We start from the raw sequence: 144,179 nt of genomic DNA on the forward strand, positions 1-144,179 counted from the left end.
AGTAATAATTATTTCTTCCAGTGAAAAGCGCCAGCTTTTCCACATATGGGATTTAAGTAGGGAAGCTAAGGTTTGTTGAATAGTTACTCCTAATCAGGGGCAGGAACCGTACTTTCTCTTTTCGCCCTCACTGGGTTCCCCACTTTACAGACATAAAATAGCTTGTTTACGAACACCAATCTTATAAGTACAAAAGCAAAATTTCATTTCAGGCCAGTGTGACACCAAAACCTTGGTTCTTATTCTCATTTATTCTCCTTGTCCTCCTCTCCATAAGAGCGTTCCCAGATGGGCTCGAGAGTCGGCTGTTTTGTTCTCTGAGTCGTCACCCTCACAGGCCCTCAAGCGTAGCCTTTTATTTGTCTAAGATGGGGGTCAGCAAACTTTTTTTCTGTAAAGAGAGAAAGATTATTTTCTGTTTTCTAGGCCACATAGTTTCTGTTTTGATTTACTCAACTCTACAGTCAACCAATACCATAATACACTTTGCAATACAATTTTATTTACAAAAACAGATTCAGCTCATAGGTCAGGCCCCTAGATGCTAAGACAACCATCCCTGAGGTCCTTGCCTCCACTGTGCCTCTGCTTGAAGACTAGACAGAAACTTCTGTGCTGTTTCATTGTTTTTTTCTCTCTCTCCCTATCCCCCTCACTCACAATTTCATTCTTTTTGAAAAATCTAATTGTTTTCTCTCTTAAAAATGTGTTTTGAATTAAATGCACAATTACACAACAGCTGTTACATAACTCACAGAGTGGTGCTCTGGCCAGGCCCAGACAGCTGTGTTTTGCTACTTTCTTCTGCTCTCAGCTTTGCAGTTGTTTGTGGAGTCAAACACTTGTCCAGGCAGTCAAAGCTCAGTGCTTCACAGCACACTTGCTGTGTCATCTCACTGTTTATATGCTCATTCTTAATCATATTTTATTGAATAATTACATAAGAATAGGTCCCTTTATGCCAGATATTACAGAATGTAGGTAAAAGGAACAGCTATGAAACAGGTTACCACACCTGCCCATTAAATTTTTACAAATATTTACCGAGTATCTTCTATGAGAAAAGAATTGTGATTAGAGGATCAGGAACTCTCCCACCTTAATCTTTCTTGAAGGGCAGATCTTTCTTATCCAGAAACCACAGAGCCTGAGATCTCTGCTTCTGAAATAAGTATTTATATCACCCATCTCCTAGAATTTGTCTTGTAGAATAGTATGTTCTTAGGAGTGTTTGCATGGGTGAAAGGCTGAGGAGATCATTTCCCTCCTTTATAAAGGGAAAATGGCTTTGGTGAAAACTCAGGGACAAGGAAGCCCCACTTCAAGACTGGGTCAAAGCTCGTATATTTTTATGTACAATATATATTGTATATTTTAGCAGGCTTATGCAGCAGAGGATGGGCTGGAAATTAAACTTGGGAGTCATAGATGAAGTATGTTTAATCATCCTTTCCTTCTTAGGGGCAAGTTAAATTACACACACACACCTGTGAAGGGGTGGGAAGAGGAGCATAATTTAATTTTCTTTTAAATCTGACTTCTTTTAGTCCTTGGTGAAAACTGTCATTATCCCAAGAACCATACAGACTAGGTCTCCAACCATGGCTGAAACTGCTATCTCATAGTATAAGGAATCTCTCTAAAACTCCTCTAAAACTCAAGCCTTAGTCACTGAAAAGCTATTGGGGCCTAAGCTTCTCGCAGTCACATGAGTAACTGAAATAAAAAACATGCACATTTAACACACATAATGGTTATATGTGGTGAAATAACCACACATTGGTTATAAATGGTGAAATAAAAAATTGCTGATCTTCACATTTTCTGATTTCAAAACCCAGAATCGATCTGTTGGAGCTGAACTTGCTTTGCTTAGTGACATCTGCTGTCCCTGACTCTTCAGTGTCGCCTTCAGCATCACAGGGTGAGTCTGCTGGGTGGTTAACCCAGCGATGGATATGACCCTTTGCTTTTGATCACTGCAGTTTCAACAGACACCACATGGGTTCACATGCCTGTTTGGCTTTTAATAATTTGGAAAAAAAGTGGCTCTTGTTATGTGATGAGAGAATCTGTGCTTGACTGGCAAGTTGGTATTATAAAGGGAGGTGGAAGAAGCATTAGAGTGTGTGAACATATCTTTTTGTGGGCTAATTTCTGTTCATCTGACATCCTTTGCCCATTAGCAATGTTTTATTTTTTAACCTTTGATTTCTCCTGCTCCTCATATATCCTATCAACTGTTTTCTCTTTGTCTTGTGTTACTAAAATGGCAGATGCCCCTCTTACCTGATACAACCAGGATACTAACTAATTAGAAGGGTAACTAAAAGAAACATTAGATTAAAGCCTCTATAAGACTGTTTTAGTTTAAGTAGATTTTTGCTGAACTTCACAGGCCAAATCCATTTCTTAGAGCTGGGTCTGCTGCTCGAGCTTGAAATAACCTTGCACGAATAGTGTTCACATTGTTTTTGTTTCCTCAAAATGCAGAAAGAAGTTTAAAGCCATTAAAGACATCTTTGAGGCAATCTGCATGCAGACTACTTTGAGAGTTTTATACATTTTCTCGTTTTTTTTTACAATTTTCTTATGTATAGATTGTTAGTATGCCAGCGTGTTTCATAATTTGACAAGATTGAGTGTTTACATAACACTCAGTTTTGTTTTCATAGAAATCAATTGCCCTTTCCTCCTAATAAATCAGCAACTTAAATAACATTTAATTCAACCATGCTGTTGAAATACTAGGTTCACATGAATGATAAGAATTTGGAGCAAAGAGATTTGACTACTGGTAAGCAGAGAAGATTGTTTCCAAAACTGAGTGTATGTAGACATGAGTCTACATATTTTTTTCTCTTTTAATTTATTTGTATTAAATTTTTTTTAGAGTCAAATATGCCATATATGTGTACATGCATGCTAAGTCACTTCTGTCGTGTCTGACTCTTTGAGACCCTATGGACCATAGCCCACCAGGCTCCTCTGTCCAGGAGATTCTCCAGGCAAGAATACTGGAGTGGGTTGCCATGCCCTCCTCCAAGGGATCTTCCTGATCCAGGGATCAAACTCATGTCGTTTATATCTCCAGCATTGGCAGGTCGGTTCTTTACCACTAGTGCCACCTGGGAAGCCCATAACATGTATAGAAAGCTGCAAAAATCATAACATTTTCGTAGTAACATCTCAACAAAAATCATGAAAGAAACAAAACAAAATAATCACCACTGGGGTCAAATAAAGAACAATATTAGAACCTCAGAGTCTACTTTGTATATCCTTTCTGTCACTATGTCCTTCTTCCTCACCCCAGATGACCAGTAACTTAACTTCTAATGCCACACGTTCTTTTCTCCCTGGTTTTGAATTTGTAAACAAATTATACAGTCAAAATATTCTTACAAAGGAAATTCAGAGGTGCAAGTTAATCTGGGAAGTGAGTTAAATCATGGTTGTAGGTAAAGAAAGTTTCTCAGGGAGTACTCTCCACTCAAATGTCGTCCAATAAATATAAATTATAAGTGCAAAATGCACAGCAACAAGTTAGCATTTTTAAGTCAAGGGTATTTTTTTTTTTACTCCCAATCCTGGCACATGGAAGGGTGCAGAGAAATGACCCTTTTCCTATAGAGTTTCTCAGAGCTTAATAATGCTTGGCAAACTGCACTAAATTATAAAAATACTCAACCCTTATTCTATGTCTAGAAATTTATTTTAAGGAAACAATCAAATATGTCTAAATTATGAATCAGTATCTTTAGAATAATATAAAATTTAAAATACTAAATGGTTTAGATAAATCCTGGGTTAGTGAAAAAAGTAAACAAATACTTGGGGAATTTTTGTGTTATGCTATAAATTATTTTTTAAAAAAACAGGTTAACAGGTTATAATCCTGTGTACTATCTGTAGGTATGCTGAGAAATTGTGCTTTACTTTTAGTATTTGGCTGAAATCTGCAATTTGCCTTTGACTTTTGCCTCAGTGTTTGGAAAGCTAAATAGCTGAATTTTGACTTTACTGTCATTTCTGCCATTCTCAATTTATGCATGATAAAAAGAAACATGTGATTTCTTTTTGTTATATTTTATATAATTTCCCAGACAGAATAATGACTTCTAAAGATATCTCTGGAAGCTGTGAAAGTCACTTTATACGGTAAGAGAAATGTAACAGTTGTAATTTAATTAAGGATCTTGAGCAATTATTTATTTTGGATTGTCAGGGTGAGTCTTAGATGCAATCCCAAGTATCCTTAGAAGAAAGAGGCAACGGCGATTTGACCACAGAAACAGGAGGTGGCTTGGTCACTGAAGCTGCTAGCTTTGACAAGTAAGGGGCCAGGAGCCAGGGAATGCAAGGAATGCAGTTCTAGAAACTGGAAAATACAGGGAAGTGGATTTTTCTCCAGAATCTCTGGAGGGTGCTGGCTCAACCCATCCCTCTGACCTTGACCAGTGAAACTGATTTCAGTACTCTGACCTCTAGAGTTTTAAGAGAATAAAGTGTGCTGTGTTAAACCACAAAGTTTATGGTAATTTGTTACATCAGTCATGGGAACCCAATATATAATCAATGTAAGCACGAGTTCAGGGTTGCTAAATAGTGCAAGCTGTTACTGATCACATGTTCTGCATGTTGTTCTGGTTTATTGTTAAAATCTAAATATTCCTATTCAAATAAAGGAAAGCCTCCCCTCCCATCTGACCTTGGCGTAGAAACTTCTCAGGTGCTTGATATCTTGAAAACTTTTCAGTTTCAGTTTCAGTATAAATGTATATTCATTCAATTGCAAAAGTAAAATGCGATAGATAATGCTGTTTATGAAAGCCATTAATTTTTTAAATGATTATTTTAGCTGGACAACATCAAACCTGGTTTGAATTTGCTTCCTTTAATTCATTCCCACATTTTAAAGTTATATGTACCCAGATCTATAACCAAAATCCCAACTTAAATTTCAGGCTATACATTCCAGCTGCTTGTTGGTTACCTGAGCTACATGTCACATCTAGTCAAATAGCTGGGTTTGAAAATGGAGAGCCTGCATATTTGTTTTATGTGGACCATGCAGTATGATTGAAAAAAAAGAAAAGAAACATTTACGTAAAAAAACAAATTTTAACTTGAACATCGGAAGACTCAAAGAGTATTTTAGCCTGCCTACCCGTTGGAATCAACTAGGGAGTTCAAAACAAAACAAAAGAGATTCTGATTCAATAACAGGAGTTTGAGCCCAGCTGTTAAGTCGCTTCAGTCATGCAACCCCATAGATGGCAGCCCACCAGGCTCCCCCATCCCTGGGATTCTCCAGGCAAGAACACTGGAGTGGGTTGCCATTTCCTTCTCCAGTGCATGAAAGTGAACAGTGAAAGTGAAGTCGCCCAGTCATGTCCGACTCTTAGCGACCCCATGGACTGCAGCCAACCAGGCTCCTCTGCCCATGGGATTTTCCCGGCAAGAGTACTGGAGTGGGGTGCCATGGCCTTCTCCATGAGCCCAGCTATTGGTATGCATTTAAAGTTTCTCAGGTAATTGTAATGTGTGGTCAGCTGTCTGAACCACTGAAGCATCTCTAACTCTATTTCCTCATGTTGTTCAGAGTTGGAGAGACATGCACATCACCTGGAAAACTTTTAGAAATGCAAATTCTCAGGTTCCATCTCAGACCAACTGAATCAGAATCTTTGGAGATAGGGCCCAATAATCTGTGCTTTAAGGAACCCATCAGGTGATTCAGAGTTAAAGTCAAGTTTGAGCACCACAGCACTAAACATAGACCCAACCTATCTCTAATATTTAGTTCAGCCTATTTTCACTCAATTAAGTTAACTACCTAGTCTCTTAGTTCATATTTTAAGACCCCCTGATTGAACTCACTGGCTCAGTGGATAAAGAATCTGCTTACCAGTGCAGGAGATACAGGACACTCAGTTCAATCCCTGGGTTAGGCAGAGGAGGAGATGACAACCCACTCCAGTATTCTTGCCTGGATCTGGATAATCCCATGGGCAGAGGAACTGGCAGAATACAGTCCAGAGGGTCGGAAAGAGGTGGACCCGACTAAGTGACAGAGCACGCACACACACACAATTGAACTCACTATCCTTTCTCAAAATCAAACTTTTTTCTTGAATTTCCCCCTTCTGATTATGACAAAACAACATTGGCCAAATTTCAGGCATCTGTGACTCCTTGCCTTTTCCCTGTAAAACTATTAATTTTATTTATTGAAGTAATTATTACCTTCAACTGTCTAGTGTCCTGACATTGTAGGTCTGGATTTTAAAGAGCAAATCACTCTCATACTTTTAATCCAATCTAAGAGTTTCTGATTACAAGAGTCTTTGTTAAACACATATATTTAGTACATTTCTACTTCTATTGTGATGACTCATGTACTTTATGCTTTCTGTTTGTCCTTATATCAGTTAGGATTAGGTTTGGTGCCCATCATGAAAAATCCAGAATAAATACTCAAAATGGAAATGGATTTCTCTTTCACATAAACAGATATTATAAACTGCTCATCCAGGGTAGGCGTGGTAGCAGAGTTGAGAGATACAGAGGCTCCTTTCAGCTCACTGCCCCAGCATCCCTGAACTATGACTCTTGGCCTCCTGATAAGAGAAGGCTGCCAGAATTCCAACCATTACATTCATATTCCAGGATTCAAATGGAGAAAGGGGAGGAAAAATGACAAAAGACTAGAGGACCCTCAGTGATCAGAGTTTAGTCACATAAACACACTTAACTATAAGGAAAAATAAAGACTGTACACTTTTTTCTGGGCAGCCAGGCTCATGGGTCAAAATCAGTAATTGTAATATTAAGAAGGGAGGACTATTGCAGAGGTAACTGCATACTCTTTTTCTTCTTATCTCTCTTCTCTGGTGTGGAGTACAATTTCTTTATTCCTCCATTTTCACTTCTTTTCTTGTTTAGAAGAAATATATATTTTTATTTGTCAAACTATAAATTTTAATGCACTTCATTTAAGGATATAAATTTCCTTCTAAGCATGTCTTTAGCAACATCTACAAGTTTGGATAGGGCTTCCCTGGGTGCTCAGCAATAAAGAATCCACCTGCCAATGCAGGAGATGCAAGAGATGCCATTTCAATCTCTGGGTCAGGAAGATCCCCTAGAGAAGGAAATGGTAACTCCATTTTTGCCTGGGAAATCCCATGGATAGAGAAGCCTGACAGGCTTCTGTCCATTGGGTTGCAAAGAGTTGGACATGAATTTAGCGACTAAACAACAAGTTTGAATACAGTAGTTTTATTTTTTCAGTCAATTAAAAAGAGTTTCTAATTTTCATTGTGATACCTTCTTTGACTTATAGTTTATTTTGGTGTGCATTTCTTAATTTTTCTATTGGTTGGTTATCTTACATTACTAAGGCTATCATGTACTTGCCAATTTAACATTGCTTTATCTTACTTGTGAATTGAACTTGTTATCACTATTCAGTTCAGTTCAGTCGCTCAGTTGTGTCCAACTTTTTGCGACCCCATGAATCACAGCATGCCAGGCCTCCCTGTCTATCACCAACTCCCAGAGTTCACTCAGACTCACGTCTATTGAGTCAGCAATGCCATCCAGCCATCTCATCCTCTGTCGTCCCCTTCTCCTCCTGCCCCCAATCCCTCCCAGCATCAGAGTCTTTTCCAATGAGTCAACTCTTGGCATGAGGTGGCCAAAGTACTGGAGTTTCAGCTTTAGCATCAGTCCTTCCAAAGAAATCCCAGGGCTGATCTCCTTCAGAATGGACTGGTTGGATCTCCTTGCAGTCCAAGGGACTCTCAAGAGCCTTCTCCAACACCACAGTTCAAAAGCATCAATTCTTCAGCGCTCAGCTTTGTTCACAGTCCAACTCTCACATCCATTCAGGACCACTGGAAAAACCATAGCCTTGACTAGATGAACCTTTGTTGGCAAAGTAATGTCTCTGCTTTTGAATATGCTATCTAGGTTGGTCATAACTTTCCTTCCAAGGAATAAGCATCTTTTAATTTCATGGCTGCAGTTACCATCTGCAGTGATTTTGGAGCTTAAAAAAATAAAGTCTGATACTGTTTCCACTGTTTCCCCATCTATTTCCTATGAAGTGATGGGACCAGAAGCCATGATCTTCATTTTCTGAATGTTGAGTTTTAAGCCAACTTTTTCATTCTTCTCTTTTTTACCTTCATCAAGAGGATTTTTAGTTCCTCTTCACTTCTGCCGTAAGAGTGGTGTCATCTGCATATCTGAGGTTATTGATATTTCTCCCGGCAATCTTGATTCCAGCTTGTGCTTCTTCCAGCCCAGCATTTCTCATGATGTACTCTGCATATAAGTTAAATAAGCAGTGTGACAATATACAGCCTTGATGTACTCCTTTTCCTATTTGGAACCAGTCTACTGCTCCATGTCCATTTCTAACTGTTGCTTCCTGACCTGCATACAAATTTCTCAAGAGGCAGGTCAGGTGGTCTGGTATTCCCATCTCTTTCAGAATTGTCCACAGTTTATTGTGATCCACAGTTAAAGGCTTTGGCATAGTCAATAAAGCAGAAATAGATGTTTTTCTGGAACTCTCTTGCTTTTTCCATGATCCAGCGGATGTTGGCAATTTGGTCTCTGGTTCCTCTGCCTTTCCTAAAACTAGCTTGAACATCTGGAAGTTCACGGTTCATGTACTGCTGAAGCCTGGCTTGGAGAATTTTGAGCATTACTTTACTAGCATGTGAGATGAGTGCAATTGTGCGGTAGTTTGAGCATTCTTTGGCATTGCCTTTCTTTGGGATTGGAATGAAAACTGACCTTTTCCAGTCCTGTGGCCACTGCTGAGTTTTCCAAATGTGCTGACATATTGAGTGCAGCACTTTCTCAGCATCATCTTTCAGGATTTGAAAGAGCTCCACTGGAATTCCATCACCTCCACTAGCTTTGTTTGTAGTGATACTTTCTAAGGCCCACTTGACTTCACATATAAGACGTCCCTATTCATGTCTATGCTTTTTGCCTTCATCTGATAAATTATAGCCACAGTAGCTTTTCTTTGGGTTGGAATTTTTATAATATATATTCTTCCGTCTTCTTACTTAGAATCTCTGTGTCTGTATGTATTACATGTCTGTTTGGGCTTCCCTGGTGGCTCAGATGGTAAAGAATCCACCTACAATGCAGGAGACCTGAGTTTGATCCCTGGGTTGGGAAGATCCCTTGGGTCTGGCAACCCACTCCAGTATTCTTGCTTGGAGAATCCTCATGGACAGAGGAGCCTGGAAGACCACAGTCCATGGGGTTGCAAAGAGTTGGACATGACTGAGCAACTAAGCACATTAAATGGTCCACTATTGGGTTTTATTTACTTATACAGCTTAACAGATTTTCTCTAATTAGATCACTTATTTTATTGACATATAATATAATGTATTTATAAATTTATGTTTAAAATCTATTGTCTTACTAAATACTTTTATGTTACTTGCTTTATTTTTCTTTTCTCTTTTAAAAATTGATTTAAAATTTTTAGTTTTAAAATTAAACTAAATGTTAATTTTACATTTAATGTACATTCATGTAAATTAATTTAAAAATTAATTATTTATTCTCTATGTAATTTGGGGAATTTTATACTATTTTTATTATTTTAATAGTTTTTCAAATATTATGTATATTTTTTCACTTATTACAGTCTAAAATTAATTTGTACCTTTACTCTTTTCCTTGGCTAATCTTACTTAGAACATTTTAAACTCCTTTACATCTCTTCCCATAACATGTTATTGTTGGTGGATGTTTCTTTGAATATTTGTGTGGGAACCTCCCTGGTGGTCCAATAGTTAACAATCTGCCTTGTAATGCAGGGGACGTGGGTTCGATCCCTGGTCAAAAAACTAAGATTCCCACATGTTGCAGAACAGCCAAGCCCTCTCACGGCGGCATAGGAACCACTGAGCCCACATGCTCCAGAGCCTGTGTGCCACAACTAGAGAGCCTGAGTGTCACGTGTAAGATCCAATACAGCCAAATAAATTAAAAATATATGTATATTTGTATGCATGTTAATGTTATTAGATAATCTATTTTCCACTCCAGGTTCATTTAATCTCTTTCTCATGGCACAGCTCTTTTTGCCCTCTGGCTTCTGGTTTGGCTCAACCAGCAAGAAAGGGAGGGAGATGCTGACAGGAAAATGGAGTGCAGCAAGAGGGAAAGGCCAGGCCACTTACTCCCTTGCTTCTCTCCTGACTGAGTGGCATTCTGGCAGTGTTCTCAGAGGGCTGAGTCCTTCTGTATAACTGCCGGCCTTATTGAGTGTTCCTCACTGTAAAGTACTGGCTTTATTCACTGGGCTCTGAAAACACCATTTACTTTTCCCGTCTCCTCAATCTTTCAGCAGTGGTCACTGCTTTTCACCTGGGTAAGCTCTGGGTTATCCAGTACCTTTGTGGATTGTCCACCTTTCTGTAAGGAATTCCTTCATTACATCATTTTCAAAACTCCAGCCAGGTGTACCTTCTGTTTTTCCTGTGACCCTGGTATTATCCCTTTAGAATTTTAGATACATCTTTTTGTTTTGTTTAATTGTATAGTTTGTTTGTATAATTGGTTATGTATAATAACACAATAAGCACTACCAAACCTCTACACAAAACAAAGTACTTTGAAGATAACCTACATGTACACTTGTAGGTCCTACAGTCCATTGCTCTGTCCCTTCTCTCCTCCTTGGACGAGAAAATTAGGAAACCTGTGTTCATTATTCTCTTGATTGACTTCCATTGTATCTCTATATATTCCAGAAAATGGTATGTATATGCTTGTGTGTATGTGTAAGTGTATACATGTTAATTATTTCTAACTTTATAAAAATTGACTCTTTTTCTTTTTCTTACTTGGATGTTATAGTGATATGATTCATCCATAGTAATGTACATGACTATAGTTTTTTATTTTGACTGCTGGGTAATAAACTTTTCTGATAATAGAATTGATCATGGGTTTTGGGGGACTTGTATGAACATATTCAAGTATATTTCTACTGGCTATATATCTAGAATCAAATCTGATATTTCTTAAGGAAAAGGAATGTTAAGCTTTGGTAAATAATGCCACAGTGATTATATCAATTTGTACTTCTGTCTTCAATGGAAAAATGACCCTATGGATCCATATTCTTTAGCATTTGAGTCTCAGGCTTTTTAATTTTTAATAAAGTGATACAAGATGGTATCACATTGGGATCTTTATTTGTTCTTCCTTGGTTACTAAATATCTTGAGTACTTCATCATATGTTATTGGTCAGTTTTGTTTTTGTAAAAGTGTGTTTACATGATTTGCGCTGTTTTATTAGAATGCATATTTTAAGTACTTTTGTAATATTTAAAAATATACACAATTCTGATCATTAATCACATTATTAATGTCAGTTATAAATCTCTAAATTTATAAATCTCTCAATTTTACTTTATACACAGTATATTTTTAATGATCAAAGTGTTCTTAATTTTAATACATTTAAATTTATCAATCTTTTATTTTTACAATCAATATTTGTTGTGCTTTTTAAAAGAAAACTATCCAAATATCATAGACTAAAGATATGCTGATATCTTTTCCTACTAAGAACATTAAAATTCTATTTTTCCCTTTGAAGCTTATATGGAAATGATTCTTGTGAATAGTGTGAAGTGGGCTTCCCTGGTGGCTCAAACGGTAAAAAATCTGCCTGTAATGTAGGAGAGGAAGATCCACGGGAGAAGGGAATGGCAACCAACTCCAGTATTCTTTCCTGGACAAGTCCATGGACAGAGGATCCTGGTGAGCTACAGTCCATAGGGTCAAAAAAATTTGGACACAACTGACTAACTAGCATTGTCATTTTTCAGGGTATGAAGGAAAGTCAGTGGTGCGCTACAGCACTCATCCTAGCTCAGGAAACGTGATTGTTAACCTTTCAGGAATTTGAGTCAGATGACTTTACGTTGGTTGTTGTTGTTCAGTCACTCAGTCATGTCCAGCTCTTTGCAACACAATGGACTGCAGCACGCCAGGCTTCCCTGTCCTTCACTATCTCCCAGAGCCTACTCAAACTCATGTCCATTGAGCTGGTGATGCCATCCAGCCATCTCATCCTCTGTCTTCCTCTCCTCCTCCCACCTTCAATCTCTCCCAGCACCAGGGTCTTTTCAAATGAGTCAGTTCTTTGCATCAGGTGGCCAAAGTATTGGAGTTTCAGCATAAACAACAGTCCTTCCGATGAACACTCAGGACTGATCTCCATTAGGATGTAGTGGTTTGATCTCCTTGCCGTCCAAAGGACTCTCAAGAGTCTTCTCCAACACCACAGTTCAAAAGCATCAATTCTTTAGCACTCAACTTTCTTTATAGTCCAACTCTCACATCCATACATGACTACTGGAAAAACCATTAAACTCAATCATGGGTGGAGTATTTGTATTATGGGAATTGTCAAATGCTACAGACCAGTGCAAATCGGGGCTTTTTTGTTTTATTTTGTTTTTAGACAGTTGGTTTCCCAGCATAGCTTTGATAATCTTCTTTATGTGGATAAGCGCTTTTTCAAGTACCTTTCATTGAACATCTTGCTTTTCTTCAATAACTTAATGTGCTACCTTGTCATAGAATAAAATTTCATATAAATATGTGTGTTGGGGCAGGGTGTCTTTATTTTATATCTCTGGTCATTTTGTCCATCCAACTACCAACATCATATTGTCTCAAATAGCATATATTAGTATATATAATATAGTAATATTAAAATACTAAAGGTATTAAATTTAGAATACTAAAATTAGTATATATTAGTATGTATAGCTTTATAATGGAGGAGGCAATGGCACCCCACTCCAGTACTCTTGCCTGGAATATCCCATGGATGGAAGAGCCTGGTAGGCTGCAGTCCATGGGGTCGCTAGGAGTCGGACATGACTGAGTGACTTCACTTTCACTTTTCACTTTTATGCATTGGAGAAGGAAATGGCAACCCACTCCAGCGTTCTTGCCTGGAGAATCCCAGGGACAGGGGACCTGGTGGGCTGCCGTCTATGGGGTCGCATAGAGTCGGACACGACTGAAGCGACTTAGCAGCAGTAGCAGCAGCAGCTTTATAATAAGCTATTTCCAACTCTCACATCCATACATGACTACTGGAAAAACCATAGCTTTGACTAGATGGACCTCTGTTGGCAAAGTAATGTCTCTGCTTTTTAATATGCTGTCTAGGTTGGTCATAGCTTTTCTTCCAAGGAGCAAGTATCTTTTAATTTCATGGCTTCAGAAACCTGTATGCAGGTCAGGAAGCAACAGTTCGAACTGGACATGGAGCAGTAGACTGGTTCCAAATAGGAAAAGGAGTACGTCAGGGCTGTATATTGTCACCCGGCTTATTTAACTTATATGCAGAGTACATCATGAGAAATGCTGGGCTGGAAGAAGCACAAGCTGGAATCAAGATTGCCGGGAGAAATATCAATAACCTCAGATATGCAGATGACACCACCCTTATGCCAGAAAGTGAAGAGGAACCAAAAAGCCTCTTGATGAAAGTGAAAGAGGAGAATGAAAAAGTTGGCTTAAAGCTCAACGTTCAGAAAACTAAGATTATGGCATCTGGTCCCATCACTTCATGGCAAATAGATGGGGAAACAATGGAAATAGTGTGAGACTTTATTTTTCTGGGCTCCAAAATCACTGCAGATGGTGATGCAGCCATGAAATTAAAAGACGCTTACTCCTTGGAAGGAAAGTTATGACCAAATGAGACAGCATATTCAAAAGCAGAGACATTACTTTGTTAACAAAGTTCTGGCTAGTCAAGGCTATGGTTTTTCCAGTAGTCATGTATGGATGTGAGAGTTGGACTATAAAGAAAGCTGAGTGCTGAAGATTTGATGCTTTTGAACTGTGGTGTTGGAGAAGACTCTTGAGAGTCCCTTGGACTGCAAGGAGATCCAACTAGTCCATCCTAAAGGAGATCAGTCCTGGGTGTTCATTGGAAGGACTGATGTTGAAGTTGAAACTCCAATACTTTGGCCAACTGAGGCGAAGAGCTGCCTCATTTGAAAAGACCCTGATGCTAGGAAAGATTGAGGGCAGGAGGAAAAGGGGGCAACAGAGGATGAGATGGTTGGATGGCATCACTGACTCAATGGACATGAGTTTGGGTAAACTCCAGAAGTTGATGATGGACAGGGAGGCCTGGCGTACTGGGGTTCATGGGGTCACAAAGAGTCAGGCACGACTGAGCGACTGAACTGAACTAAGTTGATCATAGCTTTTCTTCCAAGGAGCAATTGTCTTTTAATTTCATGGCTGCAGTCACCATCTGCAGTGATTTTGGAGCCCCAAAAAGTAAAGTCTCTCACTGTATCCATTGTTTCCTCATCTATCTGCCATGAAGTGATGGGACCGAATGCCATGATTAGTTTTCTGAATGTTGAGTTTTCAGGGAACTTTTTCACTGATTAGTTTCATCTTTTAAATATAGATCTTTTAAAGTCTGTGTCTGATCATTCAAATATCCTAAGTCTCTGCCTTGAGAAAATGCAGTTCCTTTTGGCTTTTGTTCATGCTGTCTTTTCTTCTTCTGACTATCCTAGATATGTATTAGGCATTGAATTTAAAAATTTTGAAGGCTTATGATGATCTTATCTTCTTCTAAAGAGCATGTGTATTTGCTATAGCATTTATTTTTATTAGACGCATATTGGACCTTCTCTTCTCTCTGTGTCTTGGACACTCCGTTTCATAATCCCCATACCTTGTCCCTGTGATACATCATAACATAATCTCCTCAAATCCATAATCTGTTTTACTTATTCTCTATTCAATTATTTCTAACCTGTTGTTAGAGCGTTAATTGAGCTTTTAATTTCAATGACACTGTTTTTCCTTTCTAGAGTTTTATTTGATTCTTTTAAAAATTATAAATTTTTTTGTACTATGTTGTGTTGATTTAAATAAGATGAATAATCTCAAATCTTTATTTAACCAAAGAATTCAACAGAATCACAGATATATTTTGTCTTTACAAATAAATGGTAAAAAGTGGTTTAAAGTTCTTCTGAACTAACAACAAAACCTCAAATAATTTGTCAATTCAAATAATATTACTTGAGAAAATACATAGTTCATTGATGTTGCATTTCACAAACCCAGCAGAGCAACCTCCAGAATCTGAATGTCTTAAAAGGCTCAGTTGTATAAATAACACTTCCAAGAATGTGTTATGAAATAGAGCACGATTATTCATTTTTATTCAAATCTCCATCCTGGGAAAGAGAATTATTCGAGATGTTTTCATAAATCTTCTCAATTTACCACTTTATCAGAACTAAATTTAAGACAAGAAATTGTATCTGTTCCTCTGTATTATACAGAAAGAAGAAACATTTTATTATTATCTTTCTGATATTCCTTTCATTAGCATTTGGGAGGGACTACAGTTTCAAGTCTAAGTGTTGTAACACAGAGGAGGAGTAAACGCCATTGTTGATGAAATTTCAAGGAAGGAAGATTAATTTTATACCCACAGCCTAGACTAAGGAGCTGCTGGTAATGCTGTTGCCTCCCCATCCAGTGATTCAAAGGGCATATTTTTCTATTATTCTTTAGTGAATGTCAGCCATTCAATGATGTGAGGTCTTAGTCCTATCTCCTTTTCATGCAACCTTGACTGCTCTCCTTACTGTGTTATTAAGCCCTTTGGCTATCAGTGCAGCACATTATCAAGGGCAGGAACTGTTTACTTCTCAGTTATAAGTTTGCTCTTTGTTCTTTTGGCTCCTGGATTTTCTTTTTTTTCCTTGTTGAGCCAAGTGTGCATTTAACTCTTACTTATTATATTTTTATCTCACATTTTTGTTGTATTTTAGGAGAATTTCCACATGATCTGGCCTGCTATAATGAGTGAAATGGAAATTATTTTTCTAAAAAGAACACAACCATTTAAAAAAAAAAACTAGTTTCATAAGACTACCACATTTTTATGCTTGTTCACTTTTTGTTTGCACATATTTTTGAGACTTTTTAAATAAATGGTGATCAATATCAAAATATTCATACTCTCTTATAATATATGTTATATATCATTTATTATTACTCACATGCATAAAGGTGTATGTGTATAGAAACCTAGAAAACTCCTGATCTGGAGTACTATTATTTTTTTTTTGGAGGCCCCCCTTTTTTTTTCATTTTTCCCTTTTATAGAAATTTATTGTCAATTCCTATTAAAGTTATAAAATCATGCAAGTTTGTTATTGCTCCAATACTAAGTTTAATACTTGTACTTAGAGTTCCAGGTTGAACCTAAACTCAAGGTTTAAAATTTACCAGTGTTCAGATTTCTAAATGTGTCCAGAGTACTGATCATGTTGATCCATTGGGAGCACTTTTTAACTGAAGGGCTAAGATCTTCCTGGGAATAACTCTAAGTGAAGATAGCACTGGAGAGGCTTCCCTGATGGCTCAGACGGTAAAGAATCCGCCTGCAATGCGGGAGACCTGGGTTCAGTCCCTGGGTTGGGAAGATCGCCTGGTGAAGGGCATGGCAACCCACTCCAGTATTCTTGTCTGGAGAATCCCCATGGACAGAGGAACCTGGTGGGCTACAGTCCATGGGGTCACAAAGAGTCAGACATGACTGAGCAACTAAGCATACACACACAAACAACTGAGGTCCATAGTAATGCTTCGACTGTCAGAGATGGTTGAATCTAATCACAGTTTGCCATTTGCTACTGAGATTTGCTAGGTCAGCACACCTTTTCCCAAATGTGGGTTTTCATCATAATGTAAGGTGAGAGTAGGCTGAAAATAATTAATAAAAAACTCTTAATTGATGAAAAGTCATTCTCCCCCTGACACAAAGAAACTCCAGTAGTATTTGGTTTATATCCATTACTCACATGATATGAAATACAAGAGTGAAGAGTGAAAGATTCTCCCCACAGTGGCTTTGGTACATTAAGGAACCCAGAAGATAAATTATCACTGGTATTTTTGAAGACTCCATTGGGTCAGTCATGGCAGCAGAGATGTAGCACTCATGCAATGCCCAGGAGGTAGGGTAACCAAGGAGAAAGGAGAGCATTCAGGCAGCAGTAGGTTGTTAGTGGGAGCTTAGAGACCAAGAGTGATTGTGTCCCTGGCTCTAGGATTAGCTTTCTTTAGCTATAAATGGCTACAGCCAGGTGCTCTCAGATGACTTTATGGACAGCAAAAGCCTGGTAAGAACCTTCACTAAAAGGAATGGATCACAAAAGGGGAAACAGATGAGACAGAATGTGAACTGGTGTTTCCAGGGCCTGGAGAGAAATTGATTAATGGGGAAGGAGTTTTACTTTGACGTGATGGAAATGTTTGGGAACTAGAAAAGGGTGGTGGTGGCTACACCATATGTGAATGGACTAAATTTCACTGAATTTTTCCCTTTAAAATGGTTAATTTCATGTTGCAAAAATTTCACCTCAGTAAATTATTTTAAAAATATAAAAAGGAAGCCGATAGAAGATTACTGACCACATATGACAACAAAAGGACTACATCAAATAATGGATGATTCCTTGATGAGGCTGTAGACCTTGCAATATGATAAATATTAAAAGCCTGAGAAACTGTTTTTATTACTTTCAAACTGACCCAGAAATGGCTGCCCTCGGGAAATATGAGGTTCATGCCATTTAAAATATTTTGCTCCCGTGGCCTATTGTTTTAGTCTCAATTCTTACGTATTGTGACAACATAAATAATGATTAGCATGTATTGGATAACACTTCAAGAATATGCTAAAAGGATAAATTTGTGTATCTTTTCTGTGTTTTCTGATGGATAAAGAATGATTTGTCCAAGTTTCCCCTCCTTCAAAGAACAAAACAAAAGTAGGTATTAATCCAAGATCTTTTCGAAGTTGCTGTGGTTAGTTTTGAAAAGGGTTGTATAGCAACCTGAGAGTCCAGAGTTCTTTTCTCTCTGAAGTCAGACTACTATGACTTTAAAGCACTGAATAACAATTTAGAACATGGAATTTAAACATTTAGAAACAAGCGGTTTGTGAACATAGGAAATGGTTTCCCTCAGGCAATAGTATCATTTGTCCTGAGCCCAGATTTCAAAGCCTCCCTCTAAATCATTGGGGAGTGTTTCTCCCAGGATACAACTTTCCTAAACAAAAAAAAAGCAATGGCACTTTTCTCTTCCTCATGTTCCTATATGAAGACTAGTTTTTTAAATGAGGGTCATGAACTCTATAAACACTTATAATCTCCCAACATTATCTGTGGGTGATCCAAACTGTTTTTCAAAAAAAAAAAAAAAGAACTTCAAAAGTCCAAAGGCCTAGAAGAACACTGGAAAGTTTATTGTGCTTTAACTAGTTGATTTTCTAAGAGATTTTGCCTCCCAAATATGAAATTAGGTTTCCAATGCAGTTTGCAAACTGCAAAATTTCTAGAAGCACACAGCTAATGCCAAAAGTTATTTCTTGGATTTTTCAGTTCAGTTCAGTCACTCAGTTGTGTCTGACTCTTTGCGACCCCATTTACTGTAGCACACCAGGCCTCCCTGTCCATCACCAACTCCCAGAGTTCACCCAAACCCATGTTCATTGAGTCGGTGATGCCATCCAGCCATCTCATCCTCTGTCTTCCTCTCCTCCTCCCACCTTCAATCTCTCCCAGCACCAGGGTCTTTTCAAATGAATCAGTTCTTCGCATTAGGTGGCCAAAGTATTGGAGTTTCAGCGTAAACAACAGTCCTTCCAATGAACACTCAGGACTGGTCTCCATTAGGATGGAGTGGTTGGATCTCCTTGCAGTCCAAGGGACTCTCAAGAGTCTTTTCCAACACCACAGTTCAAAAGCATCAATTCTTCAGCACTCAGCTTTCTTTATAGTCTGACTCTCACATCCATACATGACTACTGGAAAAATCATAGCCTTGACTAGATGAACCTTTGTTGACAAGGTAATGTCTCTGGTTTTTCAATATGCTGTCTAGGTTGGTCATAACTTTCCTTCCAAGGAGTAAGTGTCTTTTAATTTCATGGCTGCAGTCACCATCTGCAGTGACTTTGGAGCCCCCAAAATAAAGTCAGCCCCTGTTTCCGTTGTTTCCCTGTCTGTTTGCCATAAAGTGATGGGACCGGATGCCATGATCTTAATTTTCTGAATGTTGAGCTTTAAGCCAACTCTTTCACTCTCCTCTTTCACTTTCATCAAGAGGCTCTTTAGTTCTTTGGATTTTTAGAAATACCTATATACACATATTCCACACTGCTCCGTAGAATTGCAAGTTATTCATTCCTTACCAGTTGACCCCACAACAACATTACAGGGTATCAGAATTAACATTATGTCACGCTTTTAATTTCAACCACCATTTGAGTGTGGACTGACGTTAGAGATACTTTTTATGTGCATCCAAATCTGGGCTATCACCGATATGTGCATGGATAAGTTCTTTTACCCCAGTCAACATACAGAAAACGACTAGTGGCAACTAGTGGCATTCTCCTTCAATAGTGTAAAATAGGAAATTCATAAAACTGAGTAAATATAGACTCAAGGACTCCAAAACCTTGGTGCTTCAAAGACTGTTTTAGGCATCTGGCTTAAAAAGGCATTTTCCCCAGTAAATCCTGTTACATTCTGAATTCATACCAATGAAGTATCCAGTAGTTGATTCCATTGCATCTGCCTGGGATTCTACACACAACCATTTTGAACTATTGGAGTTCTGTTCATGATTCAAAATCAAACTTTCAAAAAACTACATTAGCCAAAAATAAAGAGTAACAATGACAGCTGAAGTTATTATGAATCTAATTCTATTCTAAGTGCTTTATAAATCTAGATTGAAAATACAACTATTTTCCCCATTGTACAGATGGAAAAACCAAGGTTTGGTGAGGTCAGAAGTATCCTCAGAATCCTGTTGTCTTCCCAATCCTTCCCAACCTACTATCCAAATCAATTTAGTCCCAACCTCCTATGACTTGCCACCTCCTATAGAAATGTGTTAACACCTTGATCTTGCTCCCATATATACCTTTGCTCATTTTCCAGCAGCTTATACATTGAGAAAATGGCCTATTTCACTCAGCTTCATACCAAATTGGACTCAGAGGGGAGTGTCTTGCACATGTGTGCTGTGCTAAGTTGCTTCAGTTGTGTCTGACTCTTTGTAACCCTACGGACTGTAGCCTGCCAGGCTCCCTTGTCCATGGGATTATCCAGGCAAGAATACTGGAGTGCATTGCCATGCCCTCCTCCAGGGGATCTTCCCGACCCAGGGGTTGAACCCTCGTCTACTATGTCTCCTGCATTGTCAGGCAGATTCTTTACCACTAGGACCACCTAGGAAGCTTGCCTTGCACATAAAATATTTCATAATCATTGTAAAGTTTTGTAAATTGTTGATATTGATGTTAGAGAAGTACTTAGATTTTTGTATCCATCTTCTGAACAGTTAACGATTTTTGCTTCCAGGTTACCCAAGCAATGTTTCAACTCGAGTTGCCACAGGTAAAATATTCATATTATAGTTAAAAACCAGAGTCCCCAACCAGCACACTTGGACATCAAGACAGCTTTTAATCTTGATTTTTGGAAATAATTTATGATTGTTTAGTCTTACCTTGACAAATACATCTGTGAGTGGATACCCCCATTGTAAGCTATTGTTGTAACTGCAGGAGTCATAAAAACCAATTGAATACACAGGCAATCTAGAAGCAAAACTCAATCTCTCACTATTTATTTTTTGATTATTTTAATTGGGTCAGTTATACCTACAGCTGTATTTGGCCTTCTATTCCAGATTTTCCACTATGCTTGCATGCTCAGTTATGTCTGACTCTTTGCAACCCCATGGATTGTAGCCCTCCAGCCTCCTCTGTCCATGGGATTTTCCAGGAAATAATATTGGAGTGGGTTGCCATTTCCTTCTCCAGGGGAACTTCTCAACCCAGGGGTCAAACCCACATCTCTTGCAATGGCAGGCAGGTTCTTTACCACCGTACCATGTGGGATTCCCTCCACTATGCTTACTAGAGATCAAAAAGTCTGCTAGATTTAGTTTCAACTGGATATCAGATTGGCAATCACTGGCATGAACACACTTTGGACCTTGTTATCTTTCAGTTTAGCTTTGACTTTATATATATGAATATTGTAATTCTCGTCCATGATAGAAATAAAAAATATTTTCATTGTTTCACTAAAATATATTTTAAAAATTTTACCAAGCATTCTAATTCTTTTTTTTTTTTTAACTTTCCTTAATATTTTGGTCCAGGGTCAGCAAAATGTTTCTGTAAGGATGAGATAGTAAATATTTTAGGCTTAAGAGGACATAGGTTTCTGCACAGCTATTCATCTTCACTGTTGTAGAGCAAAGCAGCTTATAGAGTATACAGAAATGGAAGGATATGACTGTGTTTTAACTTCTATGCAAAGTACATCATGAGAAACGCTGGGCTGGAAGGAGCACAAGCTGGTATCAAGATTGCCGGGAGAAATATCAATAAGCTCAGATATGCAGATGACACCACCCTTATGGCAGAAAGTGAAGAGGAACTAAAAAGCCTCTTGATGAAAGTGAAAGAGGAGAGTGAAAAAGTTGGCTTAAAGCCAAGATCATGGCATCTGGTCCCATCACTTCATGGGAAATAGATGGGGAAACAGTGTCAGATTTTATTTTGGGGGGCTCCAAAATCACTGCAGATGGTGACTGCAGCCATGAAATTAAAAAACGCTTACCCCTTGGAAGGAAAGTTATGACCAACCTAGACAGCATATTCAAAAGCAGAGGCATTACTTTGCCAGCAAAGGTCCGTCTAGTCAAGGCTATGGTTTTTCCAGTGGTCCCGTATGGATGTGAGAGTTGGACTGTGAAGAAAGCTGAGTGCTGAAGAATTGATGCTTTTGAACTGTGGTGTTGGAGAAGACTCCTGAGCGTCCCTTGGACTGCAAGGAGATCCAACCAGTCCATTCTGAAAGAGATCAGCTCTGGGATTTCTTTGGAAGGAATGATGCTAAAGCTGAAACTCCAGTACTTTGGCCACCTCATGCCAAGAGTTGACTCATTGGAAAAGACTCTGATGCTGGGAGGGATTGGGGGCAGGAGGAGAAGGGGATGACAGAGGATGAGATGGCTGGATGGCATCACTGACTCGATGGACGTGAGTTTGAGTGAACTCCGGGAGTTGGTGATGGACAGGGAGGCCTGGCGTGCTGCAATTCATGGGGTCGCAAAGAGTTGGACACGACTGAGCGACTGAACTGACTGACTGACTGACTGTGTTTTAATACAATTTTATTTACAAAATAGGTCGTTGGGCTGGATTTGGTCCACAGGTCATAGTGCACGGGTGTATACTTAGTCGGTATACTAACACTGATAGCCTGGATATTATTTCAACTTCACCTTTACCTGTGCTCTCCTGGGCTTTAACCCCATCTATCTTGATGGGTTTTTTTACCTGTCTTGATCTGCTTTCCTCACTTTTGTCTAGAGACATCTTGGGGGTGGGGAACGTATGCTTATTGGAGCCATTCCACAGTTTTATTTTTAATATATCTGCTTATTTCTCTGTTTGTCACTAGTTAACACTCTTCCCATTCCTCCTCTAAACCTGCCATTAATCATCCTGGATAATGACAAGCTGTTCTTCAAAGGGGTTGAACCAATTTACATGTCAGTAAGCTGTGACTGAGATTCTCATTGTTCCACATCCTTGCTGATATGGCAGACTTTTGATTTTCTGCCAGTTTAGTGGTTGTGAAACAGAGCCAGTGCATTCCACAGGTTCAAGGGGGTGACACTTGTATTTAAGTGCACAAGAATGGTTCTTCCTGGAGTTGAGCAGTGGGAACTCAGTCATGAAGGGGTTGTATGTATATAACAACCTCAGAATGAAATGTATCTCACTGTGATTGTCATGTAAAATTGCTTAATTATTAATGAGTTTCTTTAATGGCTAGTCACACCTCTTTATTTGTGAAGCATATATTCATGACTTTCACCCAATTTTTAAATCTTGTAGTCTGTATACTTTGTGGATATATGTGTTTTGTGGGTTATATGTGTTACATATATCACCTTTCAATTTGTAGCTTGTAGTTTTGAGGGTGTCTTTGGATGAACAGAAGTATTTTTATTTTCATGAGGTCAATTGTATCATTTTTATGGTAAATGCTTTTCCTGTTTAAGGACTTATTCCTTGTCCTGAAGCCAGAAAAAATTATCCTAGACTATCTTCTAAAAGTTTGACAATTTTACATTTCACACTAAAGTTTCTAACTAGCTGGAATTGATTTTATCTATGTCATTCAGTACTATTTATTGAGTAGTTCCTTTTTTGTCTTTCTTTTCATCTCAGTCATAAATTAAGTTTCAATACATATATTACTTCCTTTATGTTTTCTTTGAATCAACTTAGACTTTATCCAAATGTACACTTTTTATTCATATAGTATATGTTCAGTTTTCTATACTGCTTTATTTAAGAAGTTATTTTTCATATTTCCACACTGTTTATAAAACACTGTGTTATAAACATTGTGCCTGTATCCCTTTTGGCGGCATTTTTGGTTATCCACTCCCTATTATTGGTCAATTAAACTTTTCTAATATATTTGATATTATAGAGAATGCTACAATGCACAATTCTTTTTCTTCTGCTGAATAATAACCTCAGGATATAATCTTAGAAGTAGGAATATTGAGAAAGAGTAATGATATTTTATGGTTTTTAAATACCATAAGTTGAATATTGACATCTTCAATTCCAAAAGGACAATTTCACTTTAACATTTTAATTTCCTGCCTCCTCATTATTAGCAATGCAATGGTATTTTGGCTTACCTTCAATAGTATGTATTTGATTGCCCATGAGGCTAAATAAGTTTCCTAGAGTCTGTGTATTGTGCATGTCTCTTCATGAGCGGGCCTCCTGCTCATTCTCTTTATATTGAAATCTTGGGGCTTTACATAAAAATTTGAATGTGCTCTTTATAGGTTACAGATTTAGACATATAATTTGACTTCTTTTTTAAAGTACTAACATATATTTATTTTAAGCACCTGCTCAGTCTATTTCTTTTTTTTTTTTTCATTCCATCATATTGGACAAATCACACAAGATCCTTTTCCAGCTGCATTCTGGCACAGATGTGGCATCATCTCTCTGAAACAACTATCACGTGTACCTCTGGGAGCTCGAGATTGAATTACCATTCTGCTCAAGAGTTACCCGCAAAGACGAGCTTCAAAGATGAGGGCTTAAGTTTCTATCCCATTTAAAGCAGTGGCAGGCATAGAAGCAGAGCACAGTGAGTCATCCTCATCCTTTCCAGCGCTCAGCTTAGCTGGCAGGTCACATCTGACAGTGCCCAGCTTTTAGATGAAGGAAAATCAACTGCCATGTTGCGTAATTATACTAAGCTTGGAACTTGACTCCTGGAGTATCGAGGAGGAGATGCATACAATAGCCTCTGTTTCTTCACATTGGCTATTCACCAGGGTGCAATAAACTGTATACATTTCCTTGGACTGAACCCCAAGGAAAACTAAAGTATATCCTGCTTCTTCAATCATTCAGTTTAGTGAAGAATGGGACCTTTCACTTGCCTAGAAGTTATGGTGGAGAGTGTTTCATGGATAACATCCGTCACTCTTCTTTTTCCTCTCCCCTTCCTCCCTCACATATCTAATAAGTATCCATTCAGGATTCATATATTTTGATATACCCCCTCTTCTTTAGTTCCATTGTCTTAGTTCAGGCCCTTATCATCACTCATGTATATTATTTTAATTCCTATAAGTGCATCTCTCTTCTTCCACTCTTATCTGACTTTTATTCTCTACGTTAGTAAGAACACTTTCAGCTACAAATCCAGAAACCAAATTCAAATTATGCTTATGAAATAAACAAAAAATATTTTATTAAATAAGAAATACTAAAGAAGAGAGTTGGCCTCAAGCATAGTTAGAGACAGGTATTCAAATATGCTATCAGAAATCTGTTTCTCTTTCTATCCCCCAGCTCTACTTTTTTCACTGATGGCCTCCTTGGTCAGGTTCTGTTCACACAGTGGTGACAAAGATAGCCAAGGAAGCACAGGCTTACATGAATGAGCCTTTTGGATAGAAAATGCAGAGAAAACGCATTATGACCACTAGTATAGATGTGGTCATACCTACCCCCAAAGATTTATATAAAGCTATCTTGGGCCAGGGTCCACTCCTAGGCCAGTCTGATTAGCAAGCTTGTGCCATGTGCCCAACCTCATGGTAGAGAGAGAGAGACCCTTGTTTGGTGGAGAGGTGGAGACCTGTGTTTGCCACCCCACCAGAATCACAAGGAATGAGGAAGTTACAGTATTTGAAACCAAGGGTGGTGGAGTCAACTGAAAATTGATAGATGTTCATTAAATATGGCCACCAGAATTATCTTGTTAAAATAAAGTTATAATTATGTCTCTAGCTCCCTGCTCAAAAAATTCTTCAAAGGCTTCTAGTTTCTCCTGAGATGAAGTGCAGCCTTTTTGTCTGGCATCTAGGTACACCAAACTAAAGATTCATTCTACCTTCCTTGTCATCTTCCATATACCCCTAACGTATTTCGAGTTCTAAATCATCCATGCCATACAAATTGTCATTGCCTTAATAGTCTTAACAGATTTTAATCTTTTAAGTTTCTATCATTTATAATGTTGTACCTTCTACCATGAAAGTCTTAATTTCTCTTCTCTGAACAGCTTAAATGTTACCTATAATTTCCAGCTTCAGTTTCACCTGTTCAAGTCTTTCTAGGCTCCATCAGTCTATTGCTAACCCTGCTATTATTATAACACCTTGCACTGATCTTAACCATATTGCCTTATGGTTGTGATTATGTATCTGTTTTCTATCCTAGTCTTTGAGCAGCTTGAGGACAAGAACCATTTCTTATTGTCTTTACTCTCTTCACTACATCCAGTCCTACAGCTCCTAGCAAATGTCCAAATAAATACATGCAATGAGGTCCCTGATTTTTGTGTTAAAGATTATTGAAAATTTGATGTTTCCAACCACGTGAATCTAGTCCCTCAAATAATAATTTGTGCTCAGGGAACTCATCTGACAATGTAGCTCAAAAGACTGGCAGAAGCCTGTTGGCACAGTAACTTATTTGCAATTCAGAAGACTTTCTGTGGTTTGGAAACATTTCCAAAGAGTGGAGTGAAATGTTATATAACAATCCAAGAGATTATAGGCCTAAATAATTTCAGTATATTAAAACTTTTTCCTTCTGCACTTGGATTTCCTGGCTACTAATCCAATACTCTATATTTCAAGCTGCTGATAAGGGGAATGTTGTTTTAAGACTCATACCTTTTAGATAGAGTAGGGTATTATATGTTCATGAAATAATATGCTTTAAATAACATTCTCATTTCTTCTTTTTTTTTCCTTTTAGCCACGCCACACATTATGTGGGATCTTAGGTCCCTGATTAGCAGATTGAACCCATTCTCCATGCAGGGGACTGGGCCACCAGGGAAGTCCAACATTCTGATTTCTTTCAAGATGTTAGCAACAAATTAATTGTTAGAGAACAGAAGTCAACCGTTTTAGCAAGACTTGAACTACTAACATCAAGCAATTCAGAAATGTTTTACAATGTGGCCTCTTTCTCAGAGCAAGCCCCCCAACTTGCTCTCTCCAAAGAAGTGAATACCTCCATTAAGGGTACAAAATTCATCAAATTCTAAGAGGCACTGTTTACATACAAAACAATGTGCTGCTGTTGTTCATTCGCTAACCTGTGTTACTCAGCACGTGACCAGTTCTGCAACCCCATGGACTGCAGCACACCAGGCCTCCCTGTCCCTCACCATCTCCTGGAGTTCACCCAAGTTTATGTCCTTTGAATCGGTGATGTTATCCAACCATCTCATCCTCTGCCACCTTCTTCTCCTTTGCCAGCATCAGGATATTTTCCAATGAGTCAACTGTTCGCATACAGTGTTTGCATACAAAACAATGTAGTCCCATGGAATTCACTGTGTTTACCAGATTCTGGAGCATAGAAGTTAAGTGTGAATTCGAGTTCTGATGCAAACAGCAACACCTACCACAAAAGTACTCTTGAGGTTACCACCAAAGCAACCAAATATAAACAAGATCTTAGGTGTACACACAGGGTGTGTGCTTTTTCACAAAAGACTGTATACAAGGTTATGAGAATGCTAAGGGGGAAGATAAAGCTACAGGTTACATAACAGCAAGTGTGGAAATTAGTTTACACTCCTTAGCAGCACCAAATAATGCTGACTTATTTTGCAAGAAATTAAAGGTCAAACTTTAACACATAGATTAAATCCAGGGAAAACTGCATTTTTATCAGGTTAAAGAAGTGGTCTTTGTCAACAGATGTTGTATAAGTCTTGTGTCCAGTTGGGGCTTTTATTTAGCATATTAAGTTATCCATCAAGATAGATAAACTTAGAAACCTAAAGACCCACTTTATGGTGCCGTCTATCAGAAATGTCACTGTTAAGACGTGTTCTCTACGACAGAATCTTTCTTTAATTATATTTGTATGTATCTAATCAAGTGGGTGTATCCTTCCAAAAGCTTTGTACATATAAGGCCTTAAGACAGGAAAGTGCCTTAGAAAGCATTTCATGTTACCATTTTATTTTGCCAGTTAGTGCAGTAAAGAACTATTTGCTAGGTACCATCGACTACCTGTGAAAGTACTGAGTACCAATTATTTGGGCCAAGTGGGATTCCAGGAATGGTTTGCCGTTGAACCTAGTCCCCCTGCAGTGATAATTACCAGGATTATTGAGCAGTTTTCAGAGTTTTCTTGTTTCTCAATTACAACTTTAAGTTTTCTACAGTATTTTTATAATTTTCAGGAATGTGGGACAAATAGCAACTTGGTGGGGAATGAGAGAGTCTACAGGGACCCAAAATGCATACAATATTTGATGCCTATACTTTAGGGGTCTACTCTGAACTATAGATTACTGCTTTCTTTTCTTTTACTTTTTCTTCCTCACTTCACTGGAAAGATATTTTGCCCATTTTCTTCTGCTTCATATCCTCAGTTAATCTGAAAGAAGATTCTGATCTCCATTTTTGGCTCTTTAATGACTCGATTTCTTGATATAGTCTCAAATGATAGTTCTGTGATCTTGCACTGAAGCCTGCTACTCACAGAGGGAGTTATTGTGTGTGCTGGAGTTTGGGGGGAAGTGTGCTTTGAATAACTCTACCTCTGTTCTGTGTACTGCTCAGATCTTTATCTTATGTCCCTTAGTATTCTGTAAGCCTGTTTCAGCTGTTGCCAGCATTACTTCCTGAGAGCTTAAACACATTTAGAGAGATGTGTTGATGAATAATGGAGAGTGTCATTCATTCATCTTTCAGTTCTTTGTGATAAACAATTGATTTCCCTAATAGTTAACGTGTTTTGAAAAAGGCTTATACTAAGATTATAATGTAGGATTAAGGGAATGCCATCTCTCTAAAACAGAATCCAGAACCTGAAAAGATTTTTTTTACAGGAAGCAAAGCCTCCATAGAGATGTTCATTTTGAACCAAATGACTCCAGATTTGTTCTCTCAAGTTTCCACTTCCCTGTTGTGCTGGTTTTTTCTTATAATATAGATTCCTCTCAGCACAACAAAGCCAGGCTAGATTTTAGAGTTTTTCTAAGCACATAGAAAGAGCAAAGTGAAAGTGAAGTCACTCAGTCGTGTCTGACTCTCTGCAACCCCATGGACTGTAGCCTCCAAGGCTCCTCCATCCATGGGGTTTTCTAGGCAAGAGTACTGGAGTGGGTTGCCATTTCCTTCTCCAGGGGATCTTCCCAATCCAGGGATTGAACTCGGATCTGCCTCATTGCAGGCAGACATTTTACCATCTGAGCCACCAGGCAATCCCAGAAAGAGCAAAAGAGAAATAATTACAGAAAGCCTAAGATTTGTTTTCTTCAGGGGAAAGATATGTGGATCTCTTTTAAGACCAGGAATTTGCGTTATTTCTTTAAATTCCTGACACCTAATCCAGTCTTGATGCATAGTAATTGTTCTATACATCTTAAATGAATGAGTACATGAGTGACTAAAATACAAGCTAATCTGTATAACAAAGAACACATGGCTATCATTCAAGTAGATTCTATAGTCTGAAGTTTCAAAATCTGGCTCTAACCGACTAGACTGATTTCATAATCCCCTTGCTTCAGTTCCTTATTTCCTTGGTCTGACCACTGCTCACGTGGAGATCACCATCCTAAAACTCCAGCTTTCCAAATGTTCCTTGGTAATCTGGGCCGAGTCATGCCAAGGAGAGGCCACAGATCCCCTTCTGCGACTCAGTGATGGTCCAGGCTCTTGAACAGATGGTTGATACCTGGGATGTCTCCATTCCCTCCAAGTCATGTTCTATGGCACAGGCAGAATTTTCTTTCCTAAAGAACTTATTGTTTACTTATTTTAAATTAATTGATCAACTAATTAATTTTTATTTTTGACTGTGCTGGGTCTTTGTTGCTGCGCACTGGCTTTCTCTAGTTGGGTCAAGTGGGGCTACTCTAGTTGAGGTGCTCGGACACCTCTTGCTGTGAGCACAGGCTGTAGGGCACTTAGGCTTCAGTGGCTGTGGTGCATGGGCTCAGTAGTTGTGGCGCATGGATTTAGTTGCCTAAGGCATGTGGGATTTTCCCAAACCAGGGATAGAACTAGTGTCCCCTGCATTTCAGTGGGGGATTCTTAATCACTGGACCACCAGGGAAGCCCAGAATTTTCTCCTAAAATACCAAAAAGAGAAAGAGAGACTATAATGATTTACCAGGGGTTTGGAGGGGTGGGGAAAAGGGGAGATGTTTGTCAAAGAGTACAAACTTCCTGTTATATAGATGAATAATTTCTGAGGACCTAATGTACAGCATAATGACTACAGTTGTGTACTTTAATATTGTGTACTTTAAAGTTGCTAAAAGAGTTGATCTTAAATGCTCTCACCACAAAAAAGAAACGGCCATTATATGATGTGATGGAAGTGTTAGCTAACACTGCAATAGTCATTTTGTAGTATATTCATGTATCAAATGAATGTCATATAACTTAAATTTACACAATGTTATATGTTAATTCTATTTTAATAAAGCTAGAAAAAATGGGGGGATGTTTCTATTCTTAGGTACAGTAATTTGAGGTCACTGCTTTTGTGTGGAGAAATATTTAGATCAGATTTAACAATAGTTTTCATCAGACTATATATATGGTGAGAAAATTAATTAAAATACCATCTAATTATTATTTGTTACCCTTAATTAAATGTTAATTGAGCACAAAGTAAAATAAGATAGAAAAGGATAACTCTTTTTCTTTGCTAAAAACTCTTAAAGGGTTTCAAAATCCCAAAATTATGTACAGGGCTTACAAATCATTTTTAAATGGCTTAAAATTTTTAATATGGTTTGAAACAGTATTTTTCAAATGACAAATCAAATAATAAGTCAAATTAATTGTCCAACTAAAATGTAAATGATATCAATTTAGTGGGTTTAAAATGAGCATTTTTACTACTGAGTCCAAGCTCATATAGCCTCACAATAGGCCAATAAATTGGGAAATGAGGTGTTGGGGCAAGGAACAGAGGCTTTATTCAGAAAGTCAGCAGACTGAAAAGATGATGGATTAGTGTCCCAAAGAACCATCAAAACTGAGTTAGAATTCATGCTTCTTTTATGCTAAAAGGGGAGGGGATGTGGCTGGTTGTAGCAAACTACTTGTTGGCCAGACCCCCTGGGACTAATTGAATCCTTTGTTCTCACAGCTGTCCACTTAGGTCCAGTCATGATGTTCCTCTAAACTTTTAACAAGACAAATGCTATTCTCTGTTCTGTGATTTTTTAAATCTTTGTATGAATGAAAAGTGTTATACCTTTAAAGGTCAAGCTGGGGAGGCAGGGCCTTGAGACTGGGCTATCGTGTTTATTTCAGGCAATAGTCAACATTCTTTTATAAAGGTGCAGAGCCAGCATGACTAAGCACAGTCAATAGAGCCCAAAGGTTAGAACTAAAAGAATAGATCCAATATGGTGTCAGATTTGTTCTCTGTGACATTTTTAAAAATAGAATTCAGTAGGAAATAATATATTAGAGTGTACTTCATGTGGTAAGGGTCAGTATTATTTTAAGAATTTTTTTCACTTATCACTATATGATATAAAATATTATATTCCATACTGTATTAAATATAATATATAAAAATATCATGTCACATAATTAGCTCAATAAGTATTTGCTGGGAAAAAAATGAAAGTTGCTAAAAGAAATCATCCCTGTGAATAACAGTCATGGGGATAGGTATCCTAATAGTAGACTCTTGAAGCAGCATAACCAAGTTAAAGACCTACTTTTAAGATGAATTCCAGAGCTCTGTTGTCACTAGCAGGGTGCTCTTCTCAGATATCTTTCCACAAGTGGCTGTCATGGCATGGTTGGATAATGAAATGCTTTGGGTCCATCAGTCTCACAGAGAGAGTGTTTAATAGAGTCCTCATTAAAATTATGATTTCTTAGGAATAGTTTCAAGTTCAGGCCCAAATTCAGAATCACAACTCCTTTTCAATTTTTACTCCCTATGTGCTTCATAGTGATGTAATAGAGGAGGTACTGTTATGCATCTTTCCCCCAGGCACCTATATGATGTAAGAAGATTCATCAGCCTAATTTTTGCTCTATATTTTAAAAGACTGTGAACCATAAATTATATTGCCTGAGCCTGTTCTGAACCAAGTCATTCTAGTAAGAGAAAAAGGTCTTGAGAGAAAAAATAATTCGGCGCTAATTTAGATATCTTGTGCGGGTAAGGAAATGACAGAATAGGCTACCTGGGTTAATGTATCACAGGAGTTACCAAGTAATCAAACAACTGTGAAAACTAGTCAATGATTACTCTAAGAATTACTCTCAAAATCTTTCCAGAAAAGGATTAATTTGAATATATGTACCTTCTAGAGTCCATATGGTTGCAAAGAGTCAGACATGACTGAAGCAACTTGGCACACATGCATATCTTTTCAGGTGGCACATTGGTAAAGATTCCACCTGCCAATGCAGAGTCACGGGTTAGATCTATGGGTCAGGAAGATCCCCTGGAGTAGGAAATGGTAACCCACTCTAGTATTCTTGCTTGGAAAATTCATGGACAGAGGATTCTGGGGAGTTATAATCCATGGAGTCACAGAGTCAAACACAGCCAAGTGACTGAGCACACATGCACCTATTAGGGAATACAAATTATGTATCAAATTCCCATGCATTTGTGAAATCTTGGGTAATTATTGACAGTGGGAAGCAAAAACAAAAAAAAGAAAGAAACAGGTTAATAAACTAAAATATCCTCCACAGAAGTCAATGATTATAACAGGTAATCCAAATGTAATGATACTGCTTGCAAATAACTTTTAAATTTTTCTTCAGAAGCTTACAATGTATTGAAAGTGAAAGTGTTAATCGTTCAGTCATGTCTGACTTTTTGAGACCCCATAGACTGTAGCCCACCAAGCTCCTCTGTCCATGGACTTCTCCAGGCAAGAATACTGGAGTGGTTTGTCATTTCCTCCTCCAGGGAGCGAACCTGGGTCTCCTGCACTGCAGGTGCATTCTTTACCATCTGAGCCACTGGGGAAGCTGACAATGTATTAATCACTCCAACTTGGAAAATCCTAAAGTAGTATTGAGATACAGTTTACAATCTAGTAATCGCTCCAGTTGAGGAAATCTTTGCAAAAAAACTGAGATGCTGGATTAAGTGAAGAGAGCCTTGATTTGACTTGGGAGTCCAGGGTCCCTGTGCTGCCCTTCCAAAATCAGCAGTGGGAGCCTGAACAGGAGCAGGCCCCTGGGCTCTCAAGTCCTCTGTGTCTCCAGCTGGGAAACAATGCTTTGGACTAGATAGGCCTGCGTTTCAGTTTTCATAATGCATAGTTCTCTGTGCACTTTGTACTCCAAAGCTGCTCATGAAGGTACTTATTTGCTATGGATGATAATAATCTGACTCATATTACGTGTCTAAAGAGAACAAATGAAACATTAACTTGAGTTTTCCCTGCTTATAAAAAGTATTTTGTATGCAAGTGTTTCAGGAATAACTGACGAAGTTTTCTCTATTAGATATAATGTGAATAGGTAAATAGATCCTCAGCCTCCTACCAGATTCCAGGTTGCTGAAGTCCTTAATCTTCAACTTAAATTACGGAAAACAACTGGTGTTTAAGCAACTTTCATCTTTCCCTGAAGCAATCTTGGATTCAAAGTCAAGATTCAGATAGCCTCTTGATTTTTACATAATTGATACATACATAGTAAATATGTAGATATATATTTTTTCAATTAAGTGTCATATTAAAGACATTGCATTTTAAGGCAGGTAAAGAGGAGGACCAATTCCATAAATGTGGTAGAATATGATAATAAAGAATAATTGCTTAATGGTGAAACACTTTCTCTTGTATAACACTGGGAAAGGCCATGCCCAAAGTGCTTGGTCATTATATGATGATTGGGATTAAACTAGTTTGAAGCTAAAGTTCATAGTTAAGATAAAAGTTACTCTTTAAAAGACTTCCTCCCCCACACCCCAACATCCTGGGGTTGAATACTCAGAGATAGGATATCACTGGTGTGACTGATATTTCTAAAGAAAGCTTTCTGCTCTTAAGAGAAAGCTAAAGATATGTGCAGACATTTTCTAGAAAAAAGATTTGATTGTTTTCCTCTATTTAGACTACATGATACAAGGGGAGATTATTTTAAATAGTACTTCATCAGATAGTTATTGAGGATCTACAATATTCCAGAGCCTATGCTTATTTATAAAGGCAAAAAATGCAGGAAAATGTCCACTCAGGGGACTGGCAAAATACTAGACAAATAATGGCTAGTAAATGTTCTGGACTTTTAAGGCACTGGTGTGTTTGGTAGGAAGCAATTAGACCTAATGAACTTAGTGATTTGTTGCATATAATTATGAAATTGTTCTCTAAGTTTTGTTTCCATAATAATCTCTCTTCCATCTCTCTATTTGATTAACTACTACTTCAGGTCTTGGTATTACTGGGTCTGTATTCTGGGAAACCTTCCCCCATCCTTAAGACTACCTGAGCTCTTACACACACAGTGCTTTTTAACCATATTTAACCATAGAATTTACCACACTAGGGTGTCTATGACTCTCTCAGATCCACTTGGATGTGACATGGCTGTGTTTTGCTAACACTGTGCCCCAGACACTAGTGCAACACATGGCTTAAAGTTGGTATATTCAATAAGTAATTATTAATTACATAAATAAATATTTATCTTGATCCTGGAAAGAGGGGTAGTGATGTAAGAAACCATTCCTTTTGTATACTAGGCACATAATAGATTTTTTTTTAATTATTATGAAGACAGCACACTAAATTTAGAAGCCTAAAGTTTGCCAAGAGACCTGTGGGCAGCAAATTACTGAATGATTTAGAATCTCCCAGGTAGCATCAGAAGTGTGGGGAGACTGGTCCCCATGAGGAGCAGGACTATAAAAAGTAACTGCTTCCATTTTTAGATACCTCGCTTGAGACCAGCATATTGCCAGGTACATGCTGCCTCTTGCTTTGCAGCCTGGGATAGAATTACACCCTCTGCATTGCATTTCATTCCCTTGATTATTTACATAATCCCTCTGGCTGTGCCTATCAATTTACAGACCAAAAGGAATTCCATCATAAGCACGCTAAGTCATACACTTGGCTGCATCATACAAATGTGTTTTACCTGGATTACGTTTGGCAGTGCAAGCCCCTGAGTGATGATAATTTCATTGTATATAACACAAAGTCTCCCTTGAGAGGGTGGGTGGGAATATCCGAGGTGTAGGGGAACCAAACCTGTTAATAATCACCCCTGATAACTTGTCTTCTTTCCACAACTCCTAATTTTACCACACAGTGTATTTAAAGCTGTATTACAATGAAAACAAAACAGAGCCCCATTTGAAAACTTCATGCTCATACCAAACTGTGATCATTTGTGAAAGATTAACTTTGAGAGGAAAGATGACTCATTTTTCTCCAAAATAATGGAGTTTGTTAAATCCCTAAGTATTTTGAAGGGTAAGATGGACCACCATGTTAACATTTTAAAATATGTAAAATGCAAATACATGGATATTATCAGAAGAATTGAAAAAAAAAAAAACAAGCTGTTTTATGAGTAGAGGGATGCAGAGTAAATCTTAGCTGCAAACAGTAAAACAATTATGATGAGGCCCATAGTTCATTTATGTGTTTACAAATAGTTCTAAAGCATAGAATGTCTGAAAGTACCAAGAGAACTGAACACCATATTCCTGGTGTGTTTTAGTGGATTTTCTGATACCAAGATGAAGAAAAGAAAGGTGTTTGAGCACATCAATGTGGTTTAATACATCAGTGTTGTCCTGCAAGAGATTCACTTCTCAAACAGATGCGTCGAAGCAGACTTCACAAAGATTTTGTTAAGCACTTTGAAATATTCGGTTTCCCCTTATATGAGCATTTTTCTAGAAACAGTTGAATTTGATCAGAGAGCCATTATCTCCAATAAGATTGTCAAAGTAGAGTAATATTTAATAAAAATAGTCATTATTCATTATATTTTCACTTATTTTTGCAGTATTAAAATATAAAAACCTGTGCTGTAATTAATTCCTTCAATTAAAGTCCTGGAATAGTTCTGTTTCAAAAATATCTGAATCATCCTTAAATACAAGTACAAGAAGAACCTGATGTTTATACATGCATTGAGTCTTGGGCAAGTGGATCTGAACTGGGGTAGGAGCACAGGCTTTCTCGGTTCTTCTACCACAGGTTCTTCTACCACTGGCTATGTGACTTTGGACTATTGTGTATTGCCTTTCACTATTCCAATGGTCCTTAAAATTCAGAATCACTTGGAGGATTTGTCAAAACACAAGTTGGTGTGTCTGACCCCCTGAGCTTCTAAGTTAGTAGGTTGGGGTGAGGCCCAAGAATTTGCATTTCCTACCAAGTTCCCAGGTATTTCTTACTCTTCTAGCAGGGCACAGGCTGCAAGGACCACTGCAATACACACATCTCCTAATCTTTCTCTTTACTTAGGAGGGAAGCATGGGTGAACAATGAAATGCAGCATGGCAGAGCATGGGATGGTCTTAGATGACACTGCAAGAGTGGTGTGCTTTAATGGGCATGGAGGCAGGAAAGGAAGGAGGAAGAAGCACACGTTTGTATCCAGCTCCCAATACATAAATATAAATGGGCGAAACTGACCAGCAGCCATTCTACTGGTAGAAATAGATAGATCTTTCCTTACATACAAAGTGACAACTCTCAACAGCTTTATGTTCAGAAAAGAACAAGAAGGCTGGATGTATTTCTTAAGACTATAAAGAAATATTATGTTTTAACTAGAATATTTTTTTACACTTCAACAGAAGTGGACATGTTCTTTGTGATGCATGTGAATAAATATTGAATTTATATGGCTAAATATGGCATTAGGCATTGATGAGAAACATTTTCCAGTAGGAACACCAAAATACGAAAAAGATTTAGTTAATTCATAAATTTGCAAAGATGTAGTTTCCTTCTATATGCTGGAACTCAAATTCCACAGTAACTATTTATATTAAAATAAAAATATGTAAAATAGTATGGTTTTCTATACGCTAACTGTTGTATTACTGATTACAACCTGCGTTATACACAATACAATGTCCGTATAAAAACTGTCAGGTGTATTAACAGACTATCTGCAATGAGATTTGTCTTGTAAAAGCTAGTTTCCTTTAAAGAGATGAGGCTGCATGCTTTTCTTATTTGTGCATCGTTCTCTGCATAGAACACTGCTTTATCACTGCAATTCATTGCCTCTTCATGGAGTTACTAGAAGATTCAGCATATTTATAGTAGCATGAATTACATTGCTGAAATAAATCTTACAATGCTTCCCTACTCAGAGGACTTCATGAAGAGGAACATAACAAGACAATTGCTTTCTCTGAAATAAATTCCATGAGCACTCTTTTTAATTTTCAATAGAAGGAAGAACAATTTGTGAACCTAGAACCAGGTTGTGTCGTTTACCAGTAAAAGTCATTTGAGTTCATACCAAGTCAAGTCCAGATACAAAGTTGTTTATACAACTGAATAGATTTTGCAAACTGAAAAGATTCAGTAAAGGATAAAATTTTAATGATTAATTGCTCCCAATATTTTGGACACTTTCTCACTGACTGGTTTTGGGTGGTATATCCATATAAAACAATGAAGTGTTGCTGTATGATCTTTTTAGTATGTAATTTTAAGACAATGTAACCATTTTTGAGGAAAATGATTTTATGCAATTGTCTATTATAAAATTTCCATCTTTTTCATCTTATCAAAATATCATACACAAAAAAATTAATTCAAGATGTTTTTAGAAACCGAGGTATACATATTTTCAATAAATAGAATTATGGAAAATGAAAATATTTAATTTCTGAAATGTTTATCAAGTGTTCACATATATTACACATATATACTTTACAATGGACATAATGAAAACTTCCAAGGTCAGTTAAGCAGAAACATATAAAAAGTCGGAACGATATTTAGTCATTTACTTGGAGAGGGGAAGGGTATTACATTCAAATTTGCTTTCCTGTAGAGAACATCTATTCAGAATTTTCATCTCATTACTTGATAGTGACTACAGTTGTACAGAATAATAGAATAGAATAAATCCTCAAGAATCTTTTCTCCATCAAAATAATAAAGCTTATCTCTAAAAAGTGGACATTCTCTAGAACATATACTACTACTACTACTACTAAGTCATTTCAGTTGTGTCCGACTCTGTGACCCCATAGACGGCAGCCCACCAAGCTCCGCCGTCCCTGGGATTCTCCAGGCAAGAACACTGGAGTGGGTTGCCATTTCCTTGTATTTTATTTCCCAGGTACTCTAAAAGAGGAATTTTGTTCATAATTTCATTTTCCAAGTTGCAACTTAAAAAAATAGTAATATAAAGCATCAAACACATTCTCCAACTCCTTCTGTATTGAAAGGTTATTCTAACAAAGAAATAAATTGAGTTTTCCTCTTCTTTTCTTGAAATTAAATAATACAAAGTTCAATCAAGTTAGAAGATCATAGGAGGAGATACTAGTTTATATGAGGTAACATTTGAGTTAATTTTTAAACAGAAAATTATGAATATGACTATTACAAATATAAAGTCATTTTATGAAGAAAGATGACAATCAACAGCATTAGTTAATAAACAAGTATAGGAAATTAATATTTCAATGAAGTAGACATTTATTACTCTGCAAAATCTTTTATATATACCTATGTATTTTGTTAAAATATTACTTTTTGGAATTTGGTTAATAGTTTATGTCTTTGAGTATTATTTTAAAAAATTGTTACATTTGTTGGTGCCATATATTAAAAAAATTTCAAAGCATGTCTGATGATTATTAATAATACAATGTGAAAAATAAAGGAGAAAAACAAAAATAATAAATTTTCTATTTTTTACATGTTAGATTAATAATATTTTGGATATATTGGGTTATATAAAATATAATACTGAAAATTTTTAGATTTACTTGTTTTAGTATTTTTAATGTGACTTCTAGGCAATTGTAAGTGACAAATAGAGCTTGAATATATTTTCACTGTAATAGCAATAGACATTAAAGCTTAAGTTTTGCACTTCAGGAAATTTGTGGCCATTATTACTACACCTATTTTAGAGCATATTCATCCCATATAGCCACAGTTAATCTAACCACATGGGACATAAGTTTTTACTTGGTTGTGAGACCGTGTGAGTTGTTAGCATATTCAATTGATATTTTAGTGAAAACCTGAGTTTTTAAATTAAAGCATATTTGCTGAGTCACAGTATATAGTTATAAAGGTTGTGTACAACACAAGTGTGCCTAAGTTAACACAACCTGTACTCCACTTACCAGTCATTGTCCTGGCAAGGGTATTCTTTTATCTGGAGGATGAGGTTCTTTTTTTCTAACTGGCACAAAAACAGCATACGGGCTAGCTAATTCTGCATATTTGCATCAAGGTGTAATATTGCAATATTATAAAAAGCATGCTTGGAACATTATTTTCTGCTCAAATCATCCAGATAGAGTGCATTGATCTTTCTACATGATAGATAGTAAAAATTCTGGTATCACTTTTCATTTTCCAAAGGTTTTATTTGTCTTCCAACTTTCACATATATTTTATCAGTATTCTTACAATAATACTAGGAGATAAGTTAAGCAAGTATTGCCCTCATTTGATGATCAAGAAAATGGGATTGAATTTCCTCTTTGGACTGGAATAGAGCACAGAATTACCATATTTTTGCTTTGCAAGTAAAATTATAACTCATAATTTGTGAAGCAACCCAATAGACAGAAACATTGCAACTGAAAGTTAAGGTAACATATATCAGCTAAAAACAGATTATAATAAAAGGAAATAATTTGACCATGTTTTCAGCTTCTAAAAACCAATGCAAATTTTGGTTTTTAATAAAAATATTTAATCATGTTTTGTTATATAATTTATATGTTTTAAAAGAGTAGGAAAACTAGTGACTATGTAGTTTCCAATGTCTAATATATTTGTTAGGATTTTTGTTCTGTACAATTTACCTAAATGGGCCTATGGAAAAAATTCTCCTTTGAAAATATTCCGGAAAATAACAGCTTCCTTTGAGAAACAACTTTACATTATAATCAATTAAAATCTATTTTTAGTTAATAATAAACACTGTTTTCACTCTATATATGTTGTTTAAACATAAGGAAAAAACAACTTAGCTAGTGCTTTTATGAATCTAGAGGGCTCTGAGGAGAATATCTTTAAGATAATTCCTTAATATCCCTTTTGGAAGAGTATTAGTAGTTTCTTATTCAATGTAGATTTCTTAAGTAGCTGACATTTATTTTGTTTCCTACCACCTGATCTTGGTACCTTAAAATCTGTTTTTCATTTGTTTTGCATTTATTCATGTTCTAATGGCTCCTGGTGATTTTCAACTAGAATTTTCTTAAGGAGTGAAATTTAAGATCTTTCTACATTTACAATGAATATTGTTTGTACCTATGTATTTTAAAAATAAAACCTTTATTTGTTAAACGTTAATGAATCATTCATATTGATTATATTCTTCATACTAATTTTCAGTCATTGGATTGGAGGCTTATAGGTTACTTGATTACAGTAACTGGCATGTATATTTAATTATATCAAATAGTATGCCTTTCTTTTGATGTTTTTGAAAATAGCATGTTTGTTCATTGACATTCAGATCAGATTTAAGCCACATAGATTTTGAAGAACTGGGTATCTAACCTTTAGAATAAAAGTTGGCCTCATAAGCTATACTCAAAAGCAAAGTTTTATTTTGGAGTATCAAGCCACACCACAACTGTAAGGTTATCTAGGAATTGGAGGTAATGGATTCACAAAGTTTCATATTTATTTCAATCTCTTATTTATCAAACCATTGTGGTCATCAAAAGAGATTATTTAGACACATACTTCATCCATATTGATTTGAAAGGAATGGATTTAACAAAACATGACAAAAATGGGAATTTATTTTAAAAGCCAAAACATGAATTCACCCCAGACTATCACACATACTACTCATTCTGCAAATCATGTAATGGGCATTGTCATTTTGACATGTAGAACATTTCTCTTCTTCCATCACCTTTGAATTAATTGGATTGCAAAGGGTAGGGCGAGGGGAAAAGGGATGGAATTTGGAAGTGCAATGGCTCCCATTGCTATTTGTATCATTGGAACATTTTGAAGTCAGGTAGATATTAACCTAATAAGAGAAGCCCCACTGGCTTTCTGTCTCCTCTAGACAATAAAACAACATAATTGTGTCTGTGCCTCTCTTTTCAATTGTTCTAGTATAACACAGATTGAGAAGTAACTACAGATTCTAATTAACTCAGATTAGACTAATGAGAGAGATGATAAGGACCACAACATGAAAGTTAAGAAATTAATCCTAATTTTAAACCTCAAAGATGTTGGGTACAAAGGAAGTAAATGTTCAAGGGAAAAACTGGGCACTAACTTCTTCACGGATACTGGAAGTTAGTGCTAATCAGTCAGTCGCTTTAGCCCGTTTGAATGCAAGTTCCTGACTTCCTACAAAAAAAATTTTAACACCTAAAGAACAGCCGTTTCAAAGTGATATTAAGCCTTTTCTTGCACTTCCTCCACTTGATTCTGCATTTGTCATTAGCTTGGGGCTGAGAAGGATGGCAATAGGAAAGTATTTTATCAATTTCAAAATAATTTATTGATTTAAAAACTTGCTTAGCAACTTTTCTCAGTTTAGAAAATTTATAAAGACTGAGTATTACAACATACTATTAAAGACATTTTAAAAGATGTATAATGAGAACTTTTATTCTAATTCTACTGTTTGAAAAAGCCATTTATTATAGATGCACTTAATAAAATTCCTTATTGAAAATGTGCACAGCATTCTATTTTCCCAGAATTTACAGCTCATTAAGAATTTGATTTTTATACTGTTGCTTCCAATGTTCACTAATTTCTCTATTCTCAATTATTTACTATGAAAATAAGCTTGTAGAGAACAAATAGTCTTTTTACTGTTGCAAGATTTTCCTACAGTAGTCCATAATTGCATGATAAATTATGGATTTATAATATCATAAATTCATATTATATGATGCATTTATTTGTAAGTATGTCCATAATTTTAATCCTTTATACATATAGGACTTCAGATAACAAAACATAAAATAAAAATCCATTAGAATAATAAAATATAGAGCAATTTGACCAAAATTCAAAAAAATCAAAACTACATAAAGGAACAAAACAAAAATAAAGGCTGTTTGGATCAGCCCAGAGGACACACAATCAAATATCAAACCTAACTTAGAGTTTTCTTCAAACCAAAGGAAACAAAGAGATAAAGTAGGCTGCATGATTCTCTTATTAAAATAGATGGAATCACATTAATTCTTCAGAGGAAGCAACGTTCTCAAAAAATAAGCTCTTTTGAATCTTTCGAATAAGAACTCATATTATAGTTCTTCAAGTAATCTCCTCAACAAGTTTGCAATCTGCCCAGTGGTACATTACAACAAAATCAAGTCACAGACACAAAGCAGCATAAACGAATGTATTACCAAAAAGGTACAAAGGCATTCTAGCAACATTTTCTTTAGGTGAAATTTTAGCTCTCTCTTCTCCAGTCATTGACTTCCCAGGTGGCTCAGTGGTAAAGAATCCGCCTGCACTGCAGGAGCTGCAGGAGACTAGAGTTTGATCCCTGGGTCAGAAAGATCCCCTGGAGGAGGAAATGGCAACCCATTCTACTATTCTTGCTGGAAAATGCCATGGACAGAGGAGCCTGGAGGGCTACAGTCCATGGGGTCTCAGAGTCGCTGAGTGACAGAGCACCTTCAGTCACTGACTTTGCATGAAAAGTTCTTTGGAGGCAGTGTGACAGTAGTTTTGCGGATCAGTTAATTATCTGGTTGAAACTGAGACTTTTGATTTTGCTGTTGGGCTCTGGGAAAGAATAGGAGTCCTAGGACTAAGGCGCTGCTTTGAAGGATAGATAGCAGGGCCTGGCTCACCAAGTTCTCAAATCACCTTTCCAATGGGGGAAAGTATTGTAAATATCTCTTCTTTTCTATTGCAGCTGGGGATGTCATCATTAGAAGTCACTGATACAGAAAGACATACAACACTGATTAGGATCTTTCAAAAGCTACCTAATTATCCTGATTAGAAAACTTTAAATGTTAATAATCCATTCTAATTGTGTAGATTATAGTTAAGTTATACCCTGTTTATCATCCTATCTATGCTGAGATTTAAAATAAGCTGTAAGCAACAACATGAGAGTTGTTACGATCTACTCATGAGTGGACTTATGATTTTCCTAAGATGTCTATTTAACTTTTTTCCCTTGAAGACATATTAATTCAAACCTTCTTCTTAATACACACAAAATATTTAATTTATAATAACAAATACAATCATTCTTCTTTTCAGTCCTTTAAGTATAGTGTTTTATGTTTCAAATTATTAAATGATATATGTATCATTTATAATGTATCATATAAATCATATATGTACATATATAATGATATATGCATACATATATATGTTTATCACTTAATTTATGCACTGGAACCTTATAAATTGGAATAAAATAGGAGCATTGTCTCCATTACACAAAAGAAAGCTAAAGGGCTAACCTTGGTAAAGTGATGTACTCAGAGCCACACAGCAAACCTTGGCAGAGCTGGCATTTCTTGTCTAGTGGTTTTCCATTGTGTATTCTTAGTGACCTTTTGTAAAGTTCCTCCTGCTGTTTTGCCAGAAAAGTCTATAAGAGGAATGCACTTATATTCTTTTACCTGAACTCACTTCCTCTAATTATTCAGGAAAGTGATTTTAAACATTCTCTTTGACTGAGTAAGAGCATGCTTTTGAGTTCTCTGATGATTCTTAAAAAAAAAAAAAGCTTCTTCAATGTGGAATTAAACTGTAACTCAAACTCTGTTCTTATTTAGCAAAGTTTAAATGGTAATCTGTGCTTCACAAAAAATACAAAATACCACATAATAAGCCTAATTTAAAATATAAATGGAAATTTTTGTCCACTTATTTTGTACAGAGGAGTTAGAAAACTGGAGTATTTCAGGCAAAATTCTTTAACTTATTTTGGCTCTCTGGCTTATAATTAGATTAAAGTGATCTCATAATTCACTTCTTATCCACTATCAATAGTTTCTTCAAAATAGAATTAGCTCCTCCAAGGAAATAACATTGCTTCATGAAAAGAGCACTAAATGTGAATCAGACAGAACGAGTTTGTTTTGTCCCATTTCTGCCAATTATTTGCTAAGTGACTTTGCCTAGTTCCCATAACTACATTAAGTCTGAATTAAAACATCTGAAGAGAGGTAAATAATATGAATATGAACCTCAGAGGAGTTCATGAAATTACAAAATAGGGGCAAAACATGTCAGCATTTTTTCTTTTCCTGGAAAACTCGTACTTCTCTTCATGCTTCACCTCAGGCACCACCTCCTTGGTGCATCCAGCCCTTGTATATAGCCTCTTACCTCACCTCATTGGATATGTTCTCCTTGTATATAGCCTCTTACATCACCTCATTGGATATACTCTCCTTGTGTATAACCTCTTACCTCACGTCATTGGATATACTGTCCTTTGCTTACCTCTGTCACTGCATTTACTCTATGTAGTGTGTGCCTAATTCTGTGTCTCTCCTGAAAGACAGGTAGTCTTTATAGAGTAAGGACAATATTTCATCAAGTCTTTTTAGAGCACTACCAGATAGAGTAGATTCTTAAAAAAAAAATTGTTAAGTGAATGAATTGATGAATTAATGAATGGAATTCAGTGCAATGGAAGAAATAGTTAGCTACCTGTCTTGCAAGGTTGCTGTAAAGATCTAAACTGGTATTGAGTGATAAGTTAATTTTTTAAACCTTAAGTACCATGTATAGTTTCCCTCAGCTTACATAATTTTAATAAATAATTGAGGAGTTGAATTAAACTAAACTAAAACTTTAGAAAAATTCACCATGAATTCGTGTCTAACCCTATGCAGCTGTAAATCGTGACTTTGTGCAGATTAAATCTAAAAGCCCTTGAGTGGAGTCATTTATCCTACATTCACCCTCCCTGGCATGGCCCCGGCCGAGTTTGAGAACTACGGGTGTCTCAGATTGCCAAAACATAAGGCGATATGACAGGTAACCAAACGGGAGACTGCTGGCTGCCTTGGGCTCACTGAGATTTATGTCTAACAAGGCAGACTTGTCAGTGGGCCCTTTGGAAGGTAAATGAAGCGATGAACTAATGCTGGGCATAGAAGGCGCCAGGTCCTGACAGGCTAAGGTGTGACCTGCTGAATCCTAACCATCCCAGACATCTTTAGAAGAACAAGTGAGCTGGGAGATGGCCAGGGGCAGGCAAGGTTGCGGGGGAAAGGAGGTATGTACGGAGCCCACAGAGAGTAGAAAAAGAAAGGGCAAGTGAGATTACTGGTCATCTGGTGTCTTTGATCCCACATAAAGCAAACTTCAAGCACAACAGCAAACACAACCTTTGAGCATTACTGTCTTCAAAGAGTATTTACCAAGTGCTGTCTGGCTTGATCTCCCAGATTTGGTTAAATATGCATTTTCTAAATGTTGTGTTTCTGACTTTCTTTTCTTTCGGTTTTTGTTATTGTTGTTATTATATCTATTTTTTTAAATTTAACACCTCACTTGCTTTAACACTATGACTCTTGACACTGAGGAGAGAAAGAAAGGAGTGAGGAAAAAGGAGAAAATTCCACAGAGAGCATTTTTTAAAAAGTCTTTTCAATAGAAAACAATGGAATTTGACATTTATAATTATATTATTAAGTATAATATATTATTAATTATGATTCCTTGATCATATTATTAAATATAATATATACATATGATCCTATAGATGCTATTCTTCATTTAAAAACACTAATATTTCAAAATTAACAGGCAGTTCATTCAACTCATGCCATTTTTATAAGCTACCTTTCCTTTAAATGGGAAGCAAGATCAATAGAGATATTAAAATATATTGCATTTGATGGCTAAAGGCATATAAACATATCAGGGCATTTAAATATATCATTATACTTTATTGTATTAAGGGGAAATGGGGAAAATTAGAAGTTATAAATAAAGTGAAAGTTTTATGCCTTTATTGTGGCCATTTCATTACATTTATCACAGTTATTTGTTTTATATGACAGTGTACCAACCACATCTAGGAAACAGGGAAATGGTAACTATATTTTGTTCATCATTGAATTTTCAGCGCCTAGCAAAATGCTTGGGACATAATAGGCTCTTAATTAAAGATATTTAATAAGTAAAAAATGAAAGAACTAAGACCTCACATATATCACACTTGTTTTAACAAAGTAATTTTGAAATAATAGCAATTAATTTTTTAACACACAACATACTCCTCATTTTCACACACTGAAACATGTCATAGAAGTGTAAAATATACGAAAAGATAAATTTTCTAATGAGTTCATCACTGGTAATGAATATTTAACTGATTACATTATATTTTAAACTCTATGAAAATTAGAAAGTAACCAAAGAAGATATTTATTATGTGAGCATTCTCCACTAACTGGAGAGCAGAAAGCACCCAATTTCAAATACATAATGAACTTATGCCTTATTTGGAATTTAGAATACATGGAGCAATAAGAAGAAAACACATTTTCCTTTTTGAAACACACAGTTTTCTAGATCCTTTAGATCCTTAACACAAGTGGTTTAGTTTGACAAAATGTTCCAGAATGTAATTTATGTAACAAAATTTTTCACTCCATTTTCTTTTTATTTGTACGTTGAAAAATCTCAATAATAGTTAGATCGACTAATACTACGCATATCCAGAAAATCCAGTTCATCACTTTGGAAGGAAAGACATAGTTTTCACCACAAAGATAAAGAAATAATGGCAAGTAAAGGATTCACTTATTTCCAGGTGGTACCTGCTCAGCCTCAACAGCCTTACCTGCAGATAATATAGGAAGAAAAGCTAATTGTCCTCCCTTTCCCAGACCTTGTGAAACCACTGCAACCAGTGCATATCAGGAGCAGCAAATCAGTCATGGGCATCGGTCACCAAAGCAGCAATAGATCGTTGGAGATAAGTTGTTTTCCACAGTTTGAGGGTGTGGCAGCAAAGAAATGCAGCAGAGATTTAAGACAATCATGGCTGAATATGACATGGTTTTGAATGTGATTTTAATTCTTCCAGATTTGAGGGACTTTTAAAAATACAGACATCTACCATGCTCTTTCTTTATGCACACAATCTTCCTGGTAAAGGATGGTGTTTTAGTGTGTGAATTAAAAAAATATATATGTGTGTATGTGTGTGTGTGTTCAGTCTCTCAGTTGTGTCTGACCCTGCAGCCTCATGGGCTGTAGCCCACCAGGCTCCTCTATCCATGGAATTTTCCAGGCAAGAATATTGGAACAGGTTGCCATTTCCTGTTCCAGGGGATCTTCCCGACCCAGGGATCGAATCCATGTCTCTTGTGTTTCCTGCATTGGCAGGCAGATTCTTTACCACTAGTGCTTTCTAAACTTCTAACCTCCAGCATCAGAGATTCAGATTCATTATGCTTGGTACTGGCCTCATGGTAGGGGAGTCTGTTGATCATCAGGTTGGATAACATTTAATCTAGTCTGGGCCACTTAACAGATCAGAAACTCTGGGCCCAGAAATGAGAAGGCACTGAGACCACATAAGACATGAATGTTAGAGCAAGGAACACAGTGGATTTCAGTGGTCCCATTTTCATAATGTCTCACCCTCAACTTGGGTAGGGGAACTAGGGTTAGGGATTTTGAAAACCACTGTCTATTAATTACACATACCTCTTCCTCATGTAAGATTTATGATATTGATTAGCTGGATATTTTATTTCCAGTCTAGCAAAGGTAATCTTCAATTTCACCTTTTCTCCAAAGTATTTTAATTTCTGAACCTACAAATTAACAAAGATATTACAAGTTCAATGACTTTAAAAATAACAATAACAAAATATTGCTTATGTTATCTATTTTCCCCATCAAAAACAGTCCTATAAAATTTTCTGATTATGTAAATGGCTCATAACCTTTGTAAAACTTTAAAGTGTACCATAAATTTATAGAGAAGAATGAAAATATCCTATGAAATCTTGCTACTTTCACATATCCATTTGTAGCACGTTGGTTAAATTCATTTATGCAGCTTCATGCACCCACATATATTTATACTGTATATAAAATGACATAAATGGGGCAATATAATGCATGCTGGCTCAGTTGTTTTTATGAACTGACATCTCCTCTCCCTCTATTCCACATTCCCCTCTCCATCTTATCCCATATCCATATAGTTAAAAATTACTTATCTGGTGTAGGTAATTTCTACACCTTTCTATACCTTTCCCACATATATGGAACCATACACACATACATACTGAAACACAGGGCACATATATAACACATTTTGCAACATTGTTTTATGTAAATAGAATGGTGATAAATTTCTCTGAATTTTGTTTTTGTTTATCTGTATATCAAGAACATAAAGAACATATTTCCAGGGAAATATATATAGACCAGGGACATATATATATATATATATATATATATACACATATATATATATAATTCATTTTTTGAGGCTAATATCATATGAAACTATTGCAGCATATTAAATTGGTACCCAATTGTTTCTGAAGTTGTAACATACATCTTTGTTACTATTCCTTATGTACTAGTACTTTCATTTCTATAGATTAGAATACAAGGAATGCTGAATAAAAGGATATATGGATTATTCATTTTAATATGTGAATGCTAGAATGCTTTCCTTAATGGCCATCACTGTTTATATTTCCACCAGTAATGTAGGAGAGTTCGCTTCCTCACTTGTTACCACTCCAGTGTTGCCAGTCTGATGGTGTGAGGTGATAGCTTCCTGTTAAATTCATTTGCATTCTCTAGGTGAAGTTGAGCATCTCTTTTCATAGTATTAGCCATCATACTTCCTTTTCTGTGAAATGGTCTCCTTATCTATGTTTAACTTTTTATTTTATATGGAGTATAGCTGGTTAACAATGATGTGATCATTTCAGGTGTCCTGTTTTCTTTTTTTAGTCCAGGATTACAAATACTTTGCAGAGTCTCAGAAATCAACATGGCAACACCATGAACAATTAAGACCTCTCTTTGTGAGAGCCTTTCATGGAAAATGCACCAACAGTTCCCACCACCTCTGCATACACACACATGCAAAACAGCTGTTTACACACAAAATGCCATTCTTTGAAAACATTTTAGGCTGATTAACAAAAATAAAGTAATTACTTTCCTGGAGTAAATACTAATGAAGCTATTCATCCCCATGTTTTATTATTTGGTTTTAATTACAATTTTTGGAACAGTTTTCTTGAGATGAAATTTACATGCCATAAAATCTATGCATACTTTTCAAGTGTATGATTCAGTGCTTTGGGATACATTCATCATCACGATCTAATATTGGAGAATTTTCATCATTCCAAAAAGAAATCCCATACTCATTAGCAGCCATTTCTAATTCCATCTCTCCACAGCCCCTGGCAAGCACTAGTCCATTTTCTGTCTCTACAGATTTGTCTATTGGGGACATTTTGTATAAATGGATTCATAAAATATGTTGTCCTTTTTGCTTGACTTTTTTCACATAATGATTTGAATGTTCATTCATGTTGGTACTGTGTATAAATACTTCATTCTTTTTTATTGCTAAGTAATATTCCATTGTATGGTCAAATTTTATTTGTTTGTTCAACAGTTGGCCCATATTTGGGTTAGTCTCATCTGGGTTCATATCCAAGTTTTGACAGTCATTTCCTTTGGGACTATGGAAAGAGAAACAAAGCTTAAATTAAGCTTTTAGTTTTCCTTAGCCCCAGTACACTGAATTCTAGTATATTCTGGACAGCTGTTCATTGTTGTTCAGTAGCTAAGTTGTGTCCAACTCTTTGTTACCCCATGGACTGTAGCACTTCAGGTTGCCCTGTACAATACGTGGTGACTACCTGCATTAGCATATCTGAGATTGTTGATGTTTCTCACATCTATCTTGATTCCAGCTTGTAACTCATCCAGCCGGCATTTCTCATGATGTGCTCGGTATACAGGTTAAACAAACAGGGTGACAGCAGACAGCCATGTCATACTCCTTTCTCACCCTTGAAAGGTTCTAACTGTTACTTCTTGATCCGCATACAGGTTTCTCAGGAGACGGGTACAATGGTCTGGTATTCTGGTCTCTCTAAGAGCTTTCTACAGTTTGTCATGATCCACATCGTCAAAGGCTTTACCATAGTTGATGCAATAGAGACAGATGCTTTTCTGAAATTCCCTTGCTTTCTCTATAATCCAGTGAATGTTGGCAATTTGATCTCTAGTTCCTCTTCCTTTTCTAAACCCAGCTTGAACATCTGGAAGTTCTTGGTTCCCATAATGCTGAAGCCTAGCATGCAAGATTTTAAGCATGACCTTACTAGCATGGGAGATAAATGCAATTGTCCGATGATTAGCACATTCTTTGGTACTACTCTTCTTGGGGATTGGGATGAGAATTGACCTTTTCCAGTCCTGTGGCCACTGCTGTGTCTTCTAGATTTGCTGACATAATGAATGCAAAACATTGATTGCATTATTCTTTAGGGATTTGAATAATTCTTTGGGAATTTCATTGCATTCACTAGCTTTATTAACAACAGTGCTTCTTAAGGCCCACTTGACTTTGCACTCTAGAATGTCTGGTTCTGGGTGACTAATCACACCATCATAGTAGTCTGGTTCATTAAGATCTTTTTTATACAATTCTTTCATGCATTCTTTCCATCTCTTGATCTCTTCAGCATCTGCTAGGTCTCTAACATTTTTATCCTTTATTGTGCCCATCTTTGGGTGGAATGCTCCCTTGATGTTTCCAATTTTCCTGAAGAGATCTTTAGTCTTTTCCCCTTTGCTGTTTTCTTATATTATTAAGCACTGTTCATTGATGAAGTCCTTCTTGTCTCTTCTAGCTATTTTTTGGAACTCTGTGTTTAATTGGATGTACTTTTCCCTCTCTCCCTTGCTTTTCATTTCTCTTCATTCTTCTGCTATTTGTAAAGTCTCCTCAGATAACCATAGGGCGGGAGAAAACGGAAAGGTGTTGGCGTAAGTTATCCGAACACTGGGAGCAGGATCTGCAGAGCTGAGACCCAGCCTGCTGGGGGAAGAATTCAGCTTGTCGTGTGCTCTTAAGGGGCTGTTCCTGCTACTACCCTGGGAAAAAGACTATTGGTAGGGAAATGATGAAGGAAGAGTAAGGACATAGCATGAGCTTGTCTTTCCTCCATTATGCCTGCCCTTCTCCCTCTAGTGCTTCCTACTACTCATCTAGAAAGACACAATGAAGTCAAGGGGAAATGCTGATTGCAGTCTCAGCTCTGAGTACAGAGTGAAGTCTGGAGGTGAAAGGAAATAGCTTAATGGACTGGCATAATTTACTCCTGGACTACTCTGCATTATACCCATATGTCTATTCATTTTTCAACTGCCAAAAATCAAACACTGTTCTTTTGCCTAGAAAGACCATCCTTTGCTCTCCTCTCTTTCTGGGAAAAGGGAGACACAAAGTCCTAACAGCAGTAATCATTTCTGGAGTCGGTATCCATTGCTGGGTGATGTTACTACCTTCTAAAATTCTGTTACAGTCTCACCTGGAGACTCATCTGTACTCTAAATTGTAATAGATCTACCACCCAATAAATTTTAAGTAAAATAATAAGAAAAGGTGAAAAGATAAAAATGAATGAATACACAATAATACAAATTAAATACATATAATAAGCAAGGAAGAAAGCATGTCTATCTTTCTATAGTCCTTATTTATAAAACTAATCATTAGATGGTCAATATTTGTAGCTTTCTTTTTTGTGTGTTCCATTAAAACTCAGCTAACTATGTTTCTTTGCTAGGGGACTCATCTCAATTTCTGTTTCTGAAGGATCTGAATCCTCAATAACCTGCCTTTTTATGGTTTCCATAGTTTTCTATTAACTTTTATTATTGGATGTGAAAGTATTAATAGGTGCTCAGAGGATCCAGTCAGTGTGCTCTCCACCCTCATGCCTGTTTAGAAGCAACTCAAGTCTTCTTTGAGAACCGACACTAACTTCCCCAGCCTGTGCAGCCACCTCCTTTTTTTGAGTGGTAGTTCAATCCCATTAGGAGCCTGAAGTGACCAGGAAAATAGTTTTAATTTCCAGTTTATTGAAACTTTTGATGTGCATTGAAGTCTAAATTGTGTGAGAGCCACCTGCCTTAGGATCTATCCATGTGTAAACAGCTCAAGCTGTTTTCCTCTGTCATAAGAAAATTCCTTGGATCAGAGAAGAATGGACACCAAAGTAGGATGGGTTTCAAAGAGGGACATTGAAATACAAGGGAAGGCTGCAGCTACCCTGAGCTCTTAAAAACATATCCACTTGATGATTAATTACTTGCCCAAACTCTTGGTTTGGTGGACCATGTAATACCCCATTCATGATGGGTACTACAGGTTGGATGGTCATTTTCATGTCTTGTGAGTGAAAAAATGTTGCCTGCCATATCAGTGAACAAAGATCATTGCAGCCATCAAGCCATCAGCTGCTACAGCCAACCTCAATGGTGCACCCTAAGGATGCCACTTTAAGGACTCTCAGGACTGAAAAGCACAGGATGCTGCCCTCAGATAGCTGAAGTTCACATCAAGGGAATGATTTCAATGAACCCAGACTTTTACACCTTCCCATACATAGAAAAGCACCAAATTCATTAACTTGATATGTCTACTTTTCTGATTAATTACAGGTAGTCTTTGGAAGTTCTGACTACCTGGTCTTTGTTGCAAAAACTCCTGTATATCCTGGCTCTCCCCCTATCTCTTCAGAGCAATCTGAGAGGCTGCATCCTGGGATGAAGTCCTGAGTTTGTCTGCCAAATAAAGCTTAACTCTCAGTTTTAAGGTTGTGCTTTTTGTTTTTTTTTCCTCAGTCAACAGTCCCATGGTCAGGAGTTCAGTCTCTTAAGGATCAAAAGCACTCCAGGAACTGTTTCTCAAAAGAAGAAAAAAATGTATCGAAGAGAGCATCCATTTGCTCCCATATCCTACAGGTCTGCACTGTGGTCCTCCTCTTGGGGTTTTCCAGAGGCTCCCTGCAGCAGCCTTGTTTACCCCAATGCTTAGGATCTTAGAATATGCCACTGTGAGGCTGCAAGTGGCCAGGCAGGACCACTGGACTTGCTGCAGAAACTTCTTTTGCTTTTTTAAAAATTAATCATTTCTATTACTCTTCTTTTTTCTCTATATATCTTTTTTCTTGGTCATAGCTCATTCTTAATTTATTTCTAAACTCTTAAAAACCTTCCCACATTACGCAGGTAAATTTCATAGTTCATCAGTGCAAAATTTTATTTCTCCTTTGTTTTCCCTTCCCCCTCCTTTACAGTCAATCCAGTCAATCCTAAAGAACAAATCAGTCAATCCTAAAGGAAATCAACCCTGACTATTCATTGGAAGGACTTGGTGCTGAAGTGGAAGCTCCAGTACTTTGGCCACCAGATGTGAAGAGCTGATCCATTGGAAAAGACCCTAATGCTGGGAAAGATTGAAGGCAGGAAGAGAAGGGGGTGACAGTGTATGAAATGGTTGGATAGTATCATAGATTCAATGGACATGAGTTTGAGCAAATTCCAGGAGATAGTAAAGGACAGGGAAGCCTGGTGTGCTGCAACCCATGGGGTCACAGAATTGGACACGACTGAACTACTTCATGGGAAATAGATGGGGAAACAGTGGAAACAGTGTCAGACTTTATTTTTGGGGGCTCCAAAATCACTGCAGATGGTGACTGAAGCCATGAAATTAAAAGACACGTACTCCTTGGAAGAAAAGTTATGACCAACCTAGATAGTATATTGAAAAGCAGAGACATTACTTTGCCAACAAAAGTCCGTATAGTCAAGGCTATGGTTTTTCCTGTGGTCATGTATGGATGCGAGAGTTGAACTGTGAAGAAAGCTGAAGAATTGATGCTTTTGAACTGTGGTGTTGGAGAAGACTGTTGAGAGTCCCTTGGACTGCAAGGAGATCCAACCAGTCAATTCTGAAGGAGATCAGTCCTGGGATTTCTTTGGAAGGACTGATGCTAGAGCTGAAACTCCAGTACTTTGGCCAGCTCATGCGAAGAGTTGACTCATTGGAAAAGACTCTGATGCTGGGAGGGATTGGGGGCAGGAGGGAAAAGGGACGACAGAGGATGAGATGGCTGGATGGCATCACCGACTCAATGGACGTGAGTTTGAGTGAACTCCAGGAGATGGTGATGGACAAGGAGGCCTGGCATGCTGCGATTCATGGAGTCTCAAAGAGTTGGACACGACTGAGCGACTGAACTGAACTGACTGACTGAGCTACTAAACAACAACTACTTTACAAGATCTGAAATTTTACTTAGTCCACAGCATTCTTTTCATCATCTGTAATCACTCATATAAAAATGTAAGAGGAATAAAAAACATTAGTCTAGCAAATTTATAATAAGTCTATAGCATTCACTTATTTTAGCTGGTTCATATTCCCATGTATACTTTTTTATTTGAGAATCAATGCATAAAGATTTCGCTAATTGTACAGCATTTTAATTATCACTGTAAGTGTCCCAGGAGCCCTAAGAAGTCTAAAAGTGGCTGCCAGGTCTTGTGCAACTTCCAAGACTGTGTATGGTCTTCATGAAAACAAACAGAATAGTTCAGGGTCACTGTAGCCAGAGGAATGTGAATGTTCTTATTGCTCCCTGATTTCAGTTCTGTTGCATGGGACAGTAGTGATTCCCTTTGGGACATCATGATCTTTTATCTTGCCTGGCCAACACAAAAGGCCAGTGTACTCAGTTATGGAACTCCTGGCCCTGGCGTGTGACTCCCCAGCTGGCAGATTCAGGTGACAAAATCAAGTGAATCTCCTCGATTCAGGTGATAGAATCAAGTCAGAGCTCAAACAGGGTCTGTTCCAACAGGCCATGGGTGAGGTCCCAACCTTTGTCCTCAGTTACTATACATTTCTACTCCTGGACTTGAAGTCTGCTGTATCATAACAGTTTTTAAAGAGAATTGCTGAATAAGATGATTTACTGCCTGCCAATCTGATCGGCCTGCCAGCCACCCTGTACCTCTGCCACCTGCCCCACCATTGGGGTACACACTGCCCACTCAGGATGCAGCCGAGTGTGTGAGCTCAGCATTGATATGTGGAAGGGGAGCTTCTCTTGCTTTGCTTCCCCTCACACATGATTAGTTTTAGGGGTGACTGAGTTAGGGGGGTTAGTAATTGGGAGAGGACACTGCCCGGTTTATGCTAGTACTACCAAGGAGATCCAACCAGTCCATTCTGAAGGAGATCAGCCCTGGGATTTCTTTGGAAGGAATGATGTTAAAGCTGAAACTCCAGTACTTTGGCCACCTCATGCGAAGAGTTGACTCATTGGAAAAGCCCCTGATGCTGGGAGGGATTGAGGGCAGGAGGAAAAGGGGAAGACAGAGGATGAGATGGCTTGATGGCATCACTGACTCAGTGGATGTGAGTCTGAGTGAACTCCAGGAGTTGGTGATGGACAGGGAGGCCTGGCGTGCTGTGATTCATGGGGTCACAGAGAGTCAGACATGACTGAGCGTCTGAACTGAACTGAACTGAACTGAATCAAGGGGGTGCAGTGAGCCTTGTTCTGGGAGTGCTGACATAAGCTTCCGAGTGAAACAAATCATGATGTGACAGGCCACTGCTGGGATGACACCCACATAAATGAGCAAATAGTCTCTGTAGTGCCCCCATTGGTAGAATCTAACAGGAAACTTGCTGGAAAGGAGGCAGATTATTTGCAAAGTTGAAACCTAGGTATCACAGAGTGGAGCATAGAAGGATGGGTTTGGAGATGATATACATTATGTTAATATTCAGCTCAGCACAGAACTGATCGTTAATTTTGTCTACTGCACAACATGTATAAAAGCAACTTAAATTGGCTTACTTTCCATATTATAAAAGCAGTACATACTCATTGAGTAAAACTTGGTAAAATAATATGTCTCTTATAATCCTACAATTTAAAAAATTGGTATATCTTTTGCCCTTATTACACACACATAAACACACACACAGAGAAGGCAATGGCACCCCACTCCAGTACTCTTGCCTGGAAAATCCCATGGACGGAGGAGCCTGGTAGGCTGCAGTCCATGGGGTCGCTAGAGTCGGACACGACTGAGCGACTTCCCTTTCACTTTTCACTTTCACGCATTGGAGAAGGAAATCGCAACCCACTCCAGTGTTCTCGCCTGGAGAATCCCAGGGACGGGGAGCCCGGTGGGCTGCTGTCTATGGGGTCGCACAGAGTCAGACACGACGGAAGCAACTTAGCAGCAGCAAACACACACAATTTTTAATGAAGTATAGTTGATCTACAATATTGTGTTATTGGGAGTACAGCAAAGTTATTTGCTTATACATATATATTTTTTTCGATTCTTCTCAAGATATTAAACATAGTTACCTGTATTATATATAAGTCCTTGTCGTTAATCTATTTTACATATCTGTTGATTCCATACTCATAATTTATCTCTCCCTCACACCTTCCCCTTTGGTAACCATAAGTTTGTTTTCTATGTCCACATACACATTTTATTTTTGCAGAAACTAGAATCATACTCTGCATGAAAGTTTTGAAACCTACTCTTAAGCTTAATAATCTAATATACTGTTAGCATCTTTACTTATTGTTAAATAATCCATAATCACAATGTTGTTGTCCACATAGGGTATTAGCATATCTCCATAGACAGAAAGTGAAGTCGTTCAGTCGTGTCTGACTCTTTGCGAGCCCATGGACTATAGCCTACCAGGCTCCTCCGTCGATGGGATTTTCCAGGCAAGAGTACTGGAGTGGGCTGCCATTCTCTTTTCCAGGGGATCTTCCCGACCCAGGGATCGAATCCGGTCTCCCACATTGTAGGCAGAGGCGTTTACCATCTGAGCCACCAGGGAAGTCCATAGTGCATAGATATGCTAATATATCATAAATCATCATTCCCTCATTTTTGGATGTGTTAAATAATTTGTATTAAATTATGCTGTGATGAGTATCTGTGTTTCAGAGTCATTACAAACATTTGTTGATATGCTAAATTTTGAAGAAATGTCCATTCTGTTCTTATTACATTGTTTGAATCTTAATGATAATTACTGTGTATATAAGTCCCTTTGAAAATAGTTTGTCACATACAGAAAGGTAATTTCTTGAATGGCAGTTCATATGTAAATTCCTTCTTTTTCCTTCCTTCCTCCTCCCTCCATCCCTCTTTCTTTCTTTTTCTTTTTTCTTCTCCTCTCCATCCCTGGCTCGTCCTCCTCCCACTTCTTTCTCCCTCTTTGTTTCTTCCTCACCTTCTTCATGCTCTCTTTTGCCAATTATGTTTGATGATAGACTGAGGCATTATTTGAATTACTGCACATTCCTTTCTAGAGCAGACAGTATGACTAAAAATGTATAAGGATAGATTTCTTTTTTGGGGACTGTGGATAGTCATGGGAACAGCTGGGATGGAAATTGAAGGAAATGGCAGGGACATTTAAATAGATATAAATGGAGTTGTTTAGCACAAAACTTAGAATTTCTTCTGGTAGGCGAATACATTAGAAGAGAGTATATTTTTTCCTTATAAATATAAAATGCTAAATCTTAAAACCATCTGCGCTCTTTCTGAAAGTTTAAAATTTGAATTTAGGTAAGTCAAAGTGAAAATGTTCATGTGTTGCCAAGCAACATGGCTAAATCTAAGATCTCACAATCAAGTGCCATAAAAAATGTTGACTACAGTAAGTGTGTCCCCAAAGCCAGTGAGTCAGCATGAGCTATTTCAGGAGGAGTTTGCAGGGAGCCCAGAAAAAGACCCCAATGAGGGTAAAATCGTCTTCAAGCCATTTTGCCTTTCTTTTGCAATGCAAATCCTTGTACCTCAACTCACTGTTTCCCAAATCAGATACAGGCAAGGAGATCAAATGTATCCTGTTCCATCCCATGAAGTTGCTCTCAGTGAAGTGAGAGGATCACCTCAATATGCAGACACTAGGAGCCTATACCCTTACTCAGAGGGCAGAAGCCCATGGCTAGAGTCGATGAACTGGAAAGTCGAAGTTCCATCTAGATCTCCACATCAGAATGAAGATCAAGAAGAGGATGAGAATGCATGCCTGTGTTATTATTCCTGGAAATGTTCCATCTAAATTCAGATAGCTCTTTTTTTTTTAACCCACTCATTGATTCTACCTGTGGTTTTTTGTTTGTTGGTTTCTCCCAAAATCCTTTTTTGAAATGGAATTTGTTGAAGACGAGTATTTGTCACTTTTTTTTTTTTTAATGTGTCTGGCCACATGGAACTTCTGGGAATTCTAAGAAAATGATTTAAAATTGTTAGATGTCTTCCCCATCTCTGAAGATCTACATTTTCTTAAAAGTTGAAGAAATTTAAGCCTTGATTTCCTATGGGGTAAAGAAGGAAGATTGGTGGAAGTAAGTGACCCAGAAGAAAGTTTTCTTCTCTGACATAAGACTCAGGCAAGAATGAGAAGCTTAGCATGCATGGGTAATGATATAATGATATTCACATCTACATATCGAGTTATAATCTTTTTTTTTCCAGAATGCACGTACCTTTTCTAGCTGTTTTTGAGTGAAGGTGACAGAATCTGTTGGCCTGAAAATTTGCAATATGATTTTGACCCAGAAGTGAAGTTCTGTTACCTAGCAAAATTTTTAGTGAAAGTGGAAAATACTTTGGGGTTTTAGTCTTGCAGAAGTTAGCTTCTCTAATTTTAATTATTCTTGTTAAAATATCTGCAATTTTTTTCTAAAGATATCTGTAATTGTTTATGTCAATAAGTTAAGTTATTTGGTCTAAATGTTATTACAAGTCTGTGTATTGTTTACATAGATTAGGTAAATTTTATTAACATGTTATTACTTGTTATTGTTACATCAAATATATAAATGGTGCAATACGTCAGTGATTCATTAGTGTGTCATTTGAGACATCATTTGATACATTTTTGAATTTGATAGAAATATTTCACTAAAGGCTCTGCAACTTTATTATTTATGATACTAAGATGCTAAAATGACTAATGTCATTTTAATGCTAAACTAAGTACTAAACTTGAAATTACAAAGGTTACGATTTCTAGATCATACAGGAGTTACATTTCCTATTTTTACCTGTGAATCCTGTCAAATAATTACTTGCCTTTTTTTGTGGCAGAATTTTTTAAGATTTAAAAGTAATACCCAGCTGAGTCTAGAAAATATGGAAACATGGGAAACACTTAAGAAGAGGAAAAATTCTTTCTGCATTTTTAGCATTCAAAAATGTAAATAGTTTATTTCCTTCCAGTTTTTAGCTCTTTCTGCCATGATAAAATGTTCTTTGTTTCTGGTAACAGTTTTTATATTCTATTTTATACTCTATGATTACTATATGTTTCCATGCAGGATATATATATATATATATATATATATATATATAGCATATTTCTATGCTATACAGAAATTCAAATATATATATATATACACAATATGTCTTGTATATAAAAACTATAAATATTTATTTCTTTGGATAAGAAACTAATCTTTTCTTAAATTTAAAGACAAAGTGATTCAGGTCCTTGTGTGATTCCAGTGCCTTATTAATACATCTGCTTGTGATGATTCAGTAAGTCTTAAACAATGAAGTACATATTCTCATAGTTATTAAATATTTTTGTCTCGTGGATGGAAAAAAAGGATCTAAAATAGCTCTTAGTGAGGCATGTACTTATGTGATGCAACGAAAGGTTGCCATTGTAGTTATTACTTTTAAACTCTCATTTAATTTTCTTTGGAAAATATTATTTTTGTTTCATGATACAGTTGTAGTTAAGAATATAGGCAAAGTTTCAAGTTTTGCATTTGAAATTTGCAGTTAATCATCCCTTCTTTTCTTCTGAAATATCAAATTAATACCCTGTAGGAAATAAAACCTATGAATTCTTTACCAGCTGAGCCATGAGGAAAGCCCAGAAAATAAAACAAAAGTATATGGTTTAAAAAATAACATGTCTGAGGAGGAATCATCATAATTTTTGATAAGTAGTCCTTCCTGGTTTGGGAAGTTTATTTTCGCAACCATGCTTTAAAAAATATTAATGCTTCTTAATTCACAATTGGTATGTCATGTTATCCAATTCCCTTTAACAAGGGTAGGGAAACCAGAGCAACCAGGGTTGCCAGTGAGTGAGAGGAGATGCCAGAAAAGCATAGAACTAGCCCATGGCTGGAAATCAGAAATCCTAGTTTATCAGCCATGCCTGCCACAAAATATTCAGTGTAAATGTCATTACATTTTTAAACTCAATAATGCTTTGTTTTCTTAAACGGCGTAAAGGTTTCCAAAGTAAAAACACAAACCAAAACATACGTGTTTTGGACTAAAGATAAATTATGACTTGAATCTATCAAACCAATGAAATACCTTACTTGAAATTAAAAGTGGTTAAAAAATATTAGAGCATGTTTTTTAGGTTTATCAGTTCTTTGAGAATAAAATATACTGTACTATTTAATTATAGAGAATTGCTTTGCTAACTAAGATTTTACTAGACAGTAAAGGATGTCACAACACAATTGTTAACTTAGATTTTCTTTAAAGAAGTGTAACTCGAAAGGCAGAACACAGCATGGCAGCTTTATAGATCATGTAAATAAAGCCAACATTGGAGTTCTGGTTTTTCTTGGCAAAATACAACTTTCTACCTCAAAGATAAGAGTGTTGACAAAAGCTTAATCTTAGAAAAAAGATTTCCTTAAACTTCAGACATCTCTTACAAAGCAATTTGGATAGTAAATTGTACATTAATCTGATACCCTAAAACTGGATTTCCATTTTGAAAATATATATGACTTGAAAAACGAAGATCTTGAGCTCAATAGTTTAAAGGAAAAAAAAGAGAACATTGCAGATTTGTATTGTATTATACTGTGTTATATTGTATTATATTATACTGTCTTATTCTCTTCTATTTTACTCTGTTCTATTCTATCCTAACCCCCCTGAGGAACAAGGCGTCTCATGGGCTATCAGGATATTAACTTGATTAGACTCACACTGAGAACTCTACTTGTGCTGGGCAGCAGCTCAGGTCTCACTTCTCCTGTCAGTCCACTGCATACATGCACAGTCCAGGGATCACCCAGAGACTTGGGCAACGTTTATATATAGAATTCAGGGTTCTCCTTCTCCTGCTCTGACTGCTTTTATGGCATTTCCCTCTCATGGTACCCATGACACCTTATAACATCAAGTTAGGTTTCAATTCCAACTTTTTCAGAGGATTCTTTCAATACTTCAGTGAAAAAAATACACTGGGTTTCCCAAAAGTTTGACTCACCAGTTTTCTTTGTGACAAAAAGCAGGCTGATGTAAGTCAGTCTAAGAGGGAACCTGTGACTGTCCAATCAATGGAATATAACAGAAGTGATGCTATGTGACATTTAAGGCTAGATCACAAAAGGTTTCCACTTGGCTCTCTTTCAGGATGCTTGCCTTCAGAGCCCAGAAGCCCTATTGCGAAGAAGCCCAGACCACATGGAGAGGCCATACATAAGTGCTCCAGTCCAGAACCTTGGCTTAAGTCTCAGTTTGCAGCCATCATTGACCTCTGCATGAACAAGATCTCAGATGATTCCAGTCCCCAGCCTTTGAGTTTTCCAGACTTTATGGATTAGTTTTCCCTCAGGACCCACATTTCCAAGGTAATCACACATATGCCAATATCTACATCTGTAGATTATTAAATGATAAATAGTGTGATATATCTGTAGATTATTGAATGATAAATAATGTGATACATCTGTAGATTATTGAATGATAAATAATGTGATAATATGAATTTATGATATATGTGTGGTTCATAAAATTTTCAAACTTATTTCAAATTCAACACCACCTCCCCCAGCCAAGAAGTTATATGTCCAACCAATGACTTAGTGTTTTGCTTCTGTTCAGCCTTGATAACTGCTTTCACATAGCCTCAGATATCATCAAAGCTCTTCTCCCAGAAATAAGTACTGAACGGAGACTTCCAGAAACGTTCATAATTTGTATCTCACTGATCTCAAAAGGATTTGGGTGTATCAGGTGTTTTCTACTCTGATCAGCCAATGCAAGCTTATGCAACTCTTATTTCACTGAACAAACTAATATTAATATGAAACCTCAAACTCTACATTCAAGATGCAGACTGTTCCTTATCACATTCCCCTGGCTGCACCTTACACTTGGCTTCTTTTTATAAATCCTTTTTACATGTCATACCAAGATTCAGTGGCTACAGCCAATAATCAGTGCTAGTGAATTGGTTGTTTTCTAAAATTCAGTTGTCTTCTTAGTTGACATCATATGGAGAGTCTTTGCAAAATTACACAAGAGATTTTTAAAAAATGATGTATTGGGGGAGATTACTGAGGACTGTTGTGCTTTCAAATTCCTATCTGTGATTATAATAGTGAACACAGGCCAAAGGATTCCACACATTTTTCATTAAGTGAGGAATTTTATTTATCTAACTTCATAACTTAATGTGACTCTTCAACTAGGACACAGTGAAAAGTGATAAACAAAAGTATTTACTCTTGAACTTCTACTCCATGCTAGCCAAGGTCAGCCTTCTGGGCAGATTACCAGGCACAGAACAGGGCACAGAGATCCTTGCTGTGTGTGGACACCCTTTGTGTGTATTCACTCCCCTCTCAGAGGACTCACTCTGAGAGAAAGATTAGCAGTTTCCAAAAGCTGGGAGCTCCCTGGCACTCTAAAAGTCCTTGTGCTGCTAGGAGCTGGCCTGCCACACTCATAGCTAGGCTATGTCATTCTCCTACTAAACAGAAATAATTTCAGAGAATGCCCAAACCAGGCAAGGCCACACTGACTTTGTTGGATCAAGACAGAGATAAGAACTTCCTGGAGTCATATGTTGTCAGACAAAAACAAGGACATTACCCAAATGGTAGAAAAGACCAGATATTACCCTAATCTAGCTAATGTGAGTAACTACTGCCTTTTGATCAGTTACAGGCTTAGCTGTATGCATTCCTCTTTACCTCCCAGAAAATAATTATTAAGTTGCCCAAAGAATTTAAGGAATTATCCTCAATTTCTGATAGCAGCAATTATTTCAGAGCAAAACTCTGCTTCCTTGAACTCTCCCTAAAATCACCAAATATAGTGTCCAAATCTTCTAAGTTCCTTCTCACACCCTTTCACTGAGATGCCCCTAAGGATTCTCATCGTGCATGTTCTCTCTCATTATAGCAAGTGAATAAAGGCAACTTTGTCATACTACAAATGTGCTCAGGGAGAGTTTTGGCTGCAGAGATTTGACAAATCTGTGGCATGAGCATTTGGGGGCCAAAGAAAAGCTAGAAGAACACTTACCAAAGAAGACAGATCTATGCAAAGGACAGAAAGGTGAAAACAACAGCAATAAAAATTCTTTTAAGCACGAAGAAAAATGGGAAATTGATATGGAAAGAGAGAGAGAAGAACATTGCTAGACACAATTTATGAAGAAAGAACTTGAGAAAATAGACATGGGTCACTGTGGGATGTAGGAGACCCACTGTGGGATGAAGATGAGAGTAGGAATAATTCATCCATGTCTTCATTTACTTGGTCAGCCAACAAGAATTTCCTGAGTGCCAACTTTGTGCTTAGCCCCAGGGCCAGGAGATGCAATGAGAGAAAGATACTATCCTTATCTTTCTGGATCTCACACTTGGATGGTAGAGAATAGAGGTTATCTGAGGTTTAGATAGCAGACATTACTTGGATAATTGCAGAGATAAGAATTGCCCATAACAAGTCTCTGGAGGAAGGATCTAGGTGGCTCTGAGAGACTGTAAAAAGATGGGGAGGCCATAGACGGCTTTGGGTCAAAATCTGAGGAAAAGTAAGAGCTAACCAGGCGAAGAGATGGAAGAACAAACCAGGCAGAGAGAAGGACATTTGTGAGGGCCATGTGGTGGACTAAGTGTAAAAGCATGAAGCAAGTACTGGAATAGCAATGGCAGGAGGATATTCTGCAAGAGAGTAGAGAGATGAATAGGGGTGCCATACGCAGAATATTTTAGGACAGGGATTTGCAAAGTAGAGCATGTCAGTCAAACCCTGTTGTTTGTTTATAATGTGAAGTCTTACTGGAACACAGAGTTCTGTTTCTTTGCATATTGTTTGTGGCTGCTTTTTTATTTTAATAACAGTGTTGGAAAGTTGCAACAGAGACTGTGTGGCTTGGAAAACCTAAAATATTTATTATCTAGTCCCTTAGAGGAATAAATTTGTTAACCCCTATTATAGGTTATCCCTGCAGAAGGGAAAGCCTACCCACTCCAGTATTCTGGACTGGAGAATTCCATGGACTGTATAGTCCATGGGGTTGCAAAGAGTTGAACACGACTGAGCAACTTTCACATTATAGGTTATGCTGAGAGTTCTTTTGTCTTTACTGAAAGCAAAATAGAATGCCATCAACGGCATGGAAAACAATGCCTCAGGCTCTAACTTGGTGAGCTCATGAACAGAGTCCAGGGGATAAGGGGGTAGACCAGTTATAAGGCAATGGCAGTAGTTCAGGTGTTCAGTTAGAGACGAAGTTGTTTAAGAACAAGGAAGAAGAGGTAGTGTGTGTATGCGCTCAGTCATGTCTGACTCTTTGAGACCCCATGGACCATAGCCTGCCAGGCTCCTCTGTCCATGGAATTTTCCAGGCAAGAATACTGGAGTGGGTTGCCATGTCCTTCTCCAAGTAGAGATGGAGAGAAATGTGATGAATTGGATATGTGAAACATATGAAATGGAGAGGAGAAACCAGGGAAGACTTCTGGCTTGTACAACTAGAGAGAAGATGGCATTTGCTGAGCTATAGGATGCTTAAAAAAAGACCAGCATTTTGTTAATTTATTTTTACATAAAGAAGAAGATTATGAGCTCAGTTTAGCTGTGTCAATTTTGAGGTCAGTTTGAGATGCCCAAGAGAAGATACACTTGGATATACAGTTCTGGAGCTCAGAGAATACAGATTGCCTACAAATCTGCCTCAAGGTTTATAAACAATTTGGAACTAACCCAAGGTGATAAGTGGGGGTCAAAGTCCACAGCAGATTCTGATAATAGTGGAATTGAATATATTGTAGGACTTCCTCTGCCTGGGATTCTATTTCCTAAATCTAGAGAGTTCAGACTTGCCCTATAGAAAGGTACTAAATGGATACAAAAGAAGTGGAGGAGGAAAGTTTGTGTTACTTGAGAACAGAACATTCCAAGAGGAAAACAACAATAGAGAAGAGATGGGGCCATTCATGGACAAGGCCTCAAATATCAACTATCGCAGCCAATAGGGAAATGTGGCACAGATGAAATTCAGATTCTCAGTGAACTCGTCACTCTAATAAGCTGCTACTTCATCCAAAAGAGAAATGGCCACGTAGAGAGAAGAACTAGGAGTGTTTGTTCTAACATGCAGTTCTAAGTCATAGAGTTGAGACTGAGTACCATTTCCTTTATGCAATGTTGAAGAGGGGGGAGGGCTATGGCTACATGTTTCCTTTTAGTAAAAGATTCCAAAATCATATAAAGGCAAGAAACACATAAAAGACTCAAAATTTATGTTATGTTCTAATTTTAGGGAAGGAGAAACCATGGAGCTAAATTTAAATAAAAGAAACTCATGAACATAATAAGCAAAGCTGATAGAGGATTAGTGAACCTCAGGAGACACTAGCCAGAAGTCTATGGAGGGCTACCTGGAAGTAACTCTCCAGGGCTTGGCCATTCTCAAAGGCCAAGCATTAGCGGAGGGTGAAAAACATCTGACTCTGAACTTTGAGCAATAATAAAGCCTAGATGTCTTTACTGCTTCAAGATATTCACTGTGGTGCATAGTAGACTTAATGTAGCTGATGTTCTAGGAAGTAACCCGTAAGAATTTTTTAATCACTCCTGCAAAACAAGTCCATTCTTTGTTAGTTGTAACTCAGTATGGAGTCGCCATTAAGACTGAATTTTGAGCTCTTATTATTACGCTGGCTAATCACTGACTATGTTTCCAGTGAGAAAATAAAGGAAGTCTTTGTTTTTTGGGTTTTTTTAAAATCAAATTCAATGGCCTTTCATAAAAGTGACATTTTCTTCTTATAATAATGTGGTGTTTCTTTTTATACTTTTAATTTTTGCCTTTTAAGTGCTCATAAACTCAGAAGTTATGCATGTTTGTTGCAGAATCTCTAATTTTATGGAAATAAATGCAGTGCAAAATGAAAGCCTCCCGGAAAGGCATTTACCTGCTCTCTTTTCTCTTTCTCCCTAGAGTAAGTGTCAAGGTTAACAATTTTTACTGTATACACTTACAGAACTTTACTGATGCATATACTGATACATATATAGTTTTATCTATATAAATAGAAATCATACTATATAATATTATTTTGCTATAATTTCTACTGTTGTTATTATTTATCATGCTTCTTTCACTCAATCAGAGCCTCAAGCCAGTACAAATAGATCTACTTGAATAATTTTAACAACTGCAAGGTAACATTTAGACTATGCATGTATGTAAGGTATTTTGTAGTATTCAGAACCGGAAGCAACATTTTTATAATGATCCTTAGCATAATATTGTTGGATTTGTAAAAGAACTATTTCTTTTCTCTGTTTAAACTATAGGTCAGATTTAATGTAAAATCATACTATATAATATTATCATAGATATAATTTCTTTGTTACTATTTATCATATTTCTTTCAGTCAATCTGAGCCTCAAGCCGGTACAAAAGAGAGACAATAGAGCTTCATGGGAAAAGTCTTGGACCTGAATGAGCCCTTGAACTAGTTCAGCTCATTATCTGATTTTCCTGTGATTCAAAGTCCTTATTTATAATGGGATTTGGATCCAGATTATTTCTAATATTCCTGCTAACTCTAGAACTGCATATATGTAGAGTGCTGAAATATCCAGTTTTAAGATGTTTTAAGAGCTTTTCCTATTTGGCAAGTACTAAGTACCTATTTACACTCCCTACTTTAGGTAAACTGAGGGACAAAAATATATGCTACTTGTTGTCCACATTGGATAGCAATTGAAAGATAATTTCTCATTTGCCCTTGAATTGTTCCCAACAATAATTATTTTCCAGAAGTGTTGAAGAGTTCAATAACAATAAGGAATTAAGAATCTGAATGGAAATTAAACTATTAATGCCTAGAGAAATGGAATCTTAATTAAATTTTTTAAGGTGAAGAAGTTTCCTTTCACCTGTGGAAAATGCATGCAGGAGAAAAAGCAAAAACAGAAAAATTTATGGGACCACGTGTGGGGAAGAGCAGAATGTTGGGGTGGAAACTGTAGAAGAATGAAAAGTGTGGAGTCATTCTGGTTCCTGAAAAAGAACTGCTGCTCCCCCTTGTGGCAAGTGTAGAACGCTAACACCCTGATGAAGCAAAGCATTTCACCCTAGAACAAAATGATGTAAGCTCTATATGGATTACAGTGACATACTGCTTTTAAGGGGAAAATAAAAGGCATATTCAAATGGAAAATTCAAGTGATGATTCTGTCTCAGATATAGGCTTAGTGTCACCAAGAGAAAAGAGCAGACGATGCAAGAGTGTGCCACTTGGACCCAAGAGACTGCCTGTGGTCAATTCATGTAGCTGGTTGGTCAACACTTAACAAACATGGATTTGTATGCCAACCACTTTATAAAGTACTAAGAAGAATATAAAGTAATATGAGACAATTATCTTTCAAAAATATGCCATCCACCTGGGAATATAAAATATAACCACAAAGAGACAGGTGGTGGATTACGAGGTGGTGGATTCTATGTCACACTGGGTGACCTAGAGCAGGAAGAAGGAAGAAGAGAGTAAGGGCGCTTCAGAAAGGCTTAAGATAGTAATACGCCAATTAAATAGCAAATTATAAGGCCAGGAAATTAACCAAGGCCAGGAAATTAACCAAGTTTTGTGTTTACACACTAAAGGCAAAAAAGAATACCTGGGCCCAGACTTGGACTCTATTCCACTTGTTTTATGGATGAATATCTGTTAAATGTGTTTCAATAGAGAAGAGACATTATGTGACATGTTTCAGGAAAGTTAATCTGGGAAACTCTATGTAATGTGTCCTTGAATTGCATATGAATTTAAATGTTGAAAGACTTACTATTATTTTTTCAAAAGTCATACCTCTCTAATCCATTATTGTTGTTGTTGTTTAGTAGCTAAGTCGTGTCTGACTCTTCGCAACCCCATAGACTATAGCCCGCCAGTCTCTTCTGTCCATGGGATTTCTGAGGCAAGAATACTGGAGTGGGCTGCCACTTCCTTCTCCAGGGAATTTTCCTAACTCAGAGATCGAATTTGAAATTCTTGCACTGACAGGTGGATTCTTTACCACTGAGCCAACAGGGAAGCCCAATCCATTATTGCCTATCCCCATATAATTTATTTTTTCATATAATTTATTACTATGTGACATTATATGATTATACATGTGTTTGTTTGCTGTATCCCTCACTGGTTACAAATCCATGAAAGCAAGGACTCTGTGTCACTTTTGTTCACTGCTGTATCCCTAATTTCTAAAACAGCAGTGGACACTGGCTAAATATTTGTTGGTATTAGAGATAAACAAACCTAGACAGCATATTAAAAAGTAGAGAAATTACTTTGCCAACAAAGATCTGTATAGTAACAGCTATGGTTTTTCCAGTAGTCATGTATGGATGTGAGAGTTGGACCATAAAGAAGGCTGAACACTGTGGTGTTGGAGAAGACTCTTGCAAGTCCCTTGGACTGCAAGGGATCTCAAACCAGTCAATCCTAAAGGAAATCAGTCCTGAATATTTATTGGAAGGACTGAGGCTGAAGCTCTAATACTTTGGCCCCTGATGCAAAGAGCTGACTCATTAGGAAAGACCCTGATGCTGGGAAAGGTTGAAGGCAGGGGGAGAAGGGGACAACAGAGGATAAGATGGTTGGATGGCATCACCAACCAAGCTCCAGGAGATGGTGATGGGCAGGGAAGCCTGGAGTGCTGCAATCCATGGGGTTGCAAAGAGTCAGACATGGCTGAGTGACTGAACAACAACAAAATAGATACATTTATATTGAAAGGCAAAAGGTTTGAGACAAGGAGAGCAATTAAGTGTTTATCAAAAAGTAAAACTCAACCTTGAATAGAGGAAGGAAAAGAGAGGAAAAGAGACATTCACTATTGTAAAGAACGAATAAACTAGACTTGATAACTCACTGAATGAGGCTAGGGAGGGCAGAAGAGGAATCTACAATTGCTGAGGTTTCCAGGTTATGTGCATGGGAAGATAATGGTAACTGTAAAAGAAAATTAGGGTCATCGGTTAGAAAGTATGTGTTGGCTAGACAACAGAATAAGCTCGTGACATAGTCCAAACTGTTGAGGGGCAGTTAGTGATTTCTGATTAGAACTCAGGAAGCAGGCTTACAGATTTTGCCTTATGGTAGAGAGGATAGCTGAAACATGAACTTAGATAAAATTTCTGTGGGATGAACACTAGAGATAGTGAGGAAGAGAAGAGAGAACTGAACTCAAAGTTATATAAGTTGTCTTCAGAGTTGACCTTCAGCACTGTGACCCATTCATAATTTGTGCCTTCACCCTACATATGTCTGGTAGTCGTGGTGATGGTTTAGTTGGTAAGTCGTGTCTGACTTTTGTGACACCATGGACGCCTCTGTCCATGGGATTTCCCAGGCAAGAATACTAGAGTCAGTTACCATTTCCTTCTCTAGGGGATCTTCCCAACCTAAACGCTGAACCCATGTCTCCTGCATTGCAGGCAGATTCTTTACCACTGAAACACCAGGGAAGCCCTATGTCTGTTGAGCTTAACTAAAAAACTCATGATAGGAGGATTCTGGGGGAACTCACAGTCTAGTAAGGGAGACAAACCAGAAGAAAAGATTTATACTCAAGACTCATTGAAATGAATTAGCTACCCCAGGTTCAGCCAAACATAGACCTGGTGTTGCCAAGTCTTATCATCTTTCAAGACAAGCTGAGTTTTTATGTGAGATATTTCTAATACCTAAATATAGGACATTAATTAAAATGTGTGGGCCAAACAAAACATTTTTGCTGGCTGTATTTAAAAAAATTACTTTATTGAAGTATACTTGATTTACAATGTTGTGTTAATTTCTGCTGTAGAACAAAGTGATTCAGTTATACATATATATATATTATTCTTTTCCATTATAGTTTATCACAGCAAACTGAATTTAGTTCCCTGGGCTATACAGTAAGAGCTTGTTAATCTATACTATATATATAGTTTTAATTTTAAAAGAAAAAACAAAACTTTTAATTTCATTTTGGAGTATTTGTTGTTAGTGGTTGGTCACTAAGTTGTGTCTGACTCTTGCTACCCCCAGGAACTATAGCTTGCCAGGCTCCTCTGTCTGTGGGACTTCCCAGGTTAAGAATATTAGAGCAGGTTGCCATTTCCTTCTCCAGGGGATCTTCCCAACCCAGGGATCAAACCCATGGGCCGGGGTCCAGCCCTGGTGGATCCAGGGAATTCGAAGGGGAGATGGCATCGGCGATCAGGAAACAACAGCTTATTTAAATGTTAATTAAAGATATAAAGAGTGGTTAAATAAGGATAGCTCAGTGAGAAAATTTAGTGGAGAAAAGAGGCTGAATAATTCAGCCAGAAGGTGAAAGAAAGAACGACATGGGGAGACCAAGCTTCGGTGAACAAGGCCCGAACTTTATTTTCCAAAGTAGTTTTTATACCTTAAGTTATGCATAGAGGATAATGGGGGAAGGGGTAGAGTCATGCAGTAAGCCAGGCTTTCTTTCTGCAAACTTATCATATGCAAAAGTTTAGGTGATTTGCATCATCTTCTGGCCCGGAGGCCTGTTAACATTTTAAGACCCTTTCTTCAGAAAACTTATTTTTCTCTAAAGGTGATTAGTCAGGCGCCACCCTCCAAAAGCATTAGATAAAGGTGCATTCCTACAGGGCAAAGGTGTGGTGGGCTATAACAAGAAAAAGAATTAACTCAAGGGTCCAAGATTACAAACATTAAAGCTACTACTTACACCAATTATATTCATCAATACACTGCCAGGGACACAGCAGGTAAGGGATATGGAGACTTAGCAGCAAACATTGGCCCAAAAAGTGAAAAACCCTTCACCAATACAATTTCTAATCAATCTTTTAACTGCTCAAAGGAATCTGTATTTAGACAGTTTAGAACATCTCCTGCCTCTCACAGTTGGGAGGCTCTGAGCAATCACATGTGGCCGAAAAAACCTATTCAGGCAGGCTAGAGGACTTCCAAAGGAGTTTGTAGGTTGAAACACTGTCACACCCAGGAATTATTAACTGGAGCTGTAAGTTAACTCTTCTTTCAGAGAGAGGTAGTGGGGGACAGCCCCTGTAAAGTCAGAGGTGTAGGTGAGAGCACAAAGCAGAGAGTAGGCAGACTCTGGTTTGGGGGTAGATGCTCGAGAATTTCCAGGGGGACTCCTGAGGCTCTATCCCGCCTTTGCGTGTGCCGAGCCTCCTTCCTCATGACCTTTGCCACGGGCGGAGCTCCTGCTCCCGGCACCCACGTCTCCTGCTTTGACAGGCAGATTCTTTACCACTGAACCACCAGGCAAGCCCCTATATGGAAGTATAGTGGATTAGCAATGCTGTGATAGTTTCAGGTGGATAGCAAAGGAACTCAGCCATACATATACATGTATCCATTCTCCCCCAAACTCCCCTCCCATCCAGGTTGTCACATAACATTAAGCAGAGTTCCCTTGTTGTTTATCCATTCTATATGCATTTACATCTGCTAATTCCAAAATCCCAAACTGGTTGGATTTAATTTGCAGCCAGTCCTATTGTAATCTCAATAAAGAAGTGTCCTCTTTCCCCCTTACCCCTTAAATTGTGCAATCTCAGGGAAAAATGCTTTAGTCCCATAAGAATCAAATTAAACAGTTTGGTATGGAGGAGTGTTTTAGAAAGGTCATTGTGTACTGGTAGACAGGATCTCCTTTGTACATAGGTGGTACATCATGAGAAACGCTGGGCTGGAAGAAGCACAAGCTGGAATCAAGATTGCCGGGAGAAATATCAATAACCTCAGATATGCAGATGACACCACCCTTATGGCAGAAAGTGAAGAATTAAAGAGCCCCTTGATGAAAGTGAAAGAGGAGAGTGAAAAGCTTGGCTTAAAGCTCAACATTCAGAAAATGAAGATCATGGCATCTAGTCCCATCACTTCATGGGAAGTAGATGGGGAAACAGTGGAAACAGTGTCAGACTTTATTTTGGGGGGCTCCAAAATCACTGCAGATGGTGATTGCAGCCATGAAATTAAAAGACGCTTATTCCTTGGAAGGAAAGTTATGACCAACCTAGACAGTATATTCAAAAGCAGAGACATTACTTTGCCAGCAAAGGTTCATCTAGTCAAGGCTATGGTTTTTCCTGTGGTCATGTATGGATGTGAGTGTTGGACTGTGAAGAAAGCTGAGCGCCGAAGAATTGATGCTTTTGAACTGTGGTGTTGGAGAAGACTCTTGAGAGTCCCTTGGACTGCAAGGAGATCCAACCAGTCCATTCTAAAGGAGATCAGTCCTGGGTGTTCATTGGAAGGACTGATGCTAAAGCTGAAACTCCAGTACTTTGGCCACCTCATGCGAAGAGTTGACTCATTGGAAAAGACTCTGATGCTGGGAGGGATTGGGGGCAGGAGGAGAAGGGGACAACAGAGGATGAGATGGCTGGATGGCATCACCAACTTGATGGACATGTAAATTCCGGGAGTTGGTGATGGACAGGGAGGCCTGGTGTGCTGTGATTTATGGGGTCGCAAGGAGTCGGACACAACTGAGCGACTGAACTTTGTACTCATTCAATTATTTACTTAATAAACATGTCCATACAATGGGGTAGGAACTCAAAATACAAGGGTAAGCAAATTAGACAAACTGACATTTTGTTTAGGTAAATTTCATCAGGTAAGAAGAGACTAAAGATTATTACCAACAGGAAGAAGAGAACTCTTACAGCTACAATAAATATCTATCTGATGTGCTGGCTGAAACTGCTTTAATTTTACAAGAAAGCTAGAGTAGAAGAGAAGGAATTATTTCTAGATGACAAGTTTATCTCTGTGAATTTTTGAGGGAGGGTGAGGAGTGGCTGTGAAAGGTCCCTAGAAATGTCTAGTGTAGGCAGGAGAAAAGAAAATTAATAAACAAATGTCCCATTTGTTACCCATAGGCAAAAATGGAAAAGAATGAGTTTGATTTGAATTTGATTAAAGCAGTGACTTTCAAGCCTTCTTTGATTGTGTCACAGTAAGTAAACTATTTCTCCTTTCCACACATTATACAAAAGACACACGCATGCATGCATACTACAACAAAAGTTTCACATATTAATATTTATATTTACTATATGACACCTTGAGATGTTTTCTGTTGTTATTTCCAGAACCAAATACACCATGTTTATTTAAAGAGACTTTTCAGTTTAACTGGAAATCTGGTTAATCATGATTTTGAAAGTCTACAAACTGAAATTTTAAAATAAAGGCTATCCAGGAAATTTTTATTTGTAGAACTTAAGTTTGCTCTTAAAGATATTCATGATTAAAACATTAGTGATAATTGAGAATTAATTGAGTATTGCTTAAAAGTACAACATAGTAATGACATTAGAAAAAATACCCCAAGATGTTGAAGTTTCAGAAATATGGAAGTTTATTTATTAATATTGACTCATGCTACTATTTTGTCCATTGACTTTGCTAATTTGATGGATATTGAAATTAAAAGAGCAGAATATTACACAGAAATCACTATATGTGTATAAAGTTTCTAGAAGTTGAAATTCTGGATGGGGTGTAGTTTAATTATAATGCTTATATTATGTTCTTCAGAAAATGACTAGTATAAAATGAAGTGCTATAGAATTACACTGAAACTTTTCTATCAGGTAACACATTTTAGGGCAAGAAAAGAAGACAGATGCCAAATAAGAAAGAAAAGTACATGCATGTGTCTGCTAAGTTGCTTCAATTGTATCCAACTCTTTGAAACCATATGGACTGTAGCCCGCCACGCTCCCCTGTCCATGGGCTTTTCCGGGCAAGAATACTGGAGTGTGCTGCCATTTCCTCTTCCAGGGGATCTTATCAATCCAAGGATCAAACCCTAGTCTTCTGAGACTCCGGCATTGCAGGCAGATTCTTAACCACTGAGTCACTGGGGAAGCCCTAAGTAAATAAAGTAAGGAAACAGAGAAGTGATAAACCAAGACACACCAATACAATAAAGTTTTACATTAATCCAAATTTTTGGACTACATTTCCCAAGTAATACATAATAAACATGTATTAATACAGGAATTGTATCAGATCAATTCCATGATACCATTTGATTTTCCTGCCTTCACATTTTATAATGTGGCAGATGCAAAAGGAAATCTTTGTGATATTCACAGAAGTCATTATCCTTTTTTGAGAGATTATATGAGAAATTCTGTAATTATTCATGATGTAATGAATGGAGGTTGATAATGTAGTTTTTGGATTCTCAATCAGATTCAAATCCTGGCCTCAAATTTAATTAGCTGTGTAACTATAATTGTGCTACAACGACCATTGGACCCTTCAGGCAAAAATGCATAATTTGAACATAATCATAAAGAAACATGAGACAAACTTACATTTAACAATATTCTAGCAAAGACCTATGCTGTACTCTTTTAAAGTGTTAAAGTCATGAAAGACAAAGGAAAACTGTGGAGTGATTCTATACTGAAGGAGCCTGTAACAACATGGCAACTACAGGCAATATGTTTTCTTCTGCTATAAAGAACATTATCAGGCAATTTGAATTTTATACTATTAGTGTACCAATGCTAATTTCCTGGTTTGAGTCATACTGTAGTTATTATAAGCAGAGACAAAGAGAATGATAAAGGTAATGTGATAAACGTTATCATTTCGGGAGATTGTTTGAAGAGGATATGGGAATTTTTTAAACTATTCTTGAAAAAAATACCATTGAATCACAGTTAAATGCGCACAATTATACCAAACTCAAAAAGCTCTTATTAAGAAAGGCAATGCCAAAGAATGCTCAAACTACTGCACAATTGCACTCATCTCACACGCTAGTAAAGTAATGCTCAAAATTCTCCAAGCCAGGCTTCAGCAATATGTGAACCGTGAACTTCCTGATGTTCAAGCTGGTTTTAGAAAAGGCAGAGGAACCAGAGATCAAATTGCCAACATCCGCGGGATCATCGAAAAATTAAGAGAGTTGCAGAAAAACATCTATTTCTGCTTTATTGACTATGCCAAAGCCTTTGACTGTGTGGATCACAATAAACTGTGGAAAATTCTGAAAGAGATGGGAATACCAGACCACCTGATCTGCCTCTTGAGAAATTTGTATGCAGGTCAGGAAGCAACAGTTAAAACTGGACATGGAACAACAGACTGGTTCCAAATAGGAAAAGGAGTACATCAAGGCTGTATATTGTCACCCTGCTTATTTAACTTCTATGCAGAGTACATCATGAGAAACGCTGGACTGGAAGAAACACAAGCTGGAATCAAGATTGCTGGCAGAAATATCAATAACCTCAGATATGCAGATGACACCACCCTTATGGCAGAAAGTGAAGAGGAACTCAAAAGCCTCTTGATGAAAGTGAAAGTGGAGAGTGAAAAAGTTGGCTTAAAGCTCAACATTCAGAAAACAAAGATCATGGCATCCAGTCCCATCACTTCATGGGAAATAGATGGGGAAACAGTGGAAACAGTGTCAGACTTTATTTTTCTGGGCTCCAAAATCACTGCAGATGGTGACTGCAGCCATGAAATTAAAAGACACTTACTCCTCGGAAGGAAAGTTATGACCAACCTAGATAGCATATTCAAAAGCAGAGATATTACTTTGCCAACAAAGATTTGTCTAGTCAAGGCTATGGTTTTTCCTGTGGTCATGTGTGGATGTGAGTGTTGGACTGTGAAGAAGGCTGAGTGCCGAAGAATTGATGCTTTTGAACTGTGGTGTTGGAGAAGACTCTTGAGAGTCCCTTGGACTGCAAGGAGATCCAGCCAATCCATTCTGAAGGAGATCAGACCTGGGATTTCTTTGGAAGGAATGATGCTAAAGCTGAAACTCCAGTACTTCGGCCACCTCATGGGAAGAGCTGACTCATTGGAAAAGACTCTGATGTTGGGAGGGATTGGGGGCAGGAGGAGAAGGGGACAACAGAGGATGAGATGGCTGGATGGCATCACCAAGTCGATGGACATGAGTTTGAGTAAACTCCGGGAGTTGGTGATGGACAGGGAGGCCTGGCGTGCTGGGATTTATGGGGTCGCAAAGAGTCGGACACAACTGAGTGACTGATCTGATCTGATCTGAAGGATTAAATAAGACAATTTGTATAAAACTCCAAATAATCCTCAAAAAATGATAGGAGTTAGATGTTTTTGCTACAACACCATGTATCTGTTCCAGAAATACCTTGATTTCTGCAAAAACGTACCCCGAAAGGACTTATTGGAAAAACAGGGTTTAGAGTGGATAACTCAAAAATTATTCCTATTTGTAACCAGAGCACAAACATAAATAATTAAAATCCTAATAAAATTTCAACAGTTGAATATCCATTGACAGTTCTACCCTTTGCAACTTTAGTCTCAGGTGAGGACTTCTCCCCAGGCAAGTGGATTGAAGAGGGTCTTGATTTTTTAAAGAAATCAGTTTCATCAGAATTTTTTTTAATGGTCTAAGATATAGATTTCTTAATCACTTTTTGGTTTTTAAACCACAAAGAAAATATTTTTGGAGATTCTTTATCTGCACTCTTAGTTTTACCAAATAGCTAAATATGTAGGAATCATAGCCACAAAACCAGCCACTGAGAAGACTCTTTCAGGACTTAAGGTCCCCCAGTTCTGCTTAAGTCTTCAAATATTTATAATGATTCTCTTTAACTGAGAGATAGTTCGCCACTGCTTAAACATTAATATGCTGGGAGAAATCACAAATTAAATAACTGGACTTCCTTTTTGAGTCCCTGGTGGCTCTGACAGTAAAGAATTTGCCAGCAATGTGGGAGACCTGGATTCAATCCTTGCGTCAGGAAGATCCCCTGGAGAGGGAAATGACAACCCACTTTAGTATACTTGCCTGGAGAATCCCATGGACAGATTGCATAGCGTTGCATAGCGTCAGGCACAACTGAATGACTAACACTTGCACTTTTTCTTCTTCTTTAAAATAACACTATTTTCCTAACAGATATGAGCACATTTCTTTACTAGAAACTTGCATTATAAGAATAGACTTATTATTTCTTAAATAGAAAGAATAAGAGGGAATGAATTTTATAAAAAGCATAAGTATTATTTGATTCAGAAATAGTATTATTCAAAAATTGAATGTGTTGCTGAGTCCCTAAGTTTTGCCCAGCTCATTTGCAACCCCATAGACTGTAGCCCTCCAGGCTTCTCTGTCCACGGGATTCTCTAGGCAAGAATATTGGAGTAGTTTGCCATTTCCTTCTCGATATCTTCTTGACCCAGGGATTGAATCAGGGTCTCTTGCAGCTCCTGCATTGACAGGTGGATTCTTTACCACTGAGCCACCTGGGAAGCCCCAAGAAACAGATTCTTTCTAATAACAGTTATAGAAAAGTGAATAAAATAATAAAGGGCCATTTTCCTGGAGTGGCTGAGTCCTTAGAATTGATGAACTGGTTATCTTCTTGCATGTACTTCCAGCCAAATCCAAACCTATTAATACAATCATAATAATTATTCCTGGAGGTCAAGCTCTCTTTAGAATTATTTTTTTTCAAGAAGGAGTGGCTTTTACATTTAAGAAAATGTCAAATATTCAAACAGTACAATTTTAAAATAAAACTAAAAAAAACTCCCAGCTTATTCAGCTCAAAAATTTTTAGTAGTGATATATGAATAAAGGATTAAACATTAATCACATTAATTAAAATTAATTAAAGTTTTTTAAAAATTTAAAATGCTTGGAGGAAATGCTTGGGAAAAAAGTTTGATCACATGTTCTTTTTTTTTGAAGTTATACCATGACATTAGCTGAATGAGGAACACATAATAAGTTGGAACAGTATTATAATACTATATTGAGAATTATAGTTTGTTCACTTGAGAATTTCTCATTTTTTTTTGAATTATGGTATATATATGTGTGTGTATGTGTGCTCAGTCACTCAGTCATGTCCAACTCTTTGTGACCCCATGGACTGTGGCCACCAGGTTCCACTGTTATGGAATTTTCCAGGCAAGAATACTGGAGCCAGTTGCTATTTCATTCTCCAGAAGGTCTTCACAAGCCAGAGACAGAAACTGTGCCTCTTGAGTCTCCTTTATTGGTAGGTGGATTCTTTACCACTATACCACCTGGAAAGCCCCTGGTAAATATATATATATATATATATATTTACAATATAATATATTATATAATGTATTATACAATACAATATATTATATAATGCTAAGTCACTTCAGTCATGTCTGTCTCTTTGCGACCCTATGGACTGTAGCCCACTAGTCTCCTCTCTCTATGGAAATCTCCAGGCAAGAATACTGGAGTGGGTTGCCATGCCCTCCTCCAGGGGATCTTATCCACTTAGTGATTGAACTGACATCTCTTAGATCTCCTGCATTGACAGGCGGGTTCTTTACCACTGAGCCACCAGCGAAGCTCAATATATATATATATTTATATATATATAAATATATATATTTATCAGTTCAGTTCAGTTCAGTTCAGTTCAGTTGCTCAGTCATGTCCGACTCTTTGCAACCCCATGGACTGCAGCATGCCAGGCTTCCCTGTCAATCACCAACACCAGGAGCTTGCTCAAATTCATGTCTATCGAGTCAGTGATGCCATCCAACCATCTCAACATCTATTGTCCCCTTCTCCTCCCACCTTCAATCTTTCCCAGTATCAGGGTCTTTTCAAAAGAGTCAGTTCTTTGCATCAGGTGGCCAAGTATTGGAGTTTCAGCTTCAACATCAGTCCTTCCAATGAATATTCAGGACTGATTTCCTTTAGGATTGACTGGTTGGATCTCCTTGCAGTCCAAGGGACTCTCAAGAGCCTTTTCCATCACCACAGTTCAAAAGCATCAATTCTTCAGCACTCAGCTTTCTTTATAGTCCAACTCTCACATCCATAAATGACTACTAGAAAAACCATAGCTTTGACTAGATGGACCTTTGCTGGCAAAGTAATGTCTCTGCTTTTTAATATGCTGTCTACGTTGGTCATAGCTTTTCTTCCAAGGAGCAAGTGTCTTTTAATTTCATGGCTGCAGACACCATCTGCAGTGATTTTGGAGCCCCCTCAAAATAAAGTCTCTCACTGTTTCCAGTATTTCCCCATCTATTCCCCATGAAGTGATGGGACCAGATGCCACGATCTTAGTTTTCTGAATGTTGAGCTTTAAGCCAGCTTTTTCACTCTCCTCTTTTACTTTCATCAAGAGGCTCTTTAGTTCTTCTTCACTTTCTGCCATAAGGGTGGTGTCATCTGCATATCTGAGGTTATCGATATTTCTGCCAGCAATCTTGATTCCAGCTTGTGCTTTATACAGCCTAGCGTTTCTCATGATGTACTCCACATATAAGTTAAATAAGCAGGGTGAAAATATACAGCCTTGATGTACTCCTTTTCCTATTTGGAACCAGTCTATTGTTCCATGTCCAGTTCTAACTGTTCCTTCTTTACCTGCATACAGATTTCTGAGGAGGCAGGTAACGTGGTTTGGTATTCCCATCTCTTAAGAATTTTCCACAGTTTATTGTGATCCACACAGTCAAAGGCTTTGGCGTAGTCAATAAAGCAGAAGTAGATGTTTTTCTGGAACTCTTGTGCTTTTTTTGATGATCCAATGATGTAGGCAATTTGATCTCTGGTTCCTCTGTCTTTTCTCAATCCAGCTTGAACATCTGGAAGTTCCTGGTTCACATACCATTGAAGTCTGGCTTGGAGGATTTTGAGCATTACTTTACTAGCGTGTGAGATGAGTGCAATTGTGCAGTAGTTTGAACATTCTTTGGCATTGCCTTTGTTTGGGATTGGAATGAAAACTGACCTTTTCCAGTCCTGTGGCCACTGCTGAGTTTTCCAAATTTGCTGGCATATTGAGTGCAGCACTTTCTCAGCATCATCTTTTAGCATTTGAAATAGTTCAACTGGGATTCCATCATCTCCACTAGCCTTGTTCATAGTGATGCTTCCTAAGGCTCACTTGACTTCACATTCCTGGATGTCTGGCTCTAGGTGAGTGGTTATAACCATCGTGGTTATCTGGCTCATGAGATCTTCTTTGTATAGTTCTTCCATGTACATGTAATAAAACTTTATCCATTTATAAGCATACAGTTCAGTGGTATTAAGTACATTTACATGGTTATCCAATTGTTACCACAGTCTTGTCCAGAACTCTTTCATTTTCTGCAGCCGGAACTCTGTACCCACTAAGCAATGCCTCCTCCATTCCTTCCTTACCCCAGCCCCTGTCAAACACCAATCATACTTTTAGACTCTGTGAATTTGATTATTCTAAATGCCTCATATGAATGGAATCACACAATACTTATCCTCTTGTGGCTGGTTTTTTTTTCCCACTTTGCATAATATCTTCAAGGTTTATCCATATTGTAACATGTGCTAGAATTTTTTTTGTGTTTAAGGCTGAATAATGTTTCATTGCATGTACATACCATACTTTGTTTGTTCATTTTTCCATCAGTGGACAACTGAGTACTTCCAAATTTTAGTAATAGTGAATAATGCTGCATTAAACATGAGTGTACAGATATCTATTTGAATTCCCAGTTTTGGTTATTTTTAGTATATACCCAGATGTGAATTTCTGGATCATGATAAAGGAAAAATTATTCTGATACATATTAAGCCAGTGAGGGAGACTTTATTCAGAACTATGGTGATAGTTGTCAAGACCATCACCACAAGGGAGAGAGATTGGGCTCAACTCTGAATACAGTGAAGAAAGCTAGGGATTTGTAACCAATGAGCAGATTGAGGGGATCAGTGGCTGGAAAATAAATATGAGAGAACATCACAAGTCAGGGCATTCATGCTAAACAGACCTAATAGTATTCTTGCTAAAGGCTGGCTGACCAGAGAATCAGCTATTGTGGATGCAGAAGAGGAATTTGAACAAGGGTGAGAGATTTCCTCTAAAGTGACCTAGCATGATTCTTGCTACAATTGGACCGCAGACCCCAGGATAATGCCTAGTCAAAAAGAGGACTCAGAGAAGCCTAGTTAAATTTGTTCAAAAATAGAATCTTTTCCAATAATGTGATAATTAAATGTTAATTTTAGAAGAGGGGCACCATACTGTTTTCCACTAGCACTATTTTGTTCCCATCAGAAATGCATAATGGTTCCAGTTTTCCACAACCTTGGTCACACTTGTTATTTCTTGAGGCTTTTTGTTTCACTTCATTTTGTTTCTATAATAGCCATGCTAATCGGTAGGAAGCAGTATCTCATTGTGATCTGACTTTCAATTCCCTGATTATTAGTGTTGTTGAGCATTTTCATGTGTGTGTGTGTGTTTTTTTTTTTTTTGACCATTGCATATCTTCTTCTTCTTTTTTTTTTTTACTTTACAATATTGTATTGGTTTTGCTGTACATCAACATGAGTCCACCACAGGTGTACACGTGTTCCCCATCCTGAACCCCCCTCTCTCCTCCCTCCCCGTACCATCCCTCTGGGTCATCCCAGTGCACCAGCCCTGAGCATCCTATATCCTGCATCGAACCTGGACTGGCAATTAGTTTCTTATATGATATTATACATGTTTCAATGCCTTTCTCCCAAATCATCCCACCCTCTCCCTCTCCCACAGAGTCCAAAAGACTGTTCTATACATCTGTGTCTCTTTTGCTGTCTCTCATACAGGGTTATCATTACCATCTTTCTAAATTCCATATATATGCATTAGTATACTGTATTGGTGTTTTTCTTTCTGGCTTACTTCACTCTGTATAATAGGCTCCAGTTTCATCCACCTCATTAGAACTGATTCAAATGTATTCTTTTTACTGGCTGAGTAGTACTCCATTGTGTATATGTACCACAGCTTTTTTATCCATTCGTCTGCTGATGGACATCTAGGTTGCTTCCATGTCCTAACTATTATAAACAGTGCTGCGATGAACATTGGGGTACACGTGTCTCTTTCAATTCTGGTTTCCTCAGTGTGTATGCCCAGCAGTGGGATTGCTGGATCATAAGGCAGTTCTATTTCCAGTTTTTTTAAGGAATCTCCACACTGTTCTCCATAGTGACTGTACTAGTTTGCATTCCCACCAACAGTGTAAGAAGATTCCCTTTTCTCCACACCCTCTCCAACATTTATTGCTTGTAGACTTTTGGATCGCAGCCATTCTGACTGGTGTGAAATGGTACCTCATTGTGGTTTTGATTTGCATTTCTCTGATAATGAGTGATGTTGAGCATCTTTTCATGTGTTTGTTAGCCATCTGTATGTTTTTGGAGAAATGTCTATTTAGTTCTTTGGCCCATTTTTTGATTGGGTCGTTTTGTAAGAAATGTCTATTCAAGTCCTTTGTCCATGTTTTTCTCTTCGATTGTCATTGTTGAATTCTAAGAGTTCTTTATATTGTCTAGATGTTAATCCTTTTTCAGATATATGATTTGCAAATATTTTCTCTCATTTTATATATTGCCTTTTCACTATGTTAATGGTGCCCTTTAATGCACAAAAGTTTTAATTTTGATTGAGTACAAATGATCTATTTTGTTGTTGTTTTCCCCACAATGTTTTAGTATCGTGTCCAAAAAATTATTGCAAAATCCAATGTCATGGACGTTTTCCTCAAGTTTTCTTCTGATACGTTCATAGTTTTATTATAAAACTAATTTTTACTCTGATATATTTATCATTTTGAGTTAATTTTGTATGGGTCCAACTCCATTCTTTTGGATCTGGAAATCCAGTTTTCACACCATTTGCTGAAAAGACTGTCCTTTCATCATTAATGATCTTGGGACTCATAGAAAAATATTTGACCATATATGTAAATATTTTTCTGGGCTTCCCCAGTGGCTCAGATGGTAAAGAATCTGCCTACAATGCAGGAGCCCCAGGTTCAATTCCTGAGTGGGGAAGGTCCCCTGGAGAAGAGAATGGCAACCCATTCCAGTATTCTTGCCTAGAAAATTCTGTGGACAGAGGAGCCTGGTGGGCTACAGTCCACGGGGTCACAATGAGTCGGACACGACTGAGCAACTAACAGATTTCATTTTCATATATGTAAGGATTTATTTCTGGGTTCTTTACTCAATTCCATTTATCAATGTGTCTGTGTTTATGGCAGTACCAAACTCTTTTGATTATTATTGCTTTATAGTAAGTTTTGAAATCAGAAAATATGAGACCTCCAACTTTGCTCTTATTTTTCAATATTGTTTTTGGTGTTTAGAGTCTGTTGAGATTCCATGTGTGAAACTTATCAGAATGAAAAACATTAAACAGTATTTGAAAGAAAATACTTGTGATTTATAAAAATTGAGACTGTATAAGGCTTTAGCACAATGCAGAATATGCCATAGACCAAGTGTGGTCTATTTCACCAACAGGATAGCAGGCCAATGAAATCATTCACTCCTGAGTTCCTGATTCCAGACTTAGACAGAGGACATCTGCATGACTAATATCCAATCACATCTTTCTAAGAGGGCTCTTGATTGAGCCCTAAATTTAATAACAAGTGCCTTAATAAATGTCACACAGAGGAGAGACTGGGAGAAGACTGAGACAGAGATTGGAGTGACACATCTACAACCCAGGAACACCTGAAGCCACCAGAACCTGAAAGAGACAAAGCAAAATTACCCCTATAGCCCTTAAGAAAGAGAAGGGTCCTAATAACACCTTGATTTCAGACTTCTGACCTCCAGATTGTAAGTTAATATACTTCTGTTGTTGTAAGCCACCAAGTTTGTGATGATTTGTTACAACATTCCTTGGAAATTAGTATTCCATCCCGGACCATTTGGTACATGGGTAGAAGCCACACCTGACAACCTAATACACCTCCTGTATTATGAAGGCACATCAGTAAGGATTGCTCTTGTAAGCAGCAGAAGTTTCAAAGTTTAAACCTATGAATTCTCCAGTAGAAGGCAGTGTCATCAGAGGCTAAGAGCACAGCTGTTGTTGTTTAGTCACTCAGTCGTGTCTGAATGTGACCGCATGAACAGCAGCACACCAGGCTTCCCTGTCCTTCACTATCTCCTGGAGTTTGCTCAAATCCATGTCCATTGTTAGCCTATTTTCTAATTTCTCTTTGGCTCAAAACTTATCTGCCAAACAGAGAAAAAAATAGCAGCTCTTTTAGAAGTTGGGTATAAGAAATAATTGATATAATATGTAAAGTACTTTCAATGCTTATTCCTTGTAAGCGCACAATAAACATTAGCTGCCACAATTATTATTATGGAAAGGATTTTCCTCTTAATCAATGGGAATGCAGGGCAATTCTCACTATCGTCCGCTAACAAAGCTTTCAAATGACACATTGCCAAGCAATTATTACCAATTGTCTGTAACGTGAGTACTGGAAGGAGGAATTTTATATAACTATGTAATGTCTATACATTAATCCAATGTGGGGTTAATTGTACTAAGAAGGTAATACTTAAAAACTTTAGTACTAAAAAAAAGTGGGTTTTTTTGGTAACTAAGTATGACATGACTAAATGCTGGTTAGGAAAAGTTCTGCCCCTGTGTCAGAAAGTCCCTATGGTTTGTAAGTCCTTGTCAGATTTTTTTTTTTTTTTTGATCGTATTATTTTGAGAATTTCCATATTTAGAGATACATGATGTTTTGTGAATAGGATACCATAGCTCAGGGCCTGAAGGTTACTCTTTGAGGTTTATCCCTGTCTCTGTGGGTTTGCTTTCTTCATCATGTGAGAAAGTACTTGCTATCAATGATCCTTCTTGGACACTCTCATTAAAAGCTGACTTGAAATCGTAAATAATTATGGGACCAAAAATGCCAAAGCTTTAAAGAAAAGTCTATTATGTAATAACTTATAGACATCTTGGCAGGAAAATGTCAACGAGCCACACACCATTTCCCTAATAACACGTAGAAAAACTAGACTGTACATGCTTGAGAGGTAGAAAAATTAATGTTTATCCTGGTCAAACAAAAACTTGATGCGGATAATTTTTTCTTAAATCAAAGCTATTTGATTTAAGTCATACTCAGAAGTTAACTGTTCTAGTTGTGGAAAAACGAATCTGTCCACTTGAAGACTCCGGGGATGCTACCAACATGCCCGCAGAAGGGAACCTGAGTTTCCTAGCTTTTTCGTCTTGTCCACCTTCTTGCTCCTGCGCTTGGTGCGCAGAGCGCTGAGAGCATGCCCCAGGTTTCCTGAAATTCACGGTAAAGCAGTACCTCTGCACCATTGTCTTTTATCTTCCTGCTCTTTGCTTCCTTGCTACATACCTTTCCACCGCAATTCTGCTTATCAGTGGCAACTGAAAAACAGTTAAGTTTTTCCATCCTCCTTTCCAAAATAAGTTTCCATCCGACACCCTTTTTGAGACGCCTTGCTCCAGGTTGTCCCTCTCCCTCCACTCTGCTGGAATTTCCCAATTTCCAGGATCTAATTCTGGCTGCAGAGACCTCTCCAGTCTTCTGTCTGACTCTCAAACGCCCTAATCCAGCTCCAGACTCCTCCCCACACGGGTCCAGGGTCCACCCCTCACTTTCTAGAACCAGAATGTTCTCTCCCAGCCGTTCCCCAGGCCTTCTGCTTCTGTAACCACACTGTTCCTGTTTCCTAGGATAACCTCAGCTTTCTTCAAAACCTTGTCTGTCGTTCGATCCTTCCGCCAGATTCCTCATGTTTGACTGCAAGATTTCTGGACACAGGTGGGCCTTCCAAGCTTCATTGTAACTTAACTGAATGGATTTGTTGATCTCACAGCCAGTTGTTTTCTCCCCAGAAAGGACAGCAACTTGGAATGCCGCTTAGTCGTATTGAGGAACTTTTTAACATGCCTCCGCCCCTAGAGATTTGGATTTAATTAATCCGTTTGGGATCACAGCCTATAATGATTTCACAGCTTCTGGAGGAGGCCTGATGTGTGTGTGTGTGTTTAGTTTTGAGAATCAGTGCAAAAGCCTTCAACTTCCTCGTGCTCTTTTCACCTAGTTCTCTTAAAGGGTTAGAGTTCACCTTAATTCCATGCAAATGGGAAGCAAAAGGGTTAGAGTTCACCTTGAATTTTTGACGATGCAGCAACCCACCCTTAGTGAGATGAACACCCTCTGTTCTCAGCCCCACTTCACCCCAAAACAACAGGAACAGAATGTGCCTTCAGAGCTTTCCAAGAAAGTTGCTGGGAAAGTTGGCAATGTGTCTGGGTCTGGTAAACTGCCAAGGAGAATTTCTTAAAGACTAGAAGGGCCCAAGTTGAAAAAGAATCCAAGACAGTCACACAGTTACTGACATTTGTTGATGAACCGTTGACTGCTCTGGGAACTCTGGCAATTAACCCTGGACATCACACTCAGGCTTCTGTCCAGCGTTTCCTTCTAACTTTGATTACTGAAGGCTGCAGCTGGCCTTCAAGGTCCTCTAGTCTGAAGGGACCATTTTACAGATGAGAAAACTGAGACCAAAATAGACTATAATTTAACGGAGTTCCCACAGCTAAATAGCAAGCGAGGGAGGCAGGGCAACCCAGTCATCTCTGTGGGAGTCAAATCACACTTAATTCTAACCACACCCATTCTCATCTACTTAGTCTGCTTTGAAAACACCGATAAAAGGACTGTTGTCAATATACAAATTAGTATTGGTGAATGCCTAAGAGAAATGGACTTTTTTGACTTTTGTGAAAAAGCAAGTGCTCCAAGTAATTGGTGATTTGATATTAAGCTTAAAAAACATGGGAAATAGGGACTTCGCTGGTGGTCCAGTGGCTAAGACTCTACAAGGTCCTCAGTTGGGGAACTAGATCCCATATGCCGCAGCTAAGAGTTTGGACTCTTCAACTGAAAACAATAATAGAAAAAAAGATCACCAGGCCACAGTTAAAGGTTTCCCATCATAATTAAGACCTGGCACAGCCAAATAAATAAGTAAATGTATTTTTTAATGGGAAATAAATGAAGAAAATGATTTTTTTTATCTTGTGAAGCCTTTCTGTAACAGGATGATACATTACCTCACAGAGGTATGAGTTTTGAAAGACAGTGTGGATTAGTGCTTAGTTCTGGATCTGGCACCTAGTAAGGGGATAAATGGTCACAGAAGCAGGAGAATTTTCACAAAATCAGCACGCTGCAAAGCCGCAGCATGGTGACATTCTCACTGTTTTCTTCCTGAACTGAGAGAAAAAGAAAGGTTTGCAAATTGCAGCTGTTGCGTTGATTAGGGACTCAAGTTTTTCTTGTTAGTTTAACTGCACATTTTTTTTTCCCCATGAAAAGAAGTTGATCTTTAACTTTCAACCCCAAAGTTTATTACTTAGGAAACAATGCCAACCAAGTGAGTGTAATCAGCCACATTTTATCTGTGAACTTGGGAAGGTGAAACAATCAAATAAGATAGGTAACAAGGTTTTTCTTGCATATTCAGCGTGGGAGAGTTAAGATACACATTTCTTTGGTCCTTGGTGCCTTTTTTTTAAGTGGAATGTAAGTGTAGTGCTTTTTACCACGCTATCATTTTCTTCTGAACTGGAAAACAAATTCATTGCTGCTAGCAAGGATGCCTCTCAGTGTGTATATGTATCTATGTATTACATATATATATACATGAAATCGAGTGCTGGTGTACTCAAAAACCCAAAAAGAACTGAATATTTACACTGGCCAATGAGTATACTGCCCACCAATGTTATTTGTCTCAAGAACTAATTTGCCAAGTGTGAAATTCAGTTATATTCTTTCAAGGGAGAGAAAGTTTTGTATTCTCTCTGTAGTAACTATAAAACACAATAGCTGGACTTCCCTTGTGGCAGAGTGGATAGAACTCTGCCTGCCAATGCAGAGGACATGGGTTCAATTTGAACCCTTGTCTGGGAAGATTGCGTATGCCGTGAAGGAACAAAGCCCATGACCACAAGTCCTGAAGCACTCACAGCCTAGAGCCACCCACTGCAACCAGCGAGCCTGCGTGCTGCAGCTACCAAAGCCCAGGTGTCTGGAGTCGGTGCTCTGCAACAAGAGAAGCCTCCACAATGAGAAGCCTGAGCACTGCAAGGAAGAGTAGCCCCCATTCGCAGCAGCTAGAGAAAGCTGGGTCCTGCAGTGAGGGCCCAGTGCAGGCAGATAAATAGATAAAATCTTAAAAATGCAATAACTAACAAAAATATTCTTCATGTCTATTAAACTTTATTTTGCAGGGGAGAGAGGTATGACCCTCTTGGTAACAGAAACCAGTTTTAGCTAGTTTAAACGGAAAAGAATTCAGTCTGAGGACAAAATCTCATGAAGATGCTAAAACAGTGAATACAAAGTCATGAGACCACTCTCTATCTTTTATTTCTTTTCCTTTTTACTTCATTTATTTTTCTCACGGTTTCTTAGGTCCTCCTGGCAGGTAAAATGTCCCCAGGTTTTACTTTCAGATTTATGTCTTATAGACCTAGCTGCCCAATGAGAAGATGAACCTTCATAGTCCCAGTTCCATATTCCTAAGGTTCATCTTGGACTGAAGGCTTATCCTTGGATCAACCATCTGTGACTGTACGGACAGGTTTCAAACCAGCAGAATTGCTTCAGAAAGTCACTTTTACAAGCAGGCTGAGAAGTTTAAGAATAGACTAGGCAGACAGCCAATTAGATTTCTACTAAATGGCTTGTAATTCACCAAGTACTTTTAAAAATAATAATAATTTTATTTGTTTATTTATTTTTGGCCATGCTGGGTCTTTGTTGCTGCATGGGCTTTTCTCTAGCTGCAGGGAGTGAGGGCTACCCTTCCTTGCAGTGCTCTGGCTGCTCACTGTGGTAGCTTCTTTTGTTGCGGAGCATGGACTCTAGGCACCCAGGCTTCAGGAGTTTTGGCATGTAGGCTGAGCGTGGCTCCCAGCCTCTAGAGCCCAGGCTCAATAGTTTTAGCATTCGTGTTTAGTTGCTTTGCTGCACGTGGGATCTTCCCAGATCAGAGATCAAACCCATGTCTCCTGCACTGGCCAATAGACTCTTACTCCTGAGCCAGTTGGGAAGCCCTAACCAAGTACTTTTTAATGATGATTGCATTTCATCCTCACACAATGACAGATGACACTATACACAGTTTTTTTTATAGCACTTATTACTTTGTAATCTCATTTTTGTTCTTCTAGTTTCCTCATTAATCTGTGAAATTTTTTTTTGTATTTTTCAGTGCCTGACATTGGGGTGTTTAATAAATATTTGTTGAGAAAATGTATGACTAATTTTTGTTAAGTAGAACACAGGTGAGACAACTGGGATGCACTTAGATTAAGTGACAGGATGAAGATTCCCCCAGCTAATGAGTATGAAATCAGGTTCTGTAGCCTCAATCCATTTGCCACCCACCAGGCTGCTTCCTACAGTGAGTTATCCTCTTCTTCTGTCTATGATGTCAACAACTGACATGAAAGGATTTAGTCTGATGGTTAGATCACGCAAATAATAGAATTGAGATAGACATACAGTGAATTTTACAAGAATTTAATTTTACCCTGTTGGTGCATTGTTTAATAATAGTTTTCATCTAAATATAAAGAGTCTGTACTTTTCTCCTAAATGTTTACATGGAGAAAGACTACTTAGTCTGTGCTTAGAATAGCAAAAATGATGGTTAAATTTTTCTATTTTAGGTGTTTTATACCTGAAAATGATATTCGGCATGGCAGTCACTTCTGGAGAGGTGACCACTTCTTGCATAATTTTGGTGATGGTTTTTGTTTTTGTAAGAGAACTAGGAAACAAAGGAAGGAAGGAGGTGTTTCCTCCTGGCCCATGGTCCCTCCCCATCGTGGAAAATCTTCTTCAGCTTGGAGACCATCTTTACCTTACATTCATGGAAATGAGGAAGAAATATGGAGATGTCTTTCTCATCAAACTTGGCATGGTGCCTGTCCTCGTGGTGAATGGGATGGAAATGGTGAAAGAAGTGCTACTCAGAAATGGAGAGCATTTTGCAGCCTGACCTAACGTTTAACATTTTCTTTCCTGGCACAATGAAAGAGTCTTACGTTTTCAATTATGGGGAGAATTGGACACTTCATAAGAAAATTGCTTCCAAAGCTTTACGAACATTTCCTAAAACAGAAACAAAATCCTCCACCTGGTCTTGCTTACTTGAGAAACATGTCATCGAGGAAGTCTCTGAGCTGGTCAAAGTTTTACAGAATTGACTTCCAGGAGTGGCAGCTTTGAACCTAGAGGTGCTATTACCTGTGCTATGGCCAATGTTGTCTATACCCTTTGCTTTGGCAAGATGTATGACCACAGTGATGAGGAGTTTCTTAGAATTGTTAAAACAGATCATGACTTACTCAAAGCCTCCAGTGCTGCAAATCCTGCTGATTTCATACCATATTTCCAATACCTTCCTTTGCGAATTATAAATGCTCCCCAGGAGTTTTATCATGCCCGGAATCAGGCATTTATTCTCTATTATTTATTACTATTCTCTCTATTTATTCTCTATCAGGCATGTTTATTGCTCTACATATACGAGATCATCTTACAACATGATAAGGTAAGGGTTTAAATGCATGACGGGACAAGGGATTTGGTGAGGAGAAAAATAAGTGGTGAATGCATTGAGAACTCAGACAGTTGTATGTACTACCCTGGTTCTTTTACTGTTCAGTTCAGTTCAGGTCAGTCACTCAGTCGTGTCCAACCCTTTGTGACCCCGTGAATCGCAGCACGCCAGGCCTCCCTGTCCATCACCAACTCCCGGAGTTCACTCAGACTCTCGTCTATCGAGTCAGTGATGCCATCCAGCCATCTCATCCTCTGTCATCCCCTTCTCCTCCTACCCCCAATCCCTCCCAGCATCAGAGTATTTTCCAATGAGCCAACTCTTCGCATGAGGTGGCCAAAATACTGGAGTTTCAGCTTTAGCATCATTCCTTCCAAGGAACACCCAGGACTGATCTCCTTTAGAATGGACTGGTTGGATGTCCTTGCAATCCAAGGGACTCTCAAGAGTCTTCTCCAACACCACAGTTTAAAAGCATCAATTCCTCGGTGCTCAGCTTTCTTCACAGTCCAACTCTCACATCCATACATGACCACGGGAAAAACCATAGCCTTGACTAGACGGACGTTTGTTGGCAAAGTAATGTCTCTGCTCTTCAATATGCTATCTAGGTTGGTCATAACTTTTCTTCCAAGGAGTAAGCATCTTTTAATTTCATGACTGCAGTCACCATCTGCAGTGATTTTGGAGCCCCCCCAAAAAAGTCTGACACTGTTTCCACTGTTTCCCCATCTAATTCCCATGAAGTGGTGGGACTGGATGCCATGATCTTCGTTTTCTGAATGTTGAGCTTTAAGCCAACTTTTTCACTCTTCACTTTCACTTTCATCAAGAGGCTTTTTAGGTCTTCACTTTCTGCCATAAGGGTGGTGTCATCTGCATATCTGAGGTTATTGATATTTCTCCCGGCAATCTTGATTCCAGTTTGTGCTTCTTCCAGCCCAGCGTTTCTCATGATGTACTCTGCATAGAAGTTAAATAAGCAGGGTGACAATATACAGCCTTGACGTACTCCTTTTCTTATTTGGAACCAGTCTGTTGTTCCATGTCCAGTTCTAACTGTTGCTTCCTGACCTGCATAGAGGTTTCTCAAGAGGCAGGTCAGGTGGTTTGGTATTCCCATCTCTTTCAGAATTTTCCACAGTTTATTGTGATCCACACAGTCAAAGGTTTTGACATAGTCAATAAAGCAGAAATCGATGTTTTTCTGAAACTCTCTTGCTTTTTCGATGTGATGTAGTTTTTCCATAATGAACCTCACCCAAACCATTAATATATGTGAAGTCCAGTCAGAGAGATTATAGGGCAGTATTACTTAGTTCTCATGTGGGGACCCAAAAAAGAACTTGGAACTTTTTGAAATCTCAGAATTTCCTTACTGTGGAGATAAGGCTCATACTTGAAATATGAATCTGTCCTTGGCTGATGAATGATGATCAACATGTAAATGGGTTTCCTGAAGAAATGACCCAATAATTTTGTTTGTCTAATTTTATCTCTGAAACTATGAGGTCTTAAAAGTATCAGCATAGCTTTTTCAGAAAGTTCTTTGAATAATTATAAGGAATGTCCTATAGGAAGCTTCCAGTTTAGTCTCATATTCTTCTTGAGTTTCTTTCCGATGGAGAAATGAACTTTGAGATCATAACACATGTAGAAACGTTTTCCAGATGACAGAAGCAAACCTTTTTGTGAGGCCATTGAAATGTTTTGGCCCAATTTGATGGTCCACAAAAAAGAAAATTTCTCTCTCGAATTATGTAAACACTAGAAAAAATCCTAGTTGTTAGGGAACTATTTCCTGAGAGTAAAGCATTGGGGGGAAACATGAAAAAGTAGATAATTGAACAAATGAAGAGAGTGTGGACTTAAGTCCCATCTGATTAAAAGGAATGGGCAGAAAACAATCTGTATCAAGGTACCAGCCTGGAATTCTAGATCAGATACTGTAAATAAAACAGTTTGTGAAATTCATAAAATTTTTTTCCTACTCCCTAACCTATCCCAATACCACCTCCTTCTGCCTGGCGATTATAGTAAAATTCTTACAATAGGTTTGAAAACCTTTATATTTATTGCTTAGCATTTTCTCTATAAGTTAACCTCTAATTTTTCTAAGTGTGCTTCTAGACATAGGCATACTCTTTATTGATTGAAAAAAAAAACTTTTAAGAAGAAAATTGAGTTTGGTAACTTGGTTTTCTTCACTACACTCTTTTATGATTGATCATTACCACTGACAAGCAAAATTAGTTGCAAGATTTAAAATGATCTACTTATATTCTTTACATTCCTAAGTTAATTGGGTTCATTTCAAGTTACATGGTAATATGGCTCTTCCTGCATGAGAGTCGTATGTGCTGTAAAATGTAAGAAGCGATGAATAATCATGTTAAGGTTTGTGTCCTCAGGACCATATCCAAGATATCACTGATGCTCTGATTAGTGCATGCCACAACAAATATGCTGTCGCCAAAATAACCATCTTAAATGATGATGAAATTATAAGCACTGTGAGTGACCTCGTTGGAGCTGGTATGTGTTGCCGAGGACCAGCCCCGGCTGATCCAGGGTATTCGAAGGGGAGACGGCGTCGGCGACTATTTATATGCTAATTAGAGATATAGAGAACAATAGAATGAGGATAGCTCAGTAGGAAAATTCAGTGGAGAAAAGAAGCTGAGTAGCTTGGTTTACGCGGGAGACCAATAAAACTTCAAGACAAGAAGTTTGCACCACTTACGTAGGCCGCAGGCGCCCTCTCGAATAGCGGAAGGTGTCTCACCCTAGACACCTTCTCGAGTGGGTCTTAGAAGCCCAGGCATGATTAGTAAGCGTGGTGGGTTCCGCGCTCCAGATGGAGACTCAGCTGGAAGTTAAAAGAAAGAATGACATGGGGAGACCAAGCGTTGGTGAGCAAGGCCCCTAGCTTTATTTTTAACAGGGGCTTTTATACCCTAAGTTACACATAGAGGATAATAGGGGATGCAAAGTCAGCAGTCTTTGATTCTTATCAAAAACCAAGGTTTCTTTCCTGCAAATTTATCGTATACAAATGGTTTAGGTGATTTACATCATCTTCTGGCCAGAAGGCCTACTAACATTTTATGACTCTTGACAAGGACTTATCAACAAAGACTTACTTTCTCTAAGAGTAATTATTTTAAGGTTTGGCACCATCTTCCAAAGATAAAATTGCATTCCTATAGGGCGGATGTGTAATGGGTTTACAACAAAGGAAAGAATTTATTACCTTAAGGGTCTAAAGTTACTAACACCAAGGCCACTACTTATTTTTTCTACATACCCACTATTAATTAATACATATTCAAGGATACAATTCAGGGGATGTGAAAACTTGGCAACAAGCATTGACTCATCAATGAAATCCTTTACTAGTTTATTCTGACAGTTTTTAACTCTCTGAGAGGCTCTAAGCTATTTGAATATCTTAAGCTTCCTATGCCTCTGGAGGCTAGGAGACTGTAAACAATCGTATGCATAGCTGCAGGAGTCCGGGTAAACTTGTCAGGCGAGTTAGAGAGCCATCTGAGGGGTTTGGATTTAAACACTCCTAATTGCCCAGGAACTTTATTAATTGGAGCTGTAAGTTAACTCTTTGACACACAGAGAGAGAGATGGTGGTAGGGGACAGCCCCCAGTAAAGTCAGAGGTGAGAGCACAAAGCAATAAAGTAGGCAGACTCTGGTTTTTGGGGGGAAAATGCTCGAGAATATCCGGGGGGACTCCTGAGGCTCGATCCCGCCTTTGCGTATGCCGAGCCTCCTTCCTCATGACCTTTGTCACGAGTGGAATGCCTCACCGGCTCCCCGCAATGTATGACTATTTATCAGTATTTAAGGTGAATGACAGTTAATCACAATTTTCTGTTTTCTGCTATAAAGTATTTCCCTCTTTTGATATTGGCCATTTACTACTCTTACATTAACTACATCCCACTCCCAGTCCCTTTCCCAACCCATTGACATTTATTCTTAATCTGTTTAAGTACTGTTTTTTTGTCTTATGTATTCTTATAAAATGGGCTTGATATTTTCATGTACTAGTGTATCTTCTTATATTTATCATGAACTTTAATATATGTAAATTACATTGTTATTTGCATCTCCTTTCTAACCTTTTTCATGAAACCCTATATTTTTAAGATCCAATCATGGTTGTTAGGTGTATTTCTAATTCGCTGCTTCTAACAACTGCATAGTATGCCATGGTCTGTACCCTCCCCACATTTTACAAGTCAGTGTCTCAGTAATGCAGATATTGAATATCTTGCCAATGCTAAGATGACCATCTTTGTGTATCAATTTTGTCTCCTTTTTCATAGTACTCTTATGTTATGAACAGAATTTCTGGGTCACATAATAAAAGGATTCTTGAGTTTTTCATATAGATTGTCAATATCCTTTTCAGGAAGATAATTTATATCGCTATCACACCACTATCATTCTTAACACTTCAGTTTTTTTTTCTTCTTCTTCTTCTTAAACCATTTTTACCTATTGATGAAAGCAATTTTCAGGTATTGAGGTCTGGGGAAGTTATTATGGTGGGCACATGATTTGGCTTCAGCTTTGTGCTCAAATTTGGACAGGGCTTCCCAGGTGACTCAACAGTAAACAATCCACCTTTGAATGCAGGAGACCTAAGAGACGCAGGTTCCATCCCTGGGTTGGGAAGATCCCTTGGGAGGAGGCATAGCGACCCATTCAAGTATTTTTGCCTGGGGAATCCCATGACAAAGGAGCCTGGTGGGCTACATACAGTCCATAGAGTTGCAAAGATTTAAACATGACTGAAAAGACTTATTCACTTTGAAGATAGGGATAATATATCATCCTCTTCCTATGATACCAATTCTAGCACTCCTTCGAAGATGAAATTTCCTTCTCAGACACCATGTCATGCTGACTCACTGAAACCTTGAAGGATGTACCCCTCTCATGTTTGATGCTTGTTCTTTGTTCTGACAAAATATAAAACTGTGGTTCAGGAATCTGTAATGGAGCTGGACGGTCATTGTGGACATAGTTTCAGACACGTTCCTGCATCACTGAGAACTTGAATTTTCTGTGATATATCAAACTCAAGGACAACACCAGCCATTTTCAAAACAATATCTGCTAGTAGCTGCCAGCTACAAACTTATGGTTTGAAGGTTTCTCCTTGTAACTAAGCAACTATTTCGGACCTTAGGCAATCCTTGCTTAACAACCACACTTACTTCTTGCCAACTCCAGCCATAATTCTTGACAGACACCTTATGTAACTTTGCAGTTTTTTCCTATACAAACTTTCCCCATTTTAATTCTGGGGAAACACAATTCAAGTGCTTCTTGAATCTGTCTCCTGGGCTACAGTCCTCAGTTTAGCTCAAATGAAACTCTGTTCTAGGGACTTCCCTGGTAGTCTGGTTGTCTGGTTGAAGAACTAAGATCCCACATGCCTTGTGATATAATATTGTAACAAATTCAGTAAAGGCTTTAATATGGTCCACATCAAAAAATCTTTTTTTAAAAAAGCTCTCTTCTATCCCTATTATAGATTGTTTATTATTTGTGCTGACACTATCAAATTTCTTATAGTTCTTGTAAGATACTAGACTGTAGAAAGCAAATTCCCTTAGTATAACAGCAACAACAGCAAAATTCTAAAGATGTTTTAACAGTTTCATTTTAGGTGGAATATTCTTCAGATTTGTATTCTCCTTTCTTCTTTATGCTGTAGTTATTGGCAATTTAATTCACTTTTTTCCTAGGATCTACATATTTGTGTTCCTGAATTTCCTTTGCAAACAGAGGCATTTGTTTGTTTCTATTATTTTTCCTCATGCCAAAATAAATAATAGGTTGCTTAAGCCTTGATACAAAAAAAAAAAGTTCATGATGATCAAAATCTGAATCCTGATATTTATCCAAATAGTCCTAGGTCTTGGATATAATGTTCATGGCTCTACAGTGTGCAAAATCAGTGTCTTTTATGCAGCATTCATGACTTGTTTTGTTTTCTTTTAATAGCAAATAGAGACAATATATTCTGAATAGAATTCCATGTTCTCGTACCATGCTGTACGATACTATAGACACCATTGTTGGCAAATCCATTTGGGCAATTTATTTTCAGGATAATTCCTTGCACTATGAAGTCATGTTAGAAATTTTATGGCATAAGAACTGTTGAAATCTACTGGCTCACTGCAAGAGATTGCCCTGTTCAAAAGATGTAAAACCAGGTCTTGAGAAAAGATGTTTGGGAAGGAGTTCTCTTTGCTCTGATGCTAAATTTGGGCATATTTCTTGCACATGTTGTGATGCAAGGTTGTTTAGAGAACAAACAAATTCTGAAGTCCCAGTGCAGTGAAACCACAAATTTGAATTAGAGACTCACTTTGTCTCTTGTGTGGTCCTGGTAAAATATTTAACCATCTCTGTGCTGCATGTTTCTCATCTCTAGAGTGAGACTAATTACAGCCCCCATTTCCAATGACAGGGCAATCAAGTGATCACTATTTGAAATTATCACTGTTATTGTTGTCATCATCATCATGAAAACCTTAAATGTTATATTAATTTAACCATTCGTTTTTGCTACTAGATTTTGTAAGATTTAGTAGAAAATGCAAATAACATTTTTAATGTTGGCAATAGTGTTAGTCACTCAGTCATGTCCAACTTTTTGCGACCCCATGAACTGTAGCCTGCCAGGCCCCTCTGTCCATGGAATTTTCCAGGCGAGAATACTGGAGGAGATAGCCATTTCTTTTCTCCAGGGGATCTTCCCAACCCAGGAATCGAACCCTGGTCTTGTACACTGCAGGCTAAGTCTTCGCAATCTGAAACGTTAGGTCATCACTGAATTGAATTTACAATTAGAACGGTCTAGAAAAACTGTTTAATGTGATATTTCTGACTGTAGGTTTTCAAGAAAACTGATCGCATTCTTTGATGTGAAGTCATCCTTGAGAAAAGATGAAGTTTTATATAGACCTTTTAGCTTTAATTTTCATAATAAATGAAAAGCATCTTACCAATGTATAGATGATATCAAAAGTGAAGACACCGTGTTTAAAGAATGAATTTTTAAAATAAAATAACTACACTAAAAGTTAGTATTTCAAAAAATTGAATGTACTCAACCTTCCATTGTGCACTTATACAAACTTATGGCCTTGAAGCCAGGTAAGTCCTAGTTTACATCCCACCTGTCTCTTCTGAGCTGAGTCACCTTAAGCAAGGTCCATAAGGTCCTCGAGGCACAGTTCTGTCCTCAGTGAAATGAGCATAGAGCAGAATAAGCATTCAATAGCTATTTATGATTTAAGACATTATTAGTATATCTAGATCATAGCCATTATAACAATGGTTTATTTTGTAGTGAGCTATTTCCAATGTTTTAATTGGCCTTATAGTAATATCTGTACATTAAAAGTTTTAATTTTATCTTTTACTGTGGTTGCAAGCCCCTTAGATGAAATTTACTATCCTAAATATTGTTATGTGTACAATTCAGTAGCGTCACGTACATTCACATTGTTGTGCAACAGATTTGTAGAACTTTTTTCATCTTTTAAAACTAAAATTCTATGCCCATTAAACCCCAATTTACCCTCCCCTCTCCTGCCAACCCTAGGCAACTACTTTTCTAATCTGTTTTTATGATTTTGATGACAGTACCTCATATGAAGAATCACACAGTATTTTCCTTTTGTGACTAAGTTGTTTCATTTAGCATAATGTCCTTGAGGTTCATCCGTATCATAGCAAGTGGCACCATCTCCTTCTTTTTAAGGCTGCAAAACGTTCTATTGCATGTATATACCACACGTTATTTATCCATTTGTCTATCAATCGATGTGTGGATTGTTTCCATCTCTTGACTATTGTGAATAATGCTACCATGAACATAGTTTTACAGATCTTTTTAAGTCCATATTTTCAACTGTGTTGAGTGTATTTTGAGAAGTGAGGTTGATCAGTCACATCGTAATTCTTTTTTAAGTATTTTGAGAGCTCTTCATATTGTTTTCCATAGCGATTTCATCATTTTACATTTCTACCATCAATACATTAGAGTTCCATTTTTTCTATATTCTCACCAACATATGCTGTTTTCTGTTTTATTGATAGTGGCTATTTTAATGGGCAAGATATTAAGCCTATATTTTGAAATAAACCTTAATGTATAATAATTGTATTTGCAAATACAACTTATAATTACATTTATAAATACAAATTACAAATACAATTGTATTTGTAAATAATAATTATAGCAAAATCAGATCTTCAATTTACTTTGTATTTGAATACTAAGAATCCAAGGAAAATAATCTACATATGACTGCTCATTAACAATTATTAATAATTGGCAACTACTAATAATTGTTAATGAGCAGTCATATGTAGATTATTTTCCTTAGATTCTTAGTATTCAAATACAAAGTAAATTGAAGATCTGATTTTGCTAATACCTTTTTCTAAGATACACTTTCTCTTTATTTTCAGGGTTTGAAATAATATCAACATGTATATATTGGAGCTTTCTTTATTTGATATACTATCCGGAAATTCAAGTCAAAATTCAAGAAGAAATTAGTAACATGCTTTCAGATGAAAAATATAATTTTTATGAGTATATTTTCATTTTAAATTAAAATTAAAAAAATTTTTTTTCCCCCTCAGATGGAAACACTGGGATGAAATCACCCAGGTTTGAAGACAGGAAAATTTTACCCTACACAGAAGCTTTTATAAATGAAATATTCAGGCATACCTCCTTTCTCCCTTTTACTATTCCTCATTGGTAAGGATATGCTTCTCCTTTGGGACAACTACTGGTCCCAAAGCGGTGTGGGAGGAGTGTGGAATCTAAAGCATTAGAATGAATGAAGGAAGTTCTTCAAAATCTATATTATGTTAATATTATTTTAATATTTTATTTTATTTTGAAACTCTTTAATGAAATTTAAACTAGAGCAAGGGAAATTATGTGAATGTTTCCCATAACTAAATTATGATGCCATTAACTTTCATCATATATTTACTAATTAAGGGGAGGGAAGAATATTGAAATTCGGAGCAATGGATAATCTAACCATAATTTATATTTGGCTATTAAGTATTATACAGGCTCACTTAACTTACCCCCATGAGCAGCCTTAGCCACCTGTTAATGTGATATGGCTTCATTTTCAATAGCTAAGAATTTTGCTAGACAATAGATGGAGGAATCTAGTGTTGCCACAAATAGACTGAACAGAGTATACATTTATAGGTATTTGAAAGTTTACTAAACTTTATGCCAGACTCTCCAGCTCCCAAAGGCATGCCAGTATAGGCTAAGTAGATAGGCTTTATTAAATATGTATGTAAACAACTCAAGTTCTAGTAGTTCAAACTGTTTCCATTCCATATAGTTAAGATAAAAAAAATTAAACTCTCAGTGTTTTTTCTCTTCCCATCTTTAAATAGTGAAAGTATGGGAATGTCTCTCACCGCGTGTGGTAATTGGCACAGCAGAATGCAGTGGCCTCAGCCCAGGGACCTCAAAGGGGAAGACCACTAGCTGAGCAGTCAAACCCAGACAGTTAGCCGCTCAGTCCCCTGAATTTTGCCTCTCCAGTTTGCTCTCCATATTTCACGTGATGCTACCTATTCACAGTGATCTCTTTCCTTCAGATCCCCTTTTCTGGTTGAAGCAGATTTCATCTTTAACTTAAGTTAATAAAAAAGTGAAGTGTTAGCTACTGAGCCATGTCTGACTCTTTGCGACCCTATGGACTATAGCCCACCAGGCTCCTCTGTTCATGGAATTCTTCAGGCAAGAATATGGGTGTGGGTTGCCATTTCCTTCTCCAGGAGATCTTCCTGACTAAGGGATCAAATCCAAGTCTCCTGCATTACAGGCATATTCTTTACCATCTGAGCCATCAGGGAAGCCCCTCAAAAAGGTCCTACATTTAAAGATGCAGCTCTTCTGTCTCAAAGGCTTCTGTAGGGTGACTTTGGGTACTACATAAAAGAATACAATCTACAAGCTTTACTAAGGAATAAGGAACAGACAACAAATTTACCGGAGGCATTTGGGGTGAAATGAAAGTGATCATATACTTTGGGATTCTGAAAACACATCTGAGGACCTCACTAATAAGGAGAAACATATTTTAGAAAATAGGTATTCATTATATTATTAAAAGTGAAAAAAGGAAGTAATATATAAACCAAAAAGATCAGATGCATTGGCCAATGAGAGTAGTGTGATATGACCCAAGAATTTTAGCACAAACATATTAATAAAAGGCATTTTATATATATCATTTGGGACTAATCCATTCTATACTTGGATATTTACAATTTTCCAACTAAAAGGACCAGAGATCAAAAAGCAGAAAATAAGTTAAAATGAAATAGATTGAAGCAAAACAATCTTAGGTAAAGGGGATGAAATTTTTGCTATTACTTGTACCATATGTACACACACATGAAGGTTAAACAGTACCTTAATAAGTATTTATTGGATATACACTCTTTTAAAAGTTGTATAGAAAGGCACTTTTATATGGGAAATTTTGGAAACATATATACAGAAAGAGAAACTCTACAATGAATGCATTAATATATTAAGTCCTCCTTTAGAATATATAATCATTCATATTTTCATATTAGTGAAATCAAATTTTACATGCTAGGTTTCCAAAGAGTAGGAACATGTGCTTTTTTATATGGATTAGAATTTGAGCAGCTGAATCCACAGAGGGAGTGACAGGAATGTACTGAGAAAGGCAAGTGGCTACATAGGAACAGGTAATCCTTCCAACAAATAGGTCCATCCCTTTTTTTGGTCTTATCCTTTGTTGGGTTTTGAGGACACCCAATGAGTAATATCCATATTATTTGCCAAAGTTCAATACCAACTACAAGATGAAAGGTCAAAGAGACTTTCAAATATTAACTTTCTAAATTAACAGAACTAGTTTGCACAGTTTGGCTGCGATCTAAACTAAGGAGGCTTAGTCATAGTTTTCACCTGGATTAGACATACTTCTCCACTCATACTCTGGTGAAGTTGGACGACTGCAGTCTTCCTGGGAAGTATGAAACTGGCTCCTCAGCTTAGTCCATTAATAACTATAGATGAGATATACCTTCTCTACAGGTTGGGTAATCAGAAGAGAGAACCCAGATGTGGCTAAGACAATTGTGTCCAGTGACCGTTCTCAAACTTATCACATTGAAATGTCACTGAGAGTGAGGGCCATTTTGGAAGTTAGGGAGTACCATATGGAAACATAACATGACAATCTAAGCCATGCATAATCACAGAAGTATAAAGGGGAAAGGTGTACAGTATGCATAAAGAAGTCTGAGTATAGGACTAGAAAAATAAAATACTTGTTCTAGAAGCAACTTAGATCCTCCAGGTGCAACTTAGATCCTCCAGGTACAACTAGTATCATTTCACAGCTAGGAAATGAAATCATAGAGTAGATATGAGATTTGCCCAACATCTCACTTAGAAAAATATCTAGAATTCAGATATTCCTAGTTCCAATTCCATTCCAGTTCCTAGATACTTCTATCAAGTACTAACTGATGTATTTTTTTTAATCTATTAGTAAAAGACAAAAACATGCTGTATACAAAGAAAATTCTTTATAATTTCCTTAAAAGTTTCTGGTTGTAATTGCATGTCTACTTATGACCAACTCTGTCATAGAAATACTGTGATGATTTTCTGGAAATTTTAGCTCATAGCAATGCCCTCAGTGTATTAAATGCTCAATATGTCTAACAAATACAAAATAAAGAATAAATTAGTAATTTGACAATAGGTAGAAGATACCTCAATTAAGGAATGAATGGAGATTTATAGAGATGTCATATCATTATTACAGTAAAAAATAACTTTAATGGCTCAGTGGTAAAGTATCCACCTGCAACGCTGGAGACACAGGAGACACAAGTTCAGTCCCTAGGTTGGGAAGATCCCCTGGGGAAGGAAATGGCAACCCACTCCAGTAATCCTGCCTGGGAAATACCATGGACAGAGGAGCCTGGTGGGCTACAGTCCAAAGGGTCACAAAGAGTCAGACACAATTGAGCGACTAAGCACGGAGCTCAGAAAAAATATATCAATTTATGAATGAATAGAGATTTACAAAGATGTCATATCATTATTATAGTAAAAAATAGCATTAATAAAAATAGTCCATGCAGTGCAGGAAGCAGCTTAGTGATGGGTTATTTGAGTTTGCAGGATGTGTTATAATGCTGTATTTCTCTTTCTTATAGTACTACAGCAGACACTACTCTGAATGGCTGTTTCATTCCCAGGAAAACATGCACCTTTATTAATATGTATCAAGTAAATCATGAGGAGTAAGTCACCATTTGCTTTTGAACTGTGGTGTTGGAGAAGACTCTTGAGAGTCCCTTGGACTGCAAGGAGATACAACCAGTCCATCCTAAAGGAGATCCAACCAGTCCATCCTAAAGGAGATCAGTCCTGGTTGTTCATTGGAAGAACTGATGTTGAAGCTGAAACTCCATTACTTTGGCCATCTCATGTGAAGAACTGACTCATTGGAAAAGACCCTGATGCTGGGAAAGATTGTGGACAGGAGGAGAAGGGGACGACAGAGGATGAGATGGTTGGATAGCATCACTGACTCAATGGACATGGGTTTGGGTGGACTCCGGGAGTTGGTGATGGACAGGGATGCCTGGCGTGCTGTGGTTCATGGGGTCACAAAGAGTTGGACATGACTGAGCGACTGAACTGAATTGAACTGAAGTCACCATTTATTTCTTGAGATAAAATTTGCTTAGTTCTTTGTTTGCTCTTTATTAATTTGGGAAAAGTTTTCATTCTTCTTAACCAAACTTCATCCCCTCTGTTTCCCTTGAAAGAAGTTGAAAAGAAATTCAGTTTTCTTTCCTCACAGATAATGGGAAGGATGAAATCTTAATACAAATTCATTCAGAGTAAATTGAATTTCAAAAGTGGGCTTACAGGGAGAGATGTGAGCCAAGGGCTTCATGGGCTCACCCTCTACATGGGTAAGAACAGCCCATATTTGAAAAGCAGCCTGAAATTCCCCATTGGAGTATAAGCCACTAAGCAGGGGTTTGTTTTTTCTCTCTCTCTGTCTCTGTCTTTGTTTATTTGCTTTTTCCTCAACCTAAGCACCTAGGTCAGTGCCTGGCACATAGTAGGCACTCTAAATATTTGTGAAGAAAATGCAGCTAGAGGCTTGCCTGTATCAATTACAGAAGGGCAGGCTGAGCTGAAAGTACCTCAGGCAGTGAAAAATGAGACTGATGGGTGGTGATGGCCGTGGTGGAAGAGTACAACTAATATTTAGAGACCCCTGCTGTGTTCTGGGGGCTTCTCTAGTGGCTCAGTGGTAAAGAATCCCCCTGCCAACCTGGGAGACAGGGGTTTGATCCCTGGGTCTGGAAGATCCCCTGGAGAAAGAAATGGCAGCCATTCCACTCCAGTATTCTTGCCTGAGAACCTCATGGACAGAGGAGCCTGACAGGCTACAGTTCATGGGGTTGCAGGGAATCAGACATGACTTAGCAGCTAAAACAACAACTGTGTACTGGGTACAAAAAGCTCAGACATATCTACTCTGACCTCAAGAGTAATCCTACATAGTGGTGCTATCGTATCCTAGTTTTACTGATGAAGAAACTTTCAGCCCAATCGAGCAAATTACTTAAGATCACATTTTCAGCAGGTAACAGAAGCAGGATTCACATCCAGTGCTAATCCTATTTAATATGCAAATCTGGTTTGATGGAAATTATATGCTCCATGGAGCGAGGGCTTGATGTTTCCAGCAAACTGATAAAGACTGCATTCTTTTCTCTTTTTTTTGGTTTCCTTGACTATACCACATGGCTTGCCAGATCTTAGTTCCCCTACTGAGGGTCCAACCTGGGCCCCAGCAGCAAAAGCACCTAGTCCTAACCATTGGACCAACAGGGAATTCCCAAGACTGATTCTTATACACTCGGCTAGCCATATGTACAGTACTCTGTATAGCTTCTCCCTCTTTATCCAAGACCTCATCTGACTGATGGCTTAGATGCTAGGCTTTTAGGGAGGGAAATTATTATCCTGTGCTCCTAACAGCACCTTCACGATCTCTGTAACCAGCAAAATGGTGGGATACACTGTATAGTCTGTCCCACTGGAAAGCTTATTGTCAGAGAGATTGATACATCTCTTCTCCACCTAGTGATTACGCTGGATAAACCTAAACATTTTTAAACCTACTGTAAAAAGAAATACAGTCAGTGTAAACTGAATGGTATTTATTTTCTGTTAGTACAACCCTAAGTATCTCAAGTGTTCTAGTATCCTAAGAACTTGTGATTATATTGACTATTGGGTAATGAGCAAACAAGCTCAGTTAACACAGGTGCTAATAAAGAAATACTCCTTGTAAGAAGGCACTTGTTTAAGTTAAATGAGTATGTAATTCAAGACTTGATATTATGGGGAAATTATTCAAAAGGTCACAAGTTCAAGCACGCACTGAACAATGGAAAATATGAAAAGTGATTGTATGTTGAAGCAGTGGGGAGAGGTCATCTGTTGTATCTATCCAACCCAGTAAACTATTGGTGAGCAGGACACTGTCGCAGTGTTATCAGCTCTTTTAGTTATAAACAAAAACTTGGAAATGGAGATTTTCTTGTGGAATCTTCTGATTTTTAAATGTTAGCAGCAATGAATTACTTTTAAAATATTATGAGAGCAAAACGAAGTTTGTTGGAGGACTGAATATCATTTGTAATCCTCCAGGTCTATGACCTCCGGTGCAGAGAAAACAAATTTTTCTTCTAGGAAGAGGGTGACATCTATAGACAAAGAGACCCAGTTCTTCATGAAGTCAGGTGAGTCTCTGATGTATGGCTAAGGATGGAGGTAACACACTCTCAGTTGTGGATGAGCCTGATGCAGTGCTTGTAACAAAAGGGGGAAGGAGGAGAGAGAACCAATGTGGGCAACCCCCTCAATCAGAGTTGCTTTCAGGAGACCTGGCTCCTCTCTGTGATGATGGGTGAAGGTTATTTCCTAAACACAGTGAAAGAACACCAGGGTGAGGGGTGTGGCCTCAATAGTCTAATCCTTCCTGTCCCTCTTGCTTAAAGCCAAGGAGATTAAAATATTTATTACCTTTTACTTAATCACAATTTTGTAATATTCTATTGAGACTTTTGTGGAATTATTCATTTAAAATAATAAAAAATTAAAATACGTTTCATGTATTTTATTCACTATTTAATGAACCAGAAACCATTTTTGTGAAAAATAGGTATAATTGTACTAAGTTTTATAACTAAATCTGTCAACATATTAAAGGGAATAATGACATATATATCCACAATAATTATCTAATTACATACCTCCATAACTATATACATATACAGTTGCATACTCAGTCATGTCTAACTCTTTTCAACCCCTGGACTGTAGCCTGCCAGGTTCTCTGTCCATGGAATTTTCCAGGTAAGAATATTGGAGTGGGCTGCCATTTTCTTTTCCAGGGGGATCTTCCTGACCCAAGGGTTGAATCCACATCTCCTGCACTGGCCGGCAGATTCTTTACTGCTGCACCAGCTGGGAAGCAGCATACCCACGCGTGCACACACACACACACACACAGATATGCATATGTAACTTTATATACGTTGTTCTGAACTTGTATGAAAGACTTTATCCAAAGCAAAATTATTATGGAGAAGTTGGCAACAAAAGCAAAAGTGATAAAACAAATTCTTAAAAAATTTTTATTTTTGTCTATTTTATACAGAACTATTTGGGATAATCCCAATTTACTTAGACCTGAGAGATTTCTGAATGAAAACAGGGAACTGAATAAAAATCTTATTGAGAAAATCTACATTTTTGGAATGGGAATCCAGAAGTGTCTCAGATAAAAGGTTGCACGAAATGAAGTATTCGTTTTCATCACCACAGTTCTGCAGCAGCTCACACTGAAGAAATGCCCCGTGGTCAAGCTTGACCTGACACCCACGTATGGATTAGTCATGAAGCCAAAACCATACCAACTTCGAGCAGAGCCCCGTTCCATGGGTAGTTCCTGTTCTTAGATTCTCAGACCAGATGGAAGTTTTGTTGTTTAATTTAGAAAAATGTGGGGCTTCAAATTCACTTAGCAAGCAGTTTATTAATAAAATTCATCCCTCTAAGCTCAGTTCAGTTTGTTGTATGTCATCCTAGTGTTGTGGTTTTTTAAGTGTATGGTGTAGCCTGCCTCCTCATATGAGAGCTCTTATCTTATGAGGATATTTTAAGATAATGAAGTGTAATGCGATGCAAGGGTTTTAAACCCATGTCTCATGAGCTGGTGTCCCAAGTGTCACTGTGAGCAATGGAGAAGGGAATGAATGAGCACTGGTAGATGGAGCAAGCAGGCAAGGGGCTTCTGTCTTCCTTCCCTCTGTGCCAGCTTCAATAGACAAATATACTGATATTAGTTTTCAACATCGGGGTCAGAATAAGAACAAAGTTCTGATGATGAATATATTTCTTTCCATTGGACTTGGAACTAGGTACTCAAGAGGTCCAGAGAAGGGAGTTAAAGTTGCCCAGAGCAGAGGAGAACATTTCATGGGATAATAGATGAGCTGTGCTAGATTTGGAGGGACGGGGGAAAGCATGTAAAGAGGGGATGTCTTCAAAATCCATTTTTATATTGGCTCTATGTTTTCTGGATTATGAATTTAACTTCAGGGCAAATTGGTATTTTTGCAATGTTATCACTTCCTTTTGATAACCTACTAAATATACATGTGTATTAGTTTGCAAGGGCTGCTGCCAAAATAAAATATTAATACCACAGTCTGAATGGCTTTAACAACAGACATTTGTTTTCTCACAGTTCTGGAGGCTGGAGGTCTAAGAACAAGGCGCTGGCAGGATTGGTTCCTCCTGAAGGCTGTTTCTTGAGTCTGTAGATGGGCTGTCCTCATGTTGCTTTGGTCTATGCCCACACATCCCTGTGTCTCTGCTTTTCCTTGTTAAGGACAACAGTTATCTTCGATTAAAGCCTCATCCTAATAGCCTCATTTTAGCTTAATTATAACCTTAAAGATCTTAACTCCAAATGCAGTTACATTCTGAGGTACTAGGGATTGAGACTTCAACATAAGAATTTAGGGAGGAGATACAGTTCAGACCTTAATACAATGTTAGGAGGAAAAAAAGATAGCAACTAAAACTTTTTCAGTATAGTACCCAGCACTGTGTGCTTCTTTAATTGAATTTGTTAATGAGCTAAGGCATATAAGGGACATAAAATAGACAGTGAAAAGCTACTTTAGACTGAAGGTTTAAGGGGAATTGCATTATAAAGGGCTTGAAATACAAGCAGGAAATGAGAGTATTATCCGGGGTCTACTTGAAATGCAGAGAGCACTTAGGGATAACAACCTAAGGCCATCTAGATAATGGCCATCTTGACCAGGATGTCGCAATGGAAATGGAGAAAGTAAACAACTCACAGACCTGGAGGATTAAAATTAGGACTTCATCTTTCTTTTCCAAGTACACATAAATTCAGCATTATTCTTCGAATAAACAAATTGGATGGCCTGTCCTTGTTTGTAAAAGCTTTTGAAATTGTTTGTATTATCCACGTGACAGTGTGTCAAATTGAAACTATTCTTACATTTTTTTCTGTAAGAAACTATCAAATCTTCTGTGTATGCAATAATAGTGGGGATGACAGGAACACAATAGGAATCTTGCTATCTGTTTATCTGGTATTTTCTTTAAGGAATTGTGTTTATCTAGCCTCTTGTTTAGTTGTTTTTTTCAACAGTTAGCAAATGATTCATTTATTTTAACACATTGTATTGTAAAATGCTAATTTCCACTTTGACTCTGCTCCTAAGGCATAATTAGTGTACTATTGCACTTTTGGAAAATTTGTGTTTGCAGTTTATGCAATTTTAGACACATGGATAGGACTAAAATGGGGGAAAGAAAGTTTAAAAGCAAAATGGAAATAGCTTTTCTTTGTCATTTAATATGTAACAATGAGCTATTTTTAACTATATATGTTTATCTGGGAAAAGTCATTTATTTTATAAAAATATAATTAGAAGCAACACTGTACCACAATCTTATATTGAAATAAATTAATTGAATAACTTAAATTTATGCTTTCAAATTTTGGTGCTGGAGAAGACTCTTGAGAGTCTCTTGGACTTCAAGGAGATCAAACCAGAAATCCTAAAGAAAATCAACCCTGATATTCATTGGAAGGACTGACACTGAAGCTGAAGCTCCAATGCTTTGGCTACTTGATGCAAAGAACAGACTCATTGAAAAAGATCCTGATGCTGGGAAATCTGAAGGCAAAAGAAGTGGGTGGCAGAGGATGAGATGGTTAGATAGCATCACTGACTCAATGGACATGAATTTGAGCAAATTCTGGGAGATAGTGAAGGACAGAGGAGCCTGGAATGCTTCAGTCCATGGGATTGTAAAGTATTGGAAATGACATAGTGACTGAACAGCAACAAAATTAACATAAACCTCTTTAATCATCTGGAAACCTACATGCAGAATTCATTATGAGAGCCAGCAATTGATAACACATGGATATCAGTGGCAATCCAAGATGAGTAAGATCTTTAAAGTCATTATATATGAAGTAAAAAAGAGTAAAGAAATTAGATATCCTGCTGCATGCATGTGCATGCTCAGTTACTCACTTGTGCACAACTCTTTGCAACCCCATGGACTGTAGCCTGCCAAGCTCCTCTGGCCATGGAATTTTCCCAGGCAAGAATACCAGAGCGGGTTGCCATCTCCTCCTGGGGACCTTCCCAACCTGGGGATTGAACCTGTGTCTCCTGTATTGGCAGGCAAATTTTTTGCCACTGCACACAAGTACATATGGATACTTATAACTCTGTGCCTTTCTTGTATTAATAGCTACAGCCCCTTGGGGCTTTTGGTAACACCATGAATATGATCAGGTCAGACTAGAAACCATCCACTGCATGATGTGAGTGAAAGAGAATGTGTATGGTCCCAAGTGTTTTTCAAGAAAGAAAACTTGCACCAAAATTTATAAAAACATTTATATATTCCTACATTTAAATTCTCTAATTTCTCCCCAGTTCAGTTCAGTTCAGTCGCTCAGTTGTGTCCAACTCTTTGTGACCCCATGAATCGCAGCATGCCAGGCCTCCCTGTCCATCATCAACTCCCGAAGTTTACACAAACTCATGTCCATCGAGTCGGTGATGCCATCCAGCCATCTCATCCTCTGTCGTCCCCTTCTCCTCCTGCCCCCAATCCCTCCCAGCATCAGAGTCTTTTCCAATGAGCCAACTCTTCGCATGAGGTAGCCAAAGTACTGGAGTTTCAGCTTTAGCATCAGTCCTTCCAATGAACACCCAGGACTGATCTCCTTTAGAATGGACTGGTTGGATCTCCTTGCAGTCCAAGGGACTCTCAAGAGTCTTCTCCAACACCAGAGTTCAAAAGCATCAAGTCTTCGGTGCTCAGCTTTCTTCACAGTCCAACTCTCACATCCATACATGACCACTGGAAAAATCATAGCCTTGACTAGATGGACCTTTGCTGACAAAGTAATGCCTCTGCTTTTGAATATGCTGTCTAGGTTGGTCATAACTTTCCTTCTAAGGAGTAAGCGTCTTTTAATTTCATGGCTACAATCACCATCTACAGTGATTTTGGAGCCCAGAAAAATAAAATCTGACACTGTTTCCACTGTTTCCCCATCTATTTCCCATGAAGTGATGGGACCAGATGCCATTATCTTCGTTTTCTGAATGTGGACCTTTAGGCCAACTTTTTCACTCTCCTCTTTCACTTTGATCAAGAGGCTCTTTAGTTTCTCTTCACTTTGTGCCATAAGGGTGGTGTCATCTGCATATCTGAAGTTATTGATATTTCTCCCGGGAATCTTGATTCCAGCTTGTGCTTCTTCCAGCCCAGGGTTTCTCATGATTTACTCTGCATAGAAGTTAAATAAGCAGGGTGACAATATACAGCTTTGACATACTCCTTTTCCTATTTGGAGTCAGTCTGTTCCATGTCCAGTTCTAACTGTTGCTTCCTGACCTGCATACAGGTTTCTCAAGAGGCAGGTCAGGTGGTCTGGTATGCCCATCTCCTTTCAGAATTTTCCACAGTTTATTGTGATCCACACAGTAAAAGGCTTTGGCATAGTCAATAAAGCAGAAGTAGATGTTTTTCTGGAACTCTCTTGCTTTTTCTATAATCCAATGGATGTTGGCAATTTGATCTCTGGTTCCTCTGCCTTTTCTAAAACCAGCTTGCACATCTGGAAGTTCACGGTTCACATATTGCTGAAGCCTGGCTTGGAGAATTTTGAGCATTACTTTACTAGTGTGTGAGATGAGTGCAACTGTGTGGTAGTTTGAGCATTCTTTGGCATTGCCTTTCTTTAGGATTGGAATGAAAACTGACCTTTTCCAGTCCTGTGGCCACTGCTGAGTTTTCCAAGGCTTTCTTATCTCTCCTTGCTATTCTTTGGAACTCTGCATTCAGATGTTTATATCTGTGCTTTTCTCGTTTGCTTTTCACTTCTCTTCCTTTCACAGCTATTTGTAAGGCCTCTTCAGGCAGCCATTTTGCTTTTTTGCATTTCTTTTCCATGGGGATGATCTTGATCCCTGTCTCCTATACAATGTCACGAACCTCTGTCCATAGATCATCAGGCACTCTGTCTATCAGATCTAGTCCCTTAAATCTATTTCTCACTTCCACTGTATAATCATAAGCGATTTGATTCAGGTCATACCTGAATGGTCTAGTGGTTTTCCCTACTTTCTTCAGTTTAAGTCTAAATTTGGCAATAAGGAGTTCATGATCTGAGCCACAGTCAGCTCTCAGTCTTGTTTTTGCTGACTGAATAGAGCTTCTCCATATTTGGCTGCAAAGAATATATTCAGTCTGATTTCAGTGTTGACCATCTGGTGATGTCCATGTGTAGAGTCTTCTCTTGTGTTGTTGGAAGAGGGTGTTTGCTATGACCAGTGCATTCTCTTGGCAAAACTCTATTAGCCTTTGCCCTGCTTCATTCCATACTCCAAGGCCAAATTTGCCTGTTACTCCAGGTGTCTTGGAGAAGGCAATGGCAACCCACTCCAGTACTCTTGCCTGGAAAATCCCATGGACGGCGGAGCCTGGTAGGCTGCAGTCCATGGGGTCGCTAAGAGTCGGACACAACTGAACGACTTCACTTTCACTTTTCACTTTCATGCATTGGAGAAGGAAATGGCAACCCACTCCAGTGTTCTTGCCTGGAGAATCCCAGGGACGGGGGAGCCTGGTGGGTTGCCGTCTATGGGGTTGCACAGAGCCGGACATGACTGAAGTGACTTAGCAGTAGCAGCAGCAGCAGCCAGGTCTTGACTTCCTACTTTTGCATTCCAGTCCCCTATAATGAAAAGGACATCTTTTTTGGGTGCTAGTTCTAGAAGGTCTTGTAGGTCTTCATAGAACTGTTCAACTTCAGCTTCTTCAGCGTTACTGGTTGGGGCTTAGGCTTGGATCACCGTGATATTGAATGGTTTGCCTTGGAAACAAACATAAATCATTCTGTCGTTTTTGAGATTGCATCCAAGTACTGCATTTCGTACTCTTTGGTTGACCATGATAGCTACTCCTTCTTCTAAGGGATTCCTGCCCACAGTAGTAGATATAATGGTCATCTGAGTTAAATTCACCTGTTCCAGTCCATTTTATTTCACTGATTCCTAGAATGTTGATGTTCACTCTTGCCAGCTCCTGTTTGACCACTTCCAATTTGCTTTGATATCAACCTACATGACAGGGTAAGAAATCAGAACCATTTTGAGAGGCAGCAGGGGTCTTTGAGGAATTTACTATTTAAATAATTATTAATTAGACTCTAAAATCTATAGATACTTCCAGGTCTCTATATATGTGGATACACAATTTGATGTTTCAGATTCACACAGGACATCCCCATAAATTCCAAGCTTCATACTCTAAACAAGCAAAAATGCATGGTACAGTGTACACCTTAAATCAGAAATAGCTAAAGGGTATTGCTTTACAGCTTAACACGCTATAAAAATAAAAGCCCTGTGAGGGCATCATTGACTTCCACTTCAGATAAGAATAAAAAGCAGGGTATAGACAACTGATTCTTTATGATACATATGTTTAATAGTGGGAAAGTCAAAACAAAAATCATGAAGTTTATAGGTCTTTTTCTATCCTTCAGGTTATTTACAGAGAATAGTTTGCCTTAATCCAAACATTATATCAAGCCCCATCAACCATAAACTGCACACATACACACAATACTCTTGCCTTTATCTCTACCCCTGTGAGTGAAAGCATGTTGCATGAATGAATTTTCCACCTAAGTGTGATAATCAAGTTCTAAAATGCTCATTTTACTTAAAGTCTTTCTGATGTTTTAAAATGCATTTAAATAAATAAATATAATTTTATCTTTTCCAGACTTGATACTGACACTTCTAAGGGTCCTGCACTGGTCTATATTCATTTGATACACTCTTGATCAATCCTCCATCCCTGCCTCAATACCAATTTTATTCGTTGTCTTATCAGTGATCTTCCCAACTCTGTGCAAGCTCTACAAATGCAGGACCCAAAGTCTGCTTGGCTTCCATCGTAGCCCTAGTGTCCAGCACTGTTTGAGGCACATAGAAGACAATCGATAAATGGTTGTTCAGTGAATATAGGACTGAATTAATGATTAAATAATGAATCTAGTAGAGGAGCCAGAAATGCTTTAACAAAGGAAGTATCTGAACTTTTCTAGTATGCATAGTACTTCTTGCATTTCTGCTTCTGATTTGATTTCGGTCTTGTTGCCTACATCTCCTCAGTATGAAAATCTGTTCAGTTCTCTTACTCTTTTTTAAGCTATAATATCCAGATTTCATCAAATATACCCTTAGTTCTTTTTTTTTAAACTCACATTTTTATAGCATCAGACCCCAGCTGGATATTATTAGCCACGCTGCCCTTCTCTCTGCAAGACCACTGTCAAAGTGTATCCAAGCACTTAAGAAACTTTCAAAAGTAACGTCTCAAATGTGCTCCAAAAAGTCAGTATTTCTCCCACTCTGACCTCTTCATCTTGCCAACATGCATAAATAAAAATAGGCAGCTGACCATGTCACTAACTTCACCATGAAACTGTGTACAAGGCCATGTGTCCTTGTCTTTTAAAGTAAAATGCTGATTCAAGAGTTAATGATTGGGAAATATGAAGATGTAGAAATAAAGAATAGCTGTTGGGCTAGGGAACTTGTAACAACTTAGACTATGATTCTGCCACATAGCAGAATCACTGAACTCCTAGTTCCCTGAAAGATAGAGATAAAGGCTTGACACACATTCCTTCGTTGTTTTTACAGGAAGCAGACCCCTCCACCAGATGAAAACTGCTGACCGTGAGAATATAGACCCTAGACTGGTTGAAGCCAGAAAGTTGATGATGCTCGAAACCTCACCTTGGTGCCAACAAATCCAAGAACTGTCCGTGAGCTTTTCACACCCTGCTCCTTGAACACTAAAAAATGATGTCCTGTCCTCTACTGCTTCAACCTAAAGCTAGATTGTCCCTAGGACCTCATCTTGAACCAATTCCTTACTCTCTTTTCTCCCTGTGGTCAAGAGCAATTTTCTGACTATCTACTTCCTACCCCTAACCACAATTCCTATAGGATCTGTAACTTGTGCTTTCTCTCTCTCTCTCTCTCTTTTTTTTTTTTTTAAGTTAACCTAGCTAGATATTTGGAGAAGGCAATGGCACCCCACTCCAGTACTCTTGCCTGGAAACTCCCATGGACGGAGGAGCCTGGTAGGCTGCAGTCCATGGGGTCGCTCAGAGTCGGACATGACTGAAGCAACTTAGGAGCAGCAGCAGCTAGATATTTATCATTTTTATTGATCTTTTCAATAAAAATGATTTTGGTGCCATTTATTTTCTCTCTAGTAAAGTCTTTTATTTGATTTCATTGGTTTCTGCTCTAATTTTTATTTCTTTTCTTCTGCTTACTTTGGATTTACCTTCAGTTCAGTTCATTCACTCAGTTGTGTCTGACTCTTTGCGACCCCAAGGATTGCAGCACACCAGGCTTCCCTGTCCATCGTCAACTCTTGGAGCTTACTCAAACTCATGTCCATCAAGTCAGTGATGCCATACAACCATCTCATCTTCTGTCATCCCCTTCTCCAGCCTTCAATCTTTCCCAGCATCAAGGTCGTTTCAAATGAGTCAGTTCTTTGCATCAGGTGACCAAAGTATTGGAGCTTCAGCTTCTGCCTCAGCACTTCCAATGAATATTCAGGACTGATTTCTTTTAGGATTGACTGGTTTGATCTCCTTACAGTCTAAGAGACTCTCAAGCATCTTCTCAACACCACAGTTAGAAAGCATCAGTTCTTTGGTGCTCAGCTGTCTTTATAGTCCACTCTCACATCCATACATGACTACTGGAAAAACCATAGCTTTGACTAGATAGAACTTTGTTGGCAAAGTAATGTCTCTGCTTTTTAATATGCTGTCTAGGTTGGTCATAGCTTTTCTTCCAAGGAGCAAGTGTCTTTTAATTTCATGGCTACAGTCACCATCTGCAGTGATTTTGGAGCCCAGAAAAATAAAGTCTCGCACTGTTTCCAGTGTTTCCCCATCTATTTGCCCTGAAGTGATGTGAACAGATGTCATGATCTTAGTTTTCTGAATGTTGAGTTTAAGCCAACTTTTTCACTCTCCTCTTTCACTTTCATCAAGAGTCTCTTTAGTTCCTTGCTTTCTGCCATAAGGATGTTTTCTGCCATAAGGGTGGTGTCATCTGCATATCTGAGGTTATTGATATTTCTCCTGGCAATCTTGATTCCAGCTCATGCTTTATCCACCCTGGCATTTTGCATGATATACCCTGCATATAACTTAAACAAGCAGGGTGAAAATATACAGCCTTGACATACTCCTTTCCCTATTTGGAACTAGTCCATTGTTCCATGTCCAGTTCTAACTGTTGTTTCCTGAGCTGCATACAGATTTCTAAGGAGGCAGGTCAGGTGGTCTGGTATTTCCATGTCTTTAAGAATTTTCCATACTTTGTTGTGATCCCCACAGTCAAAGGCTTTGGTATAGTCAATAAAGCAGAAGTAGATGTTTTTCTGGAACTCTCATGCTTTTTGATCATCCAGTGGATGTTGGCAATTTGATCTCTGGTTCCTCTGCCTTTTCTAAAACCAGCTTGAACATCTGGAAGTTCATTGTTCATGTATTGTTGAAGGCTGGCTTGGAGGGTTTTGAGCATTATTTTGCCAATGTGTGAGATGAGTGCAATTGTGCAGTAGTTTGAGCATTCGTTGGCATTACCTTTCTTTGGGATTGGAATGAAAACTGACCTTTTCCAGTCCTGTGGCCTCTGCTGAATTTTCCAAATTTGCTGATATTTGAGTGCAGCACTTTCACAGCATCATCTTTTAGGATTTGAAATAGCTCAACTGGAATTACATCACCTCCACTAAATTGTTCATAGTGATGCTTCCTAAGGCCCACTTGACTTCACATTCCAGGATGTCTGGCTCTAGGTGAGTGATCAGACCATCGTGGTTATCTGGGTCATGAAGATCTTTTTTGATATAGTTCTTCTGTGTATTCTTGCCACCTCTTCTTAATATCTTCTGCTTCTGTTAGGTCCATACCATTTCTGTCCTTTATTGTGCCCCATCATTGCACAAAATGTTCCCTTGGTGTCTCTAATTTTCTTGAAGAGATCTCTGGTCTTTCCCATTCTATTGTTTTTCTCTGTTTCTTTGCATTAATCACTGAGGAAGGCTTTCTTATCTCTCCTTGCTATTTTTTGGAACTCTGCCTTCAAATGGGTATATCTTTCCTTTTCTCCTTTGCCTTTCACTTCTCTTCTTTTCTCAGCTATTTGTAAGGCCTCTCAGACAACCAGTTTTCCTTTTTGCCTTTCTTTTTCTTGGAGATGGTCTTGATCACTGCTTCCTGTACAGTGTCATGAACCTCTGTCCATGGTTCTTCAGGCACTGTTATCAGATCTAATCCCTTGAATCTCTTTGTCATTTCCACTATATAATTGTAAGGGATTTGATTTAGGTCATACCTGAATGGTCTAGTGGTTTTCCCTACTTTCTTCAATTTAAGTCTGAATTTGGCAATAAGGAGTTCATGATCTGAGCCACAGTCAGCTCCCAGTCTTGTTTATGCTGACTGTATAGAGCTTCTCCATCTTTGACTGCAAAGAATATAATCAATCTGATATCAGTGTTGACCATCTGGTGATGTCCATGTGTAGAGTCTTTCTTGTGTTGTTGGAAGAGGGTGTTTGCTATGACCAGTGCATTCTCTTGGCAAAACTCTGTTACTCTTTGACCTGCTTCATTTTGTACTCCAAGGCCAAATTTGCCTGTTACTCCAGGTAGCTCTTGACTTCCTATTTTTTAATCCAGTCCCCTATAATGAAAGGACATCTTTTTTGGGTGTTAGTTCTAGAAAGTCTTGCAGGTCTTCATAGAACCATTCAGCTTCAGCTTCTTCAGCATTACAGGTTGGGGCATAGGATTGGATCACCGTGATATTGAATGATTTGCCTTGGAAACGAACAGAGATCATTGTGTCGTTTTTGAGACTGGACCCAAGTACTACATTTCAGACTCTTTCATTAACTATGAGGACTAATCCATTTCTTCTAAGGGATTCTTGCCTACAGTAGTAGATATAATGGTCATCTGATTTAAATTCACCCGTTCCAGTCCATTTTAGTTCACTGTTTTCTAAAATATCTATGTTCACTCTTGCCATCACTGTTGACCACTTCCAATTTACCTTGATTCATGGACCTAACATTCCAGGTTCCTATGCAATATTGTTTTTACCTCATCAGACTTTACTTCCATCACCAGTTACATCCACAACTGGGTGTTGTTTTTGCTTTGGCTCCATGTTGTCATTCTTTCTGGAGTTATTACTCCACTGTTCTCCAGTAGCATATTGGGTGCTTAATGACCTGGGGAGTTCATCTTTCAATGTCCTATCTTTTTGCCTTTTCATACTGTTCATGGGATTCTCAAGGCAAGAATACTGAAGTGGTATTTACCTTAGAAAACTAGAAAAATAGGAGCAAAGTAAAGACTGCAAGGGAGCATGAAAAGCTGAGGGGCTCTGGAATGCTGGTGGTGTGCAGTTTGTAAAAGTTCACCAAGTTTTAAAATTCAGCACCTTGGGAAGTGAGTTTAACAGTGCTGGAGGGCAAAACTTCACCTGTCATCTTAGCAGTACTTGCTTAGCTTAGTGTCTGGAATGTTTTCAAAAGCCTTCAACACATACTCAGAAGAGTCACTCCCATTCAAATATTTATTGGCAAGGCACTTCATTGAGCCTCTATGGGCCAGGGAATAGCATCATGTGAAAGGAGTGTCCAAAGTTAAAATTGCTGCAGGCAGTGAAGTGATTTACAAGATGATATCTCTTTGGTTAGCAACATTCTTACTCTACATATTTCTCAAAATTGGGAAATGAAGCCAAGTGACATGAAAACTGTTCTTTGCAGTAGAAGCAATAATTTCTTTGGGTTTTGAAATAAGAATCAAAGGCGGTGTTTTCCCCAGACTAATGGGCAAGATAGATATGAACCCAAATTAGTCTATGTATAGAAAGTCATTGCTTGTTTTTTAGTTAAGATTTGCATAAACTATTTACTCTACTTAAAGAAAGTTAAGTTACTCACTTCTTTTCCCCACAGCTTCTTGCTCTATACAACAAATGCAAATCTAATGAGGAATTTTTATTAAGATGTAACATCCATACAGAAAAGTGCACAAAATATAAGTTTAACACGGTGAATTTTTCCAAACTGAACACTGTCAGCATTCCAGAGCCCCTCAGCCTTTCGTGCCCCCTTACAGTCTCCAATCTCTATGTCTCAAAAGCAACGTTTATCCTAACTTCCGGTGCCATCGTTTGCTTTGTCTGTTTTGGGCTTGAACATTAAGGGAATCAAACAACATGTGCCCTTTTGTGCTTGACTACTTTTGTAGCATATCATACTCTCAAGACTTATCCATGTTCTATTTGAAAGAATAATCAAGTTGTGTGTAGTGATATTTCATTCATCCTCATTGTTCATTGCTATAGTGTCCCATTAGATACTGCTGCTGCTTCTTCTAAGTCACTTCAGTTGTGTCCGACTCTGTGCGACCCCATAGACGGCAGCCCACCAGGGTCCCCCGTCCCAGGGATTCCCCAGGCAAGAACATTGGAGTGGGTTGCCATTTCCTTCTCCAATGCATGAAAGTGAAAAGTGAAAGTGAAGTCGCTCAGTCGTGTCCAACCTCAGCGACCCCATGGACTGCAGCCTTCCAGGCTCCTCCATCCATGGGGTTTGCCAGGCAAGAGCACTGGAGTGGGTTGCCATTTCCTTCTCCAATGCATGAAAGTGAAAAGTGAAAGTGAAGTCGTTCAGTCGTGTCCGACTCTTAGCAACCCCATGGACTGCAGCCCACCAGGATCCTCCATCCATGGGATTTTCCCGGTGAGTACTGGAGTGGGGTGCCATTGCCTTCTCCACCCATTAGATGACTCTACCACAATTTATGAATGTATTCTGTAGATAGAAGCTACTTGGGTAATTTCTAGTTTGGGTCTTTTTGGAAAGTGCTGCTATGAACATTATTGGGCACATTTTTTGGTAAATATATGTTCACTTTTTTTTGGCCCATGTATTGGAAGGACTGATGCTGAGGCTGAAATTCCAATACTTTGGCCACCTCATGTGAAGAATTGACTCATTGGAAAAGACCCCGATGCTGGGAGGGATTGGGGGCAGGAGGAGAAGGGGACGACAGAGGATGAGATGGCTGGATGGCATCACCGACTTGATTCACATGAGTGGGTGATCTCCGGGAGTTGGTGATGGACAGGGAGGCCTGGCGTGCTGCGATTCATGGGGTCGCAAAGAGTCGGACACGACTGAGTGACTGAACTGAACTGAACTGAAACGTAGGACCGGAATTGCTGAGTCAAAACATTTGTTTGTTTAACTAAGAACTTCCCACTTAATTTTTCCCCATGATTGTACCAATTTATTCTCCCACCAGCAAGGTAAAAGAGTTTTCTGGTTGTTTCACATCCTTTTCAACTGTTGATAATTCCTGTCTTATTTTCTGTATTTTTGTTTTAGCCACAGTGATGGAAAACATATCCTTATTAAAGAGACAGCTGGTCAGAAAAATCCCTGGGCCTGTTACCTTACATGAACTTCATTTTGGCAATGTTAACTAGTTCATTCTCTCTTAATGAAATGAATCTAGGACAGACTGAGCACATTCAGCCTCTGAAGTCCTTCAAAAGTGAATGATCACCCAACCCTCTGCCACCTTCCTCTAAACACAAATGATCTGAGCTCACAGTTACCAGGGCTCTTGAGAAAGCAGTTTTTGCCAAGACTGTCTTTTTCTAGTTTTCTTAGGAAGAGATTCTACAGGATTTCACTCATTAATCAAAACTATCTCTGCCTTTAAAATGTATCTCGGTTGTTATAACATCTATGTTTTATTTATAATTTCAGAGTAGTCTAGAAATGGTTCTTTATATGCCTATGTTGTGGCATATGCTTTTTTTATTTTTCAGAATTCTACTTTTCACTGAAACAGCTGGGAAAAAATATTATGCTCTCTCCTTCAACTCACATTTCTAGAATTCTTTTTTAGTCAGCAGTGTAAATCTGCTGACTTTTCCAAATTTTGTCTTTCTGACAAGAAAAGAAAATCTAGAAGAGAACATTTTAAGATCTTATTAATTATTTTCCATTGCCTTTGTGTTTGTTTTGCTCTGTTTCATACTATTATCCAATTAATACTCTCCTGCCTATTATTTACTTTAAAATAAAGACTTAGAATAGTTTTTCATATTTTTTGAGAAGACTCCCTTAATGAGAAAGGTATTTCTGGGCAATAAAAATTTTAACTGTGAAATCCTGTCAATAATCTGAGAAAGTTTGAAATATCTTTTTGTTGTATATAGAGTTAGGTGATCCCTTGAATTCTACATGAATTTTACACACAATGATCTTTCAGTAACTAGTCTCTAAGAAGAATAGAGACTTTTCCATACTTAATTTACAAACCTATCTTTAAATTTGCCTCTTCATTTTGTTTATGGTAACTTTTGCCATGAAAACATAAGTGATTTTAAAATAGCCACATATATCTAGTTTTTTCTTTATGGTTTTTGAGATGTCTGTCATACTTAGGAAAGTCTTTTCCATCTCAGATTTATACCAATAGCCTCCTACAGTTCCTTCAAATATTTTTATTTTAAAAAGAAAAAGATCAGTGTCCAGTTCTGTTTTCTTCTGAATATAATATATCTTTCCTTCTGATATAGTGTATCAGCACCATTTGTTAAATTAAACACTCTTTCTCACTAAGTTAGATAAAAACCACATATATACTTATCTTTCTGTGGATGCTCCATCATATCTGACTAATATATTTATATATAAATATTATATACTTTTGATTACAGTGACTTTATAATTATCTTAGTATCTAAAGTTCTCTCACTTTTTATTAATTGTTCTTATTCAGTATTCAGAAATTTCTTGGCTTCTTTTAGAGATTTATTCTTGCAGTACACATTTCAGAATTATTTAATATAGTTCCATAGAAAAGTTCATTGAGATGGTAATTTGAAATGGATAAACATTTATGTGTTAATTTTAGAAGCACCAACATTTCTATATTAGTTATTATTCCAGTTTATGTCCTTCATTTGGACTTCAAATTTTAATTTTTATGTCTTAAACCATTCTTGCTAGATTTAGGTCTAAGAATTCTATTGTTTTATCTCTATTATAAATCTATATTTTTTCTACTTTAATGTCAAACATTATTGTTAAGACAGAGAAAAAGTTATAGAGTCTCATAAAGTGTCCAATCAGAATTAATTTTGGGACTTTTTCAGGAGCTGCTGGGAGGAGATGCTCAAAATGAAAAACATCTTGTCATGAGGAACTTGGGAATCAACTCAATAGTAAGGAAAATAGAGTCTAGAGATGGAAACATAGTAGGTTCTAAAGCTATTATTTGAATGTATGGAACAAACCATATCCGAAACCATTATCACTTGCTCTTTTCAATTTCTCAAGTCAATAATCTTCCCCCATTTCCATTTGATTTTAACAAGTTTCAGTCAGTTCAGTTCAGTCTCTCAGTCATGTCCTACTCTTTGCAACCCCATGGACTGCAGCACGCCAAGCCTCCCTGTCCATCACCAATTCCCAGAGTTTACTCAAACTCATGTCCATTGAGTTGGTGATGCCTTCCAACCATCTCATCCTCTGTCGTCCCCTTCTCCTCCCGCCTTTAATCTTCCCCAGCATCAGGGCCATTTCCAATGAGTCAGTTCTTTGTATCAGGTGGCCAAAGTATTGGAGTTTCAGCTTCAGCCTAAGTCCTTCCGATGAATATTCAGGACTGATTTCCTTTAGGATGAACTGGTTGGATCTCTTTGCAGCCCAAGGGACTCTCAAGAATCTTCTCCAACACCACAGTTCAAAAGCTGTTTAAGTGGGTCTTATTTTTCTTTCCTATCAAATAAGACAGGTATAGACATCGTATTAAAAAGCAGAGACATTACTTAGCCAACAAAGGTTTGTCTAGTGAAAGCTATGGTTTTCCCAGTAATCATATATGGATGTGAGAGTTGAACCATAAAGAAAGCTGAGTGCTGAAGAATTGATGCTTTTGAACAACAGTGTTGGAGAAGACTCTTGAGAGTCCCTTGGACTGCAAGGAAATCCAACCAGTCCATCCTAAAGAAAATGAGTCCTGAATATTCATTGGAAGGACTGATGCTGAAGCTGAAACTCCAATACTTTGGCCACCTGATACAAAGAACTGACTCATTGGAAAAGGCCTTGATGCTGGGAAGGAATGAAGGTTGGAGGAGAAAGGGACGACAAAGGATGAGATGGATGGATGGCATCACTGACTCAATGGACATGAGTTTGAGCAAGCTCTGGGAATTGGTGAAGGACAGAGAAGCCTGGCATGCCGCAGTCCATGGGGTCACAAAGAGTCGGACACGACTGAGTGACTGAACTGAACTGATAGACATTTGAACTGGACTCTCCCAGATGATTTTGATGCTGGGAATCTTCAGAAAAATGCCAACTCACACTCTACTACTATCATGGAAAAAATAATTTAATGGAAGTAGAGGTGAACTTGAGAGTTGTTGAAATGTTATAAAAAATGTGATAAAACCAAGATTGCTTCATTAAAGAGCCCAATTTTAAGAGATACTGATACAATAAAAAGTAGGGGTGGGGATTCCAAATGCAAAACTGTAAAAAAATAAAGCAAGTCAGTTGTGTGAAAGGATGATGAAGGGCACTTATGTTCTACTTTGTGTAAAATATAAATTGATATTTTAATATTTCCTTTCTAATAGAGAGTTTAGAAATTCATTTGACAATCATTATTTTATTCAAGGTGTTTTTATTAATTTAAAACAAACATTAATTATATGTAACATAATTATATTCTTTTACTCAAGATATTGCTTGAACCTACTATGAAGTTCTGAAGTTTCTTATGTACCCATCTTGCTTATCTGGCAGGCTAATTTCTTCACTACTGGCTTCCTTACAACCCATTCCTCAATTCTGATTTTGTGTTTCAGTTTTAAAGTCACTCTGAGACCAATCAATAGCTTTCAAATATTCGATCATGGTTGAGATTATTTAGGGAAATCCTTTGCTTCCTGTTGAAAAATAGATGAAGCTCAAGTAGAATTTGGACTGGCCATTTATCACTCAGGGTTTCAAAACAATTTCTATATCATTTGATAACTCACATATTCATTCTTTCATTTCACTCCACATATGTTTAATTGGCTGTGACTATAATCCAGATGCTTTTCTAGACAGAACAGAAACATCACCAGAAAATAGACAAATATCTTGCTCTCATGGAACTTAGATACCAAATAAGACAGAGCAAATAAATCTATAAGCAACATATAAATGATGTCAAGTGGCATTAAGTACTATGAATTAATGTGAAGTAAGGATAGAGTAAACAACAATATAGCATAGGAACCTGGAATGTCAGGTCCATGAATCAAGGCAAATTGGAAGTGGTCAAACAGGAGATGGCAAGAGTGAATGTCAACATTCTAGGAATCAGCGAACTAAAATGGACTGGAATAGGTGAATTTAACTCAGATGACCATTATATCTACTACTGCGGGCAGGAATCCCTCAGAAGAAATGGAGTAGCCATTATGGCCAACAAAAGAGTCCAAAATGCAGTACTTGGACGCAATCTCAAAAACGACAGAATGATCTTTGTGTGTTTCCAAGGCAAACCATTCAATATCACAGTAATCCAAGCCTATGCCTCAACCAGTAATGCTGAAGAAGCTGAAGTTGAACGGTTCTATGAAGACCTACAAGACCTTCTAGAACTAATACCCAAAAAAGGTGTCCTTTTCATTATAGGGGACTGGAATGCAAAAGTAGGAAGACAAGAAACACCTGGAGTAACAGGCAAATTTGGCCTTGGAATACAGAATGAAGCAGGGCAAAGACTAATAGAGTTTTGCCAAGAAAATGCACTGGTCATAGCAAACACCCTCTTCCAACAACACAAGAGAAGACTCTACACATGGACATCACCAGATGGTTAACACTGAAATCAGATTGATTATATTCTTTGCAGCCAAAGATGGAGAAGCTCTATACAGTCAACAAAAACAAGACCAGGAGCTGACTGTGGCTCAGATCATGAACTCCTTATTACCAAATTCAGACTTATATTGAAGAAAGTAGGGAAAACCATTAGACCATTCAGGTATGACCTAAATCAAATCCCTTATGATTATACAGTGGAAGTGAGAAATAGATTTTAAGGGCCTAGATCTGATAGATAGAGTGCCTGAAGAACTATGGACAGAGGTTCGTGACACTGTACAGGAGACAGGGATCAAGGCCATCCCCATGGAAAAGAAATGAAAAAAGCAAAATGGCTGTCTGGGGAGGCCTTACAAATAGCTGTGAAAAGAAGAGAAGTGAAAAGCAAAGGAGAAAAGGAAAGATATAAGCATCTGAATGCAGAGTTCCAAAGAATAGCAAGAAGAGATAAGAAAGCCTTCCTCAGCGATCAATGCAAAGAAATAGAGGAAAACAACAGAACGGGGAAGACTAGAGATCTCTTCAAGATAATTAGAGACACCAAGGGAACATTTCATGCAAAGATGGGCTTGATAAAGGACAGAAATGGTATGGACCTAACAGAAGCAGAAGATATTCAGAACAGGTGGAAAGAATACACACAAGAACTGTACAAAAAAGATCTTCATGATCCAGATAATCATGATGGTGTGATCACTCACCTAGAGCCAGACATCTTGGAATGTGAAGTCAAGTGGGCCTTAGAAAGCATCACTATGAACAAAGCTAGTGGAGGTGATGGAATTCCAGTTGAGCTATTTCAAATCCTGAAAGATGATGCTGTGAAAGTGCTGCACTCAATATACCAGCAAATTTGGAAAACTCAGCAGTGGCCACAAGACTGGAAAAGGTCAGTTTTCATTCCAATCCCAAAGAAAGGCAATGCCAAAGAATGCTCAAACTACCACACAATTGCACTCATCTCACATGCTAGTAAAGTAATGCTCAAAATTCTCCAAGCCAGGCTTCAGCAGTACGTGAACCACGAACTTCCAGATGTGCAAGCTGGTTTTAGAAAAGGCAGAGGAACCACAGATCAAATTTCCAACATCCATTGGATCATAGAAAAAGCAAGAGAGTTGCAGAAAAACATCTATTTCTGCTTTATTGACTATGCCAAAGCCTTTGACTGTGTGGATCACAATAAACTGTGGAAAATTCAGAAAGAGATGGGAATACCAAACCACCTGACCTGCCTCTTGATAAATTTGTAGGCAGGTCAGGAAGCAACAGTTAGAACTGGACATGAAACAACAGACTGGTTCCAAATAGGAAAAGGAGTACATCAAGGCTGTATATTGTCACCCGCTTATTTAACTTATATGCAGAGTACATCATGAGAAACACTGGGCTGGAAGAAACACAAGCTGGAATCAAGATTGCCGGGAGAAATATCAATAACCTCAGATATGCAGATGACACCACCCTTATGGCAGAAAGTGAAGAGGAACTGAAAAGCCTCTTGATGAAAGTGAAAGTGGAGAGTGAAAAAGTTGGCTTAAAGCTCAACATTCAGAAAACGAAGATCATGGCATCTAGTCCCATCATTTAATGGGAAATAGATGGGGAACCAGTGGAAACAGTGTCAGACTTTATTTTTCTGGGCTCCAAAATCACTGTATATGGTGACTGTAGCCATGAAATTAAAAGACGCTTACTCCTTGGAAGAAAAGTTATGACCAACTAGATAGCATATTGAAAAGCAGAGACATTCTTTGTCAACAAAGGTCTGGCTAGTCAAGGCTATGGTTTTTCCTGTGGTCATGTATGGATGTGAGACTTGGACTGTGAAGAAAGCTGAGTGCTGAAGAATTGATGCTTTTGAACTGTGGTGTTGGAGAAGACTCTTGAGAGTCCCTTGGACTGCAAGGAGATCCAACCAGTCCATTCTGAAGGAGATCAGCCCTGGGATTTCTTTGGAAGGAATGATGCTAAAGCTAAAACTCCAGTACTTTGGCCACCTCATGCAAAGAGTTGACTCATTGGAAAAGAGTCTGATTCTGGGAGGGATTGGGGGCAGGAGGAGAAGAGGATGACAGAGGATGAGATGGCTGGATGGCATCACTAACTCGTTGGACGTGAGTCTGAGTGAACTCTGGGAGTTGGTGATGGACAGGGAGGCCTGGCATGCTGCGATTCATGGGGTCGCAAAGAATCAGACATGACTGAGCAACTGATATGAACTGAAGGATAGAGAATGCTTGTGGAGAGAGCTAAGGGTACCCTTTCATATGACAATGAGGTGGCCTTTATGTAGAGAGTTGAAGTAATGGATGTTTAAGGAGCGCACATTTCAGAAAAGTGAAGAGACTCTGAGACAAGAGTATGCTAGAAAAAGAGTATGCTAAACATATTTAAAAAGTAGCAGAAAAAAAGAGTTGGAGTAGAATGAGGATCCAGGAGAGACAGAAAACAGGTTTGAGAGGCTGGATCATGAGAGACATATTTGTTTTGAAGGAGGAAACAGAACAGGCTCTATCTTGAAAGCAGGACTCTATCTTGGGCCGGACTGTGGAGTTTGAGCTATATGTCCAATATCTATGGAAACAACATACCAACAGGAAAACAGGCCCCGGGAAGGAAGAGCCCCAGGGCTCTCTGTCGCTAAAAGAATGCCTTAATTATCTGTGTAACCAAATAGAATCATACATTCTATTATGCTTATTGGAGTATGACTACAGGCCTATTAATAATTGTCCACTGTTAACTACCTAGGCTTAAGGCATATGAATTACAGGTTAACTTTGATTGTATCTTTCTTTTCCTTTGTTCAGACTAGTTTCAGGGAATTTGGGGAAGTGTGTTTGGACATGTACACTTAGGTTATATAGGGTTTTCACAAAAACTAGTTGGGGTCCTTGGCTAAGAGGAGACTCTGCCTTGGGCCCACCGGTGTAATAAACTGCACTCCACTATCTGCATTGTCCTTCTGATTGAGTTTGTTTCCTGAAACTCGTGGCTACAACAGTTTCAGAAGGTTGCTCTTTTTGTGTTTGAGAATAGACTGTAGAAGGGCAACTATAAGCTGTTATATTATATACCTGCAAGACCGTTACTAAGAAATGACATTAAATTCTTCAGTGTGGAGGTCGTTAATGACTTCGACAAGATCAGTGTAGAAAAAATAAATTTTGTAGTTCAAAAGATAGCTATAGATTTTCTATTGTACGCTCTTCTGGGCCTTAGAAGGCAGTGGTCTCTGGGGCAAAACCACTACTATTGCAGTAATACCGAAGAGAGAGATGATGGTGCTTGGACAGGGAAGTGTTTGTGAGACGTGGTCAAATGATATATTTTGGAAATTGAAGAGGAGAATTTGCTGGATGTGAAACAGAGGGCTTGCATCAATGTTCTATCACAAAAGATATGGCACATTTAAGTATGATAATCAGCAATGTGTTAACAAAGGAATTATTTAAAAAGACGCAAGTAGGGTAAAGAGGAACCCAAGGCATAGTGCAACGCCCTGGAGAATGAATATAAAAGCTTGTGTTAAGTGGAATTTTAACAGAAAATCTTAAGGAGAGCACCCAGCTCAAAACTGCCCCATGAGGATGTTGATGAAGGAATCAGTACTTTGACTTCCCTCGCCTCCCCCACTCCAAGCTTCAGCAAAGGCTCCCCACTCACTGAAACCAATTGCAAAGCAAAGGGCAATCTTCATTTAGTTCCCATAGGTCCGTTTTCATTGTCACAAATTAGGGAGTGGAAGGATGGAGAATGAGTCTCCTGAGACAAATGGAAGATACCTAGGATAACTGTATACATTTGGCTTGAGTAACTAGAACTGCGAGAGGACCAGTGGGGTGTATATGTGTGTGTGTGTGTTAAAAAAGGTTTGATTGAAAGAAATCAAAGTAGAATTTTGGCTAACACAATTTTAAGATGGAAATGTGACAGTAAATGTGAATTTTTAAAATACGTGTCAGGAGTTCCCAGAAGAAATTAAAATTGAAGATATAATATTAGGAATTGTAAGCACATAGTTGGCACTTAAACCCCCAGAACTGGATTAAATCACCTGGAGAAGAGCTTATGAAAACAATCAACAGGACCCAGCAAAGGGGACAGCAAAAACATTTTTTTTCAAAGAGGAGGAAGTTGTTAGTTATGTCAAAAGCTGTTAATAGCGAGAGCAAGATAATTACTGAGAAACGATATCAGATTTTTTAGTGTAAAGGTTATTAATGACCTTGACAAGGTTAGTGTAAATAAAAACTTTATGTCTTAATAGAAACCCTTCTGGGTTACCAGATTCTAGCCCAGTTCATTGTCTTTGCGCCATTTTGCAACTCTTTGTAAATGAAGGTAATTGTTAGGTAAATTCTGACTTGTCTGGTAGTATTTAATTAACATTTTCTATCCAGTTTGGTAGTAATTTGAATGACTTGGAAAAACCACAGTTTTGTCTCCATTTGCAATTCACAGCAACATTCCTTTACTCCGAATAAATTTGGGCTGTTTTGATTTTCCTCTGAACTGATTATAACATTAGTCTGGTTCTATCACAAGAATAAAATAAATCCTTTAACATGTATTCATTTTTTTATCTGTATGAAAATTATGATTTTTACCTTTTTCTGAAAATTATCTCTTAAAATTAGTTTGGTGTAGTGATGAGGGCAAAAAATTGACTCAATTGTATTTAATGGAAAATGGGGTTAAGATAGTTGATTTTCTATCCAGAAAAATCTATTTTGGTAAAACACATTAAAAAATCCCAATGCTATATAACAATTACTTTTTAAAAGCTTGGTGGGGAGGAGAGGAGCCAAGATGGCGGAGGAGTAGGATGGGGAGAACACTTTCTCCCCCACAAATTCATCAAAAGAGCATTTAAACGTCGAGTAAATTCCACAAAACAACTTCTGAATGCCGGCAGAGGACATCAGGCACCCAGAAAAGCAACCCAACTCTTCGAAAGGAGGTAGGAAAAAATATTAAAAACAACAAAAAAAAGAGACAAAAGAGGGAGGGACGGAGCCGGAAGGTTAAAAGAGAGAAGTTTCCAAACATCAGGAAACACTGACCGAGCTTTGGAAGCACAGAGGGCAACATAACAGGGAGAAAAAATAAATAAACAATTTAAAACTCGCAGATTGCGAGCCCTACGGTAACTCCCCAAGCAGAGAAGCAGCGCAGACGCCTGCATCCGCCATTAGCAAACCGGGGCTGGGCAGGGAGGCGCGGCGTGGGCTGCATCGCTGAGAGTAAGGATCTGGCCTGAATACCCTGAGCGCTATCTGAGCGAAATAATTTGGGCTAGCAAACCAGACTGTGGGATATCTACCACGCGAAAAGCCAGCCCTAACCTAAGACCGCCAGGCCCGCGCACGAAACAACGGACTGAACAGAGATAGCCGGCTGCAGACCTTCCCCCTCCGGTGACAGGCAGCCAGAGCCGGAAGGAGGCAATCGCAGCCCCAGAGAGACATTATCTATAAAATTGTAAGCAGGCTTCTTTGCTAACTAAAACTTCTTGGGGGTCTGGACGGTCAACATCTGCCTGAGAAGGTGCGCCGGTTTTACATCCAGATAACCGAGTGGCGGGGAGGCGATAAGTCGCAGCATTGGCGCTCGCCTGGGAAGAGCAAATTGGCGCTCGGACCTGGGAAGAGCACAAAATGCAGGCCCAACTGAGTCTGCGCCTCTGAGGACTACCCGAGTGCCTGAACCTGAGCGGCTTGGACCTGGGAGGTGCATGCAGCCCAGGGCCAGCCTCGGATTGTTCCCGGCGGAACAACCTAGAGTCCGAGCAGTGTGGACAGGGAGGCTACACGCGCCGTGAGCAGGGGCAGACCCAGGGTGGCTGAGGCACTGCGAGCCCACGCCAGTGTTATTTGTTTGCTGCATCCCTCCCTCCCTCCCCACAGCGCGACTGAACAAAAAAAAAAAAAAAAAAAAGTGTCCTCCACCGTGCCCTTTGAGTCAGGGCGGAAACCAGATACTGAAGAGACTAGCAAACAGAAGAAGATATAACAGAGGGAAACGCCTTGGAAGCTATAGGCAATAGATCAAAACCCTGTGGTTACTACGGACTACATAGGAAGGGGCCTATAGATCTTGAGAAATATAAATCTGACCAAGGAACTAGCCAAAAATGAACTGAACCCACCACACAAAAAAAAAAAAAAAAGTCCTAGATATATTTTTATTATTTTTACGATCATTCTTTCTTTTTTTTTTTAATTAAAAAAAAAAATTTAAGTCCTCTATTGTTCCTTTAATTTTCACTTTTATAACCTATTACTTTGCAAAAAAAAAAAAGACCCTATTTTTTTCTTCTTCAGCAAACTTCATATATATATATTTTATAATTTTTTGACCTTGTTTTTTTTGTTTGTTTGTTTTTGTTTTTTTCTTCTTTTCTTTAACATTGTATTTTTGAAATTCCAAACTCTACTCTAGATTTTTAATTTTCGCTTTTTGGTATATGTTATCAATTTTGTACCTATAGTTTTTTTTTATAATTTCTGTGACTTTTTTTTTTCTTCTTCTCTGTTTCTTTCTCTTCTTCTTTTATATAACATTGTATATCTGAAATTCCAAACTTTACTCTAGATTTTTAATTTATGCTTTTTGGTATTTGAATTTTGTTTGTTCGTATTTGTTTGTTTGTTTTCTCTCTTTATTTTTCTTCTTCTTCTTCTTTTTTTTTTTTTAACATTGTATTTTTGAAATTCCAAACTCTACTCTAGATTTTTAATTTTTGCTTTCTGGTATTAGTTATCAATTTTGTACCTGTACTTTCTTTATAATTTTCGTGACCTTGTTTGTTTTTGTTTGTTCGCTCTCTTTCTTTCCTTCTTCTTTTCTTTAACATCGTATTTTTGAAATTCCAAATTCTACTCTAGATTTTTAATTTTCACTTTCTGGTATTAGTTATCAATTTTGTACCTGTACTTTCTTTATAATTTTCACGACCTTGTTTGTTTTTGTTTGTTCGTTCTTTCTCTCTTTCTTTTCCTTCTTCTTTTCTTTTCCTTCTTCTTTTCTTTAACATCGTATTTTTGAAATTCCAAACTCTACTCTAGATTTTTAATTTTTGCTTTTATGTATTTGTTACCAATTTTGTACCTTTAAGGACCCAATCTTCAGGACCCATTTTTCACTAGGGAGTGCCTCTCTACTCTACCCAACTCTGTGAATTTCTGTGTGTTCCAGACGGTGGAGAACACTTAGGGAACTGATTACTGGCTGGATCTGTCTCCCTCCTCCCTTTTATCCTTCTGGCCACCTCTGTTACCTTCCTCCTTCTTCTCTTCTCTGTATAACCCCGTGAACATCTCTGAGTGGTCCAGTTGTGGAGTGCACATAAGGAAGTGACTACTGGCTAGCCCACTCTCTCCACTATTGATTCACCTCATCTCATTTGGGTCACCTCTAACTCCCTCCTCCCTCTTCTCTTCTCCATGTAACCCTGTGAACCTCTCTGAGTGACCCTCACTGTAGAGAAACTTATCATCTTTAATGTAGATGTTTTATCAATGGTGCTGTATAGAAGGAGAAGTTTTGAAACTACTGTAAAAATAAGACCGATAATCGGAAGCAGGAGACTTAAGTCCAAACCCTGACTCCAGGGAACTCCTGACTCCAGGAACATTCATTCACAGGAGCTCATCAAATGCCTCCATACCGACACTGAAACCAAGCACCACACAAGGGCCAATAAGTTCCAGGGCAAGACATACCAAGCAAATTCTCCAGCAACAAAGGAACACAGCCCTGAGCTTCAAGATACAGGCTGCCCAAAGTCACCCCAAAACTATAGACATCTCATAACTCATTACTGGACATTTCATTGCACTCCAGAGAGAAGAAATACAGCTCCAACCACCAGAACACCGACACAAGCTTCCCTAACCAGGAAACCTTGACAAGCCACCTGTACAAACCCACACACAGTGAGGAAACGCCATAATAAAGAGAACTCCACAAACTGCCAGAATACAGAAAGGACACCCCAAACTCAGCAATTTAAACAAGATGAAGAGACAGAGGAATACTCAGCAGATAAAGGAACAGGATAAATGCCCACCAAACCAAACAAAAGAGGAAGAGATAGGGAATCTACCTGATAAAGAATTCCGAATAATGATAGTGAAATTGATCCAAAATCTTGAAACTAAAATGGAATCACAGATAAATAGCCTGGAGACAAGGATTGAGAAGATGCAAGAAAGGTTTAACAAGGACCTAGAAGAAATAAAAAAGAGTCAATATATAATGAATAATGCAATAAGTGAAATTAAAAACACTCTGGAGGCAACAAATAGTAGAATAACAGAGGCAGAAGACAGGATTAGTGAATTAGAAGATAGAATGGTAGAAATAAATGAATCAGAGAGGATAAAAGAAAAACGAATTAAAAGAAATGAGGACAATCTCAGAGACCTCCAGGACAATATTAAACGCTACAACATTCGAATCATAGGGGTTCCAGAAGAAGAAGACAAAAAGAAAGACCATGAGAAAATACTTGAGGAGATAATAGTGGAAAACTTCCCTAAAATGGGGAAGGAAATAATCACCCAAGTCCAAGAAACCCAGAGAGTACCAAACAGGATAAACCCAAGGCGAAACACCCCAAGACACATATTAATCAAATTAACAAAGATCAAACACAAAGAACAAATATTAAAAGCAGCAAGGGAAAAACAACAAATAACACACAAGGGAATTCCCATAAGGATAACAGCTGATCTTTCAATAGAAACTCTTCAAGCCAGGAGGGAATGGCAAGACATACTTAAAATGATGAAAGAAAATAACCTACAGCCCAGATTACTGTACCCAGCAAGGATCTCATTCAAGTATGAAGGAGAAATCAAAAGCTTTTCAGACAAGCAAAAGCTGAGAGAATTCTGCACCACCAAACCAGCTCTCCAACAAATACTAAAGGATATTCTCTAGACAGGAAACACAAAAACGGTGTATAAACTCGAACCCAAAACAATAAAGTAAATGGCAACGGGATCATACTTATCAGTAATTACCTTAAACGTAAATGGGTTGAATGCCCCAACCAAAAGACAAAGACTGGCTGAATGGATACAAAAACAAGACCCCTACATATGTTGTCTACAAGAGACCCACCTCAAAACAGGGGACACATACAGACTGAAAGTGAAGGGCTGGAAAAAGATTTTCCATGCAAATAGGGACCAAAAGAAAGCAGGAGTAGCAATACTCATATCAGATAAAATAGACTTTAAAACAAAGGCTGTGAAAAGAGACAAAGAAGGTCACTACATAATGATCAAAGGATCAATCCAAGAAGAAGATATAACAATTATAAATATATATGCACCCAACACGGGAGCACCACAGTACGTAAGACAAATGCTAACAAGTATGAAAGGAGAAATTAACAATAACACAATAATAGTGGGAGACTTTAATACCCCACTTACACCTATGGATAGATCAACTAAACAGAAAATTAACAAGGAAACACAAACTTTAAACGATACAATAGACCAGTTAGACCTAATTGATATCTATAGGTCATTTCATCCCAAAACAATGAATTTCACCTTTTTCTCAAGCGCACATGGAACCTTCTCCAGGATAGATCACATCCTGGGCCATAAAGCTAGCCTTGGTAAATTCAAAAAGATAGAAATCATTCCAAGCATTTTTTCTGACCACAATGCAGTAAGATTAGATCTCAATTACAGGAGAAAAACTATTAAAAATTCCAACATATGGAGGCTGAACAACACGCTGCTGAATAACCAACAAATCACAGAAGAAATCAAAAAAGAAATCAAAATTTGCATAGAAACGAATGAAAATGAAAACACAACAACCCAAAACCTGTGGGACACGGTAAAAGCAGTCCTAAGGGGAAAGTTCATAGCAATACAGGCACACCTCAAGAAACAAGAAAAAAGTCAAATAAATAACCTAACTCTACACCTAAAGCAACTAGAAAAGGAAGAAATGAAGAACCCCAGGGTTAGTAGAAGGAAAGAAATCTTAAAAATTAGAGCAGAAATAAATGCAAAAGAAACAAAAGAGACCATAGCAAAAATCAACAAAACCAAAAGCTGGTTCTTTGAAAGGATAAATAAAATTGACAAACCATTAGCCAGACTCATCAAAAAACAAAGGGAGAAAAATCAAATCAACAAAATTAGAAATGAAAATGGAGAGATCACAACAGACAACACAGAAATACAAAGGATCATAAGAGACTACTATCAGCAATTATATGCCAATAAAATGGACAATGTGGAAGAAATGGACAAATTCTTAGAAAAGTACAACTTTCCAAAACTGGACCAGGAAGAAATAGAAAATCTTAACAGACCCATCACAAGCATGGAAATTGAAACTGTAATCAAAAATCTTCCAGCAAACAAAAGCCCCGGTCCAGACGGCTTCACAGCTGAATTCTACCAAAAATTTAGAGAAGAGCTAACACCTATCCTGCTCAAACTCTTCCAGAAAATTGCAGAGGAAGGTAAACTTCCAAACTCATTCTATGAGGCCACCATCACCCTAATACCAAAACCTGACAAAGATCCCACAAAAAAAGAAAACTACAGGCCAATATCACTGATGAACATAGATGCAAAAATCCTTAACAAAATTCTAGCAATCAGAATCCAACAACACATTAAAAAGATCATACACCATGATCAAGTGGGCTTTATCCCAGGGATGCAAGGATTCTTCAATATCCGCAAATCAATCAATGTAATACACCACATTAACAAATTGAAAAATAAAAACCATATGATTATCTCAATAGATGCAGAGAAAGCCTTTGACAAAATTCAACATCCATTTATAATAAAAACTCTCCAGAAAGCAGGAATAGAAGGAACATACCTCAACATAATAAAAGCTATATATGACAAACCCACTGCAAACATTATCCTCAATGGTGAAAAATTGAAAGCATTTCCTCTAAAGTCAGGAACAAGACAAGGGTGCCCACTTTCACCATTACTATTCAACATAGTTTTGGAAGTTTTGGCCACAGCAATCAGAGCAGAAAAAGAAATAAAAGGAATCCAAATTGGAAAAGAAGAAGTAAAACTCTCACTATTTGCAGATGACATGATCCTCTACATAGAAAACCCTAAAGAGTCCACCAGAAAATTACTAGAAATAATCAATGACTACAGTAAAGTTGCAGGATATAAAATCAACACACAGAAATCCCTTGCATTCCTATACACTAATAATGAGAAAACAGAAAGAGAAATTAAGGAAACAATTCCATTCACCATTGCAACAGAAAGAATAAAATACTTAGGAATATATCTACCTAAAGAAACTAAAAACCTATATATAGAAAACTATAAAACACTGGTGAAAGAAATCAAAGAGGACACTAATAGATGGAGAAATATACCATGCTCATGGATTGGAAGAATCAATATAGTGAAAATGAGTATACTACCCAAAGCAATTTATAGATTCAACGCAATCCCTATCAAGCTACCAACAGTATTCTTCACAGAGCTAGAACAAATAATTTCACAATTTGTATGGAAATACAAAAAACCTCGAATAGCCAAAGCGATCTTGAGAAAGAAGAATGGAACTGGAGGAATCAACCTACCTGACTTCAGGCTCTACTACAAAGCCACAGTTATCAAGACAGTATGGTACTGGCACAAAGACAGAAATATTGATCAATGGAATAAAATAGAAAGCCCAGAGATAAATCCACGCACATATGGACACCTTATCTTTGACAAAGGAGGCAAGAATATACAATGGATTAAAGACAATCTCTTTAACAAGTGGTGCTGGGAAATCTGGTCAACCACTTGTAAAAGAATGAAACTGGACCACTTTCTAACACCATACACAAAAATAAACTCAAAATGGATTAAAGATCTAAACGTAAGACCAGAAACTATAAAACTCCTAGAGGAGAACATAGGCAAAACACTCTCCGACATACATCACAGCAGGATCCTCTATGACCCACCTCCCAGAATATTGGAAATAAAAGCAAAAATAAACAAATGGGACCTAATTAACCTTAAAAGCTTCTGCACATCAAAGGAAACTATTAGCAAGGTGAAAAGACAGCCTTCAGAATGGGAGAAAATAATAGCAAATGAAGCAACCGACAAACAACTAATCTCAAAAATATACAAGCAACTCCTACAGCTCAACTCCAGAAAAATAAACGACCCAATCAAAAAATGGGCCAAAGAACTAAATAGACATTTCTCCAAAAAAGACATACAGATGGCTAACAAACACATGAAAAGATGCTCAACATCACTCATTATCAGAGAAATGCAAATCAAAACCACTATGAGGTACCATTTCACACCAGTCAGAATGGCTGCGATCCAAAAGTCTACAAATAATAAATGCTGGAGAGGGTGTGGAGAAAAGGGAACCCTCTTACACTGTTGGTGGGAATGCAAACTAGTACAGCCACTATGGAGAACAGTGTGGAGATTCCTTAAAAAACTGGAAATAGAACTGCCTTATGATCCAGCAACCCCACTGCTGGGCATACACACTGAGGAAACCAGAAGGGAAAGAAACACGTGTACCCCAATGTTCATCGCAGCACTGTTTATAATAGCCAAGACATGGAAGCAACCTAGATGTCCATCAGCAGATGAATGGATAAGAAAGCTGTGGTACATATACACAATGGAGTATTACTCAGCCATTAAAAAGAATACATTTGAATCAGTTCTAATGAGGTGGATGAAACTGGAGCCTATTATACAGAGTGAAGTAAGCCAGAAGGAAAAACATAAATACAGTATTCTAACGCATATATATGGAATTTAGAAAAATGGTAACAATAACCCTGTGTACGAGACAGCAAAAGAGACACTGATGTATAGAACAGTCTTATGGACTCTGTGGGAGAGGGAGAGGGTGGGAAGATTTGGGAGAATGACATTGTAACATGTAAAATATCATGTAAGAAACGAGTTGCCAGTCCAGGTTCGATGCACGATACTGGATGCTTGGGGCTAGTGCACTGGGACGACCCAGAGGGATGGTATGGGGAGGGAGGAGGGAGGAGGGTTCAGGATGGGGAACACATGTATACCTGTGGTGGATTCATTTTGATATTTGGCAAAACTAATACAATTATGTAAAGTTTAAAAATAAAATAAAATTAAAAAAAAAAAAAAAAAAGCTTGGTGGGAAAGCAGACGGCTTTCTTAAAAAGTGACGAAGATGTAGGGTGTGTCAGTATTAGATGTGCCCTTGAAACAGGAAATGAAGCTTGGGAGCAACGCTGAGTAAGAGGATACCAGTGAGGACCCTTGCATAAAGCTGGGATTCTTCAAAAGGCAAAATTTCAAGGGGAAACGCTGCCAATTTCATGGACGGGAGGGGCCTGGCAGGCTACATCCATGGGGTCCCCAAGAGCCAGACATGACTGAGCATGCACGCACACTCACCATTAAAGTGGAGATGGTGAAAGAACTTGCCTGCTTTGGCCTTAGCGTTAGTGGAGGTAGGATGAAAGAGGAAAAACTACCCGCTGAGAATTCTAACCACAAGCTAGCACACACCTTGTTTGTTTGAAGAACTGAAAGAAGGCAGATTCAAAGAGAATGGAATGAACTAAATGAACAATAGTGTGACCCAAGGTGTGCCCTTGTCTCGTTTGATGTCTGTCACCTACGTGTTACCCTAATGTAGGATGTTGCCAAGGATAACTTCTCTATTTCAGTGGATAACTTAGCCATGAGGGTGTCTCTTGATTTACATTATGAAAACCCAAACACGATTATTTTGTTGCAGTACACACATACAGGTAACAAGGTGATTAAAAACTACAGATTCCATCCTTCTGATCCCCATTTCACAAAAACTGATTTATTATGAAATAATATTTACTGGAGTTTTTATTTTATCATTCGATCCTCCAACTAAATAGTTATCCAAGCAAGAACATTAAAATAAAATAAAAAGAGTTATCCTCATATAATTTCCTCTTCTCTCTTCACATTTTTTATTTTCTTTGAAACCAACACTATTTTTTCCTTGGCTGAGATGGACAGTTAGTTAAAATGATAATTCCTAGGGAAAAAAAATTCTCAGAATGAGAACATAAATGTGAACTAAATTATAAATGTCGTCTTAGTCCAAAATCTCAGAAGGAGCGTTTATTTTAAGAATAGCCTTAGACCTTTCTCTGGGCTCCAACTTCATGATAATTCAATTTGAATCTTCTTAGGTGCTCTCTCATTCACATCCATCTGATGAAACATGAAGCATGTGTTTCAAAGGGAGAAGTCCTTTGGTCTTTGTACCCATTTGGTTACCTCTAGATGCCTAGTCTTTCTTTGGGATTGGAATGAAAACTGACCTTTTCCAGTCCTGTGGCCACTGCTGAGTTTTCCAAATTTGCTGGCATATTGAGTGCAGCACTTTCTCAGCATCATCTTCCAGGATTTGAAATAGCTCAACTGAAATTCCATCACCTCCACTAGCTTTGTTCATAGTGATGCTTTCTAAGGCCCACTTGACTTCACATTCCAGGATGTCTGCCTCTAGGTGAGTTATCACACCATCGTGATTATCTTCATTGTGAAGATCTTTTTGGTACAGTTCTTCTGTGTATTCCTGCTACCTCTTCTTAATATATTCTGCTTCTGTTAGGTCCATACCATTTCTGTCCTTTATTGTGCCCCATCATTGCACGAAATGTTCCCTTGGTGTCTCTAATTTTCTTGAAGAGATCTCTAGTCTTTCCCATTCTGTTGTTTTCCTCTATTTCTTTGCATTGATCACTGAGGAAGGCTTTCTTATCTCTTCTTGCTATTCTTTGGAATTCTGCATTCAGATGCTTATATCTTTCCTTTTCTCCTTTGCTTTTTGCTTCTTTTCTTTTCACAGCTATTTGTAAGGCCTCCTCAGGCATTTTGTTTTTTTGCATTTCTTTTCCATGGGGATGGTCTTGATCCCTGTCTCCTGTACAATGTCACGAACCTCTGTCCGTAGTTCATCAGGCACTCTATCTATCAGATCTAGTCCCTTAAATCTATTTCTCACTTCATGGGAAATAGATGGGGAAACAGTGGAAATAGTGTCAGACTTTATTTTTTTGCTCCAAAATCACTGCAGATGGTGATTGCAGCCATGAAATTAAAAGACGCTTACTCCTTGGAAGAAAAGTTATGACCAACCTCGATAGCATATTGAAAAGCAGAGACATTATTTGCCAACAAAGGTCCATCTAGTCAAGGCTGTGGTTTTTCCAGTAGTCACATATGGATGTGAGAATTGGACTATAAAGAAAGCTGAGCGCCAAAGAATTGATGCTTTTGAAGTGTGGTGTTGGAGAAGACTCTTGAGAGTCCCTTGGACTGCAAGGAGATCCAACCAGTCCATTCTCAAGGAGATCAGCCCTGGGATTTCTTTGGAAGGAATGATGCTAAAGCTGAAACTCCAGTACTTTGGCCACCTCATGTGAAGAGTTGACTCACTGGAAAAGACTCTGATTCTGGGAGGGATTGGGGGCAGGGGGAGAAGGGAACAGCAGAGGATGAGATGGCTGGATGGCATCACTGACTCGATGGACATGAGTCTCAGTGAACTCCGGGAGTTGGTGATGGATAGGAAGGCCTGGCGTGCTGCGATTCATGGGGTCACAAAGAGTCGGACACGACTGAGCGACTGAACTGAACTGAACTGAACTGAGATGCCTAGTCTTAGCTCATACAAGTTACTGAAATCTGACAGTCTTGGGTTTCTCTGTTCTATCTGGAAGCCCAGCCAATTTTGTCTGAACTTCAGTCTCCATGAAGCCATCGATTCCCACCCAACCAAAAACTTTTCTCATCTCCTGGTATACTGTGAGGAAGCCTCACAGCTGCAGGCTCTAACTGGGAACTTCCAGCTCTCCCTTTGCAACCTCAACTTCAGGAGGACATCTCCCTTTCCCTCTCCTCTTTTCCAGGAGGTACTTTTCTCCCTTTCGTTTCCTGGGCATAATCCCTTCCAGTATTGGGAAGACAATTATTCTTCATGTCATACAGAAAAACCTCCTATGAGATAAGAGAGCATGAAGGGACTGACGGAAGGGACTGACCATCTTCTCAGAGTAGATGAGAGTGGGATAAAATGCAAGAACAAAGCACAAATTAACATCTCAATCACTTATACTTATCACTTATACTGCCTCACACTTTGTGGGAGTCCTCTCCCCTCATAACCGGAAGTACCTATAAAAGAAGGAAAGGACTGTCACTAATCATGCCATTCAATTCTTGGGTGACCAAAGGAATGCCCTAAACCTCCATCAGTGACCTAGTCCTTATAATCTGATTACAATCATCATTTTCTTTATTCCTCAAATTTGAAACCAGAAGGAGGAAGGAAACCTAAGTTACAAATGTCACCACCCATTTATTTAAAAGTCCTGTCATTCTGCGTATGCAAATGCATTGTATTCTCTTGCAATCTACCTAAACTCCATTTACACTAGCTACCTTCAGGATATCAAAGAAGTACAATAATCTCTTAACTGCCCATGGTCAGATGAGACTGAAGTGAAAAGATTTTGCCAGGAATAACAGATGAATGTTGACTTTAGTAGGGCTTCTCAGCTGTTCAGTGGGTAAAGAATCCTCTGCCTGCAATGCAGGAGATGCAGGTTCCATCTCTGGGTTGGGAAGATTCCCCTGGAGGAGGGCATGGCAACCCACTCCATTACTCTTGCCTGGAGAATCCTATGGACACAGGAGCCTGGTGGGTTACAGTCAATCAAGTCACAAAGAATCAGAAAGGACTGAAGCAACTTAGCACACAAGAGTTTAGTAAGAGACCAGTGGAGATTATGTTTACTTTTTATAAATGGCTTGTCAAATATTCATTCATAATTAAACTGAAAAGGAAAGATAAACCCATTTGAATGCAGAGTTCCAAAGAATAGCAAGGAGAGATAAGAAAGCCTTCCTCAGTGATCACTGCAAAGAAATAGAGGAAAACAATAGAATGGGAAAGAAACAATAGAATGGGAAAGACTAGAGATCTCTTCTGGAGAAGGAAATGGCAACCCACTCCAGTATTCTTGCCTGGAGAATCCCAGGGATTGAGGTGTCTGGAGGGCTGCTATCTATGGGGTTGCACAGAGTTGCACATGACTGAAGCTACTTAGCAGCAGCAGCAGCAGAGACCTCTTTAAGAAAATTAGAGATACCAAGGGAACATTTCATGCAAAGACGGGCTCAATAAAGGATAGAAATGGTATGGACCTAACAGAAGCAGAAGATATTAAGAAGAGGTGGCAAGAATACAGAGAAGAACTGTACAAAAAAGATCTTCATGACCCAGATAATCACGATGGTGTGATCACTCACCTAGAGGCAGACATCCTGGAATGTGAAGTCAAGTGGGCCTTAGAAAGCATCACTACGAACAAAGCTAGTGGAGGTGATGGAATTCCAGTGGAGCTCTTTCAAATCCTGAAAGATGATGCTGAGAAAGTGCTGCACTCAATATGCCAGCACATTTGGAAAACTCAGCAGTGGCCACAGGACTGGAAAAGGTCAGTTTTCTTTCCAATCCCAAAGAAAGGCAATGTCAAAGAAGGCTCAAACTACCGCACAATTGTACGCATCTCACATGCAAGTAAAGTAATGCTCAAAATTCTCCAAGTCAGGCTTCAGCAATATGTGAACCATGAACTTCCAGATGTTCAAGGTGGTTTTAGAAAAGGCAGAGGAACCAGAGATCAAATTGCCAACATCCATTGGATCATAGAAAAAGCAAGAGAGTTGCAGAAAAACATCTATTTCTGCTTTATTGACTATGCTAAAGCCTTTGACTGTGTGGATCACAATAAACTGTGGAAAATTCTGAAAGAGATGGAATACCAGACCACCTGACCTGCCTCTTGAGAAATCTGTATGCAGGTCAGGAAGCAACAGTTAGAACTGGACATGGAACAACAGACTGGGTCCAAATAGGAAAAGGAGTATGTCAAGGCTGTATATTGTCACCCTGTGTATTTAACTTATATGCAGAGTACATCATGAGAAACGCTGGGCTGGATGAAGCAGCGTTTGCTGGAAGAAATATCAGTAACCTCAAATATCCACACCACCCTTATGGCAGAAAGTGAAAAAGAACTAAAGAGCCTCTTGATGAAAGTGAAAGAGGTGAAAAAGCTGGCTTAAAGCTCAACATTCAGAAAACTAAGTTCATGGCATCCGGTCCCATCACTTCATGGGAAATAGATGGAGAAACAGTGGAAACAGTGGCAGACTTAATTTTTGGGGGCTCCAAAATCACTGCAGATGGTGACTGCAGCCATGAAATTAAAAGATGCTTGCTCCTTGGGAGGAAAGCTATGACCAACCTAGACAGCATATTAAAAAGCAGAGACATTACTTTACTGACAAAGTCCATCTAGTCAAAGCTATGGTTTTTCCAGTAGTCATGTACAGATGTGAGAGTTGGACTGTAAAGAAAGTTGAGTGCCAAAGAATTGATGCTTTTGAACTGTGGTGTTGGAGAAGACTCTTGAGAGTCCCTTGGACTGCAAGGAGATCCAACCAGTCCATCCTAAGGGAGATCAGTCCTGGGTGTTCCTTGGAGGGACTAATGTTGAAGCTGAAACTCCAATACTTTGCCCATCTGATGTGAAGAACTGACTCATTTGAAAAGACCTTGCTGCTGGGAAAGATTGAAGATGGGAGGAGATGGGGACGACAGAGGATGAAATGGTTGGATGGTATCACCGACTCAATGGACATGAGTTTGTGTAAACTCCAGGAGTTGGTGATGGACAGGGAGGCCTGGTGTGCTGCGATTCATGGGGTTGCAAAGAATCAGACACGACTCAGCTACTGAACTGAACTGATTGTTGTATTGAAAATGATAAGTGACCGTTTGTCAACATACTGCAAAGTTTATCTTGGAGCATCAGGGCTCAATGAACATGTGTTGCAGGAGGCTGACCTGGGTGAGGAATGAAATAGCTGTTAGCTCTGTCAGGTCTTTAGTTTCCTGAGAATGTATAACTGTGATAACTGATTGAGAACTATGACATATGACAGGTTTTCTTTTTTTTTTTTTTTACATGTTGGTGTGTTCTTAACTAAAATCATATTATATGGACATTTTATTGTTCTCTTTATTTCAATGTGAGAAACAGGTCAGGGAAGTGAGCAACTGTAAATGTCCTTTTACATTGCATTTACTGTGTGGAACTGGGAGTCTCTAAAGTTCCAGTGACTCTGTACTTATGAAGTGGCCACGGAAAACATCTGTGAAAACGGAAAGAAAACTGCAGAGGAAAGGTGCTGAATAAAGGATTGTGATGTATGTTGTCAGCATTCCAGCGCTTCCTCACAACAGCAGCACATTACAAACAATCTGCTTTTCATTATATGGCTTAAAACAGAATTTAAAGCTGGCTTCACTAACTAATAATCACGTCTCAATTCCCAGTGTCTGATTGTGGGTTTTTCCGTTTTGTTTTGTTTCTGTGTATGGGAGGAAAGGGACCTGGCCAGCCTTTTTGAATGTTGGACTAGATGTACTCTAGCACCACCTACTGGGCATTAGTTTGTAGTGCCCCAAATTACAAAACAAAATCATAT

At 38.1% G+C, this 144,179-nt stretch overlaps 1 pseudogene; it reads left to right on the forward strand.

Annotated features, from left to right (window-relative positions):
- Window positions 1-58,211: 58,211 nt before the first annotated feature.
- LOC133252703 (cytochrome P450 1A1-like) lies at window positions 58,212-107,026 on the forward strand (annotated as a pseudogene).
- Window positions 107,027-144,179: the final 37,153 nt, after the last annotated feature.

The sequence above is a fragment of the Bos javanicus genome, chromosome 8 (genome assembly GCF_032452875.1).
Source record: "Bos javanicus breed banteng chromosome 8, ARS-OSU_banteng_1.0, whole genome shotgun sequence".
In the NCBI taxonomy this organism is placed as follows: domain Eukaryota; kingdom Metazoa; phylum Chordata; class Mammalia; order Artiodactyla; family Bovidae; genus Bos; species Bos javanicus.